This window comes from Calliphora vicina, chromosome 4 (assembly GCF_958450345.1).
Source record: "Calliphora vicina chromosome 4, idCalVici1.1, whole genome shotgun sequence".
Lineage (NCBI taxonomy): Eukaryota > Metazoa > Arthropoda > Insecta > Diptera > Calliphoridae > Calliphora > Calliphora vicina.
Window position 1 is genome coordinate 26,286,281 of NC_088783.1, and position 121,896 is coordinate 26,408,176.

A 121,896-nucleotide genomic window follows, 5' to 3' on the forward strand; every position below is an offset into this window, starting at 1 on the left:
GGTCGATTTTCAAGTTTTTTCCCATCGTTACACCTTGTTATTATAAGACAATTGTGAATTTTAATTTTCTGATGGCGACCTTGTATGGAAACTAGAGACAAATATTGCGCGATTTTTGCCATATTTTACAGTATAATTTCAGAGTATGTACTTAAAACTAGGTGAAATAATTTCAATGCCAACCAAATCTTCGTTTGGCCCCTATCGTGTTTTAAATAGACAAACAGACGGACCCAGGCTATATATTAATTTTAATTATACGACCAATATGTCGATATGTTACAAACTGGGTATAAAAAATTCTGATCCTTCATTCGATTTTTAATTAAATTTTTGACATAACTGTGTTCCAAAATAAATAAATATCTTTAAATATTTATTTATATATTTATTTAGTCTCCTGTGAAACACTAACCCTCATTCTAATAGTCCATATTTGGCGATAAAAATAAAATGATTTTGTGGCTGTAGGCTGTAGGTTACTACTTTAGGAAGGCTAAAGCAAACACTTCAAAGTTATTGTACTTCAATTTTAAAAGTATGAGTTATGTCACAAACTTTTGAATTGAATGACTTTCGCTACTTGCAAAATAAACAATTCATTTGAAGCATAGTTTGTAAATAGTTTGAAAATCCCCCTTTGATTGTAACATAAATATTATTCGACCTTGGCCTAAAAAACTTTATTAGTTGTAAAACTTTTATTTGTTATTTTTTACCTCATATTCTTCCTGTAAAAAGTACAATGTGGAAAAAATATACTTAAAACTTGTTTGCATAAAATTTAATAGAAAAAGTGCAAAACAAGAAGAGTAAATCTGACAAAAGTTATCAACAAAATTGTTGAACAAACGAGGTGTTAAAATATCAAAAAGCAATATGAAATATAAAAACATCAAAACGAAAACAACATTTTTGAAATACCATTTTCGAAATTGTTGCTAAGGTGAAAATAACAAGAATTAAAAAAAGAAATAAAATAATAAAGAAGAAATAATTTTTTACTAATTGTGGCATTAAAATTTACAAATTGCGTAAATATACTGCATAATAAATAATTATAATGAATAAAACATAAGAAAACGAAAACAACAAATATTTATCTACAATAATTTATCACTTAGATACGCACACACATTCTTACAAATTATAATTAAAGTCTATTTTTATTTACATTAGTCAAGTGTTCATGTATGTGAGAATATAAACAACATGAATAGAAATTATTTGTAAATTTAACAGCTATTTACTCCCTACTCCTAGTTTTTCTTTATTTTATTTTTTTGAAGCTTTACGCAAATAACAATATTCCGTTAATATGAGCATCCAACAATAAATTCCCTGAAAATAGAAAGAAAAAACAATATATGATGACACATGAAATGCCTGCTTACAAAATTTCCAGCCTGCCTGCCTGTCATGTTAACTGACATCGAAAATCGAATGTCAATTTTATGTACCGAATGATAAAAATAATTTTCTTTTTTACTTCAGATTTTTTTTCTTACTCTTCATTCTCTTTATTTACATTCTTCTTTTGTTTATTTGTTATTTACAATTCGTATCAAAGTAAGTAGAAAAAAAGGAAACCTGCCATAGACTGATAATGATGAGGATGCGATAGAGATGGTTTTGTAAATAGACAGTCATATGGGTTTGTGGTGGAGCCATAAATCAATTTTACTAAATGAATTGTAAATGCAAACTCATCATTATTTGGATGTTACTGGTTTTTTGGTGTATAATATAAGGAAGTCTATAAAAGTCAAATACCTTTATTTATATAAAATGTTGGATGGGGATTGTATTTTTTTTTGTTACACAAAGGCATTTATTACTTCTTCCCTATTTATTATTCGCTAGATAATGCAAAATTAATTTTAGGTGGTTTTTTTTGCGTGTCAAAGAATAATAGCAATGAAAAACAGTAGCTTCAACAAGGTATGTACATATTTTCTACTTATTCGAGAGCGAATAATAATCTGGGCATTTTTTTCATGTTCCAACTTGGATGCGTGTAATTTTTTATTTTTATTGTTTTCGTAATTTTATACCATATATAGATAATATTTTAAAACAAATTTCGAACCTTCGTAGGCCCGCCATAACCAAAAAACCAAAAAAAGATCGAGCAGAATTAAAAAAAATAATTAAATAAACCTAAATATCTCTTGAACTAATAGAGATAACTTACATATATTTAAATTTCAGCTCATTCGGATCATACTTGGATTTTTGGATGTATTTTTAAAAAATGTGAGACCCGATATGGCGTGTAATTTTGCTAATTAAGCAAAATTACTTACGACTTTTGTGTCTTTGGTGACCCCCAATGAAATTTTAAGGCAAAAAGTTTCGTAGAATATTTTAATCCTTAATTGTCCTTTTTGAAAGGACTTTTTACGATTTTCTCGAAAAAGGGATCAATTTGACCCCTAAAGTTAGGAGATAGGGGGTTAAGATCATCCACCAAAATGATCCCCATAAAATTCCACAAAATAACTCTGACAATAAGAATTCTCTCAGATACTAACTTACAACATTTTTTTCAGTTAGTATAATGCTACCTTTGATCAAAAAATTAAAACTTTGACCCACTGTAAAAAAAAAATTCAGACCAGCTGGACTATAAGTTTATTCTACAAATATGATTTACTCAACATGCCCTTTCAGAGTTATAGGGTCGCTGTTCCAATCAAAAAGTCTCAATTTGTTGGACAGTGATATTATTATTTAAACAAAATTATTTTTTTTTTTAATTTTTTTTTCCAAATTGTTTTTTAATATTCTTTCAAAAATTTTTTCCAATTTTTTTAAAATTTTTTTTTAATTTTTTAAAAAAAATTTTTTTGGAAAAAGAAAATATGACAAAAAAAAAATATTTTTGATGAAAAAAAAATCAGGTTAAAAAATATTTTTCCCGATTTCGACCCATTGTAGGTCGAACTTACTATAGCCTCATATACATCGTTGCAATGTACTTTGAAATATCTACCATTAGATATCCATATTGTCTATATTAATGACTTAGTAATCCAGATATAGGTCAAAATTAGTGCAAAAATCGAGGTTGTCCCGGTTTTTTCCTTATATCTCAGCCATTTTTGGGTCGATTTTAAATTTTCCGCGCCGGAAAAATTCCCGATATATTGATATATGAATCATGTATATAAGTTATTTGGGGGCTACGGAAAGTGCATTTCAACATACAGACGAACAGACAGACAGACATGGCTATATCGACTTCGGTATCTATAACGATCCAGAATATATATACTTTGTTGCAAATGAAAAATGTAGAAATTACAATTTGTTAAAATTTTCTTCATAAATTTTCAACTGTTTGTCACATGAACAAGTGAAGTGATGCGTCCTCTTTCAGCATATCAAGGGATTATTTCAGTTAAAACAATTGACACACATTTCCAATTTCATTCACCACCTCTGGTGTATAATTTTGCTTTCAATTTCAGTGCATCATTTGAACACGAAAAGTTTTTGCAACTTTTAGACAAAAGTTTTATACACAGTGGGGTAGAATAAAAATTTTTTGGAAATAAATCTGGCATTTCTAAACGGCTGGTCCGTGATAAATTTTGACATGGGCGTAGACAAGGAGTATTCGAGTTTAAGTTATTAAAATGGACCCTACAAATGCTCCAATTTAAAAATTTTTATATTTTTGGAAAGCGTTCGGCTAGGTGTGCGCTTGCGTGTGCTATATATCTCTTATAATTTTCGAGTTATAAAACTAAATTGCCAATATATAAAAAATTTAAGAGCAATATCGATTATGAATAAAATGAAAAGGTTACTTAACTCTTTTTTTATTAAAAAAACATTTTCTTTAAGAACATATAACAATTTTATGTGAATCTGTCAGATATCTTAACGGAGAACATTTGGGTATAAAAAACATGTCCTATTTTCTGATTATGTCGTCCCTAAGTAATTCGGAAATGTTCTAAAATCCCATAGCTGGGATCAGAAAACAGAAAGCTGGTTTGAAAGCCTTGATGTGTTCCCTATTCAACCCCAATATATTTTCCCAGCCAAGAAGGAAATGTGGACACTATGAGCAACCTAGAAACGACAAGTCGAAACAGAAACATCCCATCTTCATCTAAGTTGGAATGAAATAAAACATCGTGCATCAGATCGATTATATTGAAATATTCTTGTTATGGCCCTATGCTCCTTGTAGGAGATAAATGGAACAAATATATTTCTGTGAACTTTTGACAAAACAACTTAAGCGGAATTTTCAAATTTTTCAGGAGAGTGCAAAAACTGTTGAATTTATCGATTAATATTTTATTATTTCTCCTTGAAGAACTTTATTATTTGTTTCAAAGAATTATACAAAGGATAAATAATAAAATAATTTGTTGTTTTGTTAAAAACAAATCAACAACAACTCCAAATAAGTTGATTTGTTTTTTTATGATATCTCAGAAACTAATATTCGTAAGAAGAAGCAGATTAGTGTAAACGGAGCGTTTTGAAAAGTTAGTTTTATTATAAAAAACTAAGATATTTTCTTATCTCGACTTAAGATGTTTTGTCCAAACTCCACAGATATACATACATATATATATGAGCAAAATTGTAAAAATTCCAATTTTGAGATTTTCGCTCAAATTTATAGGAGTTGCAGGATTCCCTTTGACCTTTTGAAAGTTTTTTTAACACTTTGTTATTTAAAATGACAAATTTAAATAAAGCTGAAAATTTCATTGAATTTTGTTAAAAAATCAAGATTTTATTAAATATTTATTGAGTTTCTAAAACTAAAATTTGTATCAAAATTTTAATAATTAGAATTGCAAATATTAGGAACAATTTGATCCACATTTATTCCGAACTATTTTTTATTGTCAAGTCAATATCTCAATTAGATTTAAAAATATGCCGCTTTAAATGTCAGTATAAAAGTAAATTATTAATTTGTATTCAATTAAAATAAAACTCTAATAATTGACAACCCTAATAACTACCCTAAATAATAAATAATACCAAGAACCTGTTACGTTACCAGCTATTCAAAACAATCTCCACAAGTATCTATTAACATTAGTTAACCATAAAATTATGGCAGTAAAATAACACAAAGACCATCAGAGATAAAAAACCAACAACAACAAAAAATCTTCCTAATAAATAGATTTTTTATGATTTCCATTCATTCAGTTCTTTTTTCTTCCCATTATTTTTGTTTTGCATATCAATTCCGTTTGAATATTTTCATTGAATTTAGTGCTATCAAATGTAAATGCTTATTACCACTGCCTCTTTTTTATGCTATTGTACTTGTATGGATGGGTAGATATTTCTGTTTTCTTTAGTATTTCCTTTCCTGCTTATAAATTTAATAGATACGTTGCTCTATTTCCAGCAAAAAAAAAATAAGCTTGAAATCAATAAATCATCTTAATATGCACAGCAAAATTATAAGAATTTGTTTTTTTGTGAATAAAAATTAAAATAAAATTTATAACATTTTGTGGTTAGTAATTTATGATAATCTCATTTTTAGCTTCCTTTTATGCAAGCAGAATATAAATTAATGTTATAGAACAATAGAGAAAAAGGTAAATTTTTTTATATAAAAAAGGCAAATTAAATACATATGACAGTAGAAGATTTGTTAGAAAATTTATTGAGGCACATATAAATTTTAGGGAAAAATAATATACAGTGTAATTGATAATAGAATGGTCACTTTTCCAATCAAAATCCAAGAAAATTCTAATGACATTTTTATTTATTAGTATTTTTCCATTAATATATACTTTTATTTATTTACACACAGAAAAATATTCGTTTTCAAATCATTTTTGATTGTTATTATTGAAAAAAATATAGTTCTAATCGAATTGAGGTTCCAACAACTGTAAAATTGGTAAATTATTGCGGTTTGTGTCTTTACTAAGAATTTTATTATTAATTTGTCCTCAATAACCAAATCAATTCAAATATTAGCAATTGTAGTAGACAAACTCGGTCTTCTGAAACAACAAGAAATTGCGTATCGGTAGATTTTTTGCAGAATTCATAAAATATTAGGGAAATTAGGTGCCATACGAATTCATACCGATAGACCTTGAAAGACGATTGTATGTCTGAAAAGCAAATAATTTTTGCACAGAATCGTTATTTGCGATGGAACCTGAAGCGTAAGATATCGTATGTGAAGGTCGGCCAATACGCCGACTCGACACCAAAGCCAAATATCCATGGCGCTAAGGTAATAATATGTATTTGGTGGAAGCAAAAGGGTCATACATATTATGAGCTGCTGAATATGTGGCCAGACATGAAACCGTAATATTTCATCATGACAACGCTAGGCCACATGTTGCAATACATGTTAAAAAGTATTAAGAATAAGGTGGTTGGGAAGTTTTGCCTCAGCAGCTTTACAGTCCAGACAGTATAAATATTATTTGTTTCGATCGATGCAGAACGATCTCTCTGGGATACACTTCACTTTGGAACATAGTATCCGAAATTGGCTTGATTCGTTCTTGGCCTCAAAAAATTAGCCACTTTTGTAATTACAGACCTTGTTTTTGGTGGATTTTGAATTAAAGAATCCTTTCAAATAACTACAATCGTCTGTACCAAATTACATGCTTTTAAATAAATCTACACAAAAATAAAGTTTCTATAAATATCTTCCATGAAATAAGTAAGTACATATGTGTAGTTATTTTTATATTTATCTGGAAAATGTCCATAACAAATTTTCACTAAGTAATTTTATCCAAAATGTTGTTTATTAACAACCTTTTGCATTGTAGTTGATTTTGATTTCTTTTCTGTTACAATCAACTGAACTGAAACCAAATATCAATGAAAAATAAATTGAGGAAAAAATTCCAATGAGAGGAAAGCAAATAATGGAAGAAAAAAAATATGATAGATATGACCTTACGATAAGATACATCCATATATATGTGTATAGTTTAGCATATTGTTGGAATTTAAGGGGTCAGTTTATGAAGATAAAGATAAAATAAGGCTTTTCGTTTGTTAAAGGTTGTCAAAAAGGTTGAATATTCGTACTTTCATATTGAAAAGTAATATATTAAAACAAACATTTTAGAGTGCTATAATCGGCTGTGCCGAATCTTATAAATCCTTTAAAAGAAAAAAAGTATGTAATAATTAGTGACAAATCGTTTCTGATAAACAGAGTTTTATGTTGATTAGACCGTTTATTGGTGAAAAAGAGTTAATTGTTTCTGTGACTAATATTTCTAGCATTTATGAAACGGTTTTGGTCTGTAAGAAATCTTGTGTTTTCGGAAATCCTATTTAAACCATCGCGACGGAAAGTTAATTCAAAGCGTTAGTATTCTGTCAACTTCCCTATACATTAGGAGCCATTATAAGTGAGAAATTTAAATTGAAATAAAACAGAGATAAATGTGTTAAATATCCATCCAATTGACTTTAGTAATTAGATAATTTTATGGCATTAATGTTTAAATATGACGTAAGCTGAATATCTAATTTGCACATATCATTCACAGTAAATCAGGCTGTGTTTCGGCAATAATGCTTAAATATTCACTTGCAAGTGCTCGGTCGTTTCTGGTTTATCTGCATAGAACTGGGACTTTACATGTTCCCAGAGAAAATAATCCAATGATGTCAAATCACATGCATGTTAACAGGTCCTTTTCATGAAATTATTCGTTCGGCAAATGTTTCTCTCAGTACCATCCTGCTGAAACCACATATCTGCAATACTAATGTCTTCCACTTCCAAAAGTTAGTAAGTATGTCTCCAAACCGTCCACCATTGACTGTAACGTTCTGACCACAGTTATTTGTGAAGACATATGGATCAACGATTCCACCGGCTTTAATGGTGTTTCGACAATGGCTTGAGGATTATTATCACTCCAATTCCAATTGGCATAGAAATTAAACCAAAAGTGTGTTTCTTTGATGTTTTCTTCGGCCAATTCACAAATTCACCAATCGATGATCGTGAGGCTTCAATTCCTGTACGAGTTGAATCGTGTAAGTATGCAAACCAAGATCCTTAAGCTAAATTTAATTTTTGAGCACGATGACGAGTTTCCACATTCGTATCATCATCACCACTACTCTGCACACCACCAATCGCTTTATTGTCGTCTTTCGAAATGCGTATTTTTGTTAAGAGAAAACGTATTGCGAAAAGGATATATAGTTTCTCCAATTAATCGCTCTGAAGCACGATTGTAAAATGCACGCAGAGGCCGATGACCATGATTTTTCAAATAAATTTGAAACACGGCCAAAAACTAATCAAGCTAATATCGGATACTCTGTTCCAAAGTGAATCGTATCTGAGCGTTCTGCATCGTTCGAAACAAATAGTAGTAGGGGCAAGGTCTTGATTATAAAAAACAAAACTTCTTAACCACTTCATTCTACATAGTTTTAGCCAAGAATTGTCATGATGGGATATTACGGTTTCATGTCTGTCCGCTAAGTAAAGAGCAAAAACATTTTTCTTTTAAAATTTCAATAATTTATATTTTTGAGTGATTTTCGGAAGCGGGTCTATATGGGAGCTATGACTAATTATGGACCGATCGTAACAAAATTAGGTGACATGAATTTTGTATATATAAAACTTATTTGGAGCGCAATTTGTGGAGATACATTTATAAATTAAACATTTATGACCGATAAAGTTCACTTTCGGAAGGACATTTGTATGGGGGCTAGTTGAAATAATGGACCGATTTCAGCCAGTTTCAATAGGCAAAAATAATATGTACCAAATTTGATCGAAATATCTTCAAAATTACGACCTGTACTCTGCGCACAAGGTTTACATGGACAGCCAGCCAGCCAGCCAGACGGACGGACGGACATCGTTTAATCGACTCGGAAAGTGATTCTAAGTCGATCGGTATACTTTAAGGTGTTGGACTAATATTTTTGGGCGTTACAAACATCTGCACAAACGCATAATACCCTCTCCACTATGGTGGTGTAGGGTATACAAATGAAATAAGCATAAAAGTTTTTTAAGCAAACAATGCATTTTTACTTATTGTAATGTTTTGTATGAAAATCTTAATTTTCATAAAAAGTGAACTTAACATGTTTGCTCACTAACCCTACCACTCATAGTGAAGTGTATAATAAATATCAACATGATTTGCATACACATCACAGATCAAAGAAGACTCAATTTCCTTGGAATTTTTAAAAATTTTTTGCAAACAAATCTTCAACTTATACATAAGTATCTACATATATGTATATCTAAAGCAGATACGAAGTTAATTTATTTAAAAACCTATGAAAAAAATTATCTAAAAAATTTAATTTTGTTTAAAACTAAAATATATTTTACATATTTTGGTAGTTTGAGAGTTATGTATTTTTTCAAAATATTTCCTACATCCTTCCAAAATAGCTAATAGTTTCATAACATAATTTATTAACATAATTTTACAACAATCTCAGGAACCATTTAAATCTATTACGAGTAATAAATTTGTAATCATGTTTCCCTTAGGCGTCTATATCATATTTTATAATTTGCCTTACTATGATGATAATTAAATTATATTTAATAATTTAAGTGTCTAAATATACATACATAGATATGAATTTTTACTTTTTAAATAATTCATTATACTTATACGCCCACAAATATGTGCGTTTTATTTAAAATATTTTCTCATAACTAAAAACTTAATGCGTGTGTGTTTTCCCATAAAATGTTTCATCATCATGGCAAAACTAAATAAACTTCTCTATTAATGTTAGTCAAAACTTTTCCTTTTTAATCTGTACTTAAGTTTTATTACAATTTAAATAGTTTTTTATGTTTGTTTTAATAGTTACACAGTTTATTTTTCTTGAATACTTCATGTCATTGTTTAAGGGGAATGAATCTATGTTAATTTTTCATACAATCAAAGCAACTACTTTGGTAGCAGCAAAATTAAAAATGAAATGAAAAAAAGTAATTTTTTTAAAAGTAAGATATGAAAATTAATTGTTGAGCTATTGTTTAATAAAGATAAAAATAAGGATGCTATTAACAAAAGAATTAAAAGTAGAACGGGATAAAAACGTTACTTGCAAAGTTTACAAAAGCATTAAAGTGTATAGTTTTTTTTGTTTTAAAGAAAAGAGAATACGTTTCTTTTCATAAAAAATATTTATACAATTTATATAATAAAAAGTACTTAATATAAAATATTACAAAAAAACGCTATTGGCAAATAACCATTGACAAATAATTAAGTAAAAATAATTTATTTAAAACGCAAATTTCGAAACTTTCTCGAAGTTCATTTTGGAATTGGTGTTTTCTAGTATGAGCAGGAATACAACTTTGCCTAGTTATTTAGCAATATCAATAATAATTTTAAGACGGTTATGACCAGGTCTGCGATTTTTCATGAAATTGCATGTTTTTAGTCAGTAATCCAAAATTAGTTTTGAACACTAATTGAGTGTATGACCTAAAAATGCGGAATTTACAATAGATGGCGTATCTTTAGAGCGCGGTTTTTGCTTTTAATACCTTATATTGAAATGTTAGTAAGTATTTCCTTTGTCAAAGAGCAAGGGATTTTCATCTAGTTCTGCCGAAAACATTTTTACTTTTACCTTAAATGCAATTACTTCGAAGGCTTCGCTATATTCGCTTGTGTCGATATATTCAGCAAAAGTTATTAGTTTTACCCATTGTTCTCAAAATTTGTCTATACAAACATTAAGCTCTTTAGCTTTTTTAAGTGTTAACGAAAAAATACAAGTTTTACTTATTTAGGTCAAATATTTTACTTTGTGATAGGAAAAAGGAACTAACTTTGTTTTTTTTTTACAAAAAAATAAGAAAATTATTTAATATTTAATTTGTTGCCTCTTTTTAACTATTCAGATGTAAGAAAATTACATTTCTTTATATTTATATTACATAATTATGTAAGTATTTTTTCTATTGTAACTTTTGCTGTATTTATTATATTACAAATTAAATTTACCTTTCTTATCTAAGCTATAAATGTTTTTATGCCGTTTTATATGGTCACATCCCCACTGGTCATTAATAAAAAGTTTATTCTTTAATTTCAGTTCATAGTCGTGGTCCTCTGCTGCTTGGAGTGTTTATATATTTTTATTATTGACACTTTTCTTAAGTTAATGAGACAACAATATACTCTGCTCATATAAATGTTTGACACATACTTGTAAAGTATTTTATTTTTTATTTTATATTATTAAAAGTTTGTGTCGTAAACTTTTGTATCTTGGCTACTTTTATACGTTGATGAATTCTATAGAATTTTACACTTGAAAGTGTGAGAATGTTTGTACACGGGGAAAAAAGGATTTCATAAACTTAAGTTCCATTAATTTTTATAATCGTTTATTAAATTTAACACATTGACTGCCAAGGCACTTTCAGCAAATAAGATGCTGGGGGCCACAGGATTTTCTTTGGAATTTTTTATGGGATACTGAGTTAGAAAAAATACTCAGTACAAGTTCTGAAAGTGATGAAGAATGTGAAGATTACAGTTTTGATGAGAAACTTCCAGACAACACCGAAAAAATTCTTAAAATCTAGCACTATTGTCTGACATGGCTAGAGAGAATAAAAGTCGTGTCGGACATATGTGTCCGACGTGGCGTAAACCGCATAGTGCAGTGTCACACATATGTGTCTGACGTGGCAGTCAATGTGTTAATGTACTTATTTTCATAAGATTTTAGTAGAGATTGCAATCGGTAAGTATTAGGGTATTCCTTCGAGTAATGCTCATTCGATTAATCGAATAATTTCTTACGAATAATTATTCAAACAATTTAAAAATAACATTTTCGAATAACGAATAATTCGAACAATTTTATGTAGAATAATCGAATAAAACGAATAAATTTATTAAATTGCTTAAAATTTTTCATAATTCCAAATTTAAATAAGTAATAATGTCCTAAAAAAATTTAATTGCTTCTGAAATTCGACAAATAACTAAAGATAAAGGGAGTCTTTCGACCACTGTAGATGATTGGTCCGATAACTCCTTCTATAAATAAAAACAAGTCTTTTAAAATGTTTAAATTAAGACTTGAATCAATGAAACTAATAGTTAAGGAATAAAATATTTGTTATTAAGTAAAAAATGTCTGAATGATTTTAGAATTGATTTCGGAACAGAAATTTTAGGGTCCAAACATGACGAGGTGGCCGTGGTGTGATCATATGCTGGCGAAATATTAACAGAATCTCAATTTATTAAGTGATGCCGAATGTGATTTTGAAATGGTCGTTGAAAGTGATATTTAGGATGACATTTATAATGATTTCGTGGAAAGGCCATTAGTTTCAAAATATAATGTTGCAAAATATTTAATAAATCTAATGATAAACACAAAATATTGCAGACTTACGTTTTGTTGCAAGAAAAACATGGAGCTCGTCTTATAAATGATTTTAAACATCGTTAGACATCTGTCTAATATGGTAATAAACTTTTTGCGAATTTGTAAATGCGTCAATCATGCACTGTCTGACTTCAAATTAGCCACGTTCACTGACAATGATATCAAACTTTGGGCAGATTTGTGTAATTCCCTAAGACCATTTGATTAAGCAAAGATTTAGCAATGTTGAAAGAGCTTGAGGGTATAATACAATTTGTTATAAATAATTAGCTACTCATTTTAAAACCCGAATTAATGAACGACTTCGGGATCATGTCCAACTAGCTCAGAGCAATCACCAAAACGGAAACAAATGTTTTTGCTAGTTAATTGTTTTGTAAATTTTTTGGTAGGGAATCTAATCAGAATATTTTCTGATGAAAATTTAATGATGGACTTTGTTTTCGAATGTTTTTTAATATTATCAATACTTGAATTGTTAACTTTAACGTTATTATATATGTAAGTTTGTCATTCCGTTTGTAATTTCTACATTTTTCATTTTCGACTCCACAAAGTATATATATTCTGGATCGTTATAGATAGCGAAGTCGATATAGCCATGTCCGTCTGTCCGTCTGTCCGTCTGTCCGTCTGTCCGTCTGTATGTTGAAATCAACTTTTCGTAGCGCCTAAATAATTTGCATACAAGACTCATACATCAACAAGTCGGGAATTCTTGTTATTTAAAATCGACAAAATCGGCCCACAAATGGCTGAGATATAAGGAAAAAACCGGGACAACCTCGATTTTTGGCCAATTTTTGATCTATATCTGGATTACTAAGTCATAAATATAGACAATATGGATATCATGATAGATATTTTAAAGTACATTGCAACGATGTATATAAAGCTATAGTAAGTTGGACCTACAATGGGTCAAAATCGGGAAAAGTATTTTTTAACCCGAATTTTTTTCAAAAATTTTTTTTGTCATGAATTATTTTTCCAAAAAAAAAAAATTTTAAAATTTAAAAAAAAAATTGGAAAAAACTTTTTTAAAAAAATTAAAAAACAATTTCGAATAGAAAAAATTTTAAAAAAATTTCGAAAAAAAAAAAATTTATTTACCTAAAAATATTTAAAAATAAATTATTTTTGAGTATAATTTGGTGAAGGATAAAATTTGTTTTTATTTACCAATAAAATATTAAAAAACCTACATCAAATTATTCGAACAATTCGATTAATTTTAAACGTGTGATCGAAGTATTCGAACAAATTAAAAGCTCTTATTCGAATTGTTCGTTTTATTCGAACAAGACATATTTGAGAAATTCAGTTCTTTCTTCTTTTCTCTTTTTGTCCAAAGTCTGATTAGCAAAATCACTAGGTTGTCTATTGAATTATAGGGAATGTAATTAAAATATACAATTTTAAACTAAATTTTTAAACCTAGTAATTTTACACTCATATTTGTTGACATATTTTTTTTTGGAGTGTATCTCAAGTATATGAATTCATAAAACTGTATATCCTTCCTTTTATCTTTCTCATTCTGCTTTTCCATCTCAGTCCCCTTATAATGATGTTAATAAAGTGTATATTAACAAAATTTTGTATTAAACACACACATACATTTATAAAAAATTCATGGATACAAGTACATACTCAGAGATACATGTGTATAAACACAGATACATGAAATCACAAACTCGTGTTAAATTCCGATAAAATTGCTCACTTAAGGAAACATCATACAAAATTAAACAAACAAGATGTCTACAGAAAGCTTGCAACTTTAAAAGTAAAGTCTTCTTGAGAAATTAAAATGTCTTCTGTTCAGTAACCTAAACAAAGAACGTGGTGTAACATCAAACAAAAATAGATTGGCTGAAAAACCAAATTCTTGTGGAATTTATTCTAGTGAAAGTAACATTCAGTGCTATTTCATTACTTAACTGAAAGTCTTAGTGGGAAAGGAAGAGCAAAAATAGCTAAACTGTAACTGAAACTAATGAAGCAAGAAAACATCTATTGTAAACCATCTGACCAGATAAAGTGATTCTTTGAGTTTTGGCATTAACAATGCTGTGGAAATCATTGTACACTCACATTTCGTTAGATGTCATCAATTACATGATTTTCATGTAAATATCGATGGATGTGTTTTGTACTATTGTATGCAGGAGTGTAATGACAATATTGACATTTTAACGTAAATATTGTATCATGCTGCAGTAAGTATGTGTATTCGTGGCCATTGTACGTGCATGTAATGTGTGTATTAGCAATACCTTTCTATTCATGGTTAAGGGTTTTTGAGGTTTTCCATTTGACAATCTCTCAGCCATAAATAATACATTTGTAGGTGTATGTAGACACATACCAAATGTGTATGTATAAATATCTATACATATTTATGTACATTAAACCTGCCCTTAAAAAATCTATTTGGTTTGGTTGGATCAAATTTTGTTCTTCAATATCTAAAACTGAACAGATGTTAACGATAACCAGTACCGGTAATAGACTTAATGTTGTGAAATCTTGATTTATATAAAAATTTAGCTATAAATAACAACTTTCTACAGAAAATTATTGTGTAGAATAAATCAAAAATATCTAATTTACAAATATTTTCCCGCAATTCTCTGTTAGCGTATTCAAATTATTCGATTTTTCTCTTGTTAGAATAAAACGAATAATTCGAATAAGAGATTTTAACTTGTTCGAATAATTTGATCTCACATTTTAAAATTAATCGAATTATTCGAATAATTTAAATTTATTTGGAAAATGTAAAGAATGAAGTTTTAATGCAGGTTTTTTTAATATTTTATTGTTAAAGAAAATGTGTGTTGTAGGCCTAGGTGTGGTGTAGGCCTATACTAAAACCGTTTTCAAAAATGTTGAAAGACTCTAAAAATTGAAAACTTGAAAAACGGGGTTGGAAAGAAGACTGAATGCGATTTAAAATGACGTGCATTCTTTGATACATTTGTAATTAATAAGTATTGTTTTTATTAAGAATATCTAAAAGAAAAACAAAATTTATCCACTTTTTTGATTTTATTCGCTTTTCATTGCTTATTTTAATATGGAAGCTTATAAAAATTTATACCAATGTATTAAGGAAATTTAGTTCTTAACAAAACATTTTTTTATTTATTCAAATCGGATGAAAATTGTAAAAGTTATGCAACTTTTCATTAACGCCTTTTTTAGTATTTGCTCCCCCAGCCCATATGAATAAAAGAAAACAAAAAATTATACAAAAACAAGTAAGAAAGTATGGTCGGTCAAGCCCGACCATATAATACCCTACACCAAGTAAATGAGTAAACATATTTTTCTTTTAAAATATCAATAATTTATATTCGTGAGTGATTTTCGAAAGTGGGCCTTATATGGGAGCTATGACCAATTATTATCACCATAAAATTAGGGTGTGATTTATGTCTATATTAAAGTTAACTATGTTAAGCGATTTATGCACGTTAAAGTGATTTTCGGAAGCGGGTCTATATGGGAGCTATGACTAATTATGTACGGATCGTAACAAAATTTGGTGACATGAAGTTTGTATATATAAAACTTATTTGGAGCGAAATTTGTGTAGATACATAGATAAATTAAACATTTATGACCGATAAAGTCCAATTTCGAGGGGACATTTGTATGGGGGCTAGGTGAAATAATGGACGGATTTCAGCCAGTTTCAATAGGCTTGGTCCTTGCGCTGAAGAAAATAGATGTACCAAATTTGATCGAAATATCTTTAAAATTGCGACCTGTACTTTGCGCACAAGGTTTACATGGTCAGGCAGCCAGACGGACGGATGGACGGACATCGTTTAATCGACTCAGAAAGTGATTCTAAGTCGAACGGTATACTTTAAGGTGGGCGTTACAAACATCTGCACAAACGCATAATACCCTCCCCACTATGGTGGTGTAGGGTATAAAAATATTTGTACAATTTTTAATTTACAAGGTAAATTTTGTAGATCTTTTTTCGAAAAAGTTTAATAACTTTTGCAAGTATAAACCGATTTTGATAAGTAATGTCTCATTTTTGTCTATATAAAATTGTATTTATAAAACTTTGCAAAGAAAATTAGGTATTCATAGAAAAAACTTAAAATAACTATTGTTGAATTTGAAAAATTACTAAAAAAGTTAAGAAAGCGAAACTATTTATAAAAACTTAAACAATTTCTAGAAATATAGATTTTATGACAGCTTAATTCTTTACCTAACTTTAACTGTTTAAAATTTTGAAATCGGTTTAAAAATGTGTGAGTTAGATGTACTAAAGTACTACGACCAACCCTAAACCAGTTTTTTCAAAATATCTTAAAATTTTGAGCGTGTTTCAAAATCTTTGAAAACGGTTTTAGTATGTCCTTACCTAGGCCTACAACCTCCATTAGGTCGCTTTTCAAGTTCTGACAAAAAGTGTCATTTTGTAGCAGATGGTAGTTATTTAAATTTTATTTTTATGTAAACCTATTTTTATTTGCAAAGTTTCTTAAAGACAATTTTATATAGACAAAAATGACAAAACTGTTCAAACAGAAAAAATTCTTAAATTTTTTCGAACTTTTTTCGAAAATTCAGAATTTTCAGAATTTGAAAATTCAGAATTTTACAAATATTTTTTTACTATAGTTTTTTTTTATTCATATGCGCTGGTGTAAAAAATACTAAAAAAGTGTTAATGAAAAGGTAAATACTTTTACAATTGATTTGAATAATTAGAACCATGTTTTGTTAAGAACTAAATTTGAGGGTGTTTCTGAAATTTGTATAAACAATATGTAATGTAGGTACTCAGCAATGCCTATAAACCACACTGGGTCGTTTTCCAAGTTGTTTTCCATCGTAGCACTGTGTAATGTTAAAGTTAACAATTCAAGTATTGATAATGTTAAAAAACAAAGTCCATCATTAAATTTTTATCAAAAAATATTCTGATCAGATATATCAGAATAATCTACAAAACAATTGACTAGCAAACACTTTAGTTTCCGTTTTGGAGCTAGTTGGACATGATCCTGAATTCAAGTACAATATAAACGTATTAAGAACTTTTTATGTGGTTCATTAATTCGGGGTTTAAATTGAGTAACTAAATCTTTATTAAATGAATTATCCACTTTTTCTAAATTATTTATAACAAATTGTATTAATCCCTTAAGGTCTATCAACGTTTCCGAATCTTTGCTTAATCAAGTGGTCTTAGGGAATTACACAAATCTGCCCAAAGTTTGATGTCATTTTCAGTGAACTTGGCTAATTTGAAGTCAGACAGTGCATGATTGACGCATTTATAAATAGTATGTCCAACGATGTTTAACATATGTATAAGACGAACTCCATGTTTTTCTTATAACAAAACGTAAGTTTGCAATATTTTGTGTTTATCATTAAATTTATTAAATATTTTTTTTTACCAACGCTGTTATTAACATCACTTATACATATATATTTTCAACGTAATCATTATAATCATTATATCATCCTCAATATCATTTTCGACGACCGTTTCAAAATCACATTCGCCAGCACTTTCAACACCACTTTAAGCTCAGTTAATATTTTGATTGTTAATTGCGATTATGCTAATATTTCGCCAGCATATATTCGTGTTTAGACGGAAAAAAATCTGGTTCGAAAATCATTCAGCATATTTAAATTTGGAATTATGAAAAATTTTAAGCAATTTAATAAATTTATTCGATTATTCTACATAACATTGTTCGAATTATTCGTTATTCGAAAATGGTAATTTTTAAATTGTTCGAATAATTATTTGTAAGAAATTATTCGATTAATCGAACCATCATTACTCGAATAAAAACACAGTAATACAAAATCAACGATACAAATATGCAGGGTTCTATTGTACCAATTGTTTTTAGAGTAGTCCGTAGAGCACGGATATACTTATAGTTTTTCTCAATCACTTCATTTGAGAGAAATAACGGTATTCTTAAAGTTACATCTTCATAAATGTTGTCAAACAGATATGCATTTTACGTTTGATATAGGAAAATATTTTTTTAAAATAAGTTGGAAAATGGCTGAGTGATGATAGCCAACTGAAGCTCTCAGCTATATTTTTTAACTCTTTCAGCCACGCTTTTTTGTGTATAAGTATAAAATCAAAACAATTGCATTTTTAGTTTATTATAAAATAAATCAAAACATAAAAAACCACCCCATTCCAAGATTATTTGTGGAGTGAAGTGGTTAGTTTAGTAACCACCATGTCGGTTGGCATTAAAAATAGTTATGATAAAAATTTGGACATAGAATATTTTTGACTAAATTTTCTGACCAAACAACCGAAATATCAATATAACACTGAATTCGATGAACAATAAACAGTGTGTGCTTTTTTATTGATGCGTGAAAATCTCTTAAAAAACTGATTTTTACAATATTTTCAAATTAATATATTTATCTAACCAGAGCATCCTGACGGCAAAGTTTTGCAAAATAACATAAAAGATGACTTCAAAAAATTATATTTGTTTAGCAAAATACCAATAGATGCCAATAAAGTATGTTTTAATCACTCTAGAAAAGGTGGTTAGTAAAGCGATCACATTTGTATGAAGAAACCGAAAATGACACAGCCATTTTCCAACCAATTTTTTAAAAGTTTCTTTTGATTGAAATGTAAAATATTTATTTTTTAAATATGTAAAAGAAAAAATTTTAAAACCAATTTCAAAACATCTTCGAAGTGATCGAGAAAACTATAAGTATTTCTTGCATATTTTTGGTATTGGATAGTGTAATTGTTTTCACAACTTTTTTTTAAGGACATATCTAATGTACATGCTAAATGCGTATGAAGAAACTTATACTTGTACCTGTGTATGGCTTTGATCGTGGGTTGTTTTTTTCTATGAACTAAAAATAATCTTTATTGACGTTACAATCAATATTTTCCCTTTTGAAGACGGTAAAATGTAAACTGAGAAATAAAGTGTAAGTTATTTTTTTTGCTTTTGCTTGTTAATGTTGTTTTTTCTTATATTTCTATTAAGACTAACTGACATTTAACAGGCAACCAATAAAGTATAAATTTACAAGTGAATATTTGTAAAAGCTGCAGTCAAGGACGAAACCAAGGAATACCAACCCAACAGCCTGGTTTTTATATTTCGGTTAACCGGTTTTTTTTTTTTGATCGAAATATAAACATTTTGAAATCAATATTTCACATTAAACATTCTTCGTTCATCAACATTGTTCAAGTGAAAAAAATTCCCCCTTCGAGAGAAATGGATGGGAACTTTATTTAATTTGTCTAATTTTGTCTCTCAATAACAATTAAGAAAGTGTGGACTGCCAAGCCCGACCTTATAATTCCCTACACTAAGTAAACAAGCACAAACCTTTTTCTTTTAAAATAATACCCTAAATGGCTCTAGAGGGAATTTGTGTGCCACAAAGTCCCACAATGAAGTTTTTTTATAAATCTTTCATGAATTGTATGTTTTTCTTTTTCAATAAAGTGTTTCTTATTGGTAGAAAGGAAAATATACTAATACAAGTTTTAATTATTTCTTCACTTGACCATTATCAGGGATTTTGCACAAGGATTAAGTTTTCCATTGTTTATGTATGTTCTTCCACTTCAAGTTCAAGCTTTAAACTTGAATTTAAAAATATCGATACACTTTTATACAACCACACAAAACACACATAAATACTTGAACACCCACTCTAACTATTTTTAAGCTTCTTATATGTGTTTTCTTTAGATTTTTTTTGTATCTTTTTCTGCTTGTCAAATGTCAATACAAATACAAACACAAGAAGAACAATGTAACAAGACATTGTTTATGTATGAATAGTACATAAAATAATACATACATACTAGGGTATTCATTCGAGTAATGATAGTTCGATTAATCGAATAAGTTCTTACGAATAATTATTCGAATAACTTAAAAATCAACATTTTCGAATAACGAATAATTCGAATAATTTTATGTAGAATAATCGATTAAAACTAATATTTAAATTTACTAAATTGCTTAAAATTTTTCATAATTTCAAATAAGTAAAAATGACAAAAAAAAATTTTATTGTTTTTGAAATTCGACAAACAACTAAAGACAAAGGGAGTCTTTCGATCGCTGAAGATGTATGATCCGATAGCTCTTTCTATAAATATGTACACACAGCCTCAAAAGTGAGGAAACACTAGTGAATTTTTTGATTTTTTTAAGGTCATGAAAATCATTGTAGTCCGACTTAAATCTTATTATTTCAGAACCGAATCTATAACCAAATCTCCAAGAAACCGAAACTTTTAAATTTTAATCGATGGATGTATTTTAGGATTTTCATTATCTTAAAAAAATCTAATAATATTTTATGTTTACTGTCTGAGGCTCACAGTATATAAATATTACTGCAAGAAGTTACAATTCTAAAAGCAAGTCTTTCAAAATGTTTAATTTAGGACTTGAACTAATGAAAACAAAAGGTACGGTATAAAATATTTGTTATTTAGTAAAAAAAGGCTGAATGATTATAGAATTGATTTCGAAACAGAAATTTTAGCGTCTAAACATGAACATTAGAGTGTCCCTTAGAATTAAATTTTTTGAAATGTTGATACGGTACCCGATGAAAACTTTTGTAATGACCTTGTTCTAAGAAGGGCAACCCGTGCCGACTTTCGATTTAGTTTTGTGGTGAATTTATTTACAAGGGGAAAAAATGATTTTTTTTTTTTAAATTTTTGCCTTTAAATAATTACTTTTGCAATCTAATTTAAAAAAATCGAAATGTGTACGTAATTGTCGTTCTAATAAGATATAAAATACAAATATTATTTAAAAAATGTTAAAGTTATTAAAAAATCACCAGGACATTAACGTGTCTCAGGCCACTAGAACAAAAAATATAATAACAAAATTAACATATTTTGAGAAATATTAAAACAAAAGTTTATTCTTAAAATATATCCATATTTACTTGTATATGAGTTTTTATCTTCATAGGATACAGTTAACCTATTCGCAGGTATAACCAAAAAAAATATTTTTTTTAACGGCAGTTTCAAATCTCCAATTTAAAATTTTTAAAAATTTTGTTAAACAGATTTCAGAATTTTTTGATCATCACATGGGGATTTATTTACAACTTAATGGGGAATAAAAATATGAAAAAAGTATGTCAATCTCTCCTATAGTTTTTCCGTACCTGCGATTTAAATTTGGAAATTTTCGAGAAAATCTAATTATTTGGCCATATTTTGGCGAATATTATGGTTACTGTAATTATGTATATGTTTGCGGTAATCATTATATGTTTAAGTTGCCATTGATATAATTTAAGCAATCATATATTTTATTGTAGTAAATAAATATATGTTTATGGCAATCATGTTTATGTTGAATCATTATATCATAATATGTTGTTCTCAGAGTACGATAACCATAATCCGAGAATAACGTAATATGGTGAAGTAATACTTCATAAAAATGGTTGCCACAAACATATCATATATATGATTGCTACAATTATATTTTTAATTTTCCGACCTTTTTAGATTCCCGGGAATCACTAAAATTGTTCTCTACATTCCCGGGTACCCGGCTATTCCCGAAATATATAACAATACTGTAAACTATGAATATTATAGCAAAATTTCATATGCAAACTTAGTGTTATAATCATTATATATAGAACTTCGTAGTAATTAATTCAATTTGAGCTTAATTCACTAAAATCTTAATCCGTAATTAAAAAATGTCAGCCTTTCATCTCGTGAATCCATTCCCAATATCTAATTCTTTAGCTTCCTTCAAAAGCTTCATTTAAATTGAATTAATTTTGAAGTTAATTAATAACAGAATTTATTCAAACTTTGAATGATTAAATTTTTGTTGATTCAAATCTACTACAAATTGAATTAAAATGTTTTTTCTTCATTAAATTTTATTTAATTTTTAATCATTTTCTAAATGAATTGAAAAAAATCCTTTTAGTAAAAGGAATGAATTCAATTCATTTAACTGAATAGTTAAGAGATTAAATTTATATTGATCTCGAAAATTTCCAAATTATTGGATTCAAAGGTGAATTTTTATAATACAACATCTGCAAAACACACTCATTATAAAGCTGACATTGTTACCAAGGACTATTGCTGTGTTTCCTTTTAAGGCCAAGATCAATTCTATACTTGAAAATGCCAAAGTAGGGGCCTTTGTTCTACTAGTGTTTTCTGGAATAATTCGCACCGGCCAATCTTGACATTGAAGATTATTCACCTTTATTTTTAGATCGTGGAGTTTCCCATACGCTTTTTTAAATGTTCATTCGAAAAACCCCAAATAAATAATAATAATAAGTGGTCTATTATTGCCGAGATATAAACGAAAAATTGTAAAAAAATCTTTTCACTTTTTTTTTTTAAAAAATATAGTTCTAACATGTTTTCTTTGTAATTTCGTCAATTTTTAATTCCCGGGAATCCCGACTAAAAATCCCGGGAATCGGAATTGGCAAAATTACCGGGAAATTTGTCCCGGAAATTCCCGGGATAAAACCCTAATGGTAACTTAAACATATTATGATTACCGCATATTAATAAAAAACTTGTAAAAATTATTAAATGGTTATTGTAAACATGCACAACAATATTTTTTCTCTCAGTATTGTATTAGATGATTTTAATTGAGTTTTGTAAGATAACTAACGACTGATTTTCCTGCGTCCCACTCAATGAAAACTAAAAACACCACTTTTCTTTATTGACCATGTTATAGCCGGCGTTGAGCTTAACAACTTTCCTGAAAATAACTTTGCGATATTCGGATATTTAGATGGCCAAAATGCATGAAAAAGGCAAAAAAGTAAAATTTTTTCTATACGATACTTACTAATTTCAAATCGATATATCTCGATTCCTAGACACGTATAACTTTTTTTGCCGATCAATATTTCCCGATGGTCAGAACACCCGCCGATCACTGGCCCTACTATTTGTCGCATAGTGTAATTAAGAAAAAGTGAATAATTCATTTAATAAAGAATTAGTTACTCATTTTAAAACCCGAATTGATGAACGACATAAAAAAGTTCCTAATACGTTTATATTGTACTTGGATTCAGGATCATTTCCAACTAGCTCCAATTTTTTTTAAACATAAACGATAACAAAAGAGTTTGCTTGTCAATTGTTTTGTAGATTGTTTGGGAGAGAATATGATCAGAATATTTCTGATGAAAATTGAATGATGGACTTTGTTTTCGAATGTATTTTAACATTATCAATACTTGAAATATTAACTTTTTTTGGGTTTCTTTAACAATAAAATATTAAAAAATCTACATCAAAACTTCATTCTTTACTTTTTTTTTTAAAAAATAAATTATTTGAATAATTCGATTAATTTTAAACCTGTGATCGAATTATTCGTTTTATTCGAGCAAGAGGAAAATCGAATAATTTGAATACCCTAACAGATACATATGCAGATATACATATAGGTACACAAATGATTCCAAGGATATACATACAAACATACAATAGTTATGTACATATATGTACAACTAAAATACTTGAAGGATTTTTAATGTAATAACATTGATTTACAGTTTCCATAAAAAAAAAATGAAACGGAAAATGAAGAGAAATGCATGTGTGATAGTGTACAGAAAATATGTATCCTGGAATACTGTTGATGTTTAACCAATGATGAAAATGTAGTTCTAGTTGAAGTAGAACTGAAGTGGATGCTCAATGTTCAAAATGTAACACTATGCATCATGCATCTATCATCATGCTGATGAACAGATATTTCTATTTTTTTCACTTTTTTGTTATTGTTGCTTTTTAAAAACAAATTTCATAAACTTACAAATACAAGCAATATACCGAAAGTATTTAAGGTAAACTTTGTTTATACCCACACCTACCCACAAAGGTAGTAAGTAGACAGACATAACTAGATATTTCAAACAGGATGTTGAGTTGTTATTAATTTACAATTTTCTACAGAATGTTTATGATTTGTTTCTTATATTTATTTCTATTTATACTTTTATAATCCTTATATTCCTGCCACTTTAGTCTGTTCTTTTCTTTTCTTTTTATTTTATTAAATTGTTGGTTATTTTGATTTGAAAAAAAAAAATAAAAAATTTTTATAATAATTTTATCAATATTTAAGTGAATTTTCTTGCAGTTAAATGTGGTTAGAAAAGTTTGGTATTTAATAAATAATTTTATTATTTAAAATATGTAATTTACTTAATAAATATAAACAAACTCAATAATGTTTTAAAAAATATAGATTTATTGAAATTAAGTCAATTCCAACATAAGTAAATTATGAAGTTATTTAAATAAATAAGTAAATAAAGAAAATGTTAACAATGATTTTGTTAATAAAATGTATCGATAAATATTATATTTAAAATATATGTGCACTAGGGTGGAGCTTATTTCGGATAACGTTTTTTTTTAATAAAAATTTTGGTTTTTCAAAAAAAAATCCTAAAATTAAATACTAAAAAAATTCAATTAAAAATTGCTTTTGAATTTTATGGATGGTTACCAAAAAAATCATAAAATTTCGTACATAACCAAATCCCAAATTTTAGATTAAATTTTTTATTTTTTTTAAATTTCAAAAATTATTTTCAATTCAAATAAACACTAAATGAGAATTAACAAGTAAGAAAATATAGTCGGGCAAGCTCGACCATATGATACCTTCCACCGACTATATAATTATAAACAGTTTTCTTTTGATATGAAACTTATTTGAATGCCAACATTTTTAAGATATTTATGGAGTGTACAGGCAAATCCCGGTATAGCGAACGATATGTTGTCAGGCCCATTCGTTAAATTGAAAAATTCGTTATATCGAGGTGAACGAATCAGTTTTCTATCGCTTAGAATGTGAACGAAATTTTTCATTCAATATTGTGAAAACAAACAATTAAAACCACTATAGACAAAATGACAGCACCTATTATTAAAGAGAGTTACCATTGAAAACGGTAATGTAACGACTTATTTTCTTGTTTTTATATTCTTTACTACTTTTTGTTTGTTTGTTTTTCCTCATCATTCGTTATATCGAGCATACAATTTTTGAAACGTTCGTTATATAAGGTAGTCAATGTTACGAATTTGACCGTGCGTTAAATCGGATTTTCGTTAAAGTGAGATTCGTTATACCGGGATTTGCCTGTATATTTTACATGTGTTTTGTTTTTGGTACAATTAAAAAATATACACTCAAAGTACAAGCTTGTAAGTACATACAATTTTGTGAAAAAGAGCGAACTCACTTAATTGTGAATAAAATCGAAAAAAATCCATTGATTTTTATGACCGATACCACATTTTGTTCCTATTACATGTGGCTTTGTGATAAAGCAATAAATCTGATAAATTTCTACCGTTTTCGATTTTTCATGATTTTTTTAAAACAAAAAATTGCTATTTTCACATAAAAAATATATTTTTTGCTTCAATTTGTTATTATACCTTCGAAACTACTGAGCCGATTGAAACGCAATATATATGAGAAAATTTGTAGATAGCATGGAGATACCATTTCAGAATTGAATCAATCGAAAGAAGAACATTAACTACTCAATTTTAGGTATATCAAACATAAAAGTAAAATGAGCGAATTCATTTAATTGTGAATTAATTCGAAAGGAATCAATCGAGTTTTATGATGGATATCTCATATTATTGCTATTATATGTGGTTTTGCGATAAAGTAATAAACCTGAACAATTTCTGCCCTTTTCAATTTTTCATGAGTTTTTTAAAACACAAAAATTTCCTATTTCCACGTAAAAATATATTTTTTGCTTCAATTTGTTATTATAACTTCGAAACTACTGAGCCCATTAAAACGGAATATATAAACGGATTAAAGGTTATGTAAACCTAAACTTTTCTAAGTTTATTTTAGTAATAACGGACTAAGATTTTTTGAGTTATCATAAATTATGTGGATAAACATCTAAACAATTCACAATTTTACAAAAAAAAAATTTAAAACAAGTAAGAAAGTATGGTCGGTCAAGCCCGACCATATAAAACCCTACACTAAGTAAAAGAGCAAAAACATTTTTCTGTTAAAATTTCAATAATTTATATTTTTGAGTGATTTTCGGAAGTGGGCCTTATATGGGTGCTATGACCAATTATGGACCGATCACCATGAAATTAGGTCGTGTGATTTGTGTCTATATGAAAGTTTACTATGTTGAATTTTGTGAGTATACCAACATTTTTAAGCGATTTATGCACGTTAAAGTGATTTTCGGAAGCGGGTCTAAATGGGAGCTATGACTAATTATGGACCGATCGTAACAAAATTTGGTGACATGAATGGAGATACATTAATAAATTTAACATTTATGACCGATAAAGTCCAATTTCGAGAGGACATTTGTATGGGGGCTAGGTGAAATAATGGACCGTAATGAATCGTAATTGAAACACAAAAAATAACAAAAATGTGTTTTCAATTACGAAAATTATCTATCTACGAAATTATCTATCTAATAACGAAAATTGTATATTCAATTGTCAAAATAATCAAATTCAAAACTCAAAATTCAATAGAAAATATCAAGAAATTTTGTTTTTGAGCAAATGAATACTTGATTTAATTATGAAATAATTGAAACCAGTTCAATATGTGACAAATATTTGAATTGAAACGGTTTAAGAAATAGTTTTTTTCTGTGTATAAATAAAATATTTGAATGATTTAATATTTTTCTTTGTTGGTTCAGTGTATTGATTTCAAATGGTTAATTAAACACTTTTTTCCTTTCGCTATAAATATCTAACAAATTCCATTGAAGTGTTTTTTGTATGTTCATAATTTTATTATATTTATACAATAAATGCAATTAAATCCAACCAGTTATTTATATTATATAATATGTATTAATAAGCTATTTTTCTTGTTATTATAAATTAAATTAATTAGTTCCACTTTTTTGTTTCTTTTCAGTATCTATAAATAGTTGGCACAAATGTTTGTCTTAATTTAAAGCGCATGTAAGTACTAAGTATAACTTTTACTATTTTAAAATGTTAAATTTTTTAAATCTATATAAGTGTATTTTTGCTGCTTAAAAGTTATTTTAGGAAATGGCACTTAAAAGTTTAAGCAATTTTTACTAACACCTGCTACTTTTAGTTTTTTGTTAAATATACACACAATATTTTCAATATAATGTCGCTTATGTTAGATAATAAAAATATATAAACAAGACAATGATAAGGATGCCACCAAAAACTTGCTAATGACTTGCATTTACTGAATAACATAAATTTCAATAACTACTACTTACTGTCTGCATTACTTAGAAGTAATCGAATAATGACTTATGTTAAGTAACGGCTTATTTTCAAAAAGATTCAGTTTCTACTGATAATGTTTAAAGTAAATCTTAAGACAACATAATTTAATTTGAACAAAAGTGCCGCTGCAGCACACCGATTTATCATCAAAGCTAATGGGTGAACGCATAAACTGAAAATCGAATAATTAATTTCAACAAATTTAAGAAGAATGACAAAATCATATGAAGATGCTATAGTTTTTTTTTCGTGATTTTAAAAGTTGATCGTCATTTTAACCCCAAGTGCCATTAATAATGGCCAAATAATTATTTTTTTTCGAAAATTGCAAAATTTAATTCTCAGTTACGGAAAAACTGTAGGAAATATTTTCATGATTTTTTCATTTTTTTATTCCCTATTATATTTTCAATAAATCCCAATCTGATGATAAAAAAAATTCTGAAATTTCTTTAACAAAATTTTTAAAAATTTAAAAATGGAGTTTTGAAACTACCGTTAAAAAAATTAATTTTTTTGGTGATCCCTTGGAATATGATAGCGATATCCTACGAAGACAAAAACTTATACACAAGTAAATATGGATATATTTTAGGTAAAAATTTGATTTTATTTTAATATTTCTCAAAATATGTTCCTACATTTCTTGTTCTAGTGGCCTGAGACACGTTAATTTTTAATATCTTTAATATTTTTAACCAATTGTTGTCCTTTATATCTCATTAGAACGAAAATTACGTGCACATTTCCATTCTTTCAAATTAAATAGCAAAAGTAATTTTTTGATCAAAATCGGAAGTGCCAAGGTCAATTTGTTTTTGTTGTCTTATGGAATTTATGTTATAAGTTACATTACAAATTTTATAGTAACTTTTCATCCATGAAGTTCCATTATTTGCAAATTATAAATTTCTGTGAATTAAATAACAATTCATACCAGGAAAATACTAACACACATCAATATTGCAATTTAGTTTTTTTAAAAAAAGTTGGAAAACAATTAAAAATGGTATTATTCTGGCAAATTAAACCCTTGTAAAAATAAAAAAAAGTCTCATTTTCACCTTCATTTCAATTAAAATTTAAAAATGAGATCAAAACAATGGAGGAAATAACAGTAAATACAATGAAAATACAATTATATACCAGAGTACGTACATAAATTTATAATTGTTAGTAAATAAATACACAAATAAATTAATGTAAAAAATAACACTGTTATACAAAAACTTATATTACAAATGAGACCACTTTGAAGCTGTAAGGCAAACCACCATTGAACCAAAATTTGTGGCACAGTGTATTCGAAACAATTTACAAGTTTTGTAAATTTCCGAGTATTTGCTGGTCTGTTAATGGGGAGAACATTGCTAACAAGGAACCAAACAACAATATCTATATAGATTTGTAGGTTATTGTTATTTTTTACTGGGTTTTTGTGCAGTCATTGTTACGGTTTAATGCGCACATAAAATGAAGAACAAAAAAAGTTGTTAAATAAAATACGAAAATAATTTATAGTATTAAAAATGAGTAATTTCATGGCTATTGCCAGGAATTATAAACAAATTTATATGTATTTGAAAGGATATATTTAAATTAACGGAACTATTACCCAGCAGAAAAATTGGTAATGAGTTGCTGAATAAAATACTTTCAATGAATGTTATATAACGTCTGCATTACTTTAAAGTAGTCTTATTTATAATGAGCAACAACGTCATAATTCAAAAACAAAATTTTATTGCATAGTACATTAGTTGTTTTAATAACTGGCAAAGTTTTGTGAACTGTTTTCTAAAATTACGCACAGTCATAGAAGCATTTTTTTCTAATTCCATAATTTATTGCCCATTACTTGAAATAACTTATTATTTTAGGCACTACTTGCCGTTTGTATGTTCATATTTACGTTTTGATCAGAAGTTATCTGACCACATTGGTCCATAATGTTACTTTAATAAAAAAATATATATGTATATCGGTTATATATATGACTAGAGATGCAAACATCATAACTTTTGAACCAAATGAGATAATTAAAAAAATTTAAAAGGCATATATTAGATAATTGATCAACCTATGAAATGTGTGTTCGAAAAGGGTTCTACGCCTTTTAGGTGCCTACTTATGGGTTAGCAAAGTTGAAATTTTTGGAAAATTTAATTTTAAAATAAAATATTTTTTTTTAATTTTTTGATTTTTTATGTTTCTTTTTATGATGTAAAATTATTCCAAATCAAAATCTAGGTGGACAAAATTATTTGGCGATCTTTTTAATTTTATAGAATTGGTATCTCCGTTTCCAAAAAAAAATCTTTAAAAGATCAATATAAAATTGTTTTCAAGTTACAGTAGGGTCTAGATATACATATAAAAAGATCTGTATTTACTATATTTCAAGTTACTGTAGGGTCTCGATATATAAAAATCAATAATAAATAAAGAAATATTTCTAAAAATTCCATTCCGTAAAAATTAAAAAATAAGTATTTCGGCGGGTGCTGGCGGCTACAATTATCAATGTTTATCTATGTTTTCAAGTATGAATTTCTATATGGTAAAACCATTGAGATATATCTAATTTAGTAAAGCAGTAAAATATTAAAAAAAATTAACGAAAATATGATTCAAAATTTGTAGAACTTCTGGCGCTTCTGTCGAGAAAACGAAATGTCCAATTGAAAAACCCATTTGTATTGGAGGAGAGCAGATTGTCAGCTTCCGAAAAAACTTAGTTTTTCCAAATTCTGAAGATACCGATTTTCATAATTTTGTCCACCTAGATTTTGATGTGGAACAACAGTGGCACGGTTGTAAATTCCGGCCATAAATGTTCTTTTTTGTTTTTTTAATTTTTATAAAATTTTTTGTTGGTAAATTTTTCTTAACACTTCAGAACATACAGTATCATTATTATTTAGGCTGTAAAGTAACTATATGGTTATTTATAGTGCTGTAAAGTCAATGGTTTTTTCTTGGTATTTTAACATTAGAAAAATGTGATTTTTTTACTTTTGAATTGAAGTAGCCTGTACTTTTTTTGCAAATTAGCACATGTTTTTATAAAACAGTTAGCAGTTAACCATTCAACTTAGTTATTAAGGAGTTTTTGCATGTTCTTTTTATATAAGTGAAATGATTTGTAACTAGTTTTAAATTTATAGAAACTAAATTTAAAAAAAGTTTAAAATGCCAGAACAAATTAAAAGGGGCTCTTAGGGGTTAAGTGTAAATTACATCTAATACTGTAAAGTATCAAGAGTAAGTACAATAAATTTGAGCTGCAATTATCTGCCATTATAATAACCAGAACGATTTCAGTGACTTAATATTTTACACATTTTTTTTTTGTATTTTATTGGTCAATTTCAAAAATTATGTAAGCTTGAGAGTTACTTACGTCTATGCTGAATTGGACAAACCATGTATTTGTATATCGAAATTTTTTCAATGGATCATTTATGTTATTTTTAATTATAAACCTAATTGAAGCCATTTACAAAAATTACATGCTTTTTCGATACTTTTATAACGTCAATGTTTATTTGGCCAACTCCTGTATGTAATTTCTAATACTTTTTGCGATGGATCAGGTATGTTTTTCTTAAATGTACACCAAATTTAAAATTTTACATGCATAACCTAACTTTTTCGATAATTTCAAAACGTCCATGATTGTTTCCCGAAATTTGTAAGACCATTTTTTTCAATCACTTATGCTATTCTTAATTTTTGGACTAAATTTCAGCCATTTACATGAATAACCTATTTTTTTTTCGATGCTTTTAAAACGTCCATTATTGTTTGGCCAAATCCGAAATTTTTATGACCAATTTTTTTTCGATTACATATTTTATTCTTTATTTTTGGACTAAATTTCAGCCACTTACATGCAATTTTTTTGATACTTTTAGAACGTTCATGCTTTTTTGACCAAACCCTGTATTTGAACATCGAAACATTGAATATTGCATAAATGGTAGGGTATTCAATTGGTTAACCGATTAATGTTGGTCGGTTAACTGTTAAATTTACGATTTTTCAAATAACGAATAAACCGATTAATTTGTGTCGAAACCGAAATTTTCTTTCTTAGCTCGTTAACATTTCCATCTAAAAATAGTTTTTTATAGTATATTATGATGAACTTTGTCCTAATGAGTCGGAGGACGATATGTTAATAAACAAAACTGAAGACATTAAACAATGCTTTGTTCGAATACATTTCTAGTAAAACTAGTAAAATAAGAGAAAAGTGTGTAATCAAAAAAGAAATTATAGCATCCGTATAGAAGGTTAGACTCTTTAAATCCATGATAGTATTTAGAAGTATTGAATTTTGCATCGTAAATTTTAAATCTAAACATAAAACAGGTTTTTATACTAATCTACCAACATGATTTTTTTCCAGTTAATCAATCAAACTTAAATTCCTGTTAAAGTATTTTTAAATTCAATTTCATTTTAAATTAAATACCTGCACATTTTTTACTATGAAATATTTATAAGTACTAAACGTAACAATGCATTGTTGCAATGCCATAAAAGTGAGGCAAATGTAGAAAAAATTAAATCCTTAATTGTAAATTTTGTTAAACAATAAAAAATAAACGCTAAATTAATACTTTAAAGCAACAGCTCGTATTTAAATTTTATATAAACAAAAATATATATACTCATGATGATCTTTAAATACAAATACAAATACAAACACAAACATTTATTCATTAATTTTCAATTTGTTATGGTTGCTTTAAGCAGTCTCTCATAATACGGTTGGATGCTTTAAACATATGAAAGACGTTTCATAAGTTTTGAGCCAATCTGAGGAAAGATTAAAAATCATATACATACATAGTTAACATGGAAAAATATAGTTTAAATTTAACTGCCATTTTTAACCATGGGTCTTTCCAATTTTACCATGTTCAGTAAACACATATCATTTTCATTTATTACTTTAAATTTCACCATTTAAATTTTTTAAAGTAAGAGTATTATATTTTGTAATAAAATAGTTTTCTGATATAGGGGTTGTATGGAAGTTGGATCATTTATGGACTGATAATCACAAAAGTTGGTAGAAATATTTAGGTTCATATAAATCTTGTTTATATCCAATTTCCTAACGATGTTTATTATTATAAGACAATTATGAATGCTCAAGTTGTTTTCAGAGGGGGTACTTTTATGGGTACTAGGGTTAAATGTGTCCCGATTTTCTCCATACTTTACAGTAAAATTTCAGAGTGTTTAGAACTAGCTTGTGCAAAATTTTATCAGGATTGCCCCATAATCAACATATTTATGACATCTCAAACAGTATTCCAGGTGGACATTTGAATGGGGGCAGGGTGAAATCATGGACCGATATTGCCCATTTTATATAACAAATAAACCTCATCAACAAAGAGTAGTTGTTGAACATTTTAGTCATTTAGCTTCTTTAGTTGGCGTCCTATCGTATTGTCAACAGACAGACTGATGGACGGACATAGCTAGATCGTCTTGGAATTTCATAAGGACCCATAATATATGTATATACTTTTGTGGGTCTGTGATGAATATGTCGATGTCTTACAAATGGAATGATAAAGTCATATTTTTTATGGTAGGTTTAGAAATCAAAAAAATTATTTGGACTTTAACTTTTAATATTCTTAAGTTATGATAGATATGTCCTTATTAGACTACATAATTAAAAAAATATAATAAGCAAGTAAGAGGTCTATATTTGGCTGTGCCGAATCTTATTTACTCTTCATCAAATTATTCTTTAAAATAAAAATTTTGCATATTTTAAGTAACCAAAAAAAATTATTTTTTTTTTTCAAAATTATTTTTCAATATTTTTTTTTTAAATTAATTAGTGAAAAAAAATTGTTTGGGTAAAAAAAAATTCGGGTTAAAAAATATGTTTCCCAACTTAGTATGGCCTTATAAGCGTCGTTGCAAACTTCTTTGAAATGTCTATCATTAGATATCCATACTGTCTATATTAATGACTTAGTAATCCAGATATATATCAAAAATATGCCAAAAATAGAGGTCCCGGTTTTTTTCTTATATCTCAGCCATTTGTGGGCCGATATTCTCGATTTTAAATTGCAACCGATTCTGAACTGTATGTAAGTTACTTGGGGGCTACGAAAAGTTGATTTCAACATACAGACGGACAGACATGGCTACATCGACTCAGCTATCTATAACGATCCAGAATATATATAATTTGTGGGGTCGCAAATGAAAAATGTAGAAATTAAAAAAGGAATGTCAAACTTATATATACCCTTGCCACTCATGCTGGAGGGTATAAAGAAAATAAAAATTAAAATGTCCAAATGACTCATATACTTATCGAATATGATAAAAATCGGAAGAACCAAGGTCAATTTGTTTGTGATCTCTTATAGATATAAACTCTTTTAAAATAATATACTAAGAAACTATAGATATCTTGGGAAGGTCATTTGACCATAACAATGCTGTATGTGGAAAACTGTTTAACCCCTCTCTGAGTTCTCAATTTAATGGTAACCTATTATTTATCTTTGTTATTCACATTCTACTCTGTAATTGTGAAACATGCCTGCTTCAAGTACTTATTACATGAACATCTACATAGATTAAGTGACATCCAAGATTATATTATTGTTATTATTTTCTCTTACATATCCAGTGTGAATTCTGTGAGTGCAGATTTTTTCTCTATTTTTTTTTAAATCCCTGTTATTTTCCACATTTTTCTCTTAGTACATAATTTTAAAAAAATCTCCACATGGGAAATGATAAAAGATTAAGTTACTGCCACCAGTAACGGCACATGAAGTTTCTTTTTTTTTTTTTTGAAAAAAAAAACATTGGATTTTTTCCACATGGTTGATTGCATAAGATACATGCATGCTCAGAGTATTTAGTAGTAGTTAGTCGTTAGTTAAAATTAGAAGAAAAATCGTTTGCATTAAATAGGCTTCTACATAACGGAAACAGATATTCAAGGGCATGTTTTAATTAAAAATTGAGGTGATTGAAAAAGTCAAAGGAAAAAATATCATAAAATTTAAAAATTTAAAATAGCTTTACACAACATTTCCCTTTTAACAATGTTCATCAGCAGTGTATGCCATTGGTCAAAAATAATAAAGTTTTAAACATAAAATCCATGTAAATAATATTTTAATTAAGAGTCATTTAACAACTATTTAAAATATATTTATCATTAAAGTTAATTGTGTCATAAACTGTACTCTGTTATTTAAACAAAAACATACACATTTATTTTCATTCTTTACTTACTTACTTTATTCCTCCAGACATATTTTCCATTAAACAATAATTAAACTTTATGTAGTAAAAAAATATGTTTTTATTGTATCCACCATCAAAAAGGATGGAGGGATATTGATTTTGTTATTACGTTTGAAACATATCGAAATATTGGTTGTAGAAAAAAGTGTATATTTTGGATCCTCATAAGATTCTAAGCAGGTCTAGTTATGTATGTCTACTGTAAACACGAAAGGACCCAAACGAAAGGATCTGGCTGACAGAAATTTTCTATGGGAAATATTTGTTCAATATTTCCCCTAGCCCTTATACAAATGTTCCCCCGGAATACTGTTTGAGCAGCCGTAAAATGATGAGAATACTGCAATCCTGATAAAATTGTGTACAATTTAGTTTTAAATACTCTGAAATAATACTGAAAATCAGGCAACATTTGTCTCTAATCCCCATAAAGGTACCCCTCAGAAAATTACTTGAAACATAAATAAGATTTATATGAACTTTTGTGAGGATCGGTCCAAAATTGGCAATAACTAACTTATATATAATGATATTAACATAAATTTTGACAAAAGTCATTTAAAGTTTTAAGAAGTTAATCACTCTATCAAATTCTGTACAGTTCGGATCATAACTGATTCAAGCCCCATAGAATTCCAAAACTATATATTGATGGTGGATATACAACATTCGGTACAGCTAAATATAACGCTCTTACTTGTTATACCCTTCACCATGAGTGACAAATTCCACATTTTCGACCCCACAAAGTATATATTCGGGATCGATATAGATAGCGAAGTCGATATAGCCTATGTCCGTCTGTATAATAAAATCAACTTTCCGTAGCCCCCAAATAACTTACAATCATGATTGATACATCAAAATGTCGGAAATTCTCCCGGCTCGTTTGCTATTTAAAATCAACCCACAAATGGCTGAGATATAAGGACAGCCGGGACAACCTCGATTTTTGGCCTATTTTTGTATCTATATATTTTGAAATTTTTATTTTTAAATTTTGTAAATATTTAAAATTTATATTTTAAAGTATAATTTGTTGAAGGGTATACAATATTCGGTATAGCTGAATATAAAGCTCTTGTTTTAAATTTACTTTGTATTTAACACTTTCTGCATTCATCTGCTGCTACAATGTAATATTAATTTTGATTTAAATTGAATTTTTACTATAATTTATAACTTGTAAAAGAATTAAATAAATAGTAACAAACAAACAACAAATACATTATGTGAAGAGGCATAAAAATCAACAGCATGTATACGAACATAATGAGCGTAATGAAATATTTTATACTCATTCGTTCGTTCGTTTGAAAAGAACTTAATTAATATGTTAAATAGACATGTCAAGAGCAATGTTATTAAATTCCCTCAAGTGCTATTGATGTACTATCTATACGAATGTATATATGTATGTATGTAGAACGATAAATGTACACTGAACATAATGTAATGTAAAATTACAAATGTTTTAACTTAAAACATATTTAGTTAATGACAATGAGTAAAATGCTAGAATTTGTGTTACTCGAAATATGGATTAACGGCTTTCCATAAACTATAATCTGTTTTCTTAGTAGGGCCTAAGTCAGCTCTATGCAATTCCTATTCACTCTTCATCTTTCTCTCATACCTACGACAACGAAATCTCGTCTCGCTAGAGCTTTCACACGACAAGCTCGTATAGTAGGGGGGTCTTTGTTTTTCACTTTATAGATTTTTGAATGTCTCAAGGTCTTTTAAATAAATACCAAATACTGAAAATTTTAGCAAAATCGTATAATGTTGAGAGGTTGCTCGTTTTAATTGAAGTGGGTAAAAGTAGGAATTTTTTTTAAAAAAAAAAACTTAATGTCATTAAAAATCCAATTAAAAATAGTTTTTGTAATTAAATTATTTAGCCATAGATATTTAAATATGAACATTTTCTGACATCGATAATCCATTACAACATGATACGAAAAAAAACATAAAAGGTCATGCATATCTCAAATCCAATATTTTTGTTTTTGAAAATTTGAAATTTAACGGTTTTACTTATTATGAGTTATAGCGGCTACAGATTAAAATTAGTCCTTAAAAAAACATTTCGTAGCCTAGTTTCTAATATTTAATTTCAGATTGCTAATTTACGATTTTGTGATTTTAAATTTCTATGACATTGACCATTCCAACGACGCACAGTGGGATCAATGGTACCCAAATTGACGATTAATTCATAGAAGCCGTAGTTTTAAAATATTATATTTTTTTATTGATGAGTTATTATAAGCACGGTTGTCATATTCTTACTATATTGTCAGAAAATGTTCAATAAATACATATGTTTCAACATAAGTTCTCATGGTTGTGTTTACCATTTTCCGAGCAAATTCCTGACAATCTAACAACCGTTTATACTTAGCTTAACACAACATTTTAGAAAAAAAGTTAACAATTTTTTTTAACCCGTTAAGCGCGTTATTGTTTTATGGAAAAAATACCTTTGTTCACAATTTATGCTGTAACTTTGGAATGGAAAGCTATAAATTAATGAATAAAATTTGTAATTAAAGCAAACTTAATGTGATATAAAAAAATTCAAATAATAAATTTATTATATTATATATTAGTATAAATTTAATTTAAAATTCAATTTTTTTTTTACACAAAATTTTATAAAAGTTTTTTTTTTTCAAAAAAGTCACAAAAGAGAATATTATAATTATTTAGTAATGAATAATCATAAATCCATAAAATCACAGCATTTTAGAAAAAAGAAAGTAAACATTTTTTTAACCCGTTAAGCGCATTATTGTTTTTTTTAGTTCACAATTGAATTTGGAATGAAAAGCGATAAATTAACAAACTAAATTGGAAATTAAAGCATATTTAATGTGCTATTAAAGAATTCAAATAATAAATTCATTATATTTATTTATTTTAGTATAAATTTAATTTAAAATTCAATTTTTGTTTCTACAAAATGTTATAAATGTAAAAATTTTTTCTAAAAAGTCAGAAAAGAGAATATTATAAATTTTTGTAATGAATAATCATAAATACATAAACACAGCTTTAAAAAAGTGGAAGAACAAATTTTTATAACCCTTTAGAAGTTTTTTGTTTTTCGGAAAAACCTTAATTTTCGCTGTAACTTTGAAATAAAAAAAAAGTTAATATGTTATAAATTTGTATACCGTTTTTGCTTTCACTGCAAAAATTAATCTGAAGAAATAAAATTTTTTTTTTGGGGAATCATTTGTTTCGTTTTACCTTTTTAATAAAAAATATATTAAAATATTATTCTGCATTCTCAAATTCACCACAAATATCCCAATTATCATAATGTTCATTATCATCATTATCTTCATCATCATTATTATAATCTTCTACATCATTATTATCATCACTATCTTCATCGTTGTTATAATTTACTAGACTTGTTCAATAAATGACATCCAGAGTTTTTATACAAAAATGAGAATAAAACCAAATTGGCCGGGCATTGTCTATACTTTTTTTAAACAAAATATAAGCTAATATCTAAATACTTTTCTAAAATCCATAAAACTAATTCCAACTATTACTAACTTAATAGATGTTGCCTAAATGCGGAAATTATCTCTATTTTGGAACTTTTTCCAGTTTTTGACCGCTCACTGAAAAGAAAGTAAACAACTTGGTTGATTGATTTTTACAGCTAGTGATGCAGAATTTTATCTACTTTTACCGTATACCAAAATTTATTATAAAAACTTTATTTCTAAATTTCAATTAATCGCCACCATTTGAACCCAACGTGCAACGTCCTACGTCGCACGTTGGCGGATCTACAGTGAATCAAAATCGGGAAATATTTTTTTTAAACGGATTTTCTTTTTTGCACCAAACAAAAATGTTTTTTGTTATAAAATTTTTGTCACTAAAAAATTAAAAAAAAATGTTTTAAAGAAAATTAAAAAAAAAATGTTTTAAAGAAAATTAAAAAAAAAAATTGAAAATACAATTTTGAAAAAAAATATTTTTTTTAAAATTTTGTTTACCTAAAAATATTTAAAATTTTATTTTAAAGTATAATTTGGTGAAAGGTATATTAGATTTGGCATAACCGAATATAGCTCCCTTACTTGTTCTTTTTAGTTATGTGAAAATAACAGGAAGTACCTTGTTTTTTGTTTAATGTATTAAGGCAATAAAATATGGTTATTTATTAATACATTTTTATTATAGCTTACATTCGACAATTATACGGGATGGATTTGCGTATTAAATTTTGTCTTGAATTTAAATTTTTGTGGCATTGATTATTTTGCTCGTACATGTCAATGATTACAGGAAACCAACGGAAATATTCCACTGGTTAAATACCATCATTTTACCATTAAATAAATAGTACCTACTTAGGGTTTCATTCTCAAACTTACCACAATAAATATGGGGGTATATTGATGTTGTCCTTGCGTTTGTAACTCATCAAAATATTTGTCGCAGACCCACTTCAGTATATATACTCTGCTTCTTCGGTCCATGATTTCACATAGTCGCCATTCAAATGTTCCCCGGACTATAACTGATTCAAATTCCCATAGAAAGCCAAACCGAAATATTGATGTTGGGTATACAAGCCCGAATAAAACACTCGTACTTGTTTTAATCTTGAAATGTTTGCCGACATTAACCCCAGCCCCTGTGGAGGTATGAAAGGCTGACAATCAATGTGTTTGTTGTTTCCTTACATACTTACTATAATTTAAAGGAAAGCATTTCGATCATAATAATATCCTGTGGGGCATATGCAAACACACAGATACATAAATTTAAATAAATATGTATTGTATATTTTTTGGTATGGTTTTAAAAGACCGTGCTTTGTGTCTCTTATTATTGTGGTCCACAGCCACTCACTCACTTAGACCGTGAAATTTTTTATAAACAAAATTCAAATCCCTTTTTTAAAAATGTGTTGAAATTATGCTAAATTTATACAAATTGCTCTTATAAAATGTTTTCTTTTTGTTTTGTTTTTTGAATTTTTTTTGTTTCATTTAGTCGTTTTGAGCTTAAGGCTATTGTGTAAATAATGTTTAAAACATGTACAAGAATTTGTATTTATAAAAGGAATGGGGTGATTTTCATATAAATTCTATATGTAGTAAAATGCTTATAAAGTAATGTAATATTTTCACTCTTTAATAAGCAGGGGGCATAACAAGCAATGGAAAAAGTGATTTAACTTTTAAATATAGAGATTGTTTTTTTCGCCTAAAGGGGACAATTTATAATAAAAGGTGGCAACATAAACAATTTCATTATATTGTTATTAAAAATAGAGGAGATATTGTTTAACAAAAAAGATTCCTGCCTTTCAATTTAAATTATGCACAAAAGTATTATACACTAATTTCTGGAAATTAACAATCTTAAAAAGATTCATTATTTAAATTTCTCTGTTAGTTTACTATCTTAAAGTAAAAGTTTTTCTACAACAAAATTTAATAAAACAATACCAGCCATAATAATAAAGTGGCTTAATGCCATTGCTGAAAGGAAAAACTCAACAAAAATAATTTACGACTGTAATTTGTTTTGAATTTGTTCCGGGTTTTTTTCCACTTCTCCTCTGGCTTTCAATGGCTTTATTTCCATTGACATTAATATATGTATGAATGTATTATATAGCAAGAGCCACTTGTTGTTTCAGCATTGGCTGGCTGCCAAAAGGATACCCAGAGTCTGATGGTGTCGTTGTTGGCAATGTTTATGGACATTTTTTTTTTGCCACAAATCGTCTATCAATAAAAACAAAGTCACGTTGTTTGATTTTAAATAAACATTGAACTATGTATATATGTACTAAGTGTAGGTGGCTGTATGTTATAGATCAATATGTACGTTTATACATATATATTGTCTATGTATTGCTGGACATCGCCAGCACTTGTCTTTATGTAGAAGGTAAAACATCAGTAAACAGAGTGGGAATTTCTATACACACACAGATACATTTCCCTTTTCGACCATTTTGTTATGGCTGTTTGCTGTAGACTTCAACATAAATGTTTACTCTGCCAATATAACTTTTTATTTCAAAGGAATTTTTTATATAAATATTTTCTACTATGCTTAAAAAGTTCCATACACCAACAGAAAAATTGTACATGATTTCAAGTTACTTAACAATATTATGGTCACTAGAATTATGTATATGTCTGTGGCAAACATATTATGTTACAGTTACGATTCACATGATTGCAGTAATTAAGAATATTTTTGTGGTTATCTAGTCTATGATAAATCATTACAGTACCATCATATGGGCAATTCCACGAGAATGGTAATCATAACTGAAAAAACAAAATCCCTTGAAACTTTTTTTCATGATGATTTGAATAGGAGAACATACTAAAATGTTAAAAACATTATTAAAAATATTTGTAAATAATTTTTATAAAAAAAAATACTATATACTATATACTGATGTTGAAGGTTCCATTATAAAATTTTTAATTTTAATAGATTTAATACTAACAATAATCGATTGAATTTTAAAAATTTGCTAACTTTGACCGCTCACTGAAAAGAAAGTAAACAACTTGGTTGATTGATTTTTACAGCTAGTGATGCAGAATTTCATCTACTTTTATCGTATAACAAAATTAATTATAAAAACTTTATTTCTAAATTTCAATTAATCACCATTTGAACCCAACGTGCGACGTCATACGTGAATCAAAATCGGGAAATATTTTTTAACCCGATTTTGTTTTTTGCACCAATCAAAAATGTTTTTGTCACTAAAAAATGTTTTAAAGAAAATTAAAAAAAAAATTGAAAATACAATTGTGAAACAAAATATTTTTCTTAAATTTTGTTTATAAATATTGTGAAAGTATTTAGAGCTTATTATAAGATTTCAAAGGCAAAAAATAGTTTAAACTGACTAAATTAAATTTTTAATTTGTAGGTTTTAGGCTAAATTGGCGTCGAAAACTAAGCGCCCAATTTGCATGTAGTATGAAATGAATTTGACTCTGATTATTATTTTGCCGAATCATTCGATTGGCAACAAATTCGGTTGCTATTACGAATCTGTTTTCTCCGTGTTACTATAATAGAAAAATCTGTCACGTACGGTATTTCACGTACTTTATTAAATTTTATTTATTATAAAATCATCCAAAGATTTTTTTTATTTAAATATGACGGATTGTAAAAAAAATATTTGGTTTAGTGTAAGAAATTAAAAGTAAACAAACGATTCGCAATTTTTCGCATACCTCGAAATTACTTCTGTTTTATGTCACGTACTATCACCCTTATTTCGTTCGATATTTTGGACAACAATGTATCGAAAGAACTTATTATTTTTATACCTAGTGCGGAAGGTATATGCGTTTGTGCAGATGTTTGTAACTCCCAAAAATATCAATCTAACACCCACCTTAAAGCATAGCGATCGGCTTAGTATAACTTCGATTAAACGATGTCCCTCCGTCCGTCTGTCTGGCTGGTTGATTTGCTGGCCTTGTGCGCAAAGTACAGGTCGTAATTTTGAAAATATTTCGATAAAATTTTGTACGTACAAATATTTCGGCCGAAGGACGAAGCCTGTTGAAATTGGCTGAAATCGGTTCATTATTTCACCTAGCCCCCATACAAATGTCCTCCAGAAATTGGACTTTATAATTTATAAATATTTAATTCATATAGGTATCTACACAAATTTCGCTCCAAATAAGTTTTATATGTATGGAAATCATGTCACCAAAGTCATATCTCCCATATAAGGCCCACTTCTGGGGCCCACTTTGTTTCGTAAATGTCTAATGTTTGTTTTACTTCTTTAATTTGAAAAAAAGTTCAACTCAGCACTCCGATTGCTCATCAAAGCTTATGGTGAATGTGTTCCATCGGTTTCAATGTGCGAGAGATGGTTTGTTCGTTTCAGAAGTGGTGATTTTGACACGAAAGACAAGGATCGCCCAGGTCAGCCAAATAAGCTTGAAGGCAAAGAATTGGAGGCATTACTCATTCATAATTGAAAGTCATTGAAAGCTACTGAGGCAGCAATTTCAAAATGTTTACGATCAGCAGGATTCATCCAAAAGCAGGGAAATGGTGTACCATACGAATTGAAGCTGACAGACCTTTAAAGAAGATTTAAGATATCTGAAATGCAGCTTGAACGCTATAAAAGAAAATAAGTTTTGACCGCATCAATACTTACGATGAAAAATGGATACATTACGATAACCCGAAGCGTAAGAGATCGTATATAAAGCCCGACCAACCAAATCGACACTAATCTATGAGCTGCTGATATTTGGCCAGACCATCAAAGGGATGAACAATAAGAAATTAAAAGTAAACAAACGATTCGCAATTTTTCGCATACCTCGAAATTACTTCTGTTTTATGTCACGTACTATCACCCTTATTTCGTTCGATATTTTGGACAACAATGTATCGAAAGAACCTGTTCCGAACGCAACTGATTCGCAACTGAAGAGATCATTGGCGGAAAAACTCCCAGGATATGCTTTCAGACATGAAAACGTAATATTCCAACATGGCAAAGGCCTTGCTTTGCAATTTCTGCACAAAGAAAACAGATTGGTGATAGCAGCCGAATTTGTCGCTAATTTAATGTTTCTACCATACAGACCGAATTTTACAATTGTGGCTACAAAATGTTAGAAGGGGTAACATTCATTCTTAGACTTAAAATATGAGCTCGGAATCCATATGATGCCAACGGTCAATACTTTGAGTAAATTTATATTGTACAAATAATTTAAAAAAAAATTAAAAATAAATTAGAAAATATTCCGCATTTTTAAGTCATATACCCAAAAAAATTTCGCTCTCTTATGTTGTTTTCTATGGCCTACCATTTGTCACTGATTTTTTGAATTTCGAAATACAAGCCATCTGAATTAAGTTTCAACGATTCTACAAAATTTTTGATTTTCCGACATATGATTGCTGCAATCACGTGAATCGCTACTGATTTATATTATGGTTGCCGCAATCATATAATTAATTAAATGCAGTGACCATAGTATAGTTGATATTATATAACCATGTATTATTACTATATTTTTTTCTGGGTGTACATAGTTTGGAGTGAAAAGATTTTATAGTAAAACCTCAATTGACAAGTTCAAATTAAAGCACTCTTTAGTAAACAATTATTTTCGATTGAATGATTTTGAAAATATGGGTAAATTGTTAATAAATGAAGGCCTGATTTATTGTTTTTTTAACATAATTGCCTTTAGCTTTAAAAATGTTAAATGTTTATTTTCTTAAAAACGCTTCCAACACATAGTTATAGGACATTTTAAACCAAACCATTTGGTAAAGTATTTAGGTTAAAAATAATTTTTTTACACTCTTCTTATTTTATGAGGAGGGCTATAAAATTGTTATTTAACTTTTTTACTAAATTTGCTTTATATTTATTTTTAAATTTAAAATATTTGTATGAAAAACAAGTCTTTATTGTGTTTGTTTACAACTAACTTTGCTCATTATCATTTCAAATGACCCAGCCTTATTAATAAGTGTAACCCTCTATTTATCTTTCAATTATCTTAAAATATTCAAAATTTCCTAATTATCTTTTTTTTTTTTTGTTTGCTTAAAGTTTGTACACGTAATCCGTTAATGTTTCAAAGTTTCATAACTCAAAGTTTAGTAATTTTTTTTGTTGTTGGTTGTTGGTTTAGTTAATCATGGTTTTTTGTTTCTCATTTTATTATTGATCCTTCATAAGCCAAAAGGGTTAAAGTAAAGATACAGCCTTTTTTGGTTAAGCTCTTTTATTTAATTATGTGTTTATATCTGGGGAAGAAGCAAACTTTATGGAATTTTGTTATAACTTTTTTTGGTATTTGTTACTTTATTATATGCAAAAAATAATAAAAAAATATATATGTATTTAGCAGCTAATACAAGCACTTAAACTTGCAATTTTATTACCAGGAAAACTTTGGCATTTTATTAATTTTTGCATTTTTAGTAAAGTTGTTTAAAGGAACAGTTAATTATGGCTTATGACGTTGTTTTTATGGCTATTATAGTAAAATTAAAATAAAGAGTTTGACAAACAAAAAGTTTTAAAAATTTTTTGAAAAACATTTTTTTTTAAGTTTTGCAAAATTTTCAGGGGAATATTAATGAAATTCAGTTTTCTTTTCAGAAGTAATTAACTAATATTTTAAATTTAAACTTTGTTAAATTTTAAATCAAAACTTATCTTCAAATAAACTAAAGAGAACTCATCAGTAATAACAAACTTAAAATAATTAATGTTTAATATTAGTTTTATATACTTGAATCTCTATTGTAAATTTTTGCACAGTTCACTTGTTTCTAATGAAACAATTTTCATTGATATTTATCACCATAAACCGCAGTAGCCAAACAAAATGTGTTATCAATCAATTTAGATAATTACTACTTACTTATTACACATATTGTCAGTTAGTTCAGTTTAAAGATTTAAACAAATATTATAAAAAGACAGATTGACATTTTAACTAAATGTTCTTCAAATCTAACAATAATAATATGAGTGAAATATGCCACCAAACATTATTTAGAAAGTTTGAAAGCAACAAAAAGCAATAAAACAAAAAAAAATTTAAAGTATAGCTAGCTTTATATGGAAAATAAAATATCAAAATTTTCAAAATTTTTTGTTTGTTTTCAATACATATTGTTACGAATTTGCATTAACGGTTTAAGTTTAACGGTTTGTATAAACTGCTTGCAACATTCATTGATATCAGTTATTAGCATTGTTTGTAATTATGGAAACACTAAATGTTTAACCTTTATGTCAACAGCAGGAATGCTTTACGCACGTCAACAGCAACATACCTGGGTATGTTCATACGTTTTGTATGGTGAATGACTGCCGTTAGCATAAAAATGCTAATATTTAACTCGTTTGTTGGAATTTCTGTATTTTTTTTTATTTTGTTAGAAATAGACAAAAGGTTCAAAAATTTTATGATCACCAGTTTTACCCTTACGTTTAGTCATTGTTTTTTGAAAAAAGTGGTTGTGTAGGTATGACAAAAAATGTCTTTTATTGAGTTTTTGCAAAGATATAAATTTTTCAAATTAAAATAATTTTTTTATTTATTAATAGTTTTTATTAAATTTTACAGTTATATAGATATAGAAAAATAAAAACAAATTTTGAAATTTATAATCAGAAATCCCGTAATTCCCAAAAAAGTTTTGAAAAATCCCAAAAATGGGATTTTTTAGTTTTTTTTGCTATAATATATCCACACCAGGAGCGGGGTTATCGGAAGCCTTTACAAACTAATTAGGAACATATTTGGTCATCTAAAATAGTTTACTTTATTTTTATATCGACTACGCGATTTGAGAATTTTTGCCCTAAAGTTGAATTTTACATGAAAAATAGGCGTTATTTGAATGGACCTGGTCCCCTCCGTATCAAGAATTTTTAAATTGATTTTCATTTAAAATATTAAGTGTAAAGTTAGCTTTTCAAAAAGTATAAATTCCTAATACATCGTCCTAATAAATCGCATTTTTAAATTTTTTTTAATTCAAATACATATAACTTTGGGGTCAGTCACGATTTTTCAATAACTCTTTTTTTGTTTGACATATACATTTGTTATTAGTCCAATAAAAGAAAAATGGAGAAAATCGGGATATATTTGTTATCAAAAATGTGAAGTAGGGTGGGTAAAAACGTTGAAAAAGTACTATACTTTTCAATTTTATCATTATATTTGCATGCGTTTTACTATGGATACCCAGGTATGTATGCTGTTGACGTAAGGGTGCAACTTTGTAAGGGTGCAACTATCCTAACCAAACTTGGGACAATTGCGGAAAACAGTTTTGGCTAGGATTCAAGTCGATCCGATTATCCAATTCAGAGCTACAGCATTTTAAAAATACAAAACATACCCAGGTATATTGCCGTTGACATAAAGGTTAATATGTTAACATTAACATTGAATCTGCTAAAAGCTCTAGAATTCGAACATTCTAGTTTGATAATCCATGAAGCTACTGGAAGGAGGATGGCGCTGTTTATAATTAGTAGCAGAGGTAGCAGTCGATAGTTCAGTTCATCATAGGCGCTATTAGATTTAACATGAACTGCATTCTTGTACATTATTAAGTATAATTTAAGTATGATTATTATTGTGAATCACGTAAATGAACAATATGGAAATTACAAGTGGAATGACAAACTCAATGTGAGATATAATATGTTGAGTTAAACTTTATATCCAAAATTAATGATTTTTGGTTTACTGGGACATATGTACACAGTATGTAAACAGTTACTTACAGAATCACATCAAAATTTATCAAAAAGAAAGTATATTTGTGTTTACTTAAGTATAGTATTCGTTTAAGTTTGTAAATTTACTATAATATTATGAATACAGTAGAATCTATTTTATGAAAACATTAAATTTGATTACTGTCATGGTTTTCGAATATTTAATTAACTAATGGTATATTTTATTTTAAATATAGTTACAAAATATAAGTTACTGAAACAATATTTTCATTATAGATGCATACAATTGTGCAATTAATATAATTGCCCAATTTACAATCGGTGTCGTAGCGTTGTATGTCATAAATATTTTTCAAACTATTTTTTCGAAACAAATACAAAACATTAATAAAAAAAAACTACAACGATACAACGCTACGACACCGATTGTGAATTGGCCAAATATTTAGTATAAAATTTAGTAAACATTTACATTTAACTTACACTTAGTAAAGCTGTAGCTGAGTTTAAGTTTTGAAGGATCGGTGGCAAGGGGACAGAAAATAGGGGCGAACCCAATGGCAAACCTTTAAACATTGTCTCCGGCTCCACACTATTAGACTTAAATATTGTATTAAAATTTTACATTTCTGAGTGACACTGTATTTGATACTTTTCAAATGCTCGCTTCAAAAGAATCAGTTATTCCATGTGATTGTCTGGCCAGATTTCAGTAACTCATATTAAATAGGACCCTTTTGATCCCACGAAATGCAGAGCATGACCTTAGCGCCATGCGTAACTGGCTTTGGTGTCGCTTCGGCTGGTTGGCCGGGCATCACCTACGATCTCTTACACTTCGAGTTATCGTGATGCTTCGGTGTAAAAATGAGTTTATTTTATACAGTTCAAGCTTGATTTTCTGAAGTTCTCTTTCCTCATATACATATCTAATCTAATATATAAAAATCTCGTGTCACAATGTTAGTGTTTGAACTCCTCCGAAACGGCTCAACCGATTTTTATGAAATTTTGTATGTATGTTTGGTAGGTATGAGAATAGGTCGTAAAGTATATTTCATACCGCTAGGTCATTAGGGTGACCCTATCCGGAATTTATTTTTACCATTTTTTGACCAAAAGCTTTTTTTCGCATTTTATTTATTTGGCATTAAAAATACCTATAACCCCAAATTTTCATCAACCGACCCTCACCCACCCGTTTTTTAGCCGAGATTTTAGTATTTTGTATGAGCAATATCCAAATATCAATTTAACTATTGTTATGAAATTTTCTATATATTTTTGATAGGTACGAGAATATTATATATCATACCGCTAGGACGTTAGGATGTCCCTATCCACCCAATTTTTAAAATATTTTTCGACAAAATTTTTTTTTATATTTCTCTTCATTTGGCATCAAAAACACCTATAATGCCAATTTAACAACCAAAATATTCACTAGAAATAATTTGTGGCAGAACAACGTTTGCCGGATCAGCTAGTTATTTTATAAAAATTTCTTATATTTTATTGACTTAATTTTTGCCTGATGAACACATGATTTTATTGAACAACAAAAGTACTTTAATTTGCATTTAATATGATTTTATACCTTCAACAAATGAAAAAAATAAAGTTTTTCTAAAACACTTAATCTTTTTCTCACAATCTCATTCCAATGAAAGAAAAAAACAATAAATGAAAACAAGAATGTCATCAATAAAACAAACAAGTCTTAATACAAACAGAACAAATGGCTTGGAAGCAACCAAAATCAACAACAATATCAACCAAAAACAAGAACAAACAGTGTCGTTATATTGACAAAAACTTAAGAGAATTTTACGAAATTTTAAAGTTGTTGGAAAAATACACATAAATACATACATATATACGGATAAATATCCTGCACAGGTATCCCAACAGTTAAGCAAGTAGTCAATGTATCCCTTAAAGACAGCAATTGTCACAAATGTCTTATCACTTGGCTGACTCCAATTTATATATTATGGTCATTTGACACGTATGTGCTGTTTTTAGTGCAGAGAGAAGACAATTGGTTACTTTATACTTCCCAGGTATCTAAGTAATATAGAGTGTAGTCACTTTATACGCTTTGAGAGTAATTCGTACAAACTGGTTTTATACAAATTGTGTTGATCTAATTCTCATACAGTTTATTTTTATTTTTGCTTAAGTATACTGATATCCCATGTAACATAGCATGAAGGCAATAGTCACTTTAGTATCTATTAGCAACCTAAAGTGAAGTCACTTTCAACGTTTATTTTGTACTGCACTTTAGAAAGCAATCCATTGCACTATGGTTTCAAATCCAGTTTTTATGGCATAAATTAAAATAATCATGTCAGAGCTTTTAATTTCAGCACATTTAGTGCCCAAGGCATATAAATAAATTTAAACAAAAAATAGTCAATTGGACCACGCCCACACTCTAGGTATCCAAACTGAACTCTTTTTAATATGTAAAAGAAAATTATATATATTTGTTTTATTTGATTTTTTTTGTTAATATTCAGGTTTTTATTGATTTTTTTAAAGAACCCACTCTATTAGTACATCATATTTGCGCCCGTTAGTTGTCCAATCCGAAAGCATTTCGGTACGGGTAATCAGTATGAATATACACTCAAAATACACACTTTGGCGAACACTTCCACATTTAAACTTCCATGCAAGTTCGTGCCCAAACACAACTTTTGGTCCACGGAACTTATAGGTTATGGCGAGACTATAAAACTACACAATCACAATATCAAGAATTACGACAAGGACTCAACAAAAATAATATTCAAAAATATGCCATAAAACTACTTAACTTGGGCTACATTTGCCATTTTTGAAATACTTTATAACTTTATTTTTTAAGATTTGCTCGTTATACAATTGTAATACTGTTTTAACACTTATTTAAGAATACGTGTTTAAAGTTTCAACTTTGAAAGCCTAGCAGACCAGCAGTGTTGTCAACTGTTTTTTTTTAAATATATTTTCTTGATTGCTTGGAGTATTGTCTTTAGGAAAATAAATTAATTTTTAACAATTTTTTAAATTTTTTTTTGAATTTTTGCCAAAAAAATCGATTTGGGACCATAGTGCATTGGAGAGTTGTCGTAGGAAGGTTTGTTTACAAGCAATCCTTTATTAGACTGTCTATGATATGTCTTTTTAGCTGACTAAAATAACCAGTTATGTAGCTGATCAAGTAATTAGTTTGGTAGATAGTAAGGTAACTAACCAGTATGTGAATTCAATGCGTTGTCCACTAGTTCCCACTCTAAATTATGGGTAAAATCACCATTTCGGGACTGTCTCCTAGAACTGCTGGGATATTGGTTTTTGGCTCTATACATACAAGTGATTACACAATCATATGAAGATTATTTGTTTTTTTTCTTTATTTTTATTTTTGTTTGCCTCTGCATGGGAAAAGTATTAACCAGACAAATAAAACATCAACTTTATCAAAAGTTTTTCATTTCTATGTTGATTTAAATTGAATGAAGATGTTCTTTGCAGCCTCCATTAAGGGAGATTTGTCAATCAATTTGTAACTCATGAAAATCTTTATGAAAGACCTTGAAATGTTTTTCTGCAAAATGTTGCATAAAATCGTAATAAATTAAAAGACATATCTTTAAATATTAAAGGCCTTATTCATAATCAATTTTTAATTTCATTAAACAAAACTTTCTTACAAATTTTGATTTATAAACCGGTAATAAATTTAAAAATTGATTATGAATAAGGCCGTAATGGTCAAAAACCTAAGTCTGTTATCAAAAACCTAACTCCTGCAACAACAAAATACATGTTATTCAATGTATTTTGTTGTTGTATCAGACATATGATTGGTTGTAAATCGAGACACTCCTCGTCTCTATGTATAATTCTCTATGGCCTTAACAATTTAAAATTTTATCCGTACTTTAGTACAAATGTATAGCTGATCGAATATAACATGTTTTATGAAAAATTTCACATATTATCCATATTATCTCTCAATATGAAATGGTTTTATTACAATTTACGTTTAGAATATCTCTTTCGTATTTGTGGAACATGTAAAGTGGCCTTTAATAACATTCAACACCTACACTGTTTTTCAAACATTCTTACGAAACATACCACAATCAAAATTGATTTCAATTTAATAGTCTAAGTTCAATAATTTCATGTATCACTTGCAAAGCTAAATAATTTATTGAATCCCTAAAATTAAATGACCACATACCCCATTTCACAAATTTTAAGGATACTGGATAATTAAGCTGTCAACAGCATAAATATAATTTTGATATTTAAATATCATCAGGCCATAAACATGCGCATACTATAAATAGTTTTAATTGCATGGCAAATTTTAATTGTAGTTCATTAATTTGATAGTAGTGCCATTTCACTTCTATGGTATGATATGATATGTTTTTAGTCTGAGACTAGTTGTTCTAAGAACAAGTTAATTAAAATTTATAATTCTAAATAATAATGTATATTAGGGTGTCACTTATTTTACACTTCTTAACTGTTTGATACTCTAGAATTGTTAGCCGTCACCAAAAAACTAGATATTGAAATTTATCAAATCGGATAACACTTAGAGGTAGTACAATTTATTTCAAGTTTTAAGTAAAACAAGCGATTATTTCAAAAAGAAAATAAAAATTCCAATTAAAAATAGTTGTTGTATTTTACTTAAATGTGGGATTTACAATAGATGACGTATCATCATATCTTTAGTTTTTCTAAAGCCTTTTGGGAAAAGGTTTCCTGATGATCTGGAATAAGCAACCAGTGAAATGAGCATAGGAACTAGCTTATAACCCAACAATAAATTTCAGAGAATGAAAATATGAATGAAAAAAATTTTACTTAAACGCGGTTTTCGTTTTTAATAACTTATATGTAATTTTTAAGTGTTTTTTTTTTTTGTTTTGCTTCTAAAATGTCGAATTTTGTACTAACAAAGCGTCATATGCGGGAAGTTTTTCTTTACTTCTTTAATTTGAAAAAAGTACCTCTGAAGCACACCAAAGCTTATGGTGAATGTGTTCCAGCCCAGGCGAGCCAAAAAAGTTTGCAGACCAAGAATTGAAGCCATTACTCCATGAAGATTATTGTCAGACTCAACAAAATCTTTGGGAGCTACACAAGCAGCAATTTCAAAACTGTTGCGAGCAGCAGGATTCATCCAAAACTAGGGAAATGGGTACCATACGAATTGAAGTCGAGATACCTTGAAACACGATTTTGCATGTCCGAAATTCTGATTGAACGTTATAAAAGAAAATAATGTTTGCACCGAATCATTGATTGCGATGACAAACAACCCGAAGTGTAAGAGAAACTCAGCCATCTTGTCGAAACGACACTAAAGCCAAATATCCATAGCGCTAAATTAATGATCGTTATTTGGTGGCCTCCAAAGTGTCCCAGCTGCTGAAATCGAATGCAACTGATTCGTTTGAATCAGCGAGTATTGGCCAAAAATCACTCAGAATATGCGGCCAGACATTAAATCGTAATATTTCATAATGTTGCCACATGTTGCAATACCTGTTAAAAATTATTTAGAAAGAACTAGTTGGGATTTTTTGCATCGCCCGTCTTATAGTCCAGACCTAGCTCCGTCCGACTATTGTTTGTTTCGATCGATGCAGAGCGTTCTTTTGGAATACGCTTCATAAAAGTGTATTCGAAATTAGCTTGATTTGTTATTGGCCTCAAAATATCAGTAGCTATTTTAGTGCGGAATCTATTTGTTGCTGGAAAGATGGGAAAAGGTCATAGCTAACAATGACAAATACTTTGAAAAAAAAATTACATTGTACAAATGTTTCAACATAAAAGCCCACATAAAATATTTTTGACATCAATAACTGATTATAATTTGATCACAAACAAATCAAATAAAATTTCAGCATAACTCAAATTCCAAATTTAACATTTTCAAAATTTTTTTTAAATTAAAATTCAAAAAATTGCATTCATTCCAATAAACACTAACCCCCGTATTCATAAAAAAATTTTAAATTTAAACATTGTTTTAAAGCAAAATTTCCATACAAAATTTGACTTTAAAGCGTTTTTTAAATTTTAAATTTGTTTACGAATATGGCCTTAAATGAGGATTTGAAACTCTGAAATGTTAATAGTTGCACCTATAAAGGGTTAGAGTGGGTAACGATTTATTATTTTTCAAAATAAATTCGTAGACTATAATTTAATTTAGGATGGATTCTTTGGGTTGATTATTAATGATTTTATAACTGGAGTCAACATGTTTCAAGACAACAAAGTAATACCTATGCCCTGAATGTTATTAAACATCTAATAAGCAGCATTTTTATGTCGGATAACAATTTTAGACCTTTAGAACATGAAAAAATTGAAAAAGTTATTATTTATTGAAAAATAAAGAAAAAGTTATTAAATCTTACGAGGGTTATTAACAACAAAGATCAGCTATGTTTTGCAGTGTTTCTTTTTCATATTTATTGTAGTAAAGCTGCTTATTGGTATTTCATTGAAATGGCAATGTTTTCAACAAAACAGCGTAATTTGTTACACAATTTCCAGTGTAGTTTTCTCAATAAATTTTTAATTGTAAAATTAATGTGAGATAGAGAGTTTTTCTTCTCAAAATATTCAATGTATAAAAATGATAAGATAGAGGATTTTGCATTTTAATAAAATTAAATTATTTTAATTTCATTTATGTCTGTTTATTATTTGTCAGTTTTTAACGTTATTTATTTAAGATAACGGCTAATAATACAACATGAGATAAAAAATTAACTATAGACGATATTAAACAAAAAAGTTATAGATTTTTTTTGCTGTTTTAAGTGTTTTTGGAGTTTGATTGCTAGAAATTATAGTAAAATAATAGATGACACTTTAAAAGTAGACACTTTTTTAAGCAAACTCCAACTTTAACCATTTATTTTTATGCCATGGACATTATATTTTCCGAAAACAAAACGCTAAAATGTTTTCATGGTAATTAAATTCAGAGTCAGCATTCGCTATTTTGATAAATGATTGAAAAATGTAAAATTCATGTTCACCATGCAAAAATTTGTAAGAAAAAATTAATTGCAAGTAGAAATTATTCCTAAAAAAAATTTGAAAATTAATTATTTGAAAAGATAGAGGGTTTTGTATTCGGAAAAAGTTATTTAGTTATTTAAAATTAATTGTATAAGATAGAGAAGTAACAAAAATGCAAATAAAACAGCAAAAAAAAAAATATGTTTGCTATAAAATTCACATCATAGATGAAAATTTTACCATCAAAACGAAATTTTCGTGAAAATCAATTGTTTTTGAACAATTTTATGGTCACTGTAATTATTTATATGATTGCAGTAATTATAATATGGTAAAGTTACATTTCACATGGATGTAGCAATCATATATATGATTGTAACAATAATTTTTATGGTGAAGGATTTACCATATTATGTTGTGATTGCCATAAAATTATATAATTATTTATGTATATTATTACGGAAGTTATGAGAATCTTAACTTTACCATATTACGGCTACCACAATCATATTAATAATTACTGCTACTAGAATATCGTTTAAAAAAATTTTAAAATTTTGAAATGATTACAATAAACATGTACAACTCTTTGGTTTATTGTAGATCTAAACTTTTTAATAACTGTTAAACTTTAACCATTAAACTAATGAACTTTTATAATTTGTAGCTTATATGTTCAACATTTATGAACAATTTCAATAATAACACTCATTTTTTTTTTTTGCTGAAAATTTCTTTTCTTATGTGAAAAAAATAGTATTAGTTTATGGGAATAATTTATAATTAATAATTTATTTTTGTATGACACTTTAATAACTTTTGAATTTTAAAAAAGTTTTGTAAGTAAATCGACATGGTAAAATTACACATATTAGTAGCACATTTTTACATATTTTAAGTAAATTAGTTAATCACATTTCAACACAAGGCCGCATGTCTTCCAATATTACGCACAAATTGATTATAATTACAGCAATATGATACGCCACTATTAGGTGCCGAATTGAACTGCAGACCATCTGGACATGGTACACTACGACAATATGGTGTACTGATCTGTGGATCTGTATTAAAGTCATTGTTTAATGTAACAAAAGCATAGCAAATGTTATCATATTTAACTACTTTATAAGACCACAATGGTATGGGATTCTTTTCGTTGGCCATTAGGTACATTGGAACTTGTTGAGGTCTTTCTGAATGGGATAATCTTAGGATATCAAATGATCCCGTAACAACTTCAGCATATTTGTTTGGAGCTGGTAAATTGTGAATCCAGTTTTCGATGCGTTTCCAGTTACTACGATTACTGCCACGAAATTGTGGCATAACATTAACGTACTTAAATGTTTCATCCATTTGATCGTAAGTGGGAAAGTCTTGAGAATTAGTTAGATGACCACGTTCCAATATCAATGTTTTATTATCCGGTACATACTTTTGTTGGGCACCCAATAATCGAACAAATGCATTATAAATATTTGCAGCTTGAAAGGAAAGTTCACGTTCTCTTGAAACCACATTGCCCCTACTAAATGCTGGTCTTACATACGTTGAGGCAGCCAAATTAAAACCATATGATTTGTGACGCGAATACAAAGACTGTTCTTTCAATCTATTATAGCAGACATCGTAAAGCCGTATTATGCTACCATCTGGTAGAGTATAACGCACTTGATATAATTCACCACCCTTGCTACGACATGCATTCACATTTGTTAGCATTACAATATTTGCCTTAATACGTCCAGCACAATTGATGATGGACTTTGAAATAGTTCTTTCCTGGAATTCACCATGATTACAAAACAGTTCCCTACCATTGAGCATTGTATTGCATATCAAATGTAATGTTGTTTGATCTTTTATATAATCTGTATGTAAAACATCCCAGGTGGTTCGTGTGGGTCTCGTTGCATAAATCCACTTTCTATCCATATGAGTAGCATTTAATTGACAATTTTGTGCCAGCATACCTATAGAAAATAAAAGAAAATACTTGTTTTCAAATGAAATTATTTTTTATTCCAAAAAATACCTTGTATTGTGATTAGTATTGTAAATATTTTTAAGAACATTTTGTTTTTATTTTCTTTAAATCCGAGACTTGTTTACAGTTGTATGCTATTTGAGCAAGTGATTTTAAGTTTAGTACAGATTAGTATTTAAAAAGAAATGTAGGCGTAATTTCTACTAATTAATTATTTATTTATTTGTGCGATAAGCTTTTATTGTTTTTGACATCAAAACACAAGTACGCCACTTTGTATGGATCTTTAACGAATTGTATACACACTTCGTTAATATGTATAAAATAAATCTCATTAATTAAATTTTTTATTTTTTTTTTTGGAATATTTATTTACTTAGCGAAAACTTGGCAATTACTGAATAGCATAATTTTCAATGACTAATATATAAGCACTGCTGTACTTATAAGTAGTCTACACGCAGAGAAAAAATATAATTGGGCATGGTTACTGCAACCATTTATATAGTGTTACAAGTTTTTTAACTATATTATAGTCACAGTAACCATTTACATGATTGTGGTAACCATAATATGGTTAACTTACGATTCACATGATTGTCTCAACCATATATATGGTTACAGTAAACATATATATGTTTGTGGCAACCATATTTATGATGAATAATTTTATCATAATATGTTGTTCTCAGATTATGATAAGCCTTAAGCCGAGAGCACCATAATATGATAAGTCCTTCATCATATAAATGGTTGTCACAAACATATATATGTTTACTGTAACCATATATATGGTTGAGACAATCATGTGAATCGTAAATTAACCATATTATGGTTACCACAATCATGTAAATGGTTACTGTGACTATAATATAGTTAAAAAACTTATAACAATATTGAAATGGTTACAGTAACCATGCCCAACTATATTTTTTCTCTGCGTGTAATAATGACTTATTTATAACAGCTCGTTTACTACTACAAAATCAGCCGTCATCTGATTCGTTTTTAATAATGACTAGTTAGTCCTTACAGAATATGATATATAATTGTCATTACTTGTAACTAGTTTTAGTGATATCAAAGTAAAGACTTATTAAAAGGCATATTTGGAATGTATAGCGTAGGGTATTTGTAATTCATCCCAGTGGAATATCTATATATCTACATTAGAACGACTCACTTCGTAAGGTTAGGGAAAAAGTAATTTTTTAGATAATAAACCTTGGTTTGTTTCCCTAAATATTTTGGGGCTAGTGATAACCGTTCTTGATCTGGAGCATTTTTTAAGAAAAGGATATTTTTTAATTTTTTTAAATATTTTTTATTTTCTGTCAAAACAACACATGTAATATCGGATGTCAATTGAAATGGCCGCATTCAACTACAGTAGCGAGCAATAAAAATGCAACGCTATTCAATCTGATTTTCAACAGCACTGATTTTGCTCGAAAAGGTATCCAATTGTCCACACCTGCTGTTTTATATTCTTATTGATCATAGGCAATTATTGTATGACATTTTGTCCAATATTTTGTTACGTAAGGATAATAATAAAGTGTTTAGTAAACAGTGGTAAAAATGTGCGAGCAAAAAAATGCAACTCTGCAGAAAATTGACTTGATTTTTAAAATTTTGAAGAAAAAAATAATTATAAAAAATTGCTTACAACTATAATACTGTTACAATACAGTAATTTACTGTTAATACTAATAAATTCAAGGATATGAAATCTACAGAATTAACGAATGATGCATTTTCCGTTCAATATGGTGAATTGTTCGAAAACCAAAAAAATTTTAAGAATTTTTATTTATTTTTTTACCAATTTAAAATCTTGCTGATATTCTCTATGCAAAGGAAATCAAATAATTGCGGTGGTGTGCCTAAAACTGAGTGCATAAGAGCTCAAGATCAAAAGGATATGACTAGTTAATGTTAGAAGGGTGCTGAAATTTAATGCTAAAATAATATTTTCACAATCATATGACATCATGTGGTCTTTAAAAATTACAAATAATGAAATCATATTCAAACATCCACTTATTTTGGTAAGTAAACGCATTCCAAAACAGCGGAAGACAACTGTAAATAATATTAAATTTTACACTGTTCCTATTTCCTAAAAAAATGTTCATATCGATGGCTTAATATAAAAAAGGCGTAACTAATTTTTTGTTTTCAAAAATATCAATGTAGTAAGGGTATATTAAATAACTTAATTTAAATAAAAATAAATAAATTTTAAAAGAGAAATAAAATGTGAAGTCTCTTCTTTTTAAAAATTACATTGAAACTTTTCTTGTGTTTAAAATTTTATGGATTTTATTAGTTTTTTTCTTCTTCTGTAAAGTGACAAAAAATCGAGTTACGCATTTTTTATATTAAGCCATCGATATATATTTTTTTTAATTTTGAATTGGCAATGTTTTGCTTATTAAATCCAAAAGTAAGTAAAGATGTTCATTAAAACATGAAGAAAACCCAATAATATTAAACAAAATTCAATTCCACAGAAGGTAGTTTTATTCCAAAAAATACTAAAATTTTCCACTTTGGATCGGAATAGTATTCTGTGACAGTCCTGAACATTCACGAGTTTTAGGAATACTTTGAATAAGGAACTGGTTATTGTTTGTTTGGGTTAAATCTTTTTTGCTGTATGCATCTTCTGCATTTGTGAAAAACTCTACTCAGTACTAATAAATATTAATTAAATGTGTGTCAAATTTCAACGCCTCGAGCAGAATTAGGTGCTGCGGCAAATCAAATTTTTAGCTGGCTATAAAAAAATATTTTTTAAATTAGCGAAAAAATTATGACGGCAAAACGCGCATAATTTTCATTCATATATTGGTTTTATGACTTAAAAATGTGGAATTTTTTCAAATCTGTAGCTTTTATTTGGAAATATTTGTACAATATAAATTTATTTAAAGCATTCGCCAATGTTAGCTATGACCTTCTCTCATCTTTCGGGCAACATATGGATTTTCAGCCAAAAAAAACTGCTATTCATTTGAGGCCACGAACGAAACCAGCTAATATCGAACGAAACCAGCAAAACTTCCCTCATATGACGCTTTGTTAGTACAAATTTCGACATTTTCGAAGCAAAAAAACATGCTGTTAACACTATAATGTTCAATAACTAAGTGAGAATAAATTACAGATATGTACCATGCAAAATGAGATAAAAGTTATTAAAAACAAAAACCCCGTTCAAAATATACAAGTTTGAACTTGATTAACTCGAAATTTTACAATTATTAATTTTACTTAAAGATTCCAGTTTTTAGGTTACTGCGAGAATCTACTTGTCAAATCATTCTTACAAGATTATATATGAATAAAAAATGTCAAAAAATCCTTTTTTTGAATATAGACCAGCTCAGTAATTTTAGGAGACATCCTAAAACAAACCAAGTTTTATTTTGAGGAAGGTAACAAACTCACTTTTTGTGTGAGTCCGTCTAATGTACGCATCTCTAACAAAATGTTACAATTATTGTTCGCTCCGCTATAAAATAGAATCTATGTTCAATTTGTAATTCTATTAGTATTTTTTTTTTGTAACTGGATAACCTAAACGTAGCACGTATTTGCCAAGTGACATATCTCTGTTGTAGGTTTATTTAATTTCCATTAGCTTTCTCAAAAATTTAATGAAATGGCTGTTCGACGTAGCAAGCCGGTTGTCCATACTATTAAACATTACGTGATGTAAACGTTCCGTGATTGTATCACTTTCGATTATTGAACCAGAGATCTTTGTAGAATGTATACCATTTAATAGAAACATTTTACAATTATTTAATCAACAGTAACATACCGTATATACTTCTCTCTTTTAATAAGTATATTACAATTTTGATTGCATTTGATTGTACTTTATGTTTAATCAATTTTGTAATTTTCTTCCATTGCAAAAATTAATTGTAAAATTAGATAAATGAAGAAGTAAACATTATTTTATAGTAATACAATTATTTACATGTAACAATCAATAATTGTTAATTAGCAACGATGTTTATTTTTATCTAATAATATTTAATAAAGTGTGGTATTACTTCTAAATACATGTGGGTAATTCCATATTATAGTACCTGACATTTATAAGCCTATAGAGTGGAATAGATTTTGCAAAAATGAGAGTATCTGAAAAATAATTTGATCATTAGTAATCACAAGTAATTCTGAGGCACATGTAAAAATATGCAAAAAATTGCGTATCGTGAGAGGCGTTATTTTTTCTTTTAATTTCTTACACTAAACCAAATATTTTCCCTTAACAATCCGTCATATCTAAATAAAAACAATCATTGGATGATTTTATAATAAATAAATAAAAATTAATATCGTACGTGACATACCGTACGCGACAGATTGTTCCCTTATAGTAAAACAATGTATATTCTGTAAATATATGTATACAAAAACTAAAAAAATAAATAGAAAATATATCGAGCTCTTAGCGCCAAATTATCGTAAACGACAAAACACAAATTTTACAGGAGAAGGTTTTTTCGATTATTTTGAAATTTATACAAAGAATTAAAAATTGTATGATGCGATATAATCGTTCACACTATTTGTCTATTTTTCAAAAATATTTATAACTTTTGACAATTAAAAATTCATGGAATACTTTGTAGAAAAATATGACAAAAAATATTTTTTATTGAATTTTTGCATAGATACAAATTTTTCGAATTGAAATAAAATTGTTATTTATGAATTGTTTTTAATTAAATTTGACTGTTTTGTAAAATTTTCTACTTAAAATAGAAAAATAAAAACGAATTTTGAAATTTATTATCAGCAATCTCGCAATTCCCAAAAAAAAGTATTGAAAAATCCCAAAAATGGAAAATTTTAGTTCTTTGGCTATAATATCCATACCAGGATCGTAGTTATCGGAATCCTTTACAAAATAATTAAAAGCCATCTAAAATCGATTACTATATTTTGATATCGAATATGCGATTTGAGAATGTTTGTCCTAAAGTTTAATTTTACATAAAAAATAGGTGTTTTTTGATTGGACCTGGTCCCCTCGGTAACAAATTTTTTTTTTCATTTAAAATATTTTATGCAAATTTCGCTTTCAGAAAGTATAAATTCCTTATACTTCCTCTTAGATATTTTTTGCGATAACTTAAAAAGAAAAAAAGTTCTTTTTTCCCAAAGAAATTAGCGAAAAATTTGTTAAATTAAAATACATATACTTTGTTTGGACTTAGTCATTATTTTTAAACAGTTCTTTTTCTATTTGACACATACATATGTTGTTAGTCTAATGAAGGAAAACTGGAGAAAATTGTAAAATATTTGGATACGCTGTTATCATAAAACTGGAGTAGGTTGGGTAAAACTTTCGAAAATTTAATTTTCAAATGCTATAAGAGATAATTAATAGCTATGACTAGGTCTTTTGTAGCGCTCGATGAAAAGATTTTATATGTGTAATTTTTATGAAATCGAAACACAAACGAAGAAATAGGATCGTTTTAAAAATGTAACATACCCGAGGTGTCCTAATTTGAGGACCCTTGGTTGCGCCCCTGTTGGGCCCATGAGGTCCACGTTCAGAACTTAAACTCGAGAACACTTCTTCTTTGCGCATGTGAAATTTCATTCAAACCAATCTAACCATTTAGAAGTTACAGATTTATTTCCCTCTTTTTTTTCTATATCACTATGTGTCGCTTACGATAAAATTCGTTTACTGTAAAATGTAAACATTGACTTACGATAAAATCTTACGCCCTATAGTTTTAAAGATATTAACAATTTTGATATTCTGTAAACGCTAAAACAGCAGCCGCTTCATAAAATTATAATTTTTGCAATAAAAAAATTTTTAGAAAATGTCGCTTACGATAATTTGGCGCTAAGGGCTCGATATATTCGGTTTTAATAAACAATTTGATAATATCAAAAGAACAATCAGAGTCAAATTCAATTCATACTACATGCTAATTGGGAGCTTAGTTGTCGCCGCCATTTTACACTAAAAGATATTAATTAAATTAAATATAGTCAGTTTAAGGTATTACTTTTGCACTTTAAATGTTTTAATAAGCTCTAAATACCTTCACATAGTAACATTGTAGTGTTTTCTTCTATTCAAATCATCTTGAAAAAAAGTTTCAAGGGTTTTTGTTTTATCAGTTATGAATGTCATTGTCGTGGAATTGCCCATATACCAAATGTGTCCAGTACTGCTCAAAATACAAAACATTTTTTTTTATAAATATGTATGTATGTATTTCTATTATACTTATGCATTTACAATTAATTGTGGAAATTGTAATATGCCAATCAATTTAGAATAGACTTCTGAGTAGATTTAATGATGTCCAGCTGTCGGTCCGTTTGGCAGGCTATCCACATACACTTTGGGCGTATAGTGTAGGTCGCAATTTTGAAAATAATGCAATAAAATTTGGTACAAGCGGTTTATTTTGCCTCAAGGAAAAAACATATAAGTGAAATTGGATATTATCGGTCTATGAATTTACCTAGACCCCATATAAATATCCAACCGAAATAAGGGATTCACACTGATAAATTATAAGTGCACTGTATATAAAATTCAATGGAAATAACAATTTTAACTGTTTCTAATTTTTATATATTTTAATTATAGTAAAAAATTATCGGTCTAATTTAAATATTCGACATCTTTTTATTAATTTTAATTACAATTTATTATTTATGTGGTCGGATTTGACCGACTATAGTTGTTTAATTGTTTCTTCTGTGTTTATTTTATGAATCATGAAAAATGTGTATGAATTTTAAAAATGTGATTATGTGAATTTTATTACAAGTTTTAATTGATTAATTAAGTTTTTAAATATAAATTTGGCTGTTGGTTAAAAAATGTGTAAAATTAATTTAGAAAATTGTATTCAATTAATTAATTTTTTCTGATAAAATCAGTGAATTATGTTATAAACAGATGGAAAAATATTATACATCATGAAAAAATTTTAAATATTTTTAGTTAAACAAAATTTTCACTTAAAAATTAAAATTTTTTATTTTTTTAATTTTTTCATACAGGTAAAAAACAATTTTGTTTGTCAATACCCAGTATACTGTTCAAATATATTGTTTAAAATTGTAACAGATTTTTAATAAATGAATCAACCGCATTTAACACAAAGCAGCATGTCGTCCAATACTACGTACAAATTGATTATAATTGCAGCAATATGAAACGCCACTATCAGGTTCCGAATTGAATGTCAAACCCCTTGGACATGCAACGCTGCGACAGTAGTATGTACTAATTTTAACATTTTTATTATAGTCATTGTTTAATGTAACGAAAGCATAGCACATATTAGCATATTTAACCACTTTATAGGTCCACAAGGGTATGGGATTCTTGTTGTTGGGCATTAAGTACATGGGAATATTTACTTTACTTGTGGAATGCGTTAAACTTAGAATATCGAATGATCCGGTAACAACTACAGCATATCTATTTCGAGCTGGTAAATTGTGAATCCAGTTTTCGATACGTTTCCAGTTCCTACGATTACTGCCACGAAATTGTGGCATAACATTAACGTACTTAAATGTTTCATCCATTTGATCGTAAGTGGGAAAGTCTTGAGAATTAACTAAATGGCCACGTTCCAATACCAATGTTGTATTATCGGCTACATACTTTTGCTTGTCACCCAATAATCGAACAAATGAATTATATATATTTGCAGCTTGAAAGGAAAGTTCACGTTCTCTTGACACTATATTGTCTTTTTTAAATACTGATGGTCTCTTATAAGTTGAGGCAGCTAAATTAAAACCATATGATTTGTGAATTGAATACAAAGCCTGTTCATTTCTTTTACTATAGCAGACTTCGTAGAGCGGTATTATGTTTTTTCCTGGTAGAGTGTAACGGACTTCATACATATCACCACCCATGCGTCGACATGAATTTTGTACGGGTTGCAATGCAACATCTGCTTTAATGCGTCCAGGACATTTAAATTTGGGTGTCTTTTTCTCTACCAATTTACCATTTTTACACAATATTTGTCTAACCCTGGTCATTGATTTACATACCAAATATAATGTTGATTGATCTTTTATATTATCAGTATGTAAAACATCCCAGGTTGTACGTGTGGGTCTCGTAGCAAAAATCCATTTTTTATCCATATCATCAGAAGTTAATTTGCAATTTTTCGCTAGCACTCCTAGTAAAGATAAGAAAATATAAGTGTTCCACGGAAATTATTATTACTCAACAAAATACCTTCTTGTATGATTACTAGGATTGTTAATAGTTTAAGTAACATTTTGTTTTTATTTATTTTGTATTGTTCCGAGACTTGCTTTTGTGTTGTATGCACTTAATGCAAGTGATTTTAAGTAAAATGCAGTTTAGTATTTATAGCGAACTGCAGACAGTTGGTTTTCGCTCAAAGTATCCAACATTGTAGAGGTCTTGAACGACATTTGTATACCACTTCAATAAAGTTCATTATAGTGTTTTAACAATATTATATTCACAGTAACTATTTATATGATTGTGGTAACCATAATATGGTTAACTTACGATTCACATGATTGTGTCAGTCATATATATGATTGCAGTAAACAAGCATATATTTGTGAGAACCATTTTTATGATGAATCATTATATCATAATATGTTGTTCTCAGATTAATAAATCCATAACCGATTTATTTTGAAAATATATGTATGTGTCAAAGTATTTTTGAACCTCTGTGGTTTCTAATGAATGGTTTTATGACTTTTCACTGTTGAGCAGGTTTGTGTGTTTGTTTTTTTTTAACAATTTTCTCGCTTACCATTTAGTATTTCTTCCCTTACACAACAGCACATAAGAAGCTAATACTTCTAAGCACATTCAATTAAGTTCCATTGTAGCGTACACCCTGACTACAATATTTTCTAATTTTATTGCAAAATAATTTATTTAATCATTTATTTAAATATATAATAAAAGATTATTTTATTAGTAATAGAATTATTTAAAATTGGCATTAAATAGGTGATGGAAGTTGATCAAAACCACAATAGGTTTTATTATACTTCCCTTATACTTAACGCGACCAATTGGCTTTTTTTTATCATAGAAAATTTTTTGAAAAATCGGAATCTGCAGGTTACACAATATATAGGAAAGATGACAAAAGTTATGGTCACACATAGGCAAATATTTACCTATGTCCGTCCATCTGTCTGTCTGTCTGTCTGTTGAAAACACGGTAAGGCCCAAACGAAAGCAGTTAGCTGGCTGAAATTTATCATAAATACTTTATATTGATTTAATTGGTATTGAAAATGGGCAATATCGATTCATGACTTAACCTAGCCCCCAATTATTAAGTACTCTGAAATTATGCTGTAAAGTATTTCGATAATCGGTCAACATTTACCCCTGGTCCTCATTGAACATTCATAATTGTCTTGTATTGGATGTATGACTTAAAAATTTGGGATTATAATAGACCTCGTATCTATTGTCTATATACAGTGAGCCTCAAAAGTGAGTAAACAGCAGCGAATTTTTTGATTTTTTAAGATCATGAAAATCATTATAGTCCGACTTAAATCTATATTTTTCACAACCAAAGATATTATTCAAGCCAATCTCTATCAAACCGAAACTTTAAAATTTTAATCATGGATAAATTTTAGAATTTTCATTATCTTAAAAAATATCCAATAATTTTTGGTGTATACTCACTTTTGCGGCTCACTGTATGTCATTTTGAAAGGTAAATATCTGTCATTTATTATCACTTAGTTATTGAACATTATAGTGTAAATAACGAAAATGTCGAATTTTTTACCAACGAATCATCATATGCAGGAAGTTTAGCTTTACTTCATTATTTTGACAAAAAGTGGAACCGAAGCACACCGATTCCTCAGCAAAGCTTATGATAAATGTGTTCCGTCGGTTTCAACGAGTGAGAGATGGTTTGTGCGGTTCAGAAGTGGTGATTTTTACACGAAAGGCAAAGATCGCCCAGGCCAGGCAAACAATTTTTAAGACCTAGAATTGGAGGCACTACTCCATGAATATTGTTGTAAAACTCAAAAAGAATTTGTAAAATCATTGGGAGCTACTTAAGCAGCAATTTCAAAACGTTTGGTAGCAGCAGGATTCATCTAAAGGCAGGGAAATTGCGTACCAGACTTGTTAAAGCCGAGAGACCTTGAAAGACGATTCTGCATGTCCGAAATTATGTTCCAACGCTATAAAAGAAAATAATTTTTGCACCCAATCATTACTTATGATGAAAAATGAATCCATTGCAAAAACCTTATGTGAAGCCCGGTCAACCAGCCGAATTGGCAACAAAGCCAAATACCCATGGCGCTAAGGCAATTATCTGTATTTGGTGGGAGTAAAAAGTCCTATCTACTATGAGCTGCTGAAATCTGACCAGCCCATCACTGGAAACCTGTACAGAACGTAAGTGATTCGTTTGAAGCGGATATTGGCCAAAAAACGCCCAGAATATGCGACCAGACATGACATTGTAATATTCCATCATGGCAACGCAACAATTCATAACGATCTCTCTGGGATACGCTTCACTTTGGCTTTATTAGTTCTTGGCCTCAAAAGATGTGCTATTCATTTGGCTCGAAATCCATATGTTTCCAGAAAGATGAGAAAAGGTCACAGCTTACAATGTAGATATTGATTTGAAATTAATGTCAAGTTAAGTGTTAGGTAAAGTTATCTGCTAGGTATTTTACGCCGTAGATATCCACTATGAAAATTACTGGTAGTAAATCATTAATAAAGAAGATTATTTTGCCTTAAAATCTTTCGCACCATTCACAAACACTAAAATCAAATAATATGTCAAACAAAAATCTCTTGCAAATTAATGAAGAGAGTAAGTAAAGTAGCTTTGTAAAAACCTTTTCAAATTAATTTTTCATTAATGTTTATACAGATAAAAACAAACGTGAAATGATAAAAGAAAACTTTTCCAAATTGAATTTATTATTAGGTTAGATTGTATTCGAGATGGTTAAATTGTTGTCAACATTGTGATAAGAGTTGGTGGTTGGAAGGAACATTAATTTTATGCTAAGTTGGATATGAAACAAAAAAAAAAATAATTTAACAAACAACCATTTAAATAAGCAGACCCTTAAAACAAGGCAGTGTTAAAATTTTAATTTAAATTATTTTCAGTTATTCAATTAAAAAAAAAAACACTTACATTTTTATGTGTTTGATTAAAATTTTTTTGAATTCATACTTTTAATTGCGTGTTTTTAACACCAGGATTTATTAAAAATATTTAGAAAAAGGCAATAGAAGACAAACAAAATAGAAGCTAATGGAAATCAGCTCTAAAAAGGCAACAATTTATGTTCAGAATCCTTGTAAATATAAAACTTGTACTTCATTTAAGTCAGTCAGGCACTCAGTCAACCAGTTCATCTGCCAGTCAGTCATCTAGTCTCTCATATCTTTCTCATTTTTTTATGTATATGATAAATAAAAACGCTAAGAAAACATCATTAACATGACATTATGAGTATTTGAAGGAAAAAAATGAGAAAAACTGAAAGTTGTGTGATAATTTATTAAGAATTTTTTATCTAAATAAACAATGTTGTTGCCAGTTAAAGAAAGTTAAAGCAACAAAATAACAAAATGTAAATTTCACTTGCAGATCTTTTGCTCAATCTCCAAGGACTGGAGACAATTTGTACTTTTTTGGGTTTGAAAATTTACATATTAAATGCAAGGAGACAGAAAAAAGACAGCAAGAAATAATCGTGTATAAGTTTAGAAAAGTTGTTACTTTTTGTTTTACTTTGTATTTTTCTTAATTTATGTATTTTAACACTTGTTGATTTTCTTATGGATGCCTGTAAATTTTCTTTATTCAAATGGTTTTCTGTTTATTTTTCCACTTAACGAGTCAAGAATCCAGTGAATGTTTTAATGAAGGGTTCTTCAAAAGTACGAATGAAAAAAACACCAACAATAAACAACTTTTCCTAACAGGATATTAGAAAAAGAAGTGGAAAATGTTGGCCAAGACTATTTTCTTTGTTTATTACAATGAAAAGAAATTAAATTTGTTTAAGAGATGTGTTATGAACACAAGTAGTTTTGACAGTAAATTAAATGAAAAGTTTTCTCTTTGATTATTCTTGTTGAGAAAACATATAAGTTTTATTTGTAACAAATCTAAAATTTACTTTATGCGTTTCAATATTTCTTGTAGTTTATAATTCATGTGTACGACCTTTGTAAAATATTTATAAAGGATTTTTTGGTTAAAATTAACTTCAAAGTACTAAAAAAGGTTTATTGAAAAATATTATTTCAACGAGAAACATTGATTCATGGAAGGAAAGCTTTAGAAGTTCCTTAAATTCTAGAAACTCTAGAAACTTTTGAAATTAAATGTGAATACCTTTGACATAAAAATGCGGGATTTTTACAAATTTATTCAAAGTATTGGCCATTGTTAGCTACGACCTTTTCCCATTTATCTTGCAACATATGGATTCCCCGTCAAAAGAACTGTTCATCTCTTGATGCCAAGAACGAATTAAGCCAATTTCGGATACTCTGTTCCAAAGTGAATCCTAGAGACAGCGTTGAAACAAACAAGTTGTAGTTGGACGGGGCAAGGTCTGGACTATTAGGCGGGTGAGGCAAAACTTCCCAACCACTTCTTTCTAAATAGTTTTTAATAGGTATTGCAACATATGGACGAGCGTTGTTATGACGGAATATTAAGGTTTAGTGTATGGCCGCATATTCTGGGCGTTTTCGGCCAATGCTCGCTTCAAACGAATGTGTTGCTTTCGATGCTGGTTCCATGTGGTAGTGTGTCCAAATTTAAGTAGCTCATAATAGACCCTTTTGCTCACAGAAAATTACCTTAGCGCCATGGATATTTAGCTTAGGTGTCGATTCGGCTGGTTGCCCGGTCTTCTCATACGATCTCTTTCGCTTTGGATTATCGTAATGAATCCATTTTCATCGGCAGTAATGACTCGGTGCTAAAAATAGAGTTCAAGCAACATTTCCCATATGCCAAATCATTTTTCAATGTCTCTCGGCTTCAATTCTTATGGTACCCAATTTCCCTGCTTTTGCATGAATCATGAATCTTGCTTCATGAAGTAATGCTTCTAATTGTTGATCTTCAAACTGTTTCGGCTGGCCTTGACGGCCTTCGGTGTCAATATCACCACATCTGAGCCGATCAAAGTATCTCTCTCACGTTGAAACCGATGGAACACATTCACAATGTGCTTTAGCGGCACTTTTTTTCAAATCAAAGAAGTAAAGCAAAACTTCCCGCATATTATGCCTTGTTGGCACAAAATTCAATAACTCAATTTAAGTCAATCCCAGTTACTTTAACAAATAAAAGTGTTATATTCGTTTGTGGGCTAGGTGAAATTATGGACCGCTATTGGCAAACCTTATCAACAGAGAGTCAGGTAGCTCCTTTCGTTTGGGCTCTGTCATGGACAGATGGACCTACATATCTAGATCGTCTTAGAATCTTATGAGTATCGTTTGGTTCTACAACCAATATTTCGATATTTTACAAACGGAATGACAAAATCAATATACCCTTTTTTGATATTAGGTATAAGACTGAATAAGACGAATCGTCATATGCGGAAAGTTTAGCTTTACTTCTTTAATTTGAAAAAAAGTGCCGCTGAAACACACCGTCATCTATATAAAATGTTGAATTCAACAACCAAATAACTTCAGAATATAAATGATAACTTAATATATTGAATATAATCCCGAACAGTTTTCTTTAGTTGTTTTTTTTTTCTTAAGTATTCCAAGGTGAAGGGTTTCACATATTCGGCACTGCCCAATAGAGCGCTCTAAATTGTTTATATAAGTTTTTGATAATACTTTCAAAAGAAAAAGCTTATCTACATTATAAAAATATAAACATTATAACTTTGCAATCCTTATAAATAATCCTTATCAATTATATTGAAAACAAACATATTCTCTTTTAATATTTCAACTTATGAAAAACAAATCTATACAAACATATTCCCTAATCCTAATAATGTAAAGAGTTTTCAACTTTATTTTTTTCATTTTAAATCAATATTTCTTGATTGTGGTTTATTTTTATGTAAATAAACTTTAACTATAGACTATACTTTCAACAAACATTTTCAATAACGAAAACTAAGCCTGAGGAAAAGTAACAAATATATTTCTTATATTTTCTTTTTTTTTGCAGATTTCCCTTTTGTTTCGAGGTCAAATTTTTAAAAGAAAAACCAGAGCACTTAACTAAAAGCCATCAAAATGGGTAAGTGGAAAAATAAATAAGTAAAGAATAAATCATTTAGTTATATTACCAGACACTATACAATTTGTTTAACAATTATTTATTAATGAGGTGAAGCAACAATTAACATAACAAATGAACAAATTCTCATTCAAATGAACTGATGTATGTACGTGTTTGTATTCATTTGGGTCGCCGCACAGAGGGTTGAAATGTACCAAAAGTGGCGATTAATTCAAAAGCTGAACTTTATCTGTTTCAGTCATGTTTGGTATAGGGTTAAAGTGCATTAAATAATACATCACACACTGCTAAAATTAAAGTTGTGAGTAACTTACTTTATTGGCAGTGAGCGGTCAAATTCAAATAATTTTTACAAATTTTGCATGCTGTGGTTAAAATTGAAAATTGTGATATTTCGAAAGCTTATATTTTTTGTTAAATCTATTAAAAGTAGAAATATTAAAATTGAACCATCAACTTCAGGTATTTGAGAATATAAATAAATAATTTTTGTTTAGATAAATGTTTTGAAAATATTTTTTAAGATTTTTTTTTAAGTTCTCCATTATTGGGGTTTTTTCGATATATAGATTGAGTTTAAAAAAAATCAGGGCGAGATCGGGTAAATTCCATTTAATGCTCTTTAAATATGAACTTTCAGCTTCTACATACAGAAAAAAAATCGTGCGGGTTTATTGAGGTTTTTTACTTATTTAAGTTATAGTGAAAGAACTCCTCTTGCTAAAAAACATATTCTGATACAAAATAGGTTAAAACATTTTTTTCTTAAATTTTTTTTAAAGTTGTGTTTTTATGTATTTATGATTGTTCATTACAAAAATTTATAATATTTTTAAAAAAATTTGTACATTTATAAAATTTTGTGAAAAACAAAAATTAGATTTTAAATTAAATTTATGCTAATGTAAATACATATAATAAATTTATGTTTTGAATTTTTTAATAGCATATTAAGTATGCTTTTATTTCCAATTTAATTCATTAATTTATTTTAAATGCTGTGTTTTTATGTATTTATGATTATTCATTACGAAAAAATTATAATATTCTCTCTTGTGACTTTTTTAAAAAAAATTGTACATTTATAAAATTTTGTGTAAAACAAAAATTGGATTTTAAATTAAATTTATACTAATATAAATACATATAATGAATTTATAATTTTATTTTTTAGTAGCACATGAAGTATGCTTTAATTTCCAATTTTATTCATTAATTTATCGCTTTCCATTCCAAAGTTATAGCATAAATTGTGAGCTAAGGTCTTTTTTTCCAAAAAACAATAATGCATTTAACGGATTAAAAAATTTTTTTTTTAAACTTTTTTTTCTAAAGTGCTGTGTTTTTATGGATTTATGATTATTCAGTACTAAAAAATTATAATATTCTCTTTTATGACTTTTTTGAAAAAATTTGTAAATTTATACAATTTTGTGTAAAACAAATATTGGATTTTAAATTAAATTTATACTAATATAAATGCATAAAATAAATTTATATTTTGAATTTTTTAATAGCACATTAAGTATGCTTCAATTTCCAATTTTATTTAATAATTTATCGCTTTCCATTCCAAAGTTACAGCATAAATTGTGAAAAAAGGTCTTTTTTTCCAAAAAACAATAATGCGCTTAAAAATTTTTTTTTTTAACCTTTTTTTTCTAAAATGCTGTGTTTTTATGTGCTTATAATAACTCATCAATAAAAAATATAATATTTTAAAACTACGGCTTCTATGAATTAATCGCCACTTTGGGTACCATTCAACCCACTGTGCGCCGTAAAAATAAAATGATGCACAACCTTCATTTACTCGTATGTAGTTACAATTGTTGGGACATAAAAACAAATACGAAATACTAATTGCAATTAAGTTGCCTACAATTACAATTATACTAAATGTTGTGCTACACAACATCAGGAGTCGTTATTTACTAGTTTAGAGTACTTTCAGTTGAATTTGTCATTTTATTTTTAACATTCTGAAAAGCGATTTTAATTTAAATAATGTGTTTTGTTTTTTTTTTGTCAGTTTAAATGAAAAAACTAGCCCTGTTAATGCCTTTAAATTTAAATATGTTTTAAGCCAAAATATTTGAAAACAAAGCGACTGTCATTAAAAGTTTTGAATTTTTCTGTTAAACATATCTTGTCGTTTCAAGGTGTAAAGTAAATTAGGCTGTATTTGTCTTTGAAATCACTTTTTTTTTTCCTGTAAAAAAAAAGAAAAGTGTAGTTACGTCCGTTTGCATTTAAGATGACAATATAATCAATATAACTTTACATTTATTGTTGAGAAATATTCGTTATTAATTAAGTAAACGGATTATTTATTTATTTATTATTTATTCAAACTCAAGCTCATATGCACATAAATGAAATTAATATATTGCTTTCATAATATATGTATATATTTGTTTAATTTAATAAATCTTAGCAATATGTTATGTTTTATTATGAAGAAATAATTCTTTATTTCAATTTAAATATAATATCAATCAAAATTGTATAATAAATTTATTCTAATAAATAACATTGTTTAAGTATGTAATCAACATAGAGGTTTTTTTTAACAAGTTTAACCTTTATTTAAACTTGTTTTACAAGATAATCTCATAAAATGTCAATACCTTAAAAAGATTAAATTAAATATTAGTGTAATATTTGTTGTCAATAGTTTCAATATATTTTCATTACATTGATGTCAACGTGTAAATTAAGGTGGCCCTTATTTGAAACTTTTTTCCCAAGTTTTAGAATTGTTTTCCGTCATCTAAAACCCAAAGGCTTAAAAATCGGATTTTGAGACAAATAATTTTAAAAACTAAATGCTGAAAAATTCCAATTACTGCAATAACCTTTGAATTACATGTATTTTTGCTCTACACGCAGAGCAAAAATTAAGTTGTACATTAGGGCTATAACCAAATTTTGGCCAACATTTGCGATGCCAAATGTTGTGTTATTTACGATAACATTTTTTCTAGTTATTATGGAATAAAAACTTCACCCACATAAACGATTTTTTAAAATCAAAATTTTCAAAAATTTTTATTACTTTTTTTATTTTTTTTTAAAGTAAAACAACGGATGTTTTCTTGTTACCGCAAGTTTTAAATATAGTTTAGAGACTTGTTGATATATTGATTAAAAAAAAACTATTTGCTTTTTGTGGATAAAAAAAGTGGACTCCAAACTTTACCGCGTTTTGTGGGTGAACTTTTTTGACAACAGCGAAAAAGTAATATCATTTTTTTAAATAACTTTCAATGCTCTATACGACTATGGACTGGACTAGGGCCATTTTGATATTTGCAAAAAAATTAAAAAAGTTATAGCCCTTTTGTACATGTTTACTGTAACCATTTCAACGATTCACATGATTGTAGCAATCGTATATATGATTGTAGTACATAAGTATACATATGTTTGTGACAACCATTTTTATGACGAAGGATTTACCTTATTGTGTTCTCGGCTTGTAGATACCATAATCTGAGAACAACATATTATGATATAATGATTCATCGCGAACATGATTGTCACAAACATACATTTATTTATTTATTTATGAATGTGTATGACTTAAAAATACGGGTTCTGCAATACATGACGTATCTTTTGAACGCGGATTTCGCTTTTAATAAGTTATATGTCATTTTGAAACGCACATATCTGTAGTGCAAATAACAAAGTTTTTTGCTTCGAAAATGTTTATTGATTTACTTCTTTAAACTAAAAAATGTGACGCTGAAGCACATCGATTGCTCACCAATGCTTACTGTGAATGTATTAAATCGGTTTAAATGTGCCAGAAATGGTTTGTTCGATTCAGAAGTGCTGATTATGGCAACGATGACCAGAATTGGAGGCATTACTTCATGTAGATTACATTGCAATAACCCGAATCGTAAGAGATCGTATGTGGAACCCGGCTAAACATCCGAAACGACACTAAAGCCAAATATCAATGGCGCTAAATTAATGTTCTGTATTATAGGCTACTGAAATCTGGACAGAACATCACAGGGAACTTGTACAGAACACAATTCGTTTGAGGCGAGCATTGGCCGAAAAACGCCCAGGATATGCGCCCAGACATGAAACCGTAATATTCCATCATTAGAATTCTCGGCCACATGTTACAATACCTGTTAAAACGTATTTAGAATGAAGTGGTTGGAAAGTTTTGCGTCTTTGGACATTTTTGAAACTAATGTCAGAGTTTGTTTTTGCTTCACAAGCAAAGTCAAACAGAAAAGTCAAAAAATAAAAAACTGCTTATTAACTTATAGTGATACAGTGAGAAGTTATCTGCTTGCGCAGCCAGTCACAGCGATTAAATTCAGCAATACAAACACTGACTAATGTGAATTGGTAACGTCCCAAATTCAACAATACTGTTTGTTGACGTACCCAATCATCTAGAAATGTCTCTCAGCCCTGAAATTATTGGTTATGAAATTTACGGTCAGAATAAAACACCTATTTTGAGAAAACAATTTTATCATTTACACGTGTAGTTGATTTGGCAAAACAAACTGAATAAATGACAGGCAATTCGTCAGATATAGCTTCCACAATATGGCCGCTATCAACTGTCAAAGTTGGAAAGTCCTTATTGGAAGAACCTTTGGGCCATCCTAATGTTCATATCTTATAATAAAATAAATAAAAACCATAATGGAATTAGTCATAGAAAGACGTATGAATTATTAGATTTCATCTTAAATTAAATATTGCTTATACGCAACCACACAAATGACAGACAAGTGGCAAATAATTGTTAGTTAAGCTTTTAAAGCCTTTGACAATTTATTTATGTAATAAAGTAATATTAAATATTAAATACTTTTACTTATTTATATTTAAACATATTTTTTTGTTCAAACTGGCAAACGTGTTATGTATGAATATTCGAAATGTTTGCAACAAATACAAGTATGTATGTATATTATATGATTTACAGTCGACCATTTGTCTCTGTCTATTTTAATATTAATACATAGAGTTTTATTTACCATTTTACCATTTTTTTAATTAAATTTTTTAATTGTTTTTAAATTTAAATTCCACAATTTCATCACAAAACATTGCGTTTGCAAAACGTGCCAGTATTATAATTAGAATTTTATTTAAATTCAAAACATTTTGCTCTCTTAGATGGAGGAGGCACTAACAGAGATTTAAAATAATTATTTCTGTGGGACATTTATACACTTGTATTTAAACATAAATTTAAATTAAATTAATTTTTCAATAAATCAATCCTTGAGAGATGAATATGATATTGTTACTTGTTATAAATAGAATCTTGCGTGAAAAACGATTGACAGAGATATATTTCTGTAGAGATATAAAAAAGTTACAATTAAACCTAGAAGAAAACAAACCGAAACATATTAAGGATTGACACATGATCATGACTTTGTTATAGGAAATATTAAAATTAAGTCCTTGGGATTATGATTCGGTCTACGATTTGTCAAAATTTAGAATTTAGATTTTGCCAAAGAATAAAATTCCATATATATTGGAGAATAAACGATCTTTAGTTAATCTCTTTCACTCATTTTAATCCAGAAAAATGTGTACAAAAGAATGAATTATTTAACATTTATGATTTAAAATTGCACGTACAATTGAATTACAAATAACAATAATTTATGGAAATGTATATTTCTAATTTTAATATAATACTTAATATAACCAACAGTTAAATATTTGTGTGCATATTAAATATGAACAAAAAATTGTATTGAAAATAATATTTCCAATTGTCATAACATTTCGAATTAAAAAGATGCATAATTGTGAATTAAGAATCTTTCAATAAATATATATAGATGTTTTAAACCAAAGCTTAGGAAAGGTTCAGTAAGTGTATTACGGCAAGCAGGGAAAAAATGTAGTTGTAGCCATAATATGTTTAAGTTACCATTCACATAATAGCGGAAATCATGATTGTAGAAATTAAGTACATATATGGTTATGGCAACCATTTGTATTATATCATATACTAAGAACCGCGATTATATACATAATTACAGTGATCATCATATTGTTTAAAAACTTTTAAAAATATTGAAATGATTATGGTAGACATGTACAACTATATTTATACCCTACACCACCATAGTGGGGAGGGTATTATGCGTTTGTGCAGATATTTGTAAATATTAGTCTAACACCCACCTTAAATTATACCGATCGACTTAGAATCACTTTCTGAGTCGATTAAACGATGTCCGTCTGGTTGGCTGGCTGGCTGTCCATGTAAACTTTGTGCACAAAGTACAGGTTGTTATTTTGAAGATATTTCGATCAAATTTGGTATATATAATTTTTTCGGCCCAAGAACGGAGCCTATTGAAACTGGTAGAAATCTGTCCATTATTTCACCTAGCCCTCATACAAATGTCCTCCAGAAATTGGGCTTTATCGGTCATAAATGTTTAATTTAAATATGTCTCTCCACAAATTTCACTCAAAATAAGTCTTATATATACAGAATTCATCTCACCAAATTTTGTTACGATCGGTCCAAAATTATTCGTAGCTCCCATATAAACCCGTTTCCGAAAATCACTTTAACGTGCATAAATCTCTTAAAATTTTTGGTATACACATAAAATTCATCATAAATAACTTTCATATAGATCACACGAAATAATTTCATGGTGAGCGGTCCATAATTAGTCATAGCTCCCATAAATCACTCACGAATATAAATTATTGGAATTTTTAAAAGAAAAATATTTTTGCTCATTTACTTGGTGTAGGGTATTCTACTTTCTTACTTATTTTTCTCTGGGTGTGGGAATAGCTACTCAAAAATTAATATCATTTGCGCGCAATTTTCATTTATTGCAAATATAAAAATCGCATTAAATATATTAAATAATAATATACAAAATGATATGAGTTGGTTTGTTCTTTTTACAATTTCTTTTTTTTAAACATTATTTTCGTTTTTCTTGCAAAACAATAAAAAACCATCCAAATGTTTGTATTCACTTGGGATTTGTAATTTATTAAATTGTTTTCACACATCAGTAACTTTTTATACTAATTCAATATTTTCTAAATAACAGCATTTAAATTTATTATTCGCTGTCACAGTTTGCGCTTTTAAAGTCCCCAGTTCGCTTCAACGAAATTTACATACATATTCTCCAAACCACTCGTACTACGAACAGAGTATATTTGTATTAGGGTAATCTTAACAAAATGTTGTCGACATTTCCAGCTAAAGTTTTAAGAGGCATTTTTCTCAAGATCTCCACCCCAAATGGTCCTTTATTCATCTGAATATTTTCGTTTTTGTGCAACAATTACAGAAACGCTTGGCTGATATGAATATTTTCACATAGAAATTAAGACTCTTCTTAAATATTGTGCGACCATCACTTTAGTTCGTTATATCTGTATTATTTACAGAATTTACAGATTTAACAAAAGCAAAGAAATTTCCAAAAAAATCTTTTTTGATTTCCTTAAATTTAAGAAAATCCTAACTAATATTAATCATACGTTATTGAAGAAGATTAATCATAAGTCCATTAATAATGTTATTCATACATCAATTTATAAAAGAATTTCCACAAATGAACGAAGTTTTGTATAACCCGTTTTTTTCACTTTATATATGTAGCTTATTTGGTAAAAACATTATTTTTTATTTTTTTGCTCCAGTTAGTGAACAGCTAAACCTAGAAGACACGTCTTGAGAAATGTTATCTTTAACCCTCTAACCCGCAAGACTACCTCAAGGCATGCATTACAAAACACCAATTATCTCAAAAAGTTACTAAAATTTTTTGACTTTAGTTACAGATTTCTTAACATTTCCCTCGAAGGTCGAAATAAATTCCGACTTTTAGTTTTTCTTCTGTCTGCTGTTTTGTAATGTCATAATTTTAGCATATGAAATTTTGTGTGTGATTTTTTTTTTAATTCAAAGTTTTACTAACTTTTAGTCGCCCGATCTATTTGAAATAGTTTTTTTTAAAAAAGGTAAGATAATCCTCTGTCAGTCTATGAATTTGTAAATGTTAAACAATTAACAAAAAGTGTATTGAGAACGCAAAAACTAAGGGGTGCCTCTGGGCACTGTTGCGGGTTGCTGCTAAATTTATCGGCCTGTTATACTTCATAGTTTTTTACTTTTTTGTTAGATAAAAAAACTTATAGGAATGGCTGATAGAGACCGCAAACGGATTAAATTATACGCCTTGCTCATGACCAGCTGTACTACACAAGAAGATCTACAGCCAGGAAGTTAAAAAATTGGCGAAAAAGCAAAACATCGAGTAAATGACGTTCGTTATGACAATATCGACCACTTTCCAAAAAAAAGATGGTGCAAACTATTCAAAAAGTCTCAAAATGCGAACTTCATTTATGCTGCTCAAATGCCAAAAATTGTTTTATGAGTATCGTCGTAGAAAGTATCATAATTAATTTTTACACCTAAACTGGCAACAATGCCCTGCGGCATTGCACCTGGTTCCTAAACTTAATTTGTCATAATTACCCTAAAAAAATTATTCGATCTTTTAGCTTTTAAAAGTTTGCGGGTTAGAGGGTTAAAGGAAGTAAGATGCGTTAAATGGGTACACTTATTTGGAACAAGCCTAATGCTCATGAAAGTCTCTCATTTGAAACAAGACCGTCATAAATTAAAATTGTTGGCTATTGAATTAAGTATTTCTAAAGATTTTTCTGGTTAAGCAATTTCAGATAATTAAATCATTATACTGCGTTTGTGTTAACCCTTTGACGACCACGGGGACACCGGTGTCCCAAAACGAAAATATTGAATAACTAAACAACGACAAAAAGAATGGGTGCTATTTTAATTTTAATAAGTTCGTAAAAGTGTCTCTAAATATGTTTAGATTAAAACAAGAAAATTTACAGTTTTATTTTGGTACTGTGTTCAAGTAATGCCCAACAATTTTAGTCTAACAACCAACTTAAAGCATCGACTCAGACTCCCTTTCTAAGTTGATTTAATAAATATTTTAAGCCCATGGACGAAGCCTATTGAAACTGGTTGAAATTGGTTCATTATTTCACCTAGCCCCCATACAATTGTCCTCCCGAAATCTTTCATAAATGTTTAATTTAGGACACAAGTTTCGCCCCAAATAAGTTTTATATGTACGGAAGTCATGTCATCCAATTTTGTGATGATCGGTCCATAATTAGTCAGTGCTTTTAAGGACCACTTCCGAAAATCACTTACGAATATAAATTATTGAAATTTTAAAAGAAAAATAAATTTGCTGACTTAAAATATTCAAAATTATTATTCGTGAAACTATATTTTTTGAGTTATGCTGGTCTTGTGGCAAGTGAACGATATGTAATACGTGTTGATGATTTCTGTCATTCATAATTTTGTCATTTAACTTGATAATTTTTTCTTGTTCATTATAATAAAATTCTGGTTTATAAATATCCTGCCATGAAAAGATTTGCAAAAAAAAAGTGTATAAGAAAGGAACATCACATTTGACATTTTTGCATTATTAAAAATGATAAGTACCTTTATCGATAATACATCATTTGTATGCTTATTGTAAATTCATACAGATGTATGTATGTTCATGACGTATATCTATTCTTCAATTTTTTATTGGTAATAGGGTTTGCATTAACAGGAATCTTAACTGAATAAAGGAAGTAAATTGTCACACAGAAATCAATGAAATGTAAAATATGTTTTTAAAATTTGTATAGACTTGTTTGTGGTTGCTATTGAAGGTTTGAGCCCTGCTTCGAATATAATAGAACTATTTGATTCCATTTTATATACCAAGTTATTAATTCTTTGTTCATGTTTCTCAAATTTACTTGTTATTCTGTTGGAGATTTATAAAACACTTCCTACAAACCCTTAAATAAGAATATAACAAGTATTGTAAAATATTGATTGATTGTGGAGAAGTTCCTACGTCTTACATTTATGTATGTAGCATACATTCATTTGCATTTTAATAATGTATGATTTATGCCCCTTGAGGTGATTAAACTTGCTTTCTATTCATAAATATGTTTCATTGGAAATCATTTATTTTGTATTTATGTTAGTACTTTTCTAAATAAAAAGGATTTGAAATATTCGGAAAATTTACATGTCTTTCGTAAATGGGATGTTTTATGTAGAAACCTTATCATCGAATTCAATTACATTGAATATATCTTTTATTTGTAAAAGCTTATGATTGCCGTTTAAATTGTCAATTCTCTAGAAAAGGATTTATTATTTCGAAATAGCATTATTTTGAATAAACTTACAATCCTGTATTAAATAATTATTAATATGGCACGAAGCGAAAAATATCGATAAAAATATAAATTTTTTAACCTTTAGTTATTTGAACTCAATCTCCAGAATTTCGAAATTCGCTGTAGTTTGATTTTTATATAGGTTCAAAGTTCAATTTCTACCTTATACTACCATAGTGGGGATGGTATTATACATTATTGAAGCTGCTAAAATCTCTAGAAATATGACATTCTAGTTTTGTCCGTTAAGATAATTCCTGAAACAGCTGGAAGATTGCTCTGTTGCAGTCAGTTCATCTTATCATAGACGCTGTTAGGATTAACATCAACTGTATTCTTGGACATTATAAAGTTTGTATAGAAGTGTTTCTATTAAAATGTGTTACTATTTAAATTGTTGTGTAAATAAAGAGCTGTTACAAATTTTATACTACTAAACTGCTTTTTTTATGCAATTAAATGAATTAGGTTTTTTTAAAGGAAAAAAACCACCGTTTTTAAATGGTAAAAACGTAACAGCCTATTGAAACATTGTTTCACCTAGCCCCCATATAAATTTCCTCTAGAAATTCGGTCATAAATGCGCACATATAAGGCCCCATGTAAGGTCCACTTCCGAAAATTTACTTTCACGAACATAGAACTCTTAAAAATGTTGGTATGCAAGAAATCGTTTATAATATTTGATCTCATAATAAATTTAATGAATCGTATATTATTTATGGCTCAAAATTCGTCCTTGAACAAAGGATATTTAACAAAAAATGTTCCTTCAATATGAGGCATTGCACGATTCAAATCATATATTTAGTCAATTCACAAGGTCTCTTATCATGTCATATTGTCATAATGTCCTAATATTTTACAATGGTTTTTATTGTTTTTCAAGCAAAAAAATTTCCTAAAATAATACTACTCTGTATGGTATGTTTATTGTATTATCGTAACCTACCAGCAGAGACCTGCGCCGAATGCCCAAGAGTCGGTTAAGCCGAGCTGCCGAGTCGTGATATATTAGGACATTATGACAATATGACTGATAAGAGACCTTGTGAATTGACGAATTGTATAAAATTCAGAATGGGATCATAAGCAGTACTCGCGATAATTGAAATTTAGGGATATATTTGAAAAAATTTATTTTCATTTTTGAGTATGTTTCTATAACTAATTGTCCAATATTTTGTAAACATAGTCTTGTATTAATACATGCAAGTTTTCTATTCTAATTTATTACTCAAAAAAACAATTTTATCCTATAGAGGACAATTAGCATGATTAGGGCCAATTCAAGAGCGGATACCTCGAAATTCATGTCCTTAAATTTTATACTCACCATAAAAAAAGATGGGTGTATATTGACTTTGTCATTCCCTTTATAAAATATTGGTTTTAAAACCAATAAATGTAGTTACTCTGGGTCCTCATAAGATTTGAAAACGATCTAGTTATGTCCGTCCGTCTGGCTGAAATAAAACAAAAATACCTACTGTTGCTAGGGTTTGTTTCGAGTTGAAAATTGGCAATATCGGTCCTTGACTTCACTTAGGCCCGGAATACTTTTTGAGTAGTCATAAATATGTTAATTATGCTTCAATCCTGATAATTTTTTTAACAAATCTGTTCTAAGTATTGTGAAATTATACTGTAAAGTATTGGATAAAAACATCCCAAATATTTTAAATGGGAATCTAAGGGCACTGATACACGTTTAATATATGTATACTGAGCGTGTAGCATGCAGTATTGATGGTTCGCAGAATTGCCTAGTATTCTGAAATCCAGATCGCGATGCAAATATCACAATATATATTGAACGTGTAGCAGTGCCCTAAGGATGTCAACTTGAAAATTAAAGATGAATAATACTGCCTTCATGACAAGAAAAACTGAGAATAATTTCCTTTAATTTTAAGTTAAAAATTCTGCTTGAGTGAAATGCTAGTTAAGCCGAAGGATATTTCCATTTTGTTACAAAATTTAAGTAAAAATCTATACAGACATTCAAAATATAACAATATTTTTCAGCAATATTTTATGTTGCTAAATGATATTTTAAAATTTATTATCCTTTTTGTCTCGGATAAGAGTTTTTTGTGAAATACTGTCAAAAAATATATTTGAATTGAGAAAAATCTTTAGAACATGCAAGATATTTTTTGAGTGTTCAAAAGAAAATGATGTTCAGGATTATATATTAAAACTAGGATACATCAGTATTACTATGAGGCCAATGTGTTTAAAATGTTATATTCAATTGAAGAAGCCTAAATCTACTCTAATCTTATACAAAATTTTAATTTTGAACCTCGATAAAAAACAAAACTAAGCTACTTCCAACTTTGTATGACCATAAATAACATATGTAGCAAGTTTTAGGTAATTTGGAAGAGACAATGTAAAATTGTGTTTCCTCCCTTATTTTATTTTCAAATATTTTTATTTAGATTCCTTGAACAAAATGGTTATTCATTTTATGAACAAACTACATACATACAAAACTATTTTTATAACTTTTAATTACAATTAATAAACATTTTTCTAAAACATCTTAATTTATTAAAATATATTTCTTTCAGATACATTTCGCTTTAGACGCTCCTCTATCTCCCGTTTTGGGTCTATTGGTAAAAATGAACCCCTAATCGTGGTCGATGAATCGCAAATAGTCGAGGAAGATGACCAGGAAAGTTCCGAGACACCATCACATAAAGCCAGCTTGGATATAGACTCACCGGTCAATCCATATCTACTTTCACCATGGCGTGACCCTCGAGAATCACGTAAACATTCTCTGCCATCGCAGCAGGTTACCGAGGGTATAACGGCCAGTCAGGTAAGACGTCTATCAGAACGTGGTGGTGAGGGTTCTGGACCCTCACCCAAGGAGGCCGCTTTCCTGGCAACACTTTCGCAGGCGCCAGCACCATCGGGTCGACGACATTCTGTGGTTACCATATCCAAGGTGCCAGCAACGATATTTGGACGTTCGCGCCGAGAGTCGGTGGCTGCATTTCCTTCAAACAAGTGAGTTGGGGAAGGGGGTTGGTTGGTTTTTATTTGGCCTTGTTACCAATTTTCATATATCTCAACCTTTTTTCCATCTCACCAGCCGCATTCTGAGCTCGAGGAGGGAGAGCAACACCTCAACTGGTCCACCATCCACGGATCCAATAGGTAGTATACATAATTTACAATTGGACATCATGGATGATATTGTACAATCTCGTAAAGCACGCATGAAACTCTGGACAACGAGCAATGAGAAGGTATGTGAAGTGGAAACTCTTACAGAGGGCGGCACAACACCGCAGCGTTACACCAATCGACGTTATTCCGAATGTGTCTCTGGTCAAGCTACACCATCGGCCAACTACCGTAGAGCCTCCGAACTTCCCGCCAGCATTTCGCCCTGTGTTACACAACCCACCAGCAATCGTTCGTCCACCAAACGCAATAAGGGCGCCACTGGCTTATTGGGCAGCAGAACAGATCTTTCTTCTATTTTCAGTTCTCTAACCTCATCGGCAATTGAAATACATAAATGTGAGGACACGCCTCCCCCGTCAGCGACGGGTGGTATTAAGTCGAAAAATAATCTAACCACTACCCAGCACGCAACTAGTAGTTCGAATCTCCTAGATCCCAATGCAGGACGTTCAACACGTTCGAACAGTTTCGATGTATCCATACTCAACAATGCAAAACAACTGGTAAGTGATGCTCAGGATAATAGTTCAGCTGCAATTTCAGGATGGTTTGCTCAGCGCCATGAACCCATGGACCGCAAGAAGAGTATAAGAAGCAAGAGCACAGCCATGGCTCTCTCCAAAGACATGCTGGAAAAGTTACAAAGCAAAGATCCATTGCGTGAAAGTAAACCCAAGTTGAAACCACGTAGTAAACAAAAAAGTTGGACAGATCACACCAAGGGGACCATAGTTGATGCAACCGTCATTGGTTCAGCCATAGAAGGATTTTTACGTAAGAACTCCGGCTCTGGTCCTTCAGGCGCTGAGGCAGCCCCAAGTGCTCGCACAAAATCCACCAAAGGAGCCGTACCCAAAGATTACGGCTCTTCGAAGCGTCCCACACGTACACCCCAAGCTCAAGCTGCTAACGCGGTGCGTTCTACTTTAAATTGGTTTGGCAAGGGTGATGAGGACGATTCCAAGGATACCTGTGATGCTTCACTTTGTTCCACCTTAAAGGATTTGTTTGTTAAATAATTACCGGGGAATTCTTTATTTCGATTAAAATAATTTTGAAAATCTCTCCCTATCTCTACACTCGCTCTATTAATGAATTAATTAATTATTTTTCAATTACTGGGTAAGTTAATTTAAATTTTTTGTTTTCCTAGTTATATTGTGCATATGTATTTCTAAGTATAACAAAGAGGAGAGGGGTCCGGCAATAAATGTGAATGATTGAAAGCTTTAGATTAAATAAACATTAATAAATGTTTAGTCAAATACATACAAACATAAGTACGAATTAAAATAGCAAATAATTAACACATAAGATGAACCTACACATATTTTTCATATAAAAACGAAATATTTTTCAAAATCATACAAACAAAAAATAATAAATTATTAAAAACACGTAGTTTAACATTATAATTATACAGTATTATTGTTATAAAAACCAAAAAATCATACAAAACATACTTAAAAAATACCTAATCGTATTGAAATTGTTAATATGTCTGTAGTTTTTTTTTTTTGTTTGTTTTAGTTTAAGCAACATTTAGTTATTAGTAATGTAGTATGTAAAGTTATAAACATGAATCTAAACAATTGCACAGTGAGTCTGATGTCTTTAGTTTGAAATTTAAAAAAAATACAATATATAATTTCTTATGGTAAAAATTCGCTTAAAAATGGTTTTTGAAAATTTTATTGTCTTAGAAAAAATATTCAGATTGATTTTTAAATTTTTTTAATGAATATTGTACTAGCTCAACATCTGTATAAATATTTTCTTGAATTTTTGTGAAACAACTTACATAATTCACAATATCAATTTGTTATCGATCAGTACAAAGATTTACCGTAAAATTTTCTAATCAATTTCATAACATGGATATTATGATCAGCTGGCTCGAATCTGATGTAAATACTCTACTAATGAAGGAAACAGTATATTTTCCAGTCAAATCAATTTTTAGATGAAGTTATCTATAATATTTTTTGTCTAATGTATGCGTAAAAAAACATAAAACGCTATATTTTTGTCTAATGTTAAACCAAATCTATATGTATGTGGAGGATTTCATGTCAATTAAACCAACTTTTGAAAGATCGGAAGACATCGATTTGGTTCACTTGACATGAAATACTCTATATATGTAAAAGAGTAACGATACTGAATTCACCAATAAACATAGAAATAAGATTTAAAGTATATTCTTCTATAATCAAAAATATCAACTTCTAACCAGCAAATATTGTATATTTGTTGGTACTTTTCATTAACATAGATTTTCTAAATAAATCGATCTAGACTTTCTAGACGGTTAATGTGGGATAGCTAAAACTAAGAGCATAGGAGTAACGGTACCAAGCCTAAGAGCTTTATGATCTCAGAAAATTAACATTGGTTGAGTGTACTTCATTTTTGCAGGTCATGGAAATAGCCAGTTGTAAAAAATCAGCGTGATCTTGTGGTAGACTTTTTTTGTGATCTGTTAAGAATTAATTTTTTTCTAAAATCACGTGTTTTAAACTTCATTAATTTAATTTTAAAGTCAAATGGGAATATTTTGCTATTGAAGAACACATGCAACAATATTGCATATTTAGTGTATATGTTTAATTTTATAATAATTTCAATAAACCACTTGGTCGGCTAATGTGGTATAGCTAAAGAGTTTCAAACAAATAATATGCCAAAGAAAGGTGAAGTAAGAAAATGGGCAGCGGAAGATTTGAAGAAAGCTATCTGAGTAGAGTGTCCAAAAAACCAGCAAATTTAAAAACACGATTTCCGGTTTAACCGAAAAATTTAATTCTTTTTGAATTCTTTATGTAATTATTTTATATCTTTTACGAAATGTTGTCAAATGCTACAATTTTCTATAAAATAAATCAATATTTTTAATAATGGTATCAAAGTTTTTCATAAATATGTTTGAATGAGCTTTAGAAAATATATTTCAAAAAAAGCGAAAAGTTAAAAAAAAACCGAAACCGGTGGAGTTTATAAAGATGAAAAAACCGGTTGACCGGTTTTCGGTTTTGGATACTCTATATCTGAGCTATTAGAAACAACGAGATGGACATTATTTTCGCATCAGTCTTTCAATGTCTTCTGGTAACCTTTTTTAGCCGTCAACTTTAACTGCATCCACTGAAGATGATTTAAATAAAACGCAACTCATTTAAAAATAAAATACTATGCATCGGTTATGTGGTTTAGTATACAATATTAACAGTACATGGTTTTTTCTCTTTTTCTCAAATTTGAACTTAAAAATCTGTTTTACTTTCATGGATGTAAACCTAACACTTGTAGTAGATCACCAGCTGAGAACTGTTCCAATCGAATTAAGATTCTAAAAATTATAGTCAAATATATACACAGAAAAAAATTACGACAAATCAATTGTCATATTAATTACCATATTCGTCAATACAATTATTTTTTTAATTAAAAGGGCACCAACAACTGATTTTATAGATACAAAAAATATTTTTGTTACTTAAAATTTTAAACTCTCAACAATATATTTTAACAACGAGTTTGTGAAATTAAACAATAAATTTGTTAATAGTCAACAGTAAAATTTTAACAATAGAGTTGTAACATTGAATAAATATATTGTTACTAGTTAATTATATATATCTGCAATAGCTTTTTCTTCTATTAATTAAACATGCAAATTTATGGTTTTAATTCTTTTTTATTATTATAAGCAAATTTACAATTTATTATAACAATTACATACATATATAAATTGAAAATATACATAAAGTTAAAGCACGCATATTTTACCATTTTCTCACCTTTTTAACCAGTTATATGACCAACATTCCCTTTCACGAATGGTTATACAGATTCCTCCAGTATTGTTCTTAAACGAGTTCCTTCTACACTCGACGCATTTGATGATGAAAGAGTCCACTGAAATCCTATTGAAAAATAGTTTTTTATATAAAATCGATGTCCATTTTTTGCCTATTGCTATATTATAGTTACAGATTCTACTTACCATCTGGAATACTCCAATTCCTTTACAATTTATAAAAGAAAACATATTTCTTATGATACAAAAAAATGTGTACATATGAATATTTTTCTTAATTATTATTTTCTTGACACATTTATTTTTGTTACTTTCAATATAATATTCCTATTGAATTTTAACAACTGAAATTGTTAATAAATATCTAAAAGAAATTGTTGATATGAGTACTAAAAAAACATATTGAATTAAAAAATTATTGAACATTTAAATCATATTTCAAACAATTTTTTTCAATTACTTAATAACTGTTACAATTTTTTTCTGTGTAATAGGTATACCACATTACTCTACTTTATTTCTTTCATTTTTAAAATTGGAGACTTAATTCATAATGAAAGTACTCCCCAATTACTGAAAATGTAAAAACCACAAAATTTAGTTAGCTCACTTTCTTCAATTTCTTTATTTTCAATCTATTTACACATTTACACATTTGACTTAATATTGATTATGTTATGGTACAATCAGCTACCAGGTACAATTATTAGAGAGAGTTTCCAATGTTCACCCCTTAAACGTCAAACTATGTATTTAATCACTTAACTTTTTTAATTTGTTACCGCGATATTTTTTAAATTTGTTACGTTTTAACTGAAATTATACACACTTATTAAAAAAATATACTCTTTCTTCAATTGTTAGTAAATTTTTGTAATAAAAATTTAAATTCAATTATTTTTTTTGGCATTTTCTTTTTATATTTTTTAATTTTCTTTTGTTTGACATTATAGGGAATGTATAATTGAGAACATACTTTCTAATAATTGTACCTTGCTAATTATACAATGGATTATGTTTGAAATTTTTATTTGTAAAAGCTTACAATAAGAACAGATTTCAATTCAAAACCTTTAATTAGGAACAAATGAAGATCCTAGTATCAGTTTATATTTTCATAATTTTTTTTTTATTAATATTCATATTTCCTATATTTCGGATTGCGCCAGACCTATTGTAGTAAAATAAAAAACCCCACTGTTCTTACCACCCATTTTTATATCATTTATGTAATCATGTTATTCTAACTGTTATATTTCTTCAATTATAACTACTTTCTTTATATGGGAGGGTACATTCCTACTAAGTCGATCCCGCTCAATTTCATCCAAACATCGTAAAAGTATAAGTGATTCAGACAAAGCTAAATACTCTCGAAATTACAATTTGCTTTGTAATGGCGGTCTCACACCCATTGTTCCGGTCTCGCTATTTTTATACCCTTCGCCATGAGTGGCAAGGGCATATATAAGTTTGTCATTCCGTTTGTAATTTCTACATTTTTCATTTGCGAACCCACAAAGTATATATACCGGTAGGCCTCCATTTACGCGGTTTGTTGGGCCCAAAAAAATAGCGTGTAAATCAAATTCGCGTAAAACGAGGTTCTAATTTAGAACGAAATGCTTTTGTGGGGCCAACAATTTTTTTTATTTCGCGTAAAACAATACATCAGTCACATAACAAAAAAGAAAGTGGGACCTAAAAATCGCGTTAAATAGAAAACATGTTTTGATTTTTTTTATGTATTAGAATATTTTGTTTTTTTAATTGACATTTTTTCCTTAATTTTAAGAAATATTACTTTTTACTTTACTTTTGTTTTAAGTAAGTTTTTAAAAGTAAAAATAAAATTAGTTTACTTAAAGTATACATATATCGTCACCTTAAATGAAAGCGGACGTTACTACACAACAATTGCCAAGAATACTCTATTATAGAGTTTGTAACGTATCCTGTAAAAAGAATAAAAATGTAGTTACGTCCGTTTGCCTTTAAGGCGACGATATAAAAAAACAAAATATTCTAATACATACAAGAGATCAAAACATAACAAAAAATTCATAAAAATTAACGAAGTTTTCAAAAAAAATCTTTTATTCGCTTCTGTTTTTTTCGATTCTTGTTGTTTGTTGCCGCGTTATATAAAAATCGTGTAAAAAAAGTCGCGTATTTAAAAAAATGGTTGCTAATTTGTGTTCGCGTTATATCGAATTCGAGTAAATAAAGTACCGCGTAAATGAAGGCTTACCTGTATTCTGGATCGTTATAGATAGCGAAGTCGATATAGCCATGTCCGTCTGTCGATGTATATAGTAAGTTGGACCTACAATGGGTCAAAATCGGGATTTTTCCAAAAAAAAAAAAATTTGGAAAAAACTTTTTTTAAAAAAAATTTAAAAACAATTTGGAAATAAAATTTTTAAAAACAATTTAAAAAAAACTTTTAAAATAATTTAAAAAAAAAAATTTAAAACAATTTAAAAAAAATTTAATTTTGTATATATAACAATATATTGAACAAATTCATTCATTACCTTTTCGCAAAATCGTCAGAGCTAAAATCGCAGTCGCTGCAAAAATATGACAGGTATTGTGCTAATTCAGTACCTAATGCATTAATTATCTTGCTTTTTTATTCAATACTTACAGTTTTCAAAACGAATAAATGATTTTCCTGCGTTTTCTTTTACATATGGCCTGGGGAATTTTTGACTTTTATATATTACTAAAAAGATAATTTGGTATAGATTACGATTACTTTATAATCAAGAATGAAATGAAATAAAAATAATTTTGCAAAATTTAAAAAAAGTAAAACTTTCCCTTGTAAAATGTCTCAAGTTTTCAACATTTAACAGTTTTATAACAGTTGACATAAATATCTTTCGTTCATTGAAAAATGTAAAAAATTACCCTATATCTTTTGAAAATAGAACATTATTTTTATAGTTTATTTACAATAGTTTAACAACTTTAAATTTTTCAAAGCAGAGACAATTGATACACTGTGTTTACACATTTTATTAAGGCTATTCATATAAACTTGCATGTATGTATGTATATTCGACCGGTGCGTGATAATCGAAAATAAAATCTATAGCATCCATTAGGACTCACCGTTCTTTTAATAGTTTTTTTTAAGTTTTTACCGATTCGAAAAGATAACGGTAACGATAATTTGGATTTTTTCGGACTTAAAATATTAATAAAATTAATAAACATTTAATATAAGTTTACAAATTTACAAGTAATACCATATATTACATTTAAATTTCTGTAGATTTCAATAAACTTATTTATGGACATTTTTCAAACATCTTTCTCAAATAACGATAAGGGTATTTTAGATCTAACAGTATTTTGAAGTATGTCGGTATCATTTTAATGTATTTAAAAAATATAAATTTATATCCTTGTTCGATTTAATCGGATTAATTTTTACATTTTTTGATATTCCTGACTTATCAGTTGACAATTTTGCTGTAAATTAAAAATATTATGCCAAAAATCAAAATAAAATTTTATTCCAGAATATAACAGGAATTATTGTTTTTGTGTGATCCGGTCCAATATACATAAGTATATAAATATTCAAACAAGTTTTTATGAAAAATAGTTTATTGTTACATTTATTTACAATATTATAAATAAATATATAAAACTCAAAACAGCAATATTAAAAATGCAACTAAAAAAACAATAATAAAATAAAAACTAAAACGAAATTCCTAATTTTTTATACCTCAATGTTTGCTACCAAAAAAAAAACTAAATTGTTAAAGAAATAATTGAAAACTTTGTATGTCTACATTTGTTAAAGAATTTTTAAGAAATAAAAATGTATATCTCGATGTGAATGTTTGTTAACAATATAAAAACAAAAATCAAAGGAACAAAAACAAATTTGTTAATATTACATAAGAACTGCTAAATGAAGCAAGATCATGGAGAGATATAATGACTGTTAAACAAAAAATCCAAGCAAAAACTCAAAATCCAATAAGAAATTTTCATAATTTTTTTAAATGTTAATAAAAAATTTCGCTTTTTTTCAAAATTATTAAAAAAAACAAAGCTGCAAACATTGAATTCCTTAAAGAAAAAAGAATAATAAAACAAAATTAAATAATAAACAAAAATAACAGTTTAGAATCAATCAAATGTAATGTAAAGTTAACTAAATAAAAATATAGAAAACTTATACATATACAGACACAAAAAATAAAATATTAAATAACCAGCAAATTATATACATACAAAGAAACAAAGAAAGAAATATATATATAAATTAAATTATAAATTTAATAATGTTGCCAAATTTTTAGGAAATTTAAGAAAAAACAAACAAAAAAATATTAATATAAATAGTTACCTGCAAATATTTATGAATGTTGAAAAATTTATATTTACAAAAATAATAAAAACCAACTGCACAGTGTATAGAAACAATTTACGATAAAATATATATATTTAAACAAAACCAAGACAATACCAATAATTTTTTTTCTAATTTTATAATTGTATTTATTTCTAATAATTGTCCTTAAATCGTATTACTTAATATTATAAATGTTGTTAAATAGTCCATTACCAAACAAATCTAAAGCAAATTAAAACATTCATATAATAATACAATATACATACACACATAAATACATAAATTGCATATATTTTTCTAATATCTTACGGATTATAAATCTTTTACTTAAATAAACAACATATTTAATATTCCTAACAATCAAATATTACTAAAAGATAACAATAACACAACACTACTTTAAGAGAGTCAAAATTCAGAGAAACATCTTTCTCTTGCTCAGTTCAATGCGATTTGATAGAATACATTCTCCGTTAACTGTCGTTAACTAATCGGCTTTATGACGACTACTAGCTTAAGCTTAATGCAGCTTACAAATCATTCAAGATGAGTATTTAAATATTTAGATTGTTAAAAGAGTAACAAGCAAAATCTAATTACCACCCCACCGATCATTCAAATTGTTATAGTAAAATTAAAGTAAATGCCTAAATTTACAACTGTTCCCCATGTTTAAAGTAGTGTAAATGTGTCTGAAATAAATAAACTAATCTTAATATATTTAAATATAAAGTTTGTCCTTTAAAATAAAATTTACCTCTTGAGCCCACTGTACCTTAAAGAAACCAAAAAGAAAAAAAACTTGACAAATTATTAAAAAAAAAGCAAAACATTAAAAATTACAAATATTATAAATGTTTAAAAAACATCATATTTATTATTTCCATAAAATATTATTAGATTTAATTGAAACAAATGAAAACTAAAATCAACCACATTTACGGTTGGTTGCTACCTTTTTGTAAAAAAAACGCCAATTAAGTTTGAGTAGTAACCTAAAAAAGGGGAAAAAGGGAAAATACGCATATTACCATTTAATTAATAAACAAACAAAAAAACAAATAAAATAAAATAAAACAAAAGTTAAATACACAGCAAACATATAAATATATTAGAATATTTTATTAAAACATTAACAAAATAAAGGTATTAAAACATACAAACAAACAAGCAAATTGTTAGAAAACAACTAAACTTAAGTTTATTATTAAAAAATCATATTGTACATTAAATTATTCGAATTAGAGTCTTGATAAAAAATGTAAATTTAATTAAAATTAAATGAAATTTAAAACCAACAACTAGAAATTCATGTTGATGAAAAAGAAAAATCATATTAATAAAACCAAATAACACAAAAAGATTTACTACTATCTTTCTCTCTATTATATGTGAAAATAAAACCTTACTGTTTTTTATTTAAAAAAGTTGAAGATGTAACGGTAAGTAAACTACTAAATAGAATTCCTTATATATATAAAACTAGTTGACCGCCCGTCTGCCCGGTAGCATTTACTAATGTTAAGTTCCAAGTTTCTCCAACCCACTTACACCTGTCTGTTCTTATTTATTTGCGAATAAAATATATAAATTTGTACTAAAAAAATTCCGAATTTTAAATTTTTTTTTCTTTACAAACCATCTCCTGAAAATTTCGAATCGAATAAAAAAAAATCAGCCAAATCGCTCCAGCCGTTCTCACGTGACGTCATTATATAATTTTTATAAAATTATAAAACCTTTTCATTCCCTGTAATTTGTATATCCTACACCACCATAGTGGGGCGGATATTATGCGAATTAGTCTAACACCCACCTTAAAGTAAACCCTTAGGCTCCGTCCGTATAGCAGTGGGCAAAGTACAGGTCGCAGTTTTTAATATATGTATTTCGATCAAATTTGGCACATGCCTAATGGCGAAGCCTATTGAAACTGGCTGAAATCGGTCCATATTTTTACGTCGACACCATGCAGATGTCCTCTCGAAATACTTTTTTTTGATAATAAGTGTTTAATTTGTATGGGTATCTGCTAGGATATTCAAATTACTCAATTTTTCTCTTGTTCGCATAAAACGAATAATTCGAATAAAAGATTTTAACTTGTTCGAATAATTCGATCACACGTTTAAAATTAATCGCATTATTCGAATAATCTAATTTTTTTTAAAGTAAAGAATGAAGTTTTGATTTAAAAAACATCAGAACAATTGACTAGCAACCTCTTTAGTTTCCATTTTGGAGCTATGCTTTAAACAATTTGAGCTAAGGAGTGAGATCGAAAAATTCTTAACATACATATATGTTTATAAAAAAGAAACCACTAAACTTACAGCTTTAATTTTTTTTTTATTTGATTGAAATTATTATTACAATTTACAAAAAAAATTATTTTTATAGTTTTAATCACTAGTGATGAAATTTTGAACCTTTTTCGGAAACCCTTCCATTAACGTTTTTATAGTGCTTTCTGTCACTTTGCTCGAACATGTAGTCCATCTCCGTTTAAAATCTACCACACTTTTGGACACCTTTTTTGTACTCTTCAATTCTCTTTTAACAAGAGCCCAATATCTCTCCACTGGCCTTAGCTCCGGGCAGTTTGGAGGATTTGCCTCTCTTGGTACAAATACCACATTATTGTTCTTGTACCACTCAAGGGCTTGTTTGCCATAGTGACAGGATGCCAAGTCAGGCCAAAAATAAGTGGACACATTATGAAGTCTTATGAATGGAAGCAGCCTTTTTTGTAAACATTCCTTGATGTAAATTTCGGTATTTATAGAGCCCGTTGTAACAAATGAGTGGCTTCTTTTGCCGCAACTGCATATTGCTTGCCATACCAAGAACTTTCTGGGAAATTTTGTCTGCTTTTGGGTCCTAAACTTTTCTTCAACATTCCCTCGAGCATCAGCAACATAAAATTTTTGACCTGGAAGTTGCGAAAAATCTGCCAGAACATACGTTTCGTCATCCATTATGCAGCAAGAATATTTTTTTATAAAACTTGACTTCAATTTCCGTGCTCTGTTTTTGGCCTCTAAATTTTTAGTAGCGTTCCTGTCAGGAACTTTTTGAGCCTTGTATGTTTTTAAACCTGCATTAGCTTTAACTTTTCGTACCAAATAGTCCGAGCACTGAGCTAACCGGGCTGCTTTCCTACCGGATGTGTTGGCAGCTCTTTTGAAAATGCGTTCTATTTTTTTGGCTTTAGAAACATCATGTGGACCATTCCTTCTACCTGAACCAGGTTTTCTATCAACTGACAAGTTCTCCCGGTACTGTTTAATAACATTGGAAACAGTTTGACGGCAGACCTTTGTATGCTTGGCCAACTTTTTGTAAGACCAAGTTGGGTTTTGTTGAAAATATTTAATAATTTCAGTACGCACTTTTTTCTGGTCACTCATTTTAATCAGATTAACAAAAAAATTAATATAATTGACATTACACATAATAACTGACATGTTTTTCAAAGGTAACTTGATCAAAAAAAAATTCAAATAATACTTGGGTTAAAAAATGTAATGAAAAACGTGTGTTAAGAATTTTTCGATCTCACTCCTTAGTTGGACGGAATCCTGTATTCAAGTGCAACATAAACGTATTAAGAACTTTTTTATGTCATTCATTAATTCGAGTTTTAAAATGAGTAACTAATTGTTTAGTAACTGAATTATTCACATTTTCAAAATGATTTATAACAAATTGCTTGAGGGTATAAGCTCTATCAACGTTACCGAATCTTTGCTCAATCAAGTGCTCTAGGGAATTACACAAATCTGTCCAAAGTTTGATATCATTGTCAGTGAACGTGGCTAATTTGAAATCAGACAGTGCATTTATAAATTTGCAAAAAGTAAATTACCATGTTAGACAAAGATGTCCAACGATGTATAAGACGAAATACATGTTTTTTCTTGTTTGCAATATTTTGTATTTATCATTAAATTTATTTAATATTTTACGTACGCGTTTAATACCGTCACAAAAGGGTCTTCAAGGAAAATATCTAAGCCTTTGTTTGAGCTAAAAAAAGGGCCCATTTAAAAAAAAAGTCAAACAAGTTTTTGATCTCGGGAAAAAAATATTAAAATTTTTTTATTTTTTTTTAATATTTTTTTCGAAAGATTGAAGAAATAGCTATCTAAACTAGTGGGAACACATTTTGCTAAGAACAATAGGTAATAAGTTACATGGATGAGAAAAATCACATGTTTGGCCAAAATGTCAAATTTTGACCCCTAACTCCGAGAGTTCTTGACCGATCTTGTTGAAAAATTGTGTCTGAATTACTATCCAATAGGTCTAACCTTGGTGCAAATTTCATATTCCCCATATGTATGTACATTTATCCGTTTTATTCGATTATTCTACATAAAATTGTCGAATTATTCGTTATTCGAAAATTATTCGTAAGAAATTATTAGATTAATCGAACGAGCATTACTCGAATACCTTAGTATCTGCACATATTTCACTCTTAATAATTTCTACATATATACGGAAGTCATGTCACCTAATTTAATGATGATCGGTCAATAACATAGATATAAATCATCTAATTTCATTTCGATCAGTCCATAGTTGGTTATAGCTCCCTTATAAGGATCACTTCCTAAAATCACTTTAGCGAGCATAAATCTCTTAAAAACGTTGGAATTAAAATATAATTTAACGAAAATGGCGATTGGTCCATAATTACCCATGGCTTCCAAATAAGGTCCACTTCCGAAAATAAATTATTGACATTTTAAAAGAAAAATGCTTTTTACTCAGTTATATGGTCGGGCTTGACCGAACATACTTCGTACTTGTTGAAGAAATAAAGGTAAGTAAACTACTAAATATAATTTCTTATGCTCCTAGCTTATTCATGTGTATTTTCAAGCGTCTAAAATTAATTTTTGTATATCTTACCCCCAGTAACACGAAGTCTAGTTATGTATTAACTAATAGTTAAACTGACAGTTTTCATACAGTATAACAGTATGTTAATGAGGGTTATAGTTTTATAATTAACGTATAGGGAACAAATTTGCAACAAAAATGCTTACTGTGCAAGTACTAGTACAAGTAGCAAAATACTAAATACAAATATCGCTGGCTTAACATGTAAAGGCTCTAAGTCTATATTTTAAAATTTTACAGGAGAGACAAAAACAATCAAACTTTTTATGCTTAAACATTTTTAAATTCTGTAAACGTATTTTTCTTTCTATTCTACTTACGTGCGTAAAAGCAAAATGAAAAAGTAAGTATTTGCCAAGATAAAAGCTTTTTTGGACTTAGAGCCTTTTCTGTTACTTAGTTTGAATTTTAGGTCTTTTTCTTAGAACTTGTCTTTCATTGTATTTCTTATTTACTACAATGAAAGTATTGTACTTTTTAGCTTTTTTATTGTTTTTATTCTAAAAGCTTATAAATAACATGAAAAAAAGGAAAGATCGTTTTGATTATTGTAAAGAAAGAGGCATAATTTATTCAGAAATATGTATAACAATACAATCTCCAACAAATTAAGAATTTTTGATTGGAACAGAATAGCAATACTATAATTCTAAAACGGCATTTTGAGCAGATAATTTTTGTATAATAAACTTATAGTCCAACTGGTCTGAGTTTTTTTTTACAGTGGTTGAAAAAAAGGTGTAGTAATGTGTGAGAGATTTCTTATTGTCAAATTATTATGGAATTTTAAGGGTATAATTTTTGTGGAAGATCTTAACCCTCTACCTTCTCACTTTAGGGGTCAATTTGAACTTTTTCCTTTCAAAAAGGACATTTAATTATTAGAATATTCTACAAAAAATCCTGATCCAATAATCGTTCCCTATGTGACACCTGAAGACGAAAATAAAAACAGAATAAAAAAATAGAAGCTGGAGAAAAGTGAAGTCTATAGATTGAGTTAGACCAATCTATAATAGACCATGTTCTTTCTTGACGAAGCTGGTGTAAACTCCAGTTCTACCACATTTCTATTTATTTTTTGGAGGAGATTTTTTCATGTTAAGCCAGCGATATGTCAAATTATAGCTGAAAGATTTATTTCGTTTTCTTCCCTGTAAATAACAAATCTTTAAATTTAAATTAAGTAATTGCTTATTGTGTTTTTATTTTATTTGTTTTTTTTTTTAATAAATATACTTTATTTAAAATTTGACTAAATTGCACTTGTATATAAAATTTAATAAATATAAGTACTTTCTGCATGTGTTGGTTCTTTTTATTTTTTGTTTGTCACTCTCATAAACCAGAAAAACCTTGAGCACTTTTATATCTTAATGCTGAATAATTTGGTTGATAGTTGGGCGCACAATAATTAGACGAAGCAAAGAATCCACAAGGTCCTGTTAATCCTTCATTCGTCGAACTGCCATTAGCCGTTGCAAATGTATTGTACGAAGAATTAACGTAATTTTTTGTCGACGCATACATTCCCAACGAGGGAAAGCTCAACGAGTATGCAGCAGCGGCGGCAGCAGCATGATGATGTGGATGATGGGGATGTGATAAATCCATTTGCTGTTGCAAAAACACTGCACTTTTGTCGGCTGAGAACTTGTGGGCCGAAGTTATGGGTGGCACGGGTTGTGGGGTGGTTGTAATTAAAGGTCGGCCAGTGGTTGAACTACGCTCATTACGTCTAAATTTAGCACGACGATTCTGAAACCACACTTGTACGCGCGCCTCACTCAAACCCACTTTAGTGGCCAATTCCTCACGCACAAAAGCATCGGGGTAGTGGGTACGCTCAAACACCTTTTCCAATGCTGTTAATTGTCCTGAGGAGAATGTTGTACGATTGCGACGTGGTTTGCGGCCAGAATGCGGTGAAGACGATGTATGGTCGGATATAATACCATTTGCTGACGAAGAGCCAAATTCATTTGGAAATGTATCGTCTGTAAGTGAAAAAAAGAATAGATAAGGATTTAGCATACACTCAAACACAAGTGAATACATAAAGGCATTGGCATACACTCAAATACATATTGTCGCAAAAACTACATATGACATTGCTAAACATTTGGTTTTCAGCAAAGGAATAGCCAAAAACCACTTTTCAAAATTCTTTGAAAGTGGGTATCATTTAAATTTGTGTTGTTGTGTTTTTCTAGGAAATTCAATTTGGGGTAGTTGGAAAGTATTTTCATTTGTCATTAAATTGCCAAATCTTAAAATGATTTTTATAGGTTTATATCTTTGGGGAGCCAAAGTCATTAAAAGGCTTTTTAAACTAAGATTTTAATAGTTTCAAATTAAAATTCTTATAATTTGTTAATACATGTGTATTTATTGTGTATCCGTTTATATTTAGACAAAGAAGATTAACAAATTTTGATTTACACATTTGTTCACATGTCATAGTTGACGCTATAAAAACTTAACCCTCTAATGAGCAAGACATTTCAGGCCATAGCGTAACATAGAGACGAGACGTAATTGTCAAAAACCTAAGTCTTTTGTCAAAAACCTAACTCTTGCATCAACACATGCTAGCCAATGTATTTTGTTGTTGTATCAGACATATGATTTGCTGTATTTTCGTTTGACAAATCGGAGTGTCTCGTCTCTATGTATAATTCTCTATGTTTCAGGCATTAAATTAAAAAATTTGACAAATTTCGTGTCTTTGCAAGACAGTTTTCTATAGGAAAAGTATCTTGGCAAGACAGTTTTCTATAGGAAAAGTGTCTTGGCAAGACAGTTTTCTATAGGAAAAGTGTCTTGGCAAGACAGTTTTCTATAGGAAAAGTGTCTTGGCAAGACAGTTTTCTATAGGAAAAGTGTCTTGGCAAGACAGTTTTCTATAGGAAAAGTGTCTTGGCAAGACAGTTTTCTATAGGAAAAGTGTCTTGGCAAGACAGTTTTCTATAGGAAAAGTGTCTTGGCAAGACAGTTTTCTATAGGAAAAGTGTCTTGGCAAGACTGTTTTCTATAGGAAAAGTGTCTTGGCAAGACTGTTTTCTATAGGAAAAGTGTCTTGGCAAGACTGTTTTCTATAGGAAAAGTGTCTTGGCAAGACTGTTTTCTATAGGAAAAGTGTCTTGGCAAGACTGTTTTCTATAGGAAAAGTGTCTTGGCAAGACTGTTTTCTATAGGAAAAGTGTCTTGGCAAGACTGTTTTCTATAGGAAAAGTGTCTTGGCAAGACTGTTTTCTATAGGAAAAGTGTCTTGGCAAGACTGTTTTCTATAGGAAAAGTGTCTTTGCCAGACAGTTTTCTATAGGAAAAGTGTCTTTGCCAGACAGTTTTCTATAGGAAAAGTGTCTTTGCCAGACAGTTTTCTATAGGAAAAGTGTCTTTGCCAGACAGTTTTCTATAGGAAAAGTGTCTTTTGACTCTAACTGATAGCGTCTCCTCATTGGCTCTGTTGCTCGTTTAAGTGTTAACTTTTTTATTTTTATTTTATCTAACAACGTATTAAAAAGACATAAAATAATGATTTACTGTTTCTGCTGTGTGTGTCTGTTTGATATAAAACGTCTAAAAATTTATTGTTTTACAGTCTGTCAGTCCATGTATCAGTCTAAAAGTATGAAGGAGGGACATTTTTATGTCATTATTAATGGCTTAATGGTATGCCATACAATGGCAAAGATAAGTGTTTGTATTGGTTGTTTGTTATAAAGTTGTCACTTTATTGTCATCAATTGACTGTCAAATGATGATAATGATAATAATGAGGATGTTTGTATTAAGCTAATGGCTATTTAATTGATTGTAAATCAATTTTTCATAATATAATTTTCAATTAATAGGAATTAAGATAGTGTGATTATAAAATCAAAGTGATACGGCTTAATTTACTTAACAAAAAAGTTCAAATAACATTTTTGTTGTTCCTATCTAAGCAACAGATAAACGTTTGACTAAATAATTGACAACATAATTTAATAGTTTAATTGTTTCCCTTAAAAGTCATAATTTTCTAACCCCAATTGCACAATGTGGTATTTTTGAAAAATTTTCTCAGAACTATTAAGTTTTCACAAAAATCTCATAAAATTGTCATTAATCAATTAAGAATTTCAGAGTGAGAGTGAAATTATATTCAAAGCCTATAAAAGTTATAATATTCTTTATATTGCCCTTTGAAACATGCCTTTCTTTTTGATGGTAAACTACTCATAAAATTATGCATTAAATAAGAATGTGTACGAGTAATTTCCTTTACAAACAAAAAAAAAAACAAAAAAGCCAAGCAAATAATTTATAATTAGGTGTAAATTTACAGCCTCTTTAAAATATAATTATTCATATAAGTGGCTGTTAATGTTACCGCAACGACAAGGGTAACGACAGCAACAACAAAAACAAAACTATACAACAACATACTTACAACTACTGATACCATGTAGTTTCATGTTGTTCCCTTCCTTAATACCAGCGAGCAGCACACGTACTCATAGATACTTACAACATGTTGAACACAAACTCAAAAAAAGTATGTTTTTTTCATTTTGATTCTCTATAGAAAAATTATGATAAATTGTAACACACTTCTGCGCCATATGTGGGCAATTGTGTACAAGTATGAGTGACTGACTGACTGTATCTGAAAGCGAAAAAAGTCGGCATTTTTTTGTTGTTGTTTGAAAATGAAAATAAATGTATATTATCTTGATTTTTTGACATAAAGGATGACTATGACTGACAACATAAAGCAGAGAATGGCAACAAACAAACAAAACAAAAAACTGACATGCAAAATATAGGGGAATTTTGCGTTCGTTGTTCAAGAAAACAACAGGAATATTTTATGAAATATAGTAAAATTAAGTTATTTTAATGTTACTATATAATTTATAGGAAAACAAGAAATTTCATTTTTTTTTTGCTGTATCCAAAATATTTTTTGTAAAATTCTTTTTTTTTACAGATATTTTAAAAGTCTGTCGCTAAACCAGAAAACTTGTCGTTTTTGAAAGATTTTTTTAACTTGGAATTGTAGACAGAACTTCCACTATATGGATGCCAAGCATGATAGATTTTTACTAATCCCGGGGTTGGTGCATCTTGAACATACATCTTATATAAAATCGGAAAGAAAATAGGCTTCGAAAAATCTAAATAAAATTCGAACTAGATTAAATTGTGAAAACCGGAAAAAAGCGTTTCGGTGAATATAAATATATGAGATTTATAACGAATTAATTTGAACTACCAGGGCAACTAAAAATATGATCTAAAAAATATAAACTAGCACTTAAAATATAAAAATATGCACTCAAAAGTGATTTTCTTTTGTTTGAAATTCAAAGAATTATTAAAAAAATTAATCAAATACTGAACTTATTGGGTTTATGGCTTAAAAATGTGGAATTTTTTTCAAATGTTTTTTTCCCATATTTCTGGCAAAAGAACTGCTGATCTTTTGAGGCCAACCACTTAATTCTAAATTGCTTTGAACAGGTATTTCAACATGTGACCGAGCGTTTCAAGATGGAATATTAGGGTTTCATATCTGGCCGCACATTCTGGGCATTTTTCGGCCAATGTTCGCTCCAATGATTTTGCAAGCTCTTGTTGAGTTTGACAAAAATTTTCATGATATAATGCCTACAATTCTTGGTATTCAAAATCATCACTTCTGAACCAAAGAAATCTCTCACACATTAAAACAAATTAAACACATTCACTATAAGATTTGGTGAGCAATCGGAGTGCTTCAGCGACCCTTTTTTCAAATTAAAGAAGTAAAGCAAAACTTCCCGCATATGACGCTTTGTTGGCATAAAATTCGACATTTTCGAAGCCCAAAATATGGCCAAAAATTAGTTTTTCTCGAAAATTTCAAAATTTAAATCGCAGGTACGGAAAAACTATAAGAGATATTTTCATAATTTTTTCACATTTTTATTCCCTATTATATTCTCAATAATTTCCAATGAGATGATCAAAAAATTCTGAAATTTGTTTAACAAAATTTTTAAAAATTTTAAAATGTAGTTTTGAAACTGCCGTTAAAAAAAATTTATTTTTTTGGTTATACCTGCGAATAGGTTAACGGTATCCTACGAAGACAAAAACTCATTTACAAGTAAATATGAATATATTTTAAGTAAAAATGAGCTTTTATTTTAATATTTATCAAAATATGTTAATTTTGTTCTTACATTTCTTGTTCTACACCATTTCCAATTGTATTTCAGAAGTTTCTAATTGTATTTCAGAAAATTCCAATTCAATTTCAGAAATTTCCATTTATATTTCAGAAATTTCCAATTATATTTCAGAAATTTCTAATTATATTTCAGAATTTTCTAATTATATTTCAGAATTTTCTAATTATATTTCAGAATATTCCAATTATATTTCAGAACTTTCTAATTGTGAAATATAATTAGAAAATTCTTAAATATAATTAGAAATTTCTGAAATATAATTGGAAATTTCTGAAATATAAATGGAAATTTCTGAAATATAAATGGAAATTTCTGAAATTGAATTGGAATTTTCTGAAATATAATTAGAAATTTCTGAAATTCAATTGGAAATTTCTGAAATACAATTAGAAACTTCTGAAATACAATTGGAAATGGTGTAGTTGCCTGAGACTCATTAATGGCCTGGCGAATTTTTAATAACTTTAAAATTTTTTGAGCAATTTCTGTTTTTTATGTCTCATTAGAATGACAATTACGTACACATTTCAATTATTTTAAATTAAATTGCAAAGGTAATTTTTTAATGGCAAAATTTTTACAACAACTAAAAAAAATGCATTTTTTTCCCATAGTAAATGCGTCTCATAACTTCAGAGGGCTTGCCAACCGATTTTTCGGTATGATTTTGAGAATGGCCAAAATCCAACTTTCGTTTATTAAGGGCCACCCTAATGTACCCTTCAAAATGCCATATAAGTTATTAAAAACAACAACCGCGTTCAAAAGATACGCCATCTATTGTGAATCGGAATAGAGCGGAAACTGAAAATTTACTCAAAATAATTACACAGCACTGTGGTTCCAAATCAAAATCTAGGTGAACAAAATTATTTGGCGATCTTTTTATATAGAATTAGTATCTCCGATTCCAAAAAAAATCTTTAAAAGATCAATATAAACTTTTTTTCAAGTATATACATATAAAAAACATTAATAAAAAATTATAAAAATACTTTTTTATGTCTTTCTGAAACTAAATTTTTAAAAAGATCTGTATTTACTATTTTTCAAGTTACAGTAGGATCTAGATATATAAAAATCAATAATAAATAAAGAAATATTTCTAAAAATTCCATTCCGTAAAAATAAAAAAAAAAAAAATTTCGGCGGGTTCCCCAGAAGTTTCTTTAAATGACGGTCTTTTTTTGGCAAACTATATAACATTCTTAAAAAAAAAATATCAGTATATTTGAGAACAAAGTTTAAAGGACTATAACAGGAAAATGGACAGGCCCATAAATATAACATATACATTTAATAAAGGCCTATATCAATGTTTATCCATGTTTTGAAGTATTGAGATTAGGGTTGCAAGCCGGGCTGGACTTGGCTGGATTGTACAGCTTTTTTTATGCCTGTCCAGTTTCAAGCTAAAATTGAATTTGTCCAGCTAAATAGAAATTTTCGACAATAATATCCATAAATGAAAACTTACTAACTCTAATTAGTACACAGTAATAACTTATACAAAAAAGTGTATGTATTTTTTGAAGAAAGGTACAAAATAAATGGCAAAAAGTCATATGGAATTTCTGATTATAATGTCAATGAAGAAGAATGTAAACGTGAAGGATTATCAGAAGCATATTTTATGCAAAACATAATGCAGGAATTTACAGCTCTTGGGAATTACTCTTGTACAGTTTTAGAGTTGCAGGATATAATGACAGTACTTATAAATAGCATTAAATGTAGAATACATAACACATGTTTTGGCACCAAAGTTAACACCATTTTGAAAAAATATTCGTCTAATGAAGTTAAAACATTTAAGACGGAATTAGAAGACTTTGTAAAAACAGAATATCGTTACGACTTTTGTTTTTATAAAATGTCCTATTTTCTTGGGAAGATTTACAAAAGCTTAAATATATGAAGATTACTGCTGCCTTCGTGAAGCTTATAAACAATACCAAGAGATTTGTCAAATGATATGGTTCTATTTTGTTTAGGAAAGGTGAACGGAATGAATTCGAGAATTTTAGAAAAGTTGTATGTTTATGTGAAAGAGTTTTTCCTATTTTAAACAATCTCTATACTAAATAAAAAACCGATTGTCATTGGACCTGATTAGAGCTAAAATATTAATATGAACAAATTTAGAGGAATCTTGTATAGATTTTTAAAATTGTTTACAGATCTCTAAAGGTTTGGAATTGGCCAAATCCGTAAGCTCAAAAACGAAATAAAGTGACAGTGTTTTTAGTATTTAATTTATTACTTTTAATTCTGTCTTTATTTACATCCATACATGTTGATATTGATATTGTGCCATCGATTTTTCAATAGCTTTTGGTATGAAGAAAAAAGGACATACAAATTAACATTTTCTCGGTCATATTTTTAGTGTCCAGTTTTTTTTGATTTGTCCAGCTTTTTAAAAGCAAATGTCTAATTGAGATATATCTAATTTAGTAAAGCAGTAAAATATTAAAAAACAAGTTAGAAAGTATGGTCGGTCAAGCCGACCATATAATACCCTACACTAAGTAAAAGAGCAAAAACATTTTTCTTTTAAAATTTCAATAATTTATATTTTTGAGTGATTTTCGGCAGTGGGCCTTATATGGGGGCTATGTCTAATTATGGACGGATCACCATGAAATTAGGCCTTGTGGTTTATGTCTACATGAAATTTTACTATGTTGAATTTTGTGAGTATACCAACATTTATAAGCGATTTATGCACGTTAAAGTGATTTTCGGAAGCGGGTCTATATGGGAGCTATGACTAATTCTGGACCGATCGTAACACAATTTGGTGACATGAATTTTGTGTATATGGAACTTATTTGGAGCGCAATTTGTAGAGATACATTTATAAATTAAACATTTATGACCGATAAAGTCCAATTTCGGGAGGACATTTGTATGGGGGCTAGGTGAAATGGACCGATTTCAGCCAGTTTCAATAGGCTTGGTCCTTGTGCCGAAAAAATAATATGTACCAAATTTGATCGAAATATCTGCAAAATTGCGACCTGTACTCTGCGCACAAGGTTTACATGGACAGCCAGCCAGCCAGCCGACCAGACGGACGGGCGGACATCATTTAATCGACTCAGAAAGTGATTCTAAGTCGATCGGTATACTTTAAGGTGGGTGTTAGACTAATATTTTTGTGCGTTACAAACATCTGCACAAACGCATTATACCCTCCCCACTATGGTGGTGTAGGGTATAATTAACGATTTCAACGAAGTTCAAAATTTGTTGAACTTCTGGCGCTTCTGTTGAGAAAACGAAATGTCCAATTGAAAAACCCATTTGTATTGGAGGAGAGCAGATTGTCAGCTTCCGAAAAAACTTAGTTTTTCCAAATTCTGCAGATACCGATTTTCATAATTTTGTCCACCTAGATTTTGATTTGGAACCACAGTGCACAGCAAGTGTTGTTTTTGTTTCCAATTAGTTTTCTCACCACTTAGGTTGACAACTGAATTAGGTATTTTTCAAGAGAGTTTCCGATCTAATTTTCAGAATTTTTAAAGTAAGAAAAAAAATTAACACAAAGAACAATTGTATTACTGAAAATAAATGGTAATTTGTAAGACTTGGATTTATGGACGAGTTAGTTTTGGTCTGTGGTGTTTAATATTTTTAAAATTCCTTAAGCAAGATATAGATAAAAAACTAGATAGTAAGTTTGAGTTGTAAAATTAGCCATATTAATGTTCATAACGAGATTTCTTCTCTGTGTTTTGTTTTTTGATAAATACAAATCATAAAAAAATAGTTTTTGAAAATACTTTGTCTTATGTTTAAAGATAACATGTTTGCTAATGAAATTAAATTCGTTATTTTAATTTCCACTAATTATTTAAGTGTTTGCTTAATAAAAATAGTAATGTTTGGGGGAGTTACATTAACCACTCACAAATTATTTTTCTTTTCAAGCAGTCTAATGAGCATATAAATGACATTAAATCAAATACTTAGAAAAAAGGGCTACATAAATACAAAACAAAAAATTCTTAAAAGAAATTTATTGGAATATAGCATGATATAAATCACGACCTTGAAATTATATCTGAGCATTTATCGTATAACTCCATTCCCCCTCAACATTATTTATATACTATTCTGAATGATGAGATGAACTCTGTAAGAAAATTTTCCCAAAATAAATAAAAATACGAGCACATCAACAAAATATATCAATCCCTCAACTTCAAAAAAATAAAAACTGAAAGAATTAAAAAACCAAAAATATAAATAAATAAATAAAAAACAATCGTAAACTCGTAATACAAACGTCAAGCAATTGTGGTTTTCATGACAATCCCGACAGCGGCAACATGACATTATGTTAATTTGTGTTGACAGTGGCGGCCGCACACAGGAACACATAATGAAAAACGATGAAGTAAAATTAATTTTTTCTTTTTTTTATAAAATGTAAATGTATGTTTAAGTTTCCATTTAGAAAAATACTTGCCACAAAAATGTTCAATGTAGAAACGAAACTGAAAACTTCATGGAAAACCAACAAAAAACAAATTAAATTAAAAATCAGGGAATCCATAAACGGAGAAACAACTCGTAGCAGTGCATACACCGAAAATTCCAAAAAAAACTCTTACATGCTCATAACAGACACTAAATGAATGGATTCAGTTTTTGCTGCTCGTCGCTTTCGTTTGTTTGTCTGTTTTTTTATTGTCGTGACTGCCACAGCCCCATGAGAGTTGGTAAAATCTTGTTGCATTTACAATGTCTGTCTTAATTTAGTTGAGCCAAGCAGAGCATGTGCAATCATGCAACTCATGGTGTATCCTTTTCAAAATAAAACTTTTTTGAAATCTTTTCCATGTTTTCATGTTGCAAATGGAAAATGTATTTTCGGGAAAGATGTGTATGTAATTTGTTCGTTTATTGGAGGGGCATGCTTCTAACTAACATTTCTACAATTCTTAAATCAAAGAGTTTTGTAGTTTCTGTTCTTTTTTTTATTTGCTTTAGCTCCATAAAAAAGAGTTTTTTGTTTTTTATCAAATCTCCAGAGACAATTTTTTTTCAAGTTTATTCAATATGTGTGAGATTTTTTCGTTCAAGTTTTTTATTGGGAGGGTTGGCAATTGATGATTGTTGACAAATTGCCATCAGTTGTAAAGTGACAGATTTATTTCATTGACAATCATGTAAGTTTCGTGACATTCTTATTTCGAGGGTTTATTTTTAAATAGAATGTAATTTTTTTTTACAAATAGAGCCACAAATAATTGAAATCGTTATCATGCAAAGGTTGTTTGAACACAACTAAGTTTTTATTTATATTGTAGGCGATTTATTTCTTGAATTTGTTTTTAATTCTTTGGCTTTAGAATAAGTAGTTCAATTTTGCATCTAAAATTAAGTATCGACTTAAAACTTAATTAAGAAAAAATCGATTCAACTGTATTCATAAATCCTTAAATAAAACTATTCGAAAGTAATTATTTTGATATTTTCTTTAACCCTCTTACCGACAAGGCAGAATTTAGGCGGGGTATGATAAGTATATGTAATGCTGCTTTATTTGCTCCCGTTATAACGGTAAATATGTGTAAAGAGACAAACAATTTACTTATTTTGATGAATATGAACGTGCACTTGTATTTTTTTTTTATTCCAACGTATTTTATTTATTCAAACAATAACCTGGTATATTTTTTTACCTCAAAATAAAATTGGCCGGTTAGAGGGTTAATAAAAATAAATTCCTCTTCTATTGTTTCATTTAGTATTTTCTTCAAATTTTTAGCTTTTATTTTAAAAAATTTGTACAATAATCACATTTTCCCATCTTTCTGGCAACATATGAATTCCTAGTCAAAAGAACTGCTCGTCTTTCGAGGCCAAGAACGAATCAATCGAATATCCCATGGGATACGTTTTGGAACAGAGTATGAATCGTACTTAAATTTTTAAGTACAATTCTGGCTAAATTTGAGTAAAATAAACTTAAATTTAGAAGTGCTTTTTTCTTTCTGTACAGAGAGAGCTTTCTGCATCGATCGAAGCAATCAGTATTCGGACGGGACAATGTCTGGACTATAAGGCGGGTGAGGCAAAATTTCCCAACCAATTCATTCTAAATAGTTTTTAACAGGTATTGCAACATGTGGCCAAGTGTTGTCATGATGGATTATTCTGGTTTCATGTCTGACCGCATATTCTAGGCGTTTTTTGGCAAATGCTTGCTTCAAGCAAATCCCCTTTTGCTCCCATCAAATACAGAGAATTACCTTAGCGCCAAGTATATTTGTCTTTGGTGTCGATTCGGCAAGTTAGTCGGGCTTCACATACGATCTCTTATGCTTCTTATACAAAAATTATGTTCTTTTTCAGCGCTCAAACATCATTTCGGACATGCAAAATCGTCTTTCAAGATCTCTCGGAGTAGCTCTCAATGATTTTACAAGCTCTTGTTGATCTTCATGGAGTAATGTCTCTAATTCTTGGTCTTCAAACTTGGGCACTATTTATACACTTCTAAACCCCACAAACTATCTTTCGCACGTTGAAATCGATGTAACGCATTCACCATAAGCTTTGGTGAGAAATTGGTGTGCTTTTGCGATACTTTTTATACACTGGGTTAATGCTGATGTTTGTAACATGCCTAAATATTGTCCCAACACCCACCTTAAAGTATACCAATCTGCTCAGGATCACTTTCTGAGTCGATTTAGCGATGTTCGTCCGTCCGTTCATATAAACCTTGTAATCAAACTACAGGTCGCAATTTGAAAGACAATTCTGACAAAGACAAAATTTGGTACAAGCTCTTCTATTTCTCCAAGGACGAAGCCTATTGAATTTGCTTAGAATCGGTCCATTATTTCGCCTAGCCCCCATACGATAGCCCTATCTACAAATAGTTAAGCTCTAATAAATACCTTAGTTATATAGATATCCAAACCAAATTCTGCAAAAGTATGTTTTATACAAGTCAAACTCGCCTCACCAAATATTGTGATGATCGGTCCACAATTAGTCATAGCTACCATATAGGCCCACTTCCGAAAATCACATTAACTATCATAAATCTCTTGAAAATATTGGTATTCTTATAAAACTCAACACAAATAATTTATATATATGTATACAAAAGTCATGTCACTAAATTTTATAACGTTCGGTCCATAATTAGTCATAGCCCACTTCCGAAAATTATTTTAATGATAAAATTCAACACAAATAGGTTTCATATACACAGAAGTCATGCCACCTAATTTTATTGCGATTGGCACATAATTAAATTGGTGTAGGGTATCATATGGTCGGGCTTGATTAAAGAATTAAAACAAAACTTCCCACGATTCGTTCTTACAAAATTCGACATTTTCGAAGCAAAAAACTCTTGTTTACACTATAATGATCAATAACTAATTGAGAATGAATGACAGATATGTACCCTTCAAAATAAGTCAAGATAAGTTATTAAAAACAAAAACCGTATTCTATTGTAAATCCCACACTTTTAAGTCATACACACAACAAATTCTTGCATTTCTATGACGAACCAAAATTAAATTTTTTTCACGTATGTAAATTGCTTTTGAATGATGAAAACACTATTTTTGCTGTTCTGAAAAGTTTCGAAAAACACACCTAGCTGTTTTTGTATGAGCAGCGACGTTAAACTATATGAAGTGATGATGTAAATGGATTGCAAAAATGTTTTAATTTTGAGTATGAATTTCTTTATACTATATTCCTGTTGGAAATTTTGTTTATTTTGAAATTTCTTTTAAACGCATTATTCCCATGGCATTTGAAAATCATTTCACTGTATACCATGTGATTGTGATTTCGAAATTTAAATTTTAAACAAAAATGTTTCATAGACTTAACAGACCTTCCTTCATTTGATAAATAAAATAAAGATATTAAATTTGTAAATCAATATCGCAGATCCTTTTTGTTGAGCTGTAAAGCTGGTTGAAGGGGGAAAAGGCTGGATAATTGGAAAAGATGTTCAAACTCTCTGAGCCGAAACAAAATCGTTTAGATTTTTTACTCAGAATAATTTAAAAAACAATATGAAACGAAAAGGAAGAATAAAACAAATGAATTAGGAATTTTCTAATTATTTATTAAATTATTTGGAAGGTGGATTCTTACCATAAGGAACAATAGGATTAGGATAGCGATGTGAACAGGTTAAAGTTTGATTTGTATCTCTCGCAAAAGGAAGTATTTATGACACTTTACGATTGATTTAGTACTAATGACAATTGGAAGTATACTGCAACACAGCATTCTGCATTAGTATATATTGAGGAAAATAGGAATTGCAGGGAAATTAGGAAAATCGCTAAGTGTTGTTTTTGGCTTAAACACTTTTAATAAATTGTTCAAATTAGAGCGTTCGTCCGTCCGCCTGACGTCACAATTTTTAAGATATTTCAATAAAATTTGGATTTTCACTCACTTAGGACCATATAAGCTTAATTTTATGTTCTAGGTCTAGGTCCGAATAACTTAAAAACCGAGTAACCGATTTTGTTACATTATCATGTTATGTTTTCGTTTATCAATTATTTACAATCCCTGAAAGTTGGAATGTTTAATTTTACATATGATGTGAGGCAGACGCAATTAATTGTTTTTCAAAAAGTTAACTTTAGTTTTTGTGATATATAAAAGATATTGGTTGGTGATAGAATGTCAATAATAGTGAACAATAAGTGACAATAGTTTTTTAGACCATTTAATTTGAAGTACGAAAAAAATTTATATTAAACCTCAAAACTCCCCCTGGGACACATTCGCCAGATACAAGGAATCCCTGTTATATGTGGGAAGCAAAATGTTGATAAAATATAGAAAAAATCAGTCACAATTTGTTTAAATTAGGTAATTAAAAATTTTTTTTTTGAAATTTGATTTAAATTTTCAATAATTTTTTTATTTAATATATTTTTTTGATACTCATATCAACAATTTATTTTAAATATTTATTAACAATTTCAGTTGTTGAAATTCAATGGAAAATTATATTGAAAGTAACAAAAATAAATGTGTCAATAAAATAAAAAATAAAGAAAAATATACACAATTTTTTTTTTTTAAAAATTTTTTCTTTTAGAAATTATGGTGAAATTGGAGCATTATGCATGGTAAGTTTAATGTGAAATTATAATCTATCGCTATAGACTAAACAATTGGACATCAATTTTATATAAAAAACTTTTCATCTACACTTTACAACAGGAATTCAAGTGGACTCTTTTCGTCATCAAATGCATCCAGTGTAAAAGGAACTCATTCAAGAACACTACTGGATTAACAATCTGTATAATCGTTCATAGAAGGGGATATTGATCAAATTACTGGTTAAAATGGTGAGAAAATGGATATTTACATGCTTTAACTTTATATTTTAAACTTATATTTGTTATTATTGTAATAATTTGTAAATTTGTTTATAATAATAAAAAAAATAATTAAAACTATCAAATTGCATTTTTATTAATATAAGAAAAAACTATTGCAGATATACTATATATTATTAATTAGTATCAATATAATTATTGAATATTACAAACTTATTGTTACAATTTTAATGTTGACTGTTAACAAATTTTTTGTTTAATTTCACAAACTCGTTGTTAAAACTTTTTGTTGAGAGTTAACAATTTTAAGTAACAAAAATATTTTTTGTATGAACAAAATCGGTTGTTGGTGCCTTTTCAATTAAAAAATTATTTGTATTGACGAATATGGTAATTAATATGACAATTGATTTGTCGTAATTTTTTTCTGTGAACATTAAATATCTAGTTTATTATACGTTGTGTGAATTAAGATATAAAACAGTAAAATACGTTTATATTTTTGGATTTTTTTGTTTTATTTTACAAATGACAAATCTGCCCATCCCTTTGGCGTATTTACCTCATGGTTGGGGTGGTTTCGCCGTTTTTGGGCAGTATATAAATGTTAAAAAAATATGAGATAGGCAAGATTGAAATGAATAAAACTAAAGCCAACATATCTAAGAATCCGAAACAAGAAGAAATTTAAGAATATGTATTGTGGTTTTGATTTGAGATCGCCTCAGAAACAAAGTGGCGTATGGTCCCCCTTCTACCCTACTCTAAAGTACCATTAGAAGAACTAAAAACTAACTATAGTTCAGTTCTCTCATTTTGGTATATAAATATTATCCCTTATTCCTAACTCTAACTTCATTCAGAACTTAACTCTAACTTCGCTCAGCTAACTTTAATTTCGATAAGTTAAATAATTTATAATATTGAAAAAAGTACCACTAGGAGAAAAGTAGCAATTTCCATTTTCCTTCTTCAACACCCGTCAAGTTTGAAATTTAAAAATAACACGGGGCAACAACCACTATTCAATTTTGATGTATTGTGGTTCCAGTAGTACAAATATGGTCCAAATTTTAAATTCTATGGAAATGTTATTTTTAAAAAAAAATTCTAAGTAAAAGTCAAAGTACACTCTTGTAAGCACATAATATTTTGTGAAAATTAGCGAATTCACTTAATTCTGAATAAATTCGAAAAGAATCCATCGATTGTTATGATCGATATCTCATTTTATTTCTACTGCATGCGGCTTTACGATAAAGCAATAAATCTAATTTCTGCCGTTTTCGATTTTTCATGATTTTTTTAAAACAAAAAAATTGCTATTTTATCATAAAAACTATATTTTTTGCTTCAATTTGTTATTATAACTCCGAAATTATTGAGTCGATTAAAACGCAATATATGAACAGATTAAAGGTTATGTAAATCTAAACTTTTCTAAGTTTATTTTAATAATATTGGACTAACCCTTTTTGAGTTATCATAAATTATGTGGTGAAACTTCTAAAGAAAATTCACAATTTTACAAAAAAAAAATTTTTTTTTAAAAAACTTCTCCATAGTATTTAAAATTTGGACCTCTAAACTACGTATATCGAATGATTCGGTTGCACACATTGAATTTTTCGGTTCTATTTACAGAAAGTCAAATGCTAAAGAAGAATTTCGATTGTAGCAACCAAACTTTACCCCTAACTGTTACCCCTTCTAATATTTTGTACCCACAACTGTAAAATTCATTCACTAAGACACAATCATTCGATTAGCTACAAATTCGTTTGCTACCACGAATCTGTTTTCTCTGGGTACAAAAATTAATATTTAATAATTAACTAAACAACAAACCAGTTAAAGTTTTTAACCATATCCACATTCAACTAACAATTTTCTAACACACACTTAAAGAAACATTAAAATAATTTCCGCAGAAATATGCCTTGCCATAATGCCAACGGTTTAGCGTTCTTCGCATACTAATATCTCTTTAAATTTTTAAGCCGACGGCTATTTTGAGTCTCTAATGACATATTTTCGCCTATTCAATTTTTGTTATCAACAGAAAGGAATTCAGCGACATAATAAAATATGCCAAAAATTTAATTGAAATTGTGAAGTTTGTGTTTTTCCCAAATAAACTTACCAAAATTATCCCCATGTGACAAAAGTGACTGTTGATGTTGCTGGTCCTGCTGCTGAAGTTGATGATGCATTTGTAGTTTGTTTGTAATGTGTTGTTGCTGGTGATGATTGTGTAGGTGATTGTGATGGTGGTGTTGTTGTTGTGTATTGTGTTGGTGATGATAATCTTGTTGTACCGCTGCTAACTCTAATAAATTATTAACGGAAAACCGTTTAACATTCTCCGAACCTTTTTCAAATAGAAATGTTGTCGCAACTGGTATTGTTGAGTTGGTGGAGGCGGTGGCGATGGATGATGCAGCAGTAAGATTCGGCGAAATTTTTGTTGTGGACAATGAAGTTGATGAGGATTCTGAAGCAGATGCTGGCGATGATAATTTTGTGCATATTTGATTATGATACAATGTTGAGGAGGATGATGATGATGTTGTTGTCTGTTTGTCCAAGGCTGCAGCTGCTGCTGCTGCTGATGATAATGATGACGAGGTCAAAATATAATTGTTATTGTTTGTTAACGTATGCAAATGTTGTAAAGACGAACAGGTGGCTGTAACTGTGGGTGATAGTTCCTGCTGCTGGTGGTGTTGATGATGATGATTGTGATGATTATGATGTTGGGAAGTGGAGTAAAAATTTAATGGCATTGTATTGTTATCCGTTGCTGATGATAGTGTAGCGGATGTCGTTGTTGAATTGTTTGACGATGGCGTTATTGTTGTGGTCATACTTGTTGCCATTTGCTCCTGATGCTGTTGTGGTTGATGATAATTTAACATTTCTGCTTTTTTATTGCACTTTTTTTTTAATTTCGTTAATTTCGTTGTCGTTGTATTTAACAAATGCGTTGCTTTAAAATAAATAAATCAGTGGTGCTTGTCGCGGCGAATGAATGTGAATAGTTGTTTGAATTTAATGTTACGAATTAACAAATTAGTGTAAAATTTCTTGAGAAATAACTTAATTATGTAGCAATTAATTAAAGAAATTGTCACTGCGATATTTGTACGTTTCTATTGGCAACGACACACAATAATAGAATTATACGACTGATTGTACAGATAAATTCATTTATTTATATCTTTGCAAAAAACAGCCTCAACACCTCTTTTATTTGATTTGATTTATTTATCATTCATATAGTAGGTATATGTTGATTATGTATATAAGATTCACATATATGTATTTGCAAACACTCACTTTTATCTGATTTTTTTTTTTTTAAAAAGTTCAACAATTTTTTAGTAGGCTGTAGTATGTTTTAAAAATTGTTTGTAGCCTTTTGATTCGATTTTTGTTTTAAATTTGTCTATATATTTTTTTTGTTCTGTTTTAAAGCAGCTAATTCAATTAGCAATTAGCAAAATACACAATTAAGTTAATTAAGTTAATTGCTATCGCAATACTAAACTATACTAAAGTCAACTGACTACTGAAATTATTTTCAAAAACTCTGAAAAAATACAAGAACAAAAAAATTACACTACAAACAGACATACAGTAGAAAAAGAATCATCAATTCTTTCTTCCTCACAGATTGTTTTTATGTTGATGTTGTTGGTTGTTGCTTGTTTTTCTGTTTCATCTCGTTCATTCACTTTAAGTAATTTTAAAATATGTATTTGTATTTTAAAGATGCCGTAACGGGCTCCTTGTCGCATACCTTGGGTAATGTGCCACATAATTATTGCTTGTAAACATTATGTGGCTCTCTTTTATCTTGTTGTATTTGGATACAAGATCTTTATTTCGTTCGCATATGTATTCTTCTTTGTTCTTCTTATAGAATTAAAAAATTTCAAAAAGTTTTTGTACAAATCTTATTGGTTGATTGTTCGTTGATCTTCAATTTAAGTGGAAATGGGCGTGTTTTTTTTCAAAAAACACCATTAAATTTTTGTTTGATCAAAATTCATTGCATTTGCTTTAGAAACTTTTGATTTAAGTTTGCAAATATTCGATTATTTTAGCAGAATTTATTTGCACTTTCAAGGAATAGCAGCAATTTTATTAACTCAAAAAAATATTTAAACATTTTGTTAAAAGAATTTTAGTAAATAATATAAATTACGTTTAAATGTATTGAATTGATCGTATATTTAATATTTTTAAACAGTGTTCTAGTTATCAAATGGATTCCTAAATGAATTTAAGAATCGATATTGTGCGTCGTTGGTCAATTGCTTCTCATTACCAGTTTCGAACGTCTACAAAAATCAGTAATAGTATATAAAGAAACTGATCTTTTGACTAAATCCTTTCATATGATTGTCTCAAATATAAAATATTAAAGTCTTGACAAAATTACGGCAATTAAATTGTAATATCAGACGCCAAAAATTTATTTTTAAATTTTAATGGAAAAGTTCATATTTATGTAAGATTTGAATTGACCGCCATTTGTGCTAAAGTGTTGCCAACCAAAAAACTCTTTGACAGCTGACAGTTTAGCGTGGGGCTAGTAAAAATGGAGAATTTCAACAGAGAGCAACATGTTTTCATTGTTAAACAATATTTCATAAATAATAATATTTTGGCGGCCACTGTTCGAGCGAAATCATCCTAAGCGATTAAGCACATTTTTACCTTAATGGCTTTGTTAGTCGTCAACTTTGCCGCATTTGGGGTGCAGATAATCCACATGTGTCACCTTTTGCTGCAGATTTTGGACTGCAGGCATCATTATGCTGTTCAAGTATAAAATCGAGCTTTCTGCCTGCATTTAATTATATTGATGTGGTTTCAATAAGATGGTGTGTACATTCGATGAACACTGTATAATAATTAAATTTCCTTGTCGTGTACTCTTTCGTTTCAGCGATCAATACTGTCCCCCTTATTTGTAGTCAAAGGTCAATCAACCACCGTCCATTGAAAGGAGAATTCAAAGCTGCAACGAAATTAAGCCACATTTATGCAAAGTGGTCTTGGAAAATATCGACAAATGAGCTAGAAAATCCATGTATGACATTTTCGTCATGTACTTTCATCCACTTTTTCTCTGTCAAACATTACTGAATTTATTTTTTTGTAATTGTTCAATATTTTTCGCAATTCAGGACTATTATTTATGTTGATTGTTTACTTTTGGTACATAATTGATTTTGTTGTGTATCTATCATTCAGTTCTTTGAATAATAACAACTGGGTCTGACCAAAGGGGTCTTATAAATGGTAACAGACGTTTTTAAGCATTATTCTCATATATTTCTATAAAATCCTTGTCCTACAATGTACCGGAAGTCTGCAAAGCAATATGTTTTGTCATCCACATCAACTGGGTATGACCGATCCTTACAACATTATGCTATTTGACATTTTGCGATTTATTGATACTATTCGCGACTACGCTACTTGAAATACTAGGATTCTTAGTAAAAGCATTAATAAGAGTTTATGCAGCGTTTAGATCATTGGTAGGCAAAAAGAGGCTCTTTTGGGTAAAAAATAAAATATCCACAACAACATCAAGAAACTGAATGAATTGTGTGTATTTTTACGCTCTATTACGCTCTTTTGTTCACATTCGGGTTGTTTGACGAAAATTATCGTAACTTGAACAATATGAACGCCTACCATGGGTTTAGATCTTATTGGGCATGCTCATCACCACTTCCAAGGTTTTATTTGATGACAATCATTCATTATTGTTTTTAATAATTTGTTTTACTGGGGTTATGGGTTTGTTTGCTATCAAACGTATGAGAACTCTTTTACTTAGAATAGAAAAGTAACATTTATTTTACATTTTTCTTTTTTTCCTTTTTATACCCCACCATAATGGGGAGATGTTTGTAATGCCCATAAATATTAGTCTAACACCTCAAAGTATACCGAATCACTTTCTGAGCCGATTAAACGATGTCCGTCAGTTCTTCCCTCAGTCTGGCTGGCTGGCTGTCCATGTAAACCTTGTGCGCAGAGTACAGGTCGCAATTTTGAAGATATTTGGAAAAAATTTGGTACGGCCCAAGAATGGAGCCTGTTGAAACCGGCTGAAATCGGTCCATTATTTCACCTAGCATCCAAACAAATATACTCCCGAAATTGGACTTTATCGGTCAAAAATATTAAATTTATATAGGTATCTACACAAAATTTGGTCCAAATAAGTTTTTATATATACAAAATTCATGTCACCAAATTTTGTTACGATCGGTCCATAATTACTCATAGCTCGCATATAAACCCGCTTCCGAAAATCTCTTAAAAATGTTGGTATACACACAAAATTCATCATAAATGACTTTCATATATTTATAAAAAATGTCAAACTGTAGTTATATGTGTAAGGGAGACACACAGCCAGTTAAATAATCTTCTTGGATTGCTGAAAACTGCTGGGTACTAAAAACTAAAAATTGCGGAATGATCTTTTTGAGAATATTATAATTACAATCACTCATATGAGTGATAATAATTACAATCACTCATATGAGTGATAATAATTTGGGGGAAAAGAAATAAATACAAAAAGAAGAACAACGATTTATTTGTTTTTCAGAGTAGGTAATAAGGTTTCTATTCGGGAATAAAAATAATATAAAAAATAAAACCTAAATCATACTTACCATTGTAAACTTAAAAGTATATGCTTATCTACTACGGTTCATATTCGGGAAAAATTTCCCGGGTATATTTGTTTAGTAATTTCTGTATTTCTTTATTTACAGTGTCTTTTCAGCACAGATTCACTGTGATTTGTTGCCAATGATTTAGGTTTTATTTTAGTGTAATTATTTAAGGTAAGTATTTAAAATTTTATTGGTTAAAATAGTTGTAGTTGTTCGCTCTGTTGCTGAGGGAAAATTGACAGGATCAAAAGTTATTTTTTCAAATACTGATATCGAAAACCTTGCTCTATTGGCTTATGAAAATAACTTTAGTGATAATACAGACTTTATATCAAATAACAATAAAAGTAAAGAAAAAAATAAAAACAAATAATTCATAGAAAATTAATTATTTATTAACAGATTTTAAATACATATAAAATCAAGGAAACGTTCTAAGTTTTCTACGGTAAAATTTCTGAAAAGGGACTTGGTACGTTTTTACACTAAGTTCACGAAATAAACATGAAGTTATATATTCAAGTATGTTGTTTTATAAATTATATTTATACCCTAAACCACCGTAGTGGGGAGGGTATTATGCGTATGTGCTGATGTTTACAACGTCTACAGATATTAGCCGAACACTCACTTTAAGGTATACGATCGACTCAGAATCACTTTCTGCGTCGATTAAACGATGTCCTTCCATCCGTCTGTCTGGCTGGATGTCCATGAAAACCATGCGCAAAGTACAAGTCGCAATTTTGAAGATATTTCGATTAACTTCGGTACATGTATTTTTTTTGGCACAAGTCTACTGAAACTGGCTGAAATTCGTCCATTATTTCACCTAGCACCCATACAAATATCCTCACGAAATAGGACTTTACCGGTAATAAATATTTAATTTATATACAGTGGGGAGCACAAATGAGTATGAGTACTTCTTATGGAATAAAAATAAAACTAATAAACCAAATCCAAAAATTTGTTCTATCATTTACTTCATGTTTAATATGTAACAAAATTAATTACAATTCAAAACAAAAAACATCCAGTTCTAAATAAAAAACAAAAACAAAATCCGTTATTACGTAAATAAATTTTTACACGCATTGGCATATTTTCTACCAATTTTTCATTACCGTTTTTTGGAATACTCAATCCGCTGTTAAAGCTCGTACAAATTGGTAGGAGTTAATCGGTATTGTTTCGACCACCAATTCACGATTCACTAAGAATTCTCAACTAATTTTATGATGATCGGTTCATAATTAATCATAGCTCCCATATAAGGTCCACTTCCAAAAATCGCTTTAACGAACATAAATATTGTTATCCATAAAGAATTCAACAGAAATAAGTTTCATATAGACATAAATCACAAGTCTTAATTTCATGGCGATCGGTCCATAATTGCTCATAGCTCCCATATAAGCTCCACTTCTGAAAATAAATTACTGAAATTTTAAAAGAAAAATAGTTTTTATAATTTGTTTGAAACACAACAAAAATTTGTTTAAACTAAAAAAATATTTTAGGACAATACGATCCACAGAGGGATTTTGGTGTCAAAAAGTCAATTTTTCAAACACTCAATTTTAAAAATCAAATGATGCAGTTTTGTAGAGAAATGTTTAGAGATGAAATGTACACTTATAGTTTTAAGAAAAATTTTATTTTACTTTTAAAAAATTTAAGTGAAGTCCATGCAAGGGTGCTAAACAAAAATTTACTTATATTTTCACGCAATTCAGTGGTTTATATATGTATAATTTTCCTAATGATACCATTTACCTTTAACATATTTGAAAAATATAACATTTCTCCATAAATAAAAAAAATAAATTATGGGGATATCATAAACCGTTAAGAAGATATGCCCAAATCTATAAGTCTCTAAAAATTATTTTATTTTTGATTTTCCATGGAGAAAAAAAATAATAAAGTGAAAGTTGGGAGTGTCTTTTTTCGATTAAAAGAAAAAATAGTTTTCGGAACAGGATGAAAACTTAAAATTTTTTGTCGAATAATAAACGAAATATCAAAAAAATTCTTATCTATGTATGGGTTTCGTGGGCGGTGGGCATGGTCGATTTTATTGAAACTCGGCATGCGTTCTTCTTTTGTTTCAAGAAATATATGTACCAAATTTCTGGACTTTTACTTGGATAGGAAACATTTTATGCGAAAAA

The 121,896-nt window shown here is 28.7% G+C and overlaps 4 protein-coding genes across 4 annotated transcripts; 1 reads left to right on the forward strand and 3 right to left on the reverse strand.

Moving 5' to 3' along the window:
• Positions 1-55,238: 55,238 nt before the first annotated feature.
• LOC135958149 (uncharacterized) lies at positions 55,239-56,589 on the reverse strand. The gene is made up of 2 exons (XM_065509024.1): positions 56,500-56,589; positions 55,239-56,437 (listed from the first exon to the last, which is right to left on the reverse strand). The coding sequence occupies exons 1-2, from the start codon at positions 56,537-56,539 to the stop codon at positions 55,380-55,382; spliced, it is 1,098 nt and encodes a 365-aa protein (XP_065365096.1). The 5' UTR covers positions 56,540-56,589; the 3' UTR covers positions 55,239-55,379.
• Positions 56,590-63,234: 6,645 nt separating this feature from the next.
• LOC135957888 (uncharacterized) lies at positions 63,235-64,825 on the reverse strand. The gene is made up of 2 exons (XM_065508719.1): positions 64,730-64,825; positions 63,235-64,670 (listed from the first exon to the last, which is right to left on the reverse strand). The coding sequence occupies exons 1-2, from the start codon at positions 64,770-64,772 to the stop codon at positions 63,616-63,618; spliced, it is 1,098 nt and encodes a 365-aa protein (XP_065364791.1). The 5' UTR covers positions 64,773-64,825; the 3' UTR covers positions 63,235-63,615.
• A 5,967-nt stretch (positions 64,826-70,792) lies between these two features.
• On the forward strand, positions 70,793-85,324 carry kairos. The gene is made up of 3 exons (XM_065509195.1): positions 70,793-70,796; positions 83,675-84,122; positions 84,208-85,324. Exons 1-3 carry the CDS (start codon positions 70,793-70,795, stop codon positions 85,322-85,324), a joined length of 1,569 nt encoding a protein of 522 aa, XP_065365267.1.
• Positions 85,325-98,748: 13,424 nt separating this feature from the next.
• LOC135958296 (paired box protein Pax-6-like) lies at positions 98,749-115,924 on the reverse strand. The gene is made up of 2 exons (XM_065509196.1): positions 115,150-115,924; positions 98,749-99,414 (listed from the first exon to the last, which is right to left on the reverse strand). Exons 1-2 carry the CDS (start codon positions 115,922-115,924, stop codon positions 98,756-98,758), a joined length of 1,434 nt encoding a protein of 477 aa, XP_065365268.1. The 3' UTR covers positions 98,749-98,755.
• Between the last annotated feature and the right edge of the window lie 5,972 nt (positions 115,925-121,896).

Coding starts and splice junctions, on each gene's coding strand:
- LOC135958149 (XM_065509024.1), bottom strand. CDS start 56,539: ATGTTCTTAAAAATATTTACAATACTAATCACAATACAAG. Junction 56,438..56,499: donor AATACTAATCACAATACAAG/GTATTTTTTGGA, acceptor TATTTTCTATAG/GTATGCTGGCACAAAATTGT.
- LOC135957888 (XM_065508719.1), bottom strand. CDS start 64,772: ATGTTACTTAAACTATTAACAATCCTAGTAATCATACAAGAAG. Junction 64,671..64,729: donor CCTAGTAATCATACAAGAAG/GTATTTTGTTGA, acceptor TATCTTTACTAG/GAGTGCTAGCGAAAAATTGC.
- kairos (XM_065509195.1), top strand. Junction 84,123..84,207: donor GCTGCATTTCCTTCAAACAA/GTGAGTTGGGGA, acceptor CCATCTCACCAG/CCGCATTCTGAGCTCGAGGA.
- LOC135958296 (XM_065509196.1), bottom strand. CDS start 115,924: ATGTTAAATTATCATCAACCACAACAGCATCAGGAGCAAATGGCAACA. Junction 99,415..115,149: donor GTCACATGGGGATAATTTTG/GTAAGTTTATTT, acceptor TTTCACTTACAG/ACGATACATTTCCAAATGAA.